This window comes from Rhinolophus sinicus, chromosome 5 (genome assembly GCF_057876585.1).
Source record: "Rhinolophus sinicus isolate RSI-liver-muscle chromosome 5, RSI-T2T, whole genome shotgun sequence".
In the NCBI taxonomy this organism is placed as follows: domain Eukaryota; kingdom Metazoa; phylum Chordata; class Mammalia; order Chiroptera; family Rhinolophidae; genus Rhinolophus; species Rhinolophus sinicus.
The window spans coordinates 44,207,542-44,351,720 of NC_142505.1; the positions used below are offsets into that span (position 1 = coordinate 44,207,542).

The window sequence follows — 144,179 nt, forward strand, 5'->3', positions numbered from 1 at the left end:
TCCTTTGCCATCCAACTCAGCTTGGAATTATTTGCACACCCTTTTCTGATTGGCTGATACAAACCCACAGCAGCCTCCACCCTTTCCTGCCACTCCTCACCTGCTTGTTGAAGCCCCAGTAGGTCCACCATCCTGGGATCCTCAGATCTCTGCCCTGCAGCTTTGTCTGCTCAGTTATTCCTTGATAAAGTGTCAATAGGTGGTCCCTTCTAGCGGATTTCAGCACTGACAAGCAGTGTGGTCTTGAATGAATTCCTTTGCCTCTCTGAGACTCAGTTTCCACATCTATAAAATGGGAATAATTCTCATGATTAAGTCCTTATGAGAATATCTGTAGTGGGTAATATGGACTCTTAAGCCAGATGCCCAAGTTCAAATCCTTTTTCTTTCACTTACCAGCAGCGTGCCCTGACCAAGTTTCCTGTTTACTTCCCTTTTCTCCTATGGTTGGAGTGAGTCTAAAATAAGTCAATATGTGTAAAAAACACCTAAAACAGTACTTTGTATACAAGCGCCTACTAAATGTCAGCTATTATTGTAATGGATATTAAAGTTCTTTGTCTAACTACTATGTCATGATTATTGCCCAATGAGTATTAGGGCAAAGTCAGTTGAGTACATCTCTGGCTCAGGGGCCAGAAGTTCCTTAGGAAGAGAGCCCAAAGGAGTGAAGCCTTAACTTCTCTGAGCCTCAGTGTCTTCGTCTGTAAAATGGCAATAATAACCTTACCTCTGCCTACTTCACAGGTTAGCTCGAGTGCTTGACCAGTGGTTACTTAGAAAACTATTTGTTGAACGAATGAATGCATGGACCACGTGGGGCAGCAGTGGCAAGCTGCAGGGGTCTGCACCAAGCAACATAACTGTGCAGACTTGCTGGCCATGAGGCCTGCTGCAATGGAGGCCCACCTAAGGCAGTGGATGATGAGTGCTGAGCTGAGTAGACAGGCTGGGTGGCGTGCTGGTCAGCACAGGTACTCTTATACCGGCTTGGTGAATGTGTACCTGTATTGGTACAGTCTGTTTAGAAACTCACATAATGCTAGCGATCACAGTTTTAAACGAGCAAATTGACCTAGTAGTTCTATTTACAAGAAATCACCAGATATCCTGGCTCAAGTGTGCCAAGATTTATACAGATAGTATGTTTATGGCCACTCTTTGCAAGAGTAAAAAATTGGAAACAACCTAAATGTTTCCTTCATATGAGAGTAGATAAATAAACTGTGGTACCTTTACATTATGGGCTACATGGCTATTAAGACGAATGAGGTAAAGCTATATGTAGTAACATGGAAAGGTCTCAAGATGTATGGTTAAGTAAAAAAACAGAAAAATTCAAGTTGACAGAGCTATACATTGAATATAACACTTGCGGGGGCGGGGGGAGAAATCCGTTTCTATGTATCTTCATAGAAAATATTTGGAAGGCTACGCAAAGTTAAGGCGGTAAAGAAAAGGACTAACTTTATAATTTTAATTTGATAAATGAAAGCGCTCCTGTTTAAAAAGTCCAGAGGCTCTATAATCTGGTCAATGACACTGTGAGACTCAAGGAAACAGCTCACTTTTTTGAGCCAAAGCTTCCTTTTGTGTAAACTGACAATGATAATTCCTACCTCCCGGTACTGTGATGGGGTTAGCTGAAATAATACTAGATACAAAAACCCTTTTCAGAGTCAGGGGTTCAGAGACAGATAATTACAGCAACCAGGGAGGGCAACACAAAGAAGGAGACATTAGCCTAGACCTTGAAAGATCTGGCAAGATCTGGATTTGGTTTGTGTCCTGGCTGTCTTTCCCCAACATTCAACATCCATTTATTAGGGGTCTGATACAAAACCTGATGTGGGCTTTTTAACTATTTACTTTCTGCACTGGAAGGCAAAGCAGAAGTCCGGCGCGTGCGCAGTACTGGAGCATCTTAGGCTGCGCCCTCCCTCGTACTACAACTCCCGGCAGACTCCGCGCAGGCCTCGGCGCGTCGCGGGCTGCTGTCGTAGCGTGGTAGCGCGGGGAATTTCGAGTCGCACTGGAGTGCGGGAGGCTAGTGGCTGGTGGACCCCCCCATCCTCCTTAGGGGAGACCATGGACTCACTAGTCGAGCCTCGGTGGCCTCCAGGTCTGGCAATCATGAAGGTGAGTGCTTCGGGGAGGTTGGGGCGCCCGGGTGTCAGCGGGAGGCCAGTCCCGCCTTGAGGACGAGAAAGGACGAGGCGTGAGCGGCGACGTGGGCCTGGGTACCGGGTTCTGCTCTGCCACTTACCAGCTGCGTGGCTCAGGGCCTTAGTTTCCTCCCCGAGAAGGGACGGGGACAGGCCTCGGTCCCTTAGGATGAGCTGAGGTTGACTGTCTTATGGAACCTGCAGTTAAGTCACAACAACAATGACCTCGAGAAAAGCAGTTACTTTAAACAGTGAAAACGACAGTGACAGCCCTTTCTGAGGACTTACTACTACATGCCAAGCATTATGTCAACTCTTTCAGTACATTAGTTGAGAATTTCCGAAAGTGACCCCCGACATGATTTTGGGTGAACCTTGCATCAAAATATATTTATTTAATCACCTAGCGAAGCAGGTAATCTCCTTCACATCCTATTGTTACCCTTTAATTACCCTCTAAATACACCCTCTAATTACCCTCAAGAAGCCTAGTGCTGGTTTGCCCTAACTCCTTCCCAACGAATCCTAACTCCTAACAGTTGTGCATGTCTCTCTTTTAAACAAAGGGACCAGGACTCGGGCTCAGCACTAGCCTTTCATTTCATTGAATTATTTCTCTCAAATAACATTGATTTTTGTGGCTGCTTGGCATTTTGTGGCTGCAAGGCATTTTAGTTTCCATTTACAGTAGTGGTGAGCCCAGGATTCCTGCTGTATTTGGTCAAGAACAAATACACTTTGCTGTGTTAGTTAAGAGTCAATTGCTTGGTGTTTCTCCTTGCTCTGTGATCACTTTCATTTCCAGTTCTCATCCTGTTCTAAAATTTCGTACACTTGGGGGTTATGGCATGTGTCCCACTGATTTATAAGGCTGTCTCTGAGGATTAAGTGAAGGGACTTGGGGGAGGTTAACTAAGTTTGAGACTTTATTCTTCCGTCATCATCAGTGTTATCTACTGTTTTTGGGCCCTTGAGATACAGCCCCACGGTGAAAAGCTGACATTGGGAGGATCTAAGAAAGATGTGGTTTTGAGGTTGTGGTGGCCCTGGCACCAAGGTGAGCATAGATTTGAGTTCTGATGGTCCTGGGTTAAATCTGGTCTCTGCCTCCTCTTTAACTGTGACCTTGAGTCAGTTACTTAATCTCTGAGCATGAATTTCTTCAACTATAAACTGGAGACAAAAATAAACAGTTTATAGGGTTGGTTAAATGAATTGCTGTTTGTGGCTAGGGATCCTGTCCGTCTTACTCACTGCATAACACAGTGTGTGGCACATAGTGGGTGCTCAAAAATTATTTCCTAATTGATTAAAGGTATCTGGAAGGTAGTAAGCATTCAATTAACATATCATATTAACACTTACCATGTGTTAACTGTTTAAACCCCCTTTTTATTTGTTGTGAGGATTGAATTGGATAAAGGAAGTGAGAGCTGTGTAACTTGTAAAGCTACCTGTCTGTAGATTTAAGCAGATTTTATGTATTCCCACAACTTCCACTGTGTTCTCTGGAGGCAGGGTCTGTGTCTTTGGCTTTGATATCTCATCACAGCACTGAATTGAGGGTTCAGCACCAGAGAGTGTTAAGTGATGGAGTTGATTGAGCCCGTATTAGAATCATGAAATACTAAGGTTGGGAAGCTAGCACCCCCCCCTCCAGTCTTTTAATCCCTTTTACATTGTATTTGCCAGTTTCTCATCTAGCTTTTGCTTGAAGTCTGCCAAGGGCAAAGAATTAGCTGCTCCCAGAAGTAGCTCTGTTTGAAGTTCTTTCTTATATTGAATAGAAATCTGACTTCAAATCCATGGTTCCTAACAGGATCCATGAAAAGACTTTGGTATCTAGATTATTTATAAAATTTTTGTTTGTATGTATGCTTTTCTAAGGAGAGAGTCCATAGTTTTCATCCATTTTTCAAAGGGATCTGTGACCCAAAAACTTAAGAACCTTTGCTCTAATTATTGTCTTTTTACCCATTCCCTGCTTCCCCGTTCCACTGTCTCTAAGTTAAAGAAATCCTGGGGTATCCACTTGACCACTCTCTATTTGGGTTTAGATGCATGTGACGTGTCTGTTACTGTCTTGAAATGGCATGATGGGAAATTTGTACGAGAGTGTTATAGCTCATCTGATGCGGTGACTCCTTCTGCGCCACCTTCCGCGCGTCTTGCTCAGCAGACCTGTCAGAACCACTCCTCCGCCAGAAGAGGATGGTTATATAGAAGGAAGTACAATAGACTAGATGCCAGGGCTCTGTCCTGCCTCTGCTTTTAATTGATTTTCAACACAGCCCTTTATTTAGCTTTTTGTGTCAGTGGTAATTTATATTCCAAAATAATGGAAGATTTTGGCATTTTAATGTTTATTTCCCTGGTTTAACCATAACAGAAATTTCTAGGTTTAACAGGTTTTAAATGTGTGTGTATATAGTAGAAAAAAATTAAAATTCAGGGTAAGATAAAGGAGTAAATGAAAGTTACCCATCATCCTACCAACCAGAGATGACCACTGTTTAATATTTTCTCTAATTTTCCTTCAGTTTTTCTTCTGTGGACTCATGTGCACACATACCCGACAATGTATATATGCATTTAAAATTTGAGATTACTTTGGAGTCAACATCTTGGATTTGACCCAATCCCCTTTAAGCTCTATAGTCTTTGTCTATAAAACTGGGATACAGATGCTATAGACATCATAAGATTGTTCTGGAGATTAAACTACATAGTTCTCTTATTATCTGTGGTTGTAGATTTGTTCTCTCTTTTTGAAAGTTTTCATTAAAATATGAACATTTTCTCATGCATTAATTATTCTTTGAAAGCATGTTCTTTTTAAATGGCTACATAATATTTCATCATATGGACTATTAGTGACATCAGTCTTTTTTTTGGTTTGTTTGTATTTTTAAAATTTAGGTAGTATACTCACATGGTTCAGAAAGTAGATGAAAAGTAAATGTCTCTCTCCCAACTTTTCTCTCATCCAGTTTCCTGACCCTTGTGACCGTTATTTATTAACTTTCTTGTGTATCTTTTCAGAATTTATATATATATATATGTGATAAAAATAGAATACATTCTTACTCTCCCATCCCTTTTTAATAAAGGGTAGCATACCATATGTACTGTCTTTTTTCACTTATCTTGGCACTCTTTTTGTATCAGTGCACAAGAGAACTCCTTTTTTTTCTTCTCTTAAATACCTACTCGGTAGGTATTCTATTGAATGGAATAACATTTTATTTTAAATGATTTTAAAGATTTGGGGTTGTGAGAATAGATCCTTTTTTGTTCAGGTTGCATTTCAGATTGACACCCATCTGTTTGACTTTCCAGATTGTCCACTTCTTCACCTCCCTCTGCTGTCACCGGCCCTGGCCCTTCCCAGGGCTTCCTTATTTGGCTGCATGGTGTAGTACCATGCAGAAAGCGCTGGGCTGACTGCCAGTGGGGAGACAGGAAGGTTAGTCCTGGCTGGACTCATGCCCCATATGTGTACCTTCTCTGGATACAAGTTTCCTCATTTGTGAAGTAAGGGGTTTAACCAGATAATTGCTAATGTTTGGCTCTCATGTCCCCTGATTTGGTTCTTAACCTGTGTGGTGACTGGCTACTGGTCGGCCAGGGGATGGTCTGAGGAGGAGGTGGCTTAGTGTAAGAGCTGGAAACGTGGGAAGTAGAGCAGGAATGGAGTAGCCCTTTTATGGACGGTTGGCAGTATTGCATAGGAATCTGTACAGTGTCAGTTTTATGTGTCTACAGTGTTTTGGGAAACCTGAGATTTGAATGTGAAAGAGTCATACGGAGGAGGTTTTTCTCTATTTGTCAAGATCCCCTGCGGTTCATGTAGAGTTTGTTTTTGAGTGTATATTTGACAAAGAAGTATTATTAAATTATTTTTTTAGGGGATGGAGAAAGAGTTCTGTGGCAGATATTTGTCTTGGTGTCTTACTGATATGTAAATATGTGTATTTGCATTTCAGACAGTAGATGATTTGTTGCGGTGTGGAATTTGCTTTGAATATTTCAACATTGCAATGATGATTCCTCAGTGTTCACATAACTGTAAGTATGTTCTTAGATAAGGTAGTGTTAATTTAACACCAAAGGTAAGTACACATTTATTTCTCACCTTTAGCTCCTCTATCTTGAAGTTTTCAAAAAGGTCTTTTCCACCACTTCCCTCTTGAATATTACAGTTTTTACAATGTTTCCTATATTTCGTATCACCTCCCTCTTGGATATTTTTATGCCTTTTATAACATTTACGGCAATAAAGATTTTGGTCACAATATATGGTTCTTTATTTGCCAAGCACTTTTAGATGTTAAATTTCAGAGTTTTTGTTTTTAGCAGGATAACAGATGGGAAGTTCAACCAAGTTGTCCTTTGTATAGAGTTTCAAAATTTAAAAATCCCAATGGGAGAATTCTACCAATGAAGAGTATTACAGACAATTTTATCACTTAACTTGCTGTGTGATGCTGGAAATACTCTTATATTGAAATTTGCTTGTACTTCTCTTTATGAGTCTAGTATGTAAGTACTTTTTATACTTGAGGTATTTAACTCAGAAGAGTGAGCCTGTCAGTGTTCAGGAGCTGGCTATCTAGTTTATGGATTATCTAGGTTCATGATCTTTCTGTCCTCTACTTTCAAGTTGATTTGTCTTAGAAAGTTTTAAAAAAGGAAAACCCAACAAGACTGACTTAAAAAATGGTTTTAGTGGATAGTAAGTAGCTTTGGTGAAAAAGTTTCTGTAGAGAAGACATAATAAGAGGATCGTGGTGGTAGCAACATGGACATTAGAGATACACGTGGGCTTGACTCTTGACTTCCCACTTACTAGTTAGATGAGTTTGCAAATGCCCAACATTTCTTCAAATATGAAAATCTGGTGAATAAGTTCTACCTTAGAAGGTAGTTGTGAGAATTAAATGTGCAGAGCCTGGCATGTTGTAGGCCCTTAATAAATGTAGTATCCTTTCTAGGCCAGATTAACATGAATAACCAAGGTAAGTTTTGGGGAGTGTTTCTAAATATGTGTTAAAAGCATCTTTATTTAGATATAATTTACATGTAATAAAATACATCCATTTTAAATGCACAATAAAATGTACTAGTGTCAGTGAGTTTTGACAAATGTATATACCATGTAACCACTACCGTTAAGATATTGAACATTTCTATCATCTGATAGAATTCTCCCCATTTCAGTCAGTATGGCTGCAGACAATCATATGTGCGTTTGTTTCTGGACTCTTTTCTGTTCCTTTGATCTATATGTGTATCCTGTGCCAATACCACCCTGTCTTAATTTCTGTAGGTTTTTAGTAAGTGTTGAAATCAGGCATTGTAAGTACTCCAACTTTGTTTTTCTGTATCAAAACTGTTTTGGTTTTTATAGAATCTTTGCATCTTATATGCATTTCCATGTTAATTTTAGAGTCAGATTGTCAGTGTTTACAAAAAAAGCCTACTGGGATGTGCATTGGAATTGCACTGAATCTAGAACTCAATGGTGTTGAGTCTTCAATATAGGAGCATGGTATATTCTTCCATTTTTTAGCTTATCTTTGATTTCTCTCTACAACATTGTTTCATTTTCAGTGCACAGGCCTTGCAGATAGAAACACAATTTTTTATATTGCATTTTATCTTGTGATCTTGCTAAATTCACTTTTAATTCCAGCATCATTATTGTTGATTCCTTAGGAATTTTTATGTATCCAATCATGTCATCTGTGAATAAAGATAGTTTTACTTTTTCCTTTCTAATCAGTATGCCTAATACATATTTTTCTTGTTGTTACACAGGCTAGTACTCTAAAACAATGTTTAATAGAAGTTGTGTGGGTGGACATCCTTTCCTTATTCCCAATTTTATGGGGAAAGCATTTACTATTTATGGTGTTAGTTATAAGTTTTACATCATTCATACATTTTCATAAATTTATCAGGTTGAGGCATTTCCTCTATACTCTTAATTAGCTGATGGTTTTTTTTTTTTAATGAGTGGGTGTTGAATTTTGTCAAGTTTTCTGCATCTATGGAGATGCTCATATGATTTACTTCCTTTATTGCATAATATGATTAATTATATTGATTGATTTTTTTTTTTAACACTAATTGATTTTTACATGGTTAAACTTGAATTTCTTTCAAGAGATTGGTCCATTTACTCTAAGCTGCTGGCATAGAGTTTTTTTAATACTCTTTCCTGTTGTCCTTTTCAAGTCTGGAGGATCTGAAGTGATGTCCCCTTTTATTCCATATGCTAGAAATGTGTTTTCTTTTTTCCTTGACTGATCTAGTTAGAGGTTTGTCAATTTTATTGTTCTTTTCAAAGAATAGCTTTTGGTTCATTGTTTTCCATAGTTTGTCTTTTTTCTAATTCATTGATTTATACTCTTTTAACTTTATGATTTCCTTGCTTTTACTTATTTAATTTGCTCTTATATTTCTAGCTTCTTAAGGTGGAAGCTCAGATCATTGATGTTAGACCTTCTTTTCTAATACAACATTTAAAGCTGTAAATTTCCCTCTAAGCCCCGCTGTAGCTGCATCCCACACATTTTGGTATGTTTTCATTTTTATGTAGTTTATATATTTCAGTTTGAAATACATTCTAATGTCCTTTGATTCCTTCTTTGATCCATGAGTTATTCAGAAGTCTGCTTCAAATATTTGGGAGTTTTCCTGATATCTCCTATTACTAATGTCTGATTTAATTATGTTCTAGTCAAAGAACATAGTGTTTTACTTCAGTTCTTTAAACATTTTTTTTTTAATAAAGAAATTGAATGTTTTATTATTAAACTTTGTTCTCCTGCAAGGCTGTTGCTTCACTGTATAAAAATAGCACCAGCAAACGCAGTATATTGCAAAATTAAGACACAATTGTTCACCATCTGACAGTGTAACAACTAACAGAAGCTTTTTTCCACTGCCAGTTATTTCCAATGTAAAGATCATTAAGTATTCTGACCCAAATCCAGAGACAGGTGTAAGCAAGTTATAATATTATATAGGGCTTAAGGTATGTTATTGTTGAATTACATGATTTTTATAACTAAATTTTACCTCAAATAATTTCAGGAATTCTGAACATTATAACTGTAGCCTAGCCTAAAAATATCATAAGGTGTTGTGAAGATGTATATTGTGTTTATTTGCAATCGTTAGAAAGTTAAGGGGTATTTTCTTCCAGAAACGTTGTAGTTTCTTTTCCATGGGTGTTACTAAAGGTTGCTATTTTAAATCTCCTATCCACCACTAATTTAAGACAACTATGCTAGATTAAGTTGTTTCACACTGCTTTATTCAGGGAGTTCCATTCTCACTCCTCAATAGACTTTATGTACTTCTCCTGGGCTTCTTCGCTCATCAGCCCCTCTAGTTCTGAGGGATTACTCAGCGCCATCTTGATCAGCCAACCATCTTCATAACAAGATTTGTTGACAAGTCCTGGGTTTTCTACAAGAGCTTCATTAATTTCAGTTACTTCTCCTGATAGAGGAGAATAGAGTTCACTAGCAACTTCCACACTTTCCAAAGCACCAAACTCATCTGAGAGCAGGTTGGGGCCTGACGAGGCCCACCCTCAGGCCCCAGAGCCATGGCGCGCAGGGCACGATGGGCGAGGGGGCGAGGGGGCGAGGAGGAGACACGCGCAGGCGCAGGCCGCCGCCCGCACGTTCCGCGCCGATCGCAGCGCCATGTTCGCTGGAGTGCAGAGGGCGTGGTGCACCTCCTCCGCCGCCGCGCCCACGGGGTCCGACGTTTTATGGTTTAAAAAGTGAGACTAGTTTATGACGCCATTTACGGTATTGTGGTTAATGTTTCATGTATACTTGAAAAGAATGTCTGTTCTGCTGTAGTTTGGTAGAGTGTTCTATAAATGTCAATTAGGTTAAGTTGGTTGATGGTGCTCTTTAAGGCTTTTCTATCCCTATTGGCTCTCTAGCAATACTGAGAGAGGAGTATTGAAATCTCCAACTATAATAGTGAGTTTATTTTTCATTTCACTTCTGTTAGTTTTTGCTTTCTGTATTTTGAAGTGGTTTTATCAGGTGCATGCATATTTATTATTATTTTGTCTACTTGATGAATTTACTGCTTTTGTTTCCAGGAAATGACCTTCTTTATCCCTGCTAATATTCCTTGTTCTGAAGTCTACCTTTTTTCTGATATTAGTATAACCACTCCCACTTCTTTAAGATTAGTGTTTATATGATTTATCTTTTTCTGTCTTTTACTCCTAACCTATGTGTGTCTTTATATTTAAATTGAGCTGTTTATAGACAACATATATTTGTGTCTTGCTCTTTAATCCAGTTTCACAATGTCTGTTTTCACTTGGAATATTTAGACCTGCACTGTTTAATACGGTAGCTGCTAGCCACATGCACCTATTTACATTTTAATTAAAATTAATTAAAGTTAAATAATATTAAAACTGCTTTCTCAGTTGCCACCTCTCACAGATTTTACAGACTGGCTTCATTTAAGGAAAGACCTTAACTAGTCAGCCCAGCTAGAGATTTTGGGGGCCTCTTAAACCTTTTCTGTGGCTGTGTCTTCTCTGGACTTAGGAGTGTAAATTCCCAATGAGATGTTTTGCTGGTTTCTTTTTTCATTTAGTTTGCAATCTCTTGCTTCTTCTTGTGCCTGTGGTACTGCAGGACCTCTGGAACTGTAGTAAGCTACCCAGCTCTTTTATGTTCCTGGTGACCCCCGGGAATCCAGAGTATGTCAGGTCCTATTAGGACTTCAAGTCAGGCAAAACAGAAGCCAATCCCTCAGGGAACCCCTTGCAAAGCTGACATACTGGATGCATGCTTTCCTCTTCTATTGCCCCCCTGAAAGGAGAAGCCACTGAGCTGTATTGGCCTCTGTGTTTTATACGGTGGGTTTTCTGGAGCCTCAGCAAGCTGCCCAACTCTTTTTTGTTCTCAGCAGTCTCCAGGCATCTAGATAGAGTATACTGGGTCCCATGAGCACTCTAAGCTGTGTGAGAGAGAAACCAGTCCCTTTGGCAGCCTTTCACCCCAAATAAAAGCTGGAACATTGGGCACATAGTCTTTCCCAGAAAGAAGCTGAGAGATGGGAGTTTCTCCGTCTTTCTCTGTGCCAAGCTGGGCGAGGGGTTCTGGTGAATGAGTGTGTACTAGTCCACAGCATTGCCTTTGTTCTTAGTGACTTCCAACTTGGGGCTCTCTCTTGTCACTGTTTAGATTCAGGCAAGACAGAAACTCGTCCCTTGGGCAACCCCTCGAAGCTCTGAATATTTCACATATGTTTGTCTTTACGTTCCCTCCTCAGGGAGAAGCTGGGAGTTGTGAGTTTTTTCAGATCACGTGGTGCAGAGCCAGGCAGAGGAGCCCTGGCAAGTGAATGCCACAGATTTCCTACCAGCTTCATTATTTTGTGCTTGCTTGGGTTGCAGGAGCATCTTAACTAGTATCTGGATTTCTCACAAAGGGAGTTGGTTCTTGTATTGTTGAGTTGGAGTCTGCATGGGGAAAAGGGGGCCTGGCTTTCAGTTCTGCCATCTTGCTCTGATGTCATCCTCTCTCTATGGCTAATCTACTCATACCAACGTATGACATTCTGGGGTGTCTACTGAATGCCCGTACATTCATTGAGATCTTTCCAAACTGGCTGGTAGCCTCTTCAGTTATTGTTCTTTCCCTGGAAACTGTTCTTTGGCCTCATGGATTCTCACCCTGTGTATGTGCAGATATGCATTCAATCATAGAGTCAAGTAGACCCTGGAGGTCTTTCTATATGTAGCCTCTTTCTTTCTGGTACTCTGCCCTACAAATTCTAGCTACCTGGATTGCCTTGAATCTAGCTACCTGGATTATCTTTGTTTCTTCACCTAGCAAGACTGATGGGCTGTTCGGCTCGCCTCACCTCATTATGGTCAAGAAATTGCCTCAGGCAGAATGCTTGGGCTGTGGTAGAATTCCTGTTATTTCTGCCATTGTCCCAAGTCTGAAAAAAATGTTTCATCGGTTCCCCCAGTGTTTAAGTTCTTTATGGAAGGAGGGTAATTTTGGACCCTGTTATTTTCTCATGGACAGAGATGGAAGTCCCTTATATAGATTTAATTATGTCATTTTAGGGAGGAATGACTATATTTTATGAATTCAATGAACTCTACTTAGCTGAAAAATTAGCCTTCACTTCCATTCTTTTTTTTTTTTCCTGCTTTGTCACTGATGTCATTGTTTAAGAGTAAATCGGTGGAGGGTACTTTCAGTAACGACTTATTTTATGAGCACTTATTTTTTTATATTGTACCTCTCATGATTTGGTGGGCCTTTTCTACTATACAGCATTTGTCACAGTCACAAAGTTTGCTCAGGACTAAATGTTGCTCTGGGTCTGTAGTATTGTTTCAGTGACACAAAAGCCCCCAAAAGCTTAGTAGGAGCTAGATCTAGCTATCATGTTGCTCTCATCCTGGATGGACTAGATTTGCTGATTCAGAATCTTAGCCACTTACTGCTTTTTCTTAAACATTTCAGGATTTATCATTTTAAATCACTTTATACTGTTTTACTCTTCAGTTTTTTGGATATGGGTAACGAATACTACTTTTGCAGTTCTGCTGTTAACTAAGATTTGAGTGAAGTGCATTGGAATAATGCAGGTCAATTAAATTGGTCTAAATACTGTATTTCCCTGAAAATAAGACCTAGCCGGACCATCAGCTTTCATGCGTCCTTTGAAGCAAAAATTAATATAAGACCCGGTCTTATATAATATTATATAAGACCCGGTCTTATATTATGTTAAAATAAGACCCGGTCCTTTATTAATTTTTGCTCCAAAAGACTCATTAGAGCTGATGGTCCGGCTAGGTCTTATTTTCGGGGAAACACGGTACATTCTACCAATGAGTACTTTTGTGGGGAAAGGGAATAGACTTACTCCAATCCATAAAACACCATTAAGTGAGAAATATTCTCACTAATAGACTGATATGCTCAAGTGCCAATTTTCTTCGCACTTGCAGTTTTTCTGACTATAATGGAAACCATACTCAAAATATTTAGTCCAGAATGAAATCATTGGCTTGTAGATATGTTAAAATATCCCTGTTTTAAAAAGGGACCAGCAATAATTGTTCTTTTCCATTTTCAATTTTGACTCACAAAATTAATTGAGGCTTGTGTTGCAATAAAGAGTAAGTTAATTTCATTTTTTATAAAGGTCTTACTGACCTTTGCTAAATTGAGAGGCAACGTAAGATTCTTTTAGGCACATAATATGTTCTTTTATATTCTTATGAGGCGGCACTGTGAAACAACACAGGGAAGAGAGATAGTAATACATACAGCAAGGACATACAGAACTGCACTTACGGAAATGTTGGAGTGCAAGTTGTTCGTTGGAGGGATGTTATTCTCTTATCAGCCGACTGGTCACTAACATTAGAACTGGAGGCAGAGGGCAGCCTTCTCAGTTATCCAGGACCTCCTCCTGTTCCTTTCATACTGGGAACTGGTTTTTCTGCTTTTAACCGGACACTTCAGAATTATTTTTGAAATGGTTCATTTTCTCATAAAATCCTTAAGATCACACAGAAAGGAATGGTTTAAGGTTTAGAAATTTGCTTTTACTGTTAGGATGTTAGGCTCTTTTCAATATTTGAAAGCCAGGCTGTGGCTGTTTCCTGTTTGAGATTAGAAATGCCTCCTCCCCGTAGGCTCAGATGTTTCTGTGAGGCTATGTTTTATGTCATTGTTTTATTCTACCCTCCCTACCCTGCCCACACTGCTCATAGTTGGGCTTTTGGGAGGAAGAACAAATTTCACAGGCGATTTAAATAAAGCAACCTAGGAATACATGGGTTCAAAACTCTTCAACTGCTCTACCTTGAATGGAATATCATAGTTGCTCACTAGAGAATAAATTATGTTGGTCTGCAGTTCAGTACATATTTGGTAGTAGACTCGTAGACTCTGAAATTAAGCCAAGGGCTTGATATACTTTGGACTAGTGTCTAGTTCTCCATATTTCAAAACAAAACACAAGATTATGCAGAAGAGAAAATAGTAGCCTCATTACACATACTCTGGTACCAGTAATGCTATTAATTATTACTTATATAACTACATATAACAAATACATTTTGTAAAACATTATAAATATTTAAAGTAATGAGAATTATGTTAAGAGCTTGGGCCCTGGTACATGTCTTTGCCACCTGTTAGCTCTGTGGTCTTGGACAAGTTGGCTAAACTCTGTGCTGCGTTTACCTTTTTGTTAAAGGGACTAATATTTGTACCAACCTCAGGGTTGCTGAAAGGATCAAAAGAGTTAATACATGTGATAATGCTTAAACAGAGTACACAGTTAGTACACAGTGTTATGTTAAACCATAAGAAATTGCCACTATTTGTCCCTTTTTGATTTCCCAACAATGATTTTCATATGGTTTAACCTAATAGCAAAAACATATTAATTAAAAAAATAATTGTTGTTCAATCAGAATCCCATATTATGGGTGTGATTTATTGACTAAAATCCAATAAATCGGTATGACTGTGGTTAGAGCCTAGGAAACTAAATTAAAATCAACAATAATCTCCCCAGGTGACTGAGATGAACAACCAGGTTTGGGAATTCTTGACTTAACACTATTGCACAAGAAACTTAATAGTGTGAAGTGAATAACATTGATAGTCAGGAGCATGAGTCTGGAGAGGAATTTTGTCTCAGAACAAATCATACCCCATATCTCATCTATATCTGATTTAGGTGATATATAGATGAGGCTTTAAACTTTAGACTTTGAGTTGATACTAGAATGAGAAGACTTTTGGGGCCGTTGAGATGGGATGAATGTATTTTACACATGAGAATGACATAGATTTTTGAGGGCAAGTGGTGGAATACTGTGGACTGAATTGTGTTGTTTCTTGCCCCCCCTCCCCAGCCCCCCAGATTTATATGTTGAAGCCCTAATCCCCAAAGTGATGTATTTAGAGATGGGGCCTTTGGGAGGTAATTAGATTTAGACAAGTTCATGAGGATGGGGTCCTCGTGATGGAATTAGTGCCCTTATAAAGACACCAGAGCGTGTGTTCTCTCCTCCTGCCATGTGAGGATACAGTGAGTAGGCTGCCATCTACAAGCCAGGAAGAGAGTTCTCACCAGAAATTTCCTATACTGGCACCATGATCTCGGATTTCTATCTTCTAGAACTGTGAGAAAATAAAATTCTGTTATTAAAGAACCAATCTACGGTATTTTATTAAGGCAGCCTGAGGTGACTAAGACACCTACATAATTCCTCCCGTCAAGTTCTTTGAATCATTGCTGTTATTCATTTCACTTACACATAAGCATATGTGTGTATATATAAGCATAAATAATGTCATACTTTGTTGCTATTATTTTGAACAAACTATTACGTGTTAGATCAATTAAGGAAAATAAAAGCTTTTATTTTACCTTCACTTACTCCTTCTTCAGTGCTGTTCCTTTCTTTATCTAAATCAAGTTTCTGACCTATATCATTTTCCTTCTCGCAGAAGAATTTGTTAACGTTTCTTGCAAAGCTGGCCTACTGGAATCAAATTCCTTCAATTTTTATGTGTCTGAGAAAGTCTTTTTCTTTCACTTTTGCAGGATACTTTCTCAGGATATAGAATTCTAGGCTGGTGTTTTTTACTGTCACTGTTTTTTCCTCTCAGTTTTTTCCTTTAAATATTTCACTTCACTGTTTCCTTGCTTGCATGATTTCTGAAAAGTTGATTTAATTCTTATCTTTGCTCCTTCATAGCTAATGTGTTTTTTTCCTTTGGCTTCTTTCAAGATGATTTTCTTCATGTTTGGTTTTCTGCAGTTTGAATATGATATACTAAGCCATAGGAGTTTTTTGTATTTAGCCCGCTTGGTATTCTTTGGGCTTTCTGGATCTGTGGTTTGTTGTCTGACATTAATTTGGGAGACATTCTGTCATTATCTAATTACATATATTTTCTGTTTCTTTCTTTTGGTATTGCCATTATGTGTATATTACACCTTTCGTAATTGTCCCACAATTCCTGGACACTCTGTTCTTTTTTTGCCTTTTTTTGCTGCTTTTCAGTTTGGAAATTCCTATTGCGATATCCTCAAGCACAGAGATTTTTTCCCCCCAGCTGTGTCCAGTGTACTCATGATCCCATCAAAGACAATTTCATTTGTGTTACGGCAGCTTTGATCTCTAGCATTTCTTTTTGGGTCTCTTTTAAGATTTCCATCTCTCTGTTTACATTACCCATTTGTTCTTGCATTGTTGTCTACTTTGTCCATTAGAGCCCTTAGCATATTAATCATTGTTTTAAATTCCTGGTCCGATAATTCCAGTATCCTTGCCATATTTGACTTTGGTTCTGATGCGTGCAGTTTCTTCAAACTGTGTGGTTTTGTTTTGTTTTGTTTTTGCCTTTTGGTATGCCTTATAATTTTCCTCATAGCAGGGTATGGTGTTCTAGGTGAAAGGAACTGTAGTAAATAGTCCTTTAGTAATGTGGTGAGGTGTGGGGGGAAGTTAAGTGTTCTATATATAGTCCTATGATTAAGTCTCAACCTTTTGTCAGTCTGTGCCCTTGCACTGTGTACTTCACAAGTGCTTCTCAGTCCCCCCTTAGGTTGGACAGGATGGCTGGAAGTAGTTGGTGTTGGTTATTTCCCTACCCTCAGGTCAGCTGGGCTCTGATAAAATCCCAATAGAATAGGCTCTGGTAAAATAGTTTCTCTTGTGGGCAGGCCTTGTTAAGAAGAACTGTGCTCTGGGTGTATTTCAAAATGATTACTTTTCCCCTCAGAAGGACTAGGGGATTTTTCTCTGATAGTCACTTTAAGAACCTGGTAGAACCCTTGGAGTTAACACTTACATAAGTGTGAGTGTCCTGCCAACCCCGCCAATGTCTGGGTCACCCTGGAGTTTCTAACTCTCAGACTTGTCCACACTGAGCCTCCAGCAATTTGTCAATTACAGTCCAGGTTTACCTACCTCATCTCTGGTTCCAGCAGAGATTTCTTCTTTGGTTTCCATGGAAGTTTCTGCTCATGGGTTTCTACTCTGGTAAATTGTGGTTCTCTGTATCCAGCCTGTGTGTCTCTCCAATTTTGGGGGCAGCAGTTTGCCCTTTGACCTCACTTGTCTGATGCATCTCAGAAGAGTTGTTGATTTTTCAGTCTGTTGTTAGCGTGATGACTTCCCAGCTCCTTACATGCCAAACTGGAAAGCGGAAGGCCCCCTTTAATCATCTTTGCTTCCCAGGGAAGTTAATTCTGCCTGTTTTGTCTTCTTTTTTTATAACTTGTTCTTTTGTTTTTTTTTTGCCTCCTGGGTGCTCTTATTGAGGCTGGCATCACTTACTCATTTGCTGGATATCTGTACCTGAAATCACACTGTCTGCTCCTCAACTAACCTGAATCTTTTTTAAAATAAGGCCCCTTCACTAAGCTGAAAATTATCTACCAGTAAGGTACCATTCTATTAGTCACATCTATTTTTTTTCTTTGGGAGATCATTTTACACTGCCTTGGGTGTGAAGAATTTAGTTAATGCCAATTTTCTGCTTAAATCGTTAGGACTTACTACACTGTAATTGCTTCACTGCTTTGTTAGCCCCTTGATGTCGAGATCTTCCATTATATATTGTTCTTTTCTTAGTGCTTGTCACAAAAGTACTGGTTAAATGTGGGATGATGGACCTCATTTACAGAGTTAGGATGTAGACATCCCTAATTTGATAACCTGGGTATATATTATTTCTTAACGTGTATATATCTTATTTCAAAATATATATGTTAGAATGTTAGGCAGTAGAGATATCTGACATGTTTCTACAATATCCGTCCCAGGTCTTACATGTATGTTTTCCACATTTTACATGGAGGTTATAGAGAGAGATGTATATTGCTTATGGAGTTGTGATATCCTAGGGACTCATGATTATTATAATTTGATGTTTCTCCTAAAAATGATATTTAATAGCATTTGTAAATGTATATAGATAGAGAAGAGGTACTAGAGTTTTGAGATTATAATGGTAAATCTTAAATTATAGAACTATTCTAGGGCTTAAGAATATTTCTTAATTAGAAGTCAGATTCCTATATTATTAATATAGCTTAACTAATTATGTTGCATTTATGTTTTTGCAGACTGTTCTCTCTGTATAAGAAAATTTTTGTCCTATAAAACACAATGTCCAACTTGTTGTGTGGTGAGTTTTTTCTTTCCCTTTTTGTTTTATAAAACTTATTTATTGGTGCAAATATTTCTGCTTCATATGTACAAAAAGCCCAAGGGAAGACGTGTGATTATCGAAATAAGCTATGTAAAAGACATTTTCAGAAAGGATCTCTAAAATACATATGAGGAGAACTGGGCTTTGTTCCATTTTTCATGGAGATTTCTGATCATCTAAATGTGTTTTAAGAGGTAAAAACTAATTTTAAGATCAGAATGTAGCACTCTTAAAATCTTGTGACCCATGTTTTTATGGCTTCTTATTTTTTGTAACTTCTCAGGTTGGGTAGAAAATCTGAGGGTAGGATTATTCATTTGTAAATGACTGGTGTAAGTATTTGTGCAGAAGGCAAAGGTTCATGGCCATTGGACTGAACCCAGCCTAACTGGTCCCCTACTTTTCCCAAAACAGACCTTCAGGGACAACACTAGGAAATTTGTTGTTATGGTTTCTGAAGCTTTTCAAGTAGTGGAAATAGAGAAAAAGGAAGGTTAAAAGGGAAAGTAAACATAAGTAGGATTAAAGAAAGAAGAGACAAGAAGGTCTAACAGAAAGGACACTCAGACTAGTTAAAGGGTTTGTGTTCTACTTTAATGCCTCTGGTAGGTACATGGTGTCAGGATGTCATTGAACTTCTCTGAACTATTATGTAAAAACCATATGTAAGAAATGATAGTTTGTTTTTCTAGTCTAAGCTCTTTACAACGTAAGGTTATTTTGTCAAGATGGTATCATTGTGGAGATAAACTGTGTACCATTTATGCTCAGTAACTACCGGATTTATCATTTTCCTCTTGCATTCCTGAAAACCAATCTTGTTTTTAAGAGCTCTTTGAACACCTAATGTCTCTCCTGGTATTATCACTTAAAAGAGCCTCTGTATTCTGTTCTTCAGGAGAAATTTTTGGGAAAACTGAATGCTGGCATTTTGAAGGAGTCTTACTTATATTAGGTTTTATCTTAGTACAGAGTATATATGATTTTACCAGATGCTTTGGAGAGCTTTTATCAGACTTAGAGTCAGCTGATACTGATTCCTTGTTTTTAAATTCCATATTAGTATGAAATAAAAATGAACTTTATTTTGAGGCTTTCTTGGAAGACTTAGTAGGATGGTGAGTCTCAGGAGGATGGGTCACACGTTTTCAAAAACAAGATTATGACAAGTAAATTATTGTTTCTGACCTTTTTCCATCTGTTGTTTTTCTTTTCTAGACAGTCACAGAGCCAGATCTGAAAAATAACCGTATATTAGATGAACTGGTAAAAAGCTTGAATTTTGCACGGTATGATTTAATTTTGTGACTAACCCCTAACTACTTTTGCCTTTTATATGTGTCCTCTCTTTACTCTGTGCTCTTTTGGGTATTAGGGAATACAGGGTTGCCTATTTGGGGTAAAGAAGTGATAGCAGTCGTTAATCACACATGGGCATTCTAATGGTAATAGGATTTTCTTCCTTTACTCAACAGAAAATTCTGTTATGAAAAACAAGAGTTAAATGCAGATTTGAGTACTTACTTTTGGGTACCACAAAGATACTAAAGCTTCATCTTATTTTTCCTGCCCTAGCCCTAGAGTCGGCCATTTTCCTAAGGAGCCCTGATTACTTTTACTGGAGAATGGTATTTAGAAGTCAGGGTCTGGAGCCAGCTGTGCTCATTGTTACTGGAATGTCAGTGCTTCTATGTCCTCTCAGTGGACAAAGCTGGGTAACAGATGCATGCATACATATGTGTATACTAACCCATTATGCACACACATATTCTGTGTCGGTTACATATTAATCCATTAATTCTTAATCTGATTTACTTAGTATGTATAAAATGATATGCCACATGAAATATGTCATTGGCACTTTGTAAAGCGCAGAAGTGTAATTTTACTTCTGAACTGGCAAGTGCATGGTGGCAGTGAGTTTGGTCACCCAAAGGGATCTAAAAAGGCACGTTATACCAAATAGTATCTTGAATTATTTTTTGTTTTAATCATGCAAATCAAGCAGGAATTTTTATTAGGAATATACTGTGTTAACTTAATGGTTAGGTGCCCACCTACTTAAGTGTATGACTTCCAGGCTGCTGGGGGCATTCTTGGTGGTATAATGCATTACTTCTAAAAATGTAAAGAGATTTCTTCCAATAGAATTGCACATTTATTCATTGGTTTGCATCCTAAAAATGATCCAATTTAGTACTCTGAACTTACCTAATATGACATTACCTAATATGACAGTTGACTGGTTAGTTATTTCCCTAAACAAAGTCATAAAAAGATGGTGTGCTTTCATAGATTAAGAAACTGAGATTGTCTGAGTCTCATAATTAAAGTTATTGCTTTTTTCATTTTAAAGTCTGTTACCAGTCAGATTTTGAAGCCGATGAGAAAAGATGGAGACATATCTTTTAGAAAGGAACTTACTGACTCTTTGATTTTCTCTGAGACAGTACAATTGAATCTCAGGGCTATTTTTTTTCTTCAGTTGGTACTAGAAGCATAACAACCTCTCTGCTAGGAAAAAGGAAGAGTTACAAAGAACATCTGTATGTTGAAGAGAAACGATCAGTGTCTTTGGGTTCAGAGACCTTTTGATTATTTATTTATTTTTATTTTATTTGTTTTTTTCCTTTTTTTAAAAAAAATTTATTGGGGTGACAATTGTTAGTAAAATTACATAGATTTCAGGTGTACAGTTCTGTGTTACATCATCTATAAATCCCATTGTGTGTTCACCACCCAGAGTCAGTTCTCCTTCTATCACCATATATTAGATCCCCCTTACCCTCATCTTCCACCCCCCAACCCCCTTACCCTCTGGTAACCACTAAACTATTATCTGTGTCTATGAGTTTTTGTTTCTCATTTGTTTGTCTTGTTCTTTTGTTGTTTTTGGTTTATGTACCACATATCAGTGAAATCATATGGTTCTCTGCTTTTTCTGTCTGACTTATTTCGCTTAGCATTAAACTCTCAAGATCCATCCATGTTGTTACAAATGTTCCTATATCATCTTTTCTTACCATCGAATAGTATTCCATTGTGTATATATACCACAACTTCTTTATCCATTCATCTATCGAAGGACACTTCGGTTGTTTCCATGTCTTGGCCACTGTAAACAAAGCTGCAATGAACATTGGAGCACACGTGTCTTTATGTATAAATGTTTTCAGATTTTTTGGGTAGATACCCAGGAGAGGGATTGCTGGGTCACATGGTAATTCTATTCGTAATTTTTTGAGGCCTTTTGATAATTTAAAGGGAGGCCTTGGCCTTGGAATGACTGAACTTTTCCCTTCTCCCCACCCTCTCAAAATGAGTAGCTATTTAATTATTCATTATAGCGGGTGTGGTAGGGTGGATTTTATCATTTGCTTCTCCCTGTGTTTGTCTTCTTGGAATTGGCTTATGGTGAACATTTCTTGGACATTTGTCATAGCTAACCTGCTGTGGTATTTCATTTGCAAAATTAGGAATGAAATTCAAACTGATAATTTTCATTACTTGTTTAAAATCTGGTTTGAGATTGACAAGGGAGGAGGTTTAATTTTATGAGAAAATGTAAGATGTTTATATTGTTTGTTGATTTTGCTTTTTTCTTTCTATTGCCATTTTATAACATGATTTTTAAAACTTTATAATATTCTAAACGGAATAACAAAAGGGTATTGGGAATAATTCTAAAGGTTTTCAGACACAGGCTGACATGCAGAGCTTACATTTTCTTTTAACTGTGGCCTTTTATTTTCAAAAACAACTCTTTTTTTTTTTCTTGACTCAGTTTTAAAAATAATTCTAAGAAACTGTTGTGTTGAACAAAATTTAATTAGAATATGTTTGTTTTAGTGGACCACCATTCTTGACCTAAGTACGAAATATTTCTATATTTTTGCACAGCAACCAGTCTACATTTCTATCATTATTTTTATGAATTAACAGTGTAGAGCATCATTTATTGCTTTGTTTATTCACCATGGAGGTATGAATTTTTCTCCATGTACTTACTTCATGTTTAAGAATTTAAACATTTTAGAGGATAATTGTAATAGATAATTCCACTAGCATCTCACAAGAATATGTAGATTATAATTTCACCTTTTTGTAAGGGATAGTTTGAAGCACACTGGCTTTGGATTCAGACAGAACTTGGTTCTAGTCTCGGCCCTGACGTGAGTGTAAACAAGATACTAAGCCTCTTTGGCCTCTGTTCCACATCTGAAAAATGGGAATAACATTCTCGATACTTTGAGGGATTGTAAAGGATTAGAAATGAGAGTAATACTGAAAGATACCGAGCATAGTACCTGGAACAAAGGAAACTAAAAAGGGATCCGTATTATTATATTATTATCATAAATATTTTACCTATGTTTGTGTTGTGCTGCCTTATTATGCGTTGATGTCCTATGATGCTAATAAGAATTTGTGCATTGGTAGGCCTCTCCCTGTTCAGTTAAACAGTCCTAGATTGCCGTTTGCATGTTTCAGATCAGAATAAGCATTTGCAGGGAGTTTTATAGTAGTTGATGTCCATGGAGTTGGTTACGTGGATTTTAGGACTGTCCCTGTTGACCCAAAGACCTATTTTGACTCTTGATTCTTAGCCACATTCTGAAGAGGTAGGGTTATTATATAGTTAACAAATGGCAAGGTTTTCCTATACTTGACTGAATCACAATTTTCTGAAAGCCCACAATTCGTACAAAAAAAATATATGAGTGTGTATGGTGAATGCTGTCAGGCATTGTAATACCAGCTTACTTTAATATAAATTCATAGGAGCAATGGAAATTATAGGAAAAATTACCAATTCACTTTAAGTAAGTGTAAGTATCAATTTTGGAATTAATATTTTAACCCAGCTCATTTTCAAAGTACATGAGTTACCATAAACAGTCTCTTGGTTTTGAATACTATTTGTACATTCATGGCTTTCAAATTTATATCTTCACCCAGCTCTCGCCTTAAAACTTCAGCCTCATGTATCCAACTTATCTCACATCTTTACTTGAACCTCTTAAAAACAACTCTTGTTTAGCGTGGCCCATACTAAGCTCCTCTAATTCCCTATGCCGTCCCCCAACCCGCACTCCAAATCTGCTGCTCCGTTTTCCTCATCTCAGTAAAAGGAGCTCCATCCTTTCATTTGCTCAGACCAAAACCCCTGGAGTCATCCCGACCCCTCTCACACTTGGTCATTCCATCAGTAAATCCTGTTGGCTCTGTGTTTAAAATACTTCCAGAATCTGACAGCTTTTCATCACCTTACCAATACTCTGTCCATACCAGCGTCAGCCTTGATGACTGTGACACTTCCTAGTGGTCTTCTTATTTCTTCTCTTGCCCTCTTAAAGTCCATGAGGGCAGCAACCAGAGTGATCCTTTAAAATGAAAAGTCAGGTCCTACTCAGTACCGTCCAGAGGTGGTTTCCCATCTCATTTGGAGCAAAAGCCTCCATCCTGTCAGTGCAGTCCTCTGCTTCCTGCATAATAGGCTCCCTCTCTAACTTCATCTCTCCCCCTTGTTTATTCAGCTCCAATCACATTGACCTTCTTACTGTTTCTCAAACATGTTAATCTACTCAGACCCTAGAGACTTTGCTTATTGTTATTTCTAGGTGAAACAGAGTTTCCACATGATGTAGTCCTCCACTTGCTTTGAACTCTGTTTTTCATGGGTCATCTTCTCAGTGACTTCTTCTGTGACCATCCTGTAAAGAGTATCAAGCTTATCCCCTGTTCATACGTGGTTTCATCTGCTTTTCCATAGCACTTTTCACTTGCGTTATGTGTATTCTCTCTTCCCTTACGATAGTGTAAGCTTCATGATGACAGAGACTGTTTTGTTATCTATTACATTTCCACTGCCGAGAATGGCAGGCACATGAAGAAATTAATGGATTTTAATTTTAGCATGGGGCATAATTTTATCACTGTAATGGTGCACCTGTCTGCCAGATTCTTTATTGGCATGTGTTGAAGTAAGAGAGCAAATTAGAAGAGTAAGATTCATCGGAATTGTGAATAAAAGCAAAAAGAGTTATCTTTAGGGTAGACACCTAGCTGAAACGATCTATCCCTGTGATAATGTGGACGTGCTTTATCAGTGACAGTTTTGTGCATTAGTTAAATAGTGTGTGCGTTACTTTAGTGTAATGAGATGAAAGCTTTTCTTAGAACCCTTGTTTGTACCAAATCCAGATCCTAGAAGGAAGAGACTTAATAATTGTAGCTCTGTATTTTTATTTTATTTCTGTTCCCTCACTAAGGTGAAGATCCTTAAAGTTTTCCTCCCACTGCAGCTTTTATTCATTTCAAACTTTTTTTTATTGGTTTTAGGTGTACAAAACAACGTAATGATTAGACATTAACACCCCTCACAAAGTGATAACCCCACCAAGTCTACTACCCCTCTGTTATTTCAAACTTTTTATTGTGGAAAAGTTCAAACGTATACAAAACAGAGGAAATAGTATAATGAACTCTCATGTACACATCACCTGACTTACACATTTGTTAGTTCAAGGACAATCTTGATTCATCTACACATCTACTCACCCTACCTCAATATTAAAAAAATTAATATTTATTAGAAATGCCCATTAATCTCAGGACTAATTGTTTTTATTATTTAGAAATTTTTTCAATTATAGTTGACATTCAAAATTATATTACTTTCAGGTGTACAGCATAGGGGTTAGACATTTATATAATTTATGAAGTGATCCTCCCAATTAGTCTAGTACTCACCTGACACTATACATAGTTATTATAATATTATTGATTATATTCCTCTACTTTACAATCCTATGACTATTTCATGACTGCCAATTTTTATTTCTTAATCCCTTCACCTTTTCACTCAGCCTCCCAACCCCTCTCCCATCAGTTTGTTCTCTGTATCTGTGAGTTTGTTTTCAGTTTTGTTTATTCGCGTATTTTGTTTTTTTTAGGTGCTACATATAAGTGAAATCATATGGTATTTGTCTTTGTCTGACTTACTTCACTTTAGCATAATACCCTCTAGGTCCATCCATGTTATCGCAAATGGTAAGATTTCATTCTTTTCATGGCTGAGTAATAGTCCATTGTGTATATATATATATATATATATATGTATATATATGTATATATGTATATATGTATATACATATATATGTATACGTATATACATATATATGTATATGTATATATATACACACACACACACACACACACACATGTATATATATATGACTTCTTTATCCAGTTGTCTTTTGGTTGACACTCAGGTTGCTTCCCTATCTTGGCTATTATAATTAATACTGCAGTGAACATAGGGGTACATATATCTTTCGAATTAGTGTTTTGGGTTTCTTTGGTTAAATACCCAGAAGTGGGATTGCTGGGTCATATGGTAGGTCTAGTTTTAATTTTTTGAGGAACCTCTCAGGACATACCAGTATTTAAAAGGGTCAGAGCATTCAGATTATGACTGGCTATTAAATATGATATGAAGCAGGATATTTTGATGTAAATAGAACTTTTGTGGCTTTCTGTACAACAGTGAGGTAGAATTAAAAAATTACTGCTTTTTTTGTTTTATACCATTTCCTGCTCAGTGAGGTAACTAACCCATGGGTAGTATGAGTGTTAATAGAGTTGTTTTATTGACGTTAGGCCAATAGAGAAAGGGAAATCCAATCAAATAATGTGTCATTGTGGTAAATATTTGATCATTTTCTGGCTCTTTAGATTTCAGGTGATACTATATAATTTTTTCCCCCATTTCCTTGTTGATAGACATTTGCATTTTTTCCAGTTTTGAATACTGCTGCTGTGAACATTCTGGTGTATGCCTTCTGGTGTATATGTCTTTTGATAAATATCTAGAAATATAATTCCTAAGCATGAGAGTAGGCATTCATTTATTGGTTGGTGTCTTTAGTTTCAATTACACTTGCACTAGCAAATTATGAGAGTTCCATTTGCTCCATATCTTCACCAACACTTGGTATTCACAGTCTAATTTTAGCCTTTAATACTGATTAGTGTATATCAGTGAGATTTTTGAAATTACTGTTATTGTTTTTATTTTTACTATTTCTTGATTCTTTTAAACTGTGGTAAAATTTATATATAGTGAAATATGTACAGTCAGTTTGAATTTTGGTCACTGAATTTCGATAAACGCATACATCTATGTAATTACCATCACAGTCAGGATATTTATATCACTGTAGCTCCCGTTTTCTGCTTTTAGTCAATCTCCACCCCCATAGACAATTACCATTCAGGTTTCTGTCCTCACAGATTGTTCTTAAACTTCATATAAATGGAATCTTACAGTATATATTTATTCTTTCCTTTGCTTCACATACTGTTTCTGTTATTTGTCTATGTTGTTGCTTGTATCAGTATTGATTTTTTTTTTTAATTGCTGAATAGTATCTATTGTTCAGTATACACAATTTCATTATCTATTCACCTATCGAATTTGGACTGTTTCAAGTTTATGGCAAATATGTAAAAGCTGAACATTTGTGTGCAATCTTTGTGCAGGCTTCTATTTTCACTTCTTTTGGGTATATATCTAGGAATGAACTTGTTGGCTTACAGGGTAGATGTATATTGAACTTTATAAGAAATTGGCAGTTTTCCAGTTGTGTTGGACCACCCCCACCAGTAGTGCATGAGAGTTGCAGTTGCTGCCCATCCTGGTTAATATTTGGTACTGTTAGTCCTTTTAGTTGTAAGCATTCTATTGGGTGTGAAATGGTAATTCGTGGTTTTAATTTGCATTTTCTGATAACTAATGTACTTTTTCTTGTGCTTATTGACTCTTCTTATATCTTTGATAAAGTGTCTATCCCAGTTTCTTATACAATATATAAAAATTGTATTGTTTGTTTTCTTCTTATTGCTTTGTAGTTCTTTAGGTATTTTGGTTAAATATATGTATTATATTTTTTTCTCCGTGTCAGTAGCTTGCCTTTTCATTGTGTAAAGGGTGTCTTTTGGTGAACAGATGTTTTAATTTTGATGAAGTCCAGTCTCTCTTTCTCTCTCTCTCTCTCAATAATTACTGCTTTTTTTTCAATCCTGTCTTAGAAATCTTTACCTACCTCAGGTTACAAAGATTTTTTTGTAGGTTTTCTTCTAGGATTGTTATAGTTTTAGGTTTTACATTTAGGTCTATGAAACTATTCAAGTTAATTTTTACATGTGATGGAGATAAAGGTCAGGATTCATTTTTTTTTTTTTTCCTGAGAGATTCACTTGCTCCAGTACCATTTATTTAAAAGACTTAGTAAATTGCAGTGGCTCCTTTCTTATAAATCAAGTGACTACATGTGTTGGTCTAATTCTGGACTCGTTATGTTCCATATTCTTTCTGTCTCTTTAAGCTTACTGGTCTTTTACTGTGATTTTCTTTGAGATTGTCGGCATTCTATGGACTTCGATTTCCATATAAGCATTCTAATGAATGTCTCATTTCCACCCCGGAAAAAGTTGCATGTGTTTTGACTGGGATTGCATTGAATCTATAAATTAGTGTGGGGAAATGGGCATCTTAACATTGCTGAGTCTTGTAGTTCACACACATAGGATAGCTCTCTATTTATTTAGTCCTTTTTTTTTTTTTTAAACACCTCGAATCAGTTCTCCTTCCATTTAGGCCTTTTTAAAATTTCTCTCAGCACTCCTGTAGTTTTCCAGGCATAAATTATGCACATTTTTGTTCACTTTATTCTCAGGTATTTAATATTTTTGATGGTATTTCAAGTGGTATTTATTTTAAAAATTCGTTTTCTGTTTGCTAGTATATAGCTGTGACATTAATTTTTGTTTATTGACATTTTTGTTTAGTGACCCTGAAAAATCCACTTATTCTAGTTACTTGTAGACTTTTTGTGGATTTTCTATGCACATAATCATGTCATCCGCAAATGAAAAGCCTTGTTCCCAATCTTTGCACCTTTTATATCTCTTGTTTTGCTTTACCACAAAAGCTCCAGGACAATTTGAAGAGAAGTGATGGTGGTAGACATTCTTATATATTGTTTTCCATCTTAGGGGGAGATGTTCTGTGTTTCACTAGGGACTATGATGTTAGCCACAGACTTTTTGAAGATTATCTTTTATCAGATTAAGAAGAAGGTTTCTTCTCTTCCTAGTTTTCAGAATGTTTTTATTATGAATGGGTGTTGAATTTTATCAAATGCTTTTTCTGCATTTATTGAGATGATTATATAGTTTTTTCTCCTTTATTTTGCTAATGTGGTGAATTACATTGATTTCCTGGAATAAATCCCATTTGATTGTGGTGTATTATATTTTTTTATTTATCTCTAAATTTTATTAATATTTCATTTAGTATTTTTCTGTTTATAGTTATGAGACATTGGACTATAATTTTTTTCCTATAATGTGCTTGTCAGATTTTGTTGTCCAAGTTATGCTGACTTTAATATGAGTTGAGAAGCATTCATTTTTCTTTTTTCTGGATACATTTGTGTAACGTTGATATTTCTTAAATATTTGGTGGAATTCACCAGCAAAGCTATCTTCTTGGAAGGTTTTAACTACAGCTCAATTTCTTTAATAAATAATTGTACTCTTCAGGTTTTCTGTTTCTTCCTTTGTCAGTGTTGATGAGTAGTGCTTTTCAAGGAATTTGTCCATTTCGTCTCAAATTTTAAATTTATTGTTGTAAAGTATTCATAATATCCTCTTATTATCTTACATTTTCTGCAGGATTTGTAATGATGCCTCCTTTTAATTATTTGTTTTTGTAATTTGTATTTTCACTCATTTTTCCTTGTTCAGCCTTGGTAGGAGTTTACTGATTTTGTTAATTTTTTCAGAGAACCACCTTTGACTTTGTTCATTTTCTTTTGTATGCCTGTTTTCTACTCTACTAGTGTCTATTATTATTTACTTCCATCTTTGGGTACAATTTGCTGTTCATTTCCTAACTTTTTAAGTTGGATGCTTTAGAATGTGATTTTCAACTTTTCTATATTAAGTTATAATTTGATCTATAGGGACTGTTTTAGCAAACTCCCGTGCTGTCATTCAACTCAGAATATTTTCTAATCTCTGTTGTTATTTGACCTGTGGGATTATTTTGAAGTGTGGTGCTTAATTTTTTATCATTTGAAGATACTCTATTTTTCTGTTACTGAGTTTCATTTGAATTCACAGTGGTCAAAAGAGATACACTGAATTATTTCAGTCCTTGAAAATTTGTTGAGACTTGTTTTATGGGCATGTCTATGCTAATAAATGTGCCATGTATACTTGAAAAGAATGTGTATTCTGCATTTGTCAGATGTAATGGTTTTTATTTGTTAATTACATCAGTTTAAATAATTGAGTTGGTTCAGATCTTATGTATTCTTCCTGATTTTTGTCTATTGTTAGAGAGGTGTTTTGTCTATTGTTAGAGTGGTATTTAGATTTATATGCACTATTATTTAAGCCAACTATTGTGAATTAACTATTTTAGTTTTGTCAGTTTTTGCTTTATACATTTTGAAGCTGTGGTATTAAGTGAATATAATTTATGATTTTTATGGCTTCTAAGTAAATTGATCATTTTGCCAAATGACATGTCTCTGTTTATCTCTTAGAATACATTTTGCCTTCAAGTCTATTTTGTCAGCTATTAATGTTGCCACATCGGCTTTCTTTCAGTTAGAGTTTGCGTGGTTCATGTTTTCCCATCCTTTTATTTTCAACCTTCCTGGGTATTTATATTTACATTAAAGTATTTTCTTTTAAACAGTATATAATTGCATCTTATTTTTCAGTCCAGTCTGACAGGTGTTATAATTGCTTCTAAGCTTCCTACAATGCACAAAACAGTTCCTTACAATAAAAAATTATCTGACTCAAAGTGTCAATAGTACCGAGATTGAGAAACCATGTCTTAGAGGTAATGTCTTACTTTTTCTGCTTGTTCACAAGATTTTCTCTTTATTTTGGATTTTTCAGCAGTTTGATTATGATATGCCTAGGTTTCATTTTCTTTGTTTTATCCTTCTTGGGATTGCTTTTAATTCCCTCTTACAATACGCTATCTTTTTATCCATTGCCTGTTTTCATCTTTTTTTTCTTTAATATATTCATGATATTTACTTTGAAATCCTTATCTTCTACATAATTCCATTCTTTGGATCACCTGTGAATTTGCTTCCATTGGCTATTTTATCTCTTGATTAGTGGCTACTTTTCCTTCTTTGTATGTTTAGTAATTTTTAATTGTATGTTGAATATTGTGGGTGAAATATTGTAGGGGTGTAGATTATCTTTCTTTGAAAGATGTTGAATTTTGTTCTGATAGGCAGTTAAATTGCCAGCTCTTCTTTTTTATTGTGTCTAGGTATGGTGTAGTGTTTCGTTAGGTTTGATCTATTTCAGTTTTGTTTATATTTCTAGGGTGAGCTCCTTCTTCCTAAGGCGTGGCCTTTGTGGGGTTGCAACTGAATGTCTCGGGCCTTCACCAAAGTCTCTCAGCTTTGGCTGGGCTCTGACCTTAGAATTTCAGTTTCCCAGCATCTGCCTCCTACCAGGTCTCCTGGTTTCATTTTATGTGTGTGTAGCCCTGGAGATGATCAGGAGTTGAAATCTTCTAAGCAGACTTCTGGGATTCCCTTTCTGTGGCTATCCCCTATCCTCTATCCTGTCCCTCCAATCCTAGCCATCTTTGCCTAGAACTCTGATCTCTTTTCCCTCTACCCAGTGAGATCGCTGGTCCCTGTTTTGACTTTAGTATAATACCCAACTCCCAGAAAATGCTCCTAGGGGGAATTCTTGGAGGAATATTGGACCACCTCATGTTTCTCTTCTCTCAGGGATAGCAGCCTTGTGTTGATTATAAGCCCATGCTTACAAACAGTTGTTTGACATATTTTTTTCCAGATTTTAAAGTTATTTGTGATTGAAGTGTAAGTCTCATACCGTCTCAGCTCTTCTCTATTGCAAGAATCTAAAGTCCCTCCATTTTCTTTTATGGACAGATTAGCTGCTTTTTAAAGTCAGATATATTGCTTTGTATTTTATTCTACAAGAAACACTTTGGTTTGGTTATCATTATGGAGTTAGTTCTATATTTCATAGAAATAAGTGTTAATTGGGGAAACAGCTTATGTCAGTTAACTTATATGTAACTTGATATCTTAATTATCTGTTGTGTTTTTTGTTCTTCAAGGAATCATTTGTTGCAGTTTGCCTTAGAGACGTCACCCATTTCTCCTGCTTCCTCCTCTTCAAAGAACCTTGCTGCCAAAGTACACACTCCTGTAGCCTTTAGACAGTCTTTAAAGCAAGGAAACAGGTTAATGGAGAATTTCTTGATCAGAGAAACTGGTAGTTCTACTTCAGAGTTGTTAATAAAAGAGAATGAAAGCAAATTCAGCCCTCAAAAAGATGTGAGCACTTCTGCAAAGACCAGAGAGACACCTTCTGTAGAAAAGACAGCTCCAGGCATTGCAGATGCTAATGTGCTTGAGGTACCCTCCACATCAACTTTGAAACAAGTTACTAAAGGTAGGAAATTATTTTCACGTGTTTATTTTCTTATTTAATGGAAATCCTCTCATCCGCCTTGACATAAGAATACATAAGCAGCGTTTTTGAGGGGGGAGGAATTTGAGTAAGGGCAAAGCAGATTTCACCTGTAACAGTCTCATAGATTGATGCAGGTAGTACGTCAAGGTATGTTTGTTCTCCTTCTTATAGACTAGGAGTTCAGGCTGCTTGCTGCAAAACTGAAGCAATTTTAATTAGTTCATACTTTGAGTATGACAGTACCTTTCTGTTTTTCAGCTTTTCATTTCCCCCCGTGTCCTTCATATTAGCTCTAGTTTAATCTTAAAGAGCTCTATGTATCTTATCGTACCACTACCTGAATATTTCCGGGCTGTTCTGACTGGCAGTTACAGCCTAAGACAATTTGACTCCTACCCTGGCTGTCCGAACTTATTTTTCATCTTTTCCTTTCAAAAGTCCACTCCTGTAGCTAGGCTGATCTCCCCTGTATTCCTTGAATACAACCTACAAACTACAGGCCAAATTTGGCTTGTCACCTATTTTTGTAAGTACAGGTTCCCGGAACACAGCTACCTCCATTTGTTTACATGTTGTCATGGCTGCTTTCATGCCACATGACAGAGTTGAGTAGCTGTGACAGAAACCATCTGGCCCACAAAGCCTCAAACCTTTACTACCTGGCCCTTTACTAACAGTGTTTGCCGACCCGTGTTCTGCCTTTTAGACTCTATCTAGCTTCTAACCGCTCTTTAGTTATGGTAGATAATACTGATAGATCACATTACTAAAATGTTACAACACTTGCTTTCTGAACTATCTGTGTACAATTTGCTTAGCTTTTTGATGAGTGGGTCAGCTTGTTTAGCCTTTTGTTTCATGTCTTTTCTTGCTAGTGAAGTTCAGAGCACCTTTTAGGTACAGACTGTGGCTTAGATATCTTTGGTATATTCATAACACACACAGTGCAGGGCTATTAGTAGCTATTAAATTTAGATTGAAATTAGTTTATTAGTACTCAAGTGTTTAAATTTCCTAAGGATGTGTGACTTTTACTTGCATTTCCTAGCACACCTTATCTTCGGTAAGTATCAGTTTACAGTTCTTAATGTTGTGTTTCTAGTTTGATAGTTAAATTTTTTCCCCTAGCAGAATCATTTTTTCAAATGAAATCTTATAACGAACCATAACAATAAAAGGGATAAAATAGGCTCTATTGCATTAGAGGTGGAGGGCCTAGGGATTGTGCTGCTCCACTTGAGCTCCCCCTTCGTCCTTGCCTGGTATCCATGGTGGCCTCTAGGCCCCAAGATACCTCCACAGATCCCCGCAACTCCAAGAAACAGTTTGAGAATGATTGCGGTTCTTAATTTTAACATTGCATTTGTAATTACAAATGAGAACTAAATTAACACATTTGTAACCATTGATAAATTGAGCAGTAGTTGGCCCAAACCAATAAATGCTTTAATCCAGCCGCATGACTCCCACCCCACCCCCTCTACCTTGCTCCCAGCCAAGTAGGCCTTACTCAAGTTGTTATGCTTGCTTTGGCACTGAACAGGGGTGGATTGCTCCTAAGACTTGGGAAAACTTAAGATTAGTTTTATAGTGTGGTCACACCTTGGTAGAAAGGACTTTTTCTAATAAACAAATTTCCAAACTTCTTTGCAGTCTCGAGGACCAGGATTTGAATGAGGTGACTTCTCATAATTCAATCATTGCCCAGTAACCAGTCTCCCATTCCTATTGCCCTCAGGTGTCATTCTTTTTCTCTTCTGCTTTTCTAAGTGCATGTTAAGGTTGGAATTCTGTTTTTTATCGCAATTTCCGAAAGATGCCATGTCATATTATTTTTGTCCATTCAACAAACAATAAAGTCTGTCTTTCTTTTTTTTAAAAAAATACAGTGGATTGTCCTGTTTGCGGGGTTAATGTTTCAGAACATCACATTAATAAGCACTTAGACAACTGTTTATCACGTGAAGAGAAGAAGGAAAGCCTCAGAAGGTAAGAAAGTCAAGTATAACCATTGAGCTACTATAGCTAGATGCCTCTTGTGTTTTATAAATTTGAGACAAGAAAATACAATATCCATTTTATCATAGTGACCAGTTGTGGGAGTCCCTCTCCCATCTGCTCTTTCCTTTAATCCTGTTAGTCAACTTCCGTTTCCTCTCCTGTTCTTTCCTCAGCTCCCACTTTGCCAAATATAATTAACTGTATTGAATTTAACTGCTAACCAAATTTGACTTAACAAGAAATTAGTGATTTAGGATTAAATTCTTTTTAAACTTGTTTTCTTCTCTTAGAGTTTTAAAACTACCTTAAAGCCCCTGGGCCAAAGAAAGAGCAAGGTTAGACTCTGAGTATAGAACATATAAAATCTTTCTTTGGGTCTTAAGATGTTCAGAAATTAATTATTTTTAAATTTTAAATCAAGCTTTTTCAAAAACGATTTTTTTCCCAAATTGGCAGTTATATACATATGACATTAAAAGGTACAGAAGGGTGTATATGAAATGGAATGTCCTCATCTCCTAGCCCTCAACCACCCGGGTGACGTAACTAAGCTGTCAACTCAATATTTGCACCCAAACTTCTATTTTGCCTCCCTTGCATATCAAAGTCATAGTAATTAAAAAATAGGCCACTATGGTTATACATATAAGTTGTTTAGGAATGAAATTTTATTCAAAGTTCAATTACAAAATGTTAAGGACTCGGTGGTTAATGAAGATAATGAGGAAGCAGAAGCTGCACGTTAGAGGAGTCTGGTGGTGAATGGAAGGACAGATGAGATGGTAGTTTGGGGAAGGAGTAAGTGTCAAGATCAAGGGAGATTTTAATTTTTAAAATAGTAATTGTTTAAGCCTTCAGTCTCTCTCCTTCTGTCTCCAGGGAGAGAGCAGATAATAGATGGAACAAGATGGGGAGCGTAAGAGATGGAGTCCAGTAATGCAGTTGTCCCTGATGTGTAGAAAGAACCTTTCTGAAACAGGAGGGAAGGGGAAAGAATAGGTGATAATTCAGAGAGATCTGGAAAAGGAAAGGAGGAAAACTGGGAGGTGGGGATGAATAGAAGGATTGGCTTTTATGTTTGGTCTGTATTGAAAGGACTTGGAAGAGTATTTTCCAAAAACCATCCTAATGAGGCAGGGCCTTTTATTATTTTTTGTGATTAAAGATAAAGTGGTGTCGCTTCATTTTTATGAGTGAATCTGGAGTGAATTCTGGTTCTAAGGGATAAACTCATGCTGTTATAACAAAAGCTAACATATAAAGCACAATGATGCTTTATTAGTTTAAGTGGGGTTATTATTATTTGACAATTCTCATTGTCGTGTTTTTAGCTTGATAGGAAACATTTTCCTCCTAGCAAAACCTTTTCTTTTCCAAGTGAAATCTTACAGTGAAGCATAACATACAAAAGAGATGAAATTGGCCCTTCTGCATTGAAGTAGAGATGGAGGCCCTGGGGTTGTGCTGCCCACCGGACCTCCCCACTCTCCCTCCCTTCCTGCTTGTTATCCGTTGTGGCTCTAGTCCCCGAGATACCTCCACTGATCTCGCTCTGCAACAAATCCCTGCAGAGTTTCATTGTACCACACTCCCTCCTAGTGGGTAAAATTGTCGATGAGAAAAAAGCTTAGATTTTTTTAGGTTGCTTAGTTGAGTTTTGGAATAAATGAAACTGGATCATCCTGAGGGTTATTTCTCATAAACCATGAGAATCTGAGGACCTATATTTCTCTTTAGAAATGTTTCCTCCTAAAGGAAGTTGGGAATATAGAAGCCGAGTGTTTTCTCCTTGGAGTGGGAATCAGCACTGATATCCTGATTGGACTACTCTTTTTGTAGATGCACCCTTCATATTTCTTCGAACACGTTTAACTGTCAATTAATCCAAAGACATACTTGTCCATGAATAATTAAGTTCAAGTTCCATTGGTGGTTCCAGATCCTACTCCATGGAATGCTATGGTCCTGCCATTGCTCTGTTATACAACTTAGAAGCACTGCATATTCTCTCTCTCTCTCTCTCAGGAAAAGATTAAATAAGTTAGTGTATTGAAGGCTCTGAGAAGCCCTACATTAAAGATAATTGTTGGATTTTCTTTAATCCAGTAATTCCTAAGTTTATTTGATCCCAAAACCTTTTTGTCCTCATAATTCACATCTTGCAAAATGAGTATTTGTGAAGATACACTTAGGAAAACATTGAGCCACATTTCTCTATAAAGAAGTTACATCCTGTTCCTGGGGTCTGGTCACTAAGAGTGTCTGACATTTAAAAAATTTTCTCCATGGTGTCCTAACAGGCCATTTCCTCTGTGTGGATGACAGGCCTTAACTCATTCTATGTAGCTTTGTATCAGAGTTGATTCAGAGAATACTCTTCCTTTTGATGTCTTCAGAGTCTGAGGACCCTTAAATGCATTACTGAGTTTCACTAAATCATGGAAGAAAGAGCAATGTCATTTTCATGTTTTGGGGGAACATTTATCAGGCTTCATATTTTAAAATTCTTGATAGAAATTGTTGATTTCTGCTGGTGCTTTTCATTGTAAATGGCAGTAACCAGTACAGTTTGCTATTAGAATTTCATAGTCATACATTTAATCACCTATCCTTGATAAAATGAATGTTTTAGATATACAGCCTTCATGAATTGTCCCTCACAATGTGCTTGTATAAACTACTGCATGTCTCAGCTCTGGCTACCTACTGTGATTTTATTTAGCCATATTCTTATCAGTTTCTGGAGTTCAATGGGCTGTCTGTCATTCTATGAGAAGAACAATTTTCAGAAAAATGTAATCTGTTGAGGGTTTGCAGCTTTCTACAGTTAAGTAATTATCTCTGGCTTTTAGAATTGATAGAGTGTAAAAGAAATAATTTAGCCAGGGAATGGTACTGTTGGTTAATAGAGAAATGTCTGGGTTTTTTTTTCCAATCTATTCAACTGTGCTGTTTCTCTCAGTATGATCTTTACATTTGCATCAGACTTACCCTGTGGAACCTTGTTAATACAGATTTTAGGTCTCTATTTCAGGATAGAATCAGAGTTGGGGGTTGGTGTGGAGAAGTGACTGAGAATCTGCATTTCAAATAAGCTCTCCAAGTGGTTCTGAGATACACTGAAGTTTGGGTAGCATGGCCTTTTGTGAGCAGTTCTATGGAAGTCTTCTGTAATATCTTGTTTCTTTGGAAAAATCTATTGCTTTCAAGTTCTTACTAATTTTTACCTGAACCTCTGATACTTTCATTTTAGAATGATTATAATTTTAACAACTACCTTGACTATATATTTATTAAGCACCCAATTGCCATATACTTGGAGAACCAGGTTATAATCAGATTGAAACTCACTGAGGAGTTCCTGTTTATAAAATTGTCTCAAGTCATTGATACCCTTAGGCAACATGACGTCCATTCCATTTTAACAAACTGGTATTTTGGAGGGAGTAGAAGAAAATCATTTCATAGGGCTTGGTTATATTTAAAATTGTAGCTTATGCTTATCGGTGTATTAATTATGCAAATAGAATGAAGAACCAGGTGGTGATTTTGCTAATACACTTCCTATAATGTCTTATATATTTGTTAATATAATTAATTGAAGTTGAGAACAAACACTGTTGTGTTCTTTGGCTGTTGTTTTTAATTGTGTTCTTTGAAAATGATGCCACAAGAATGACATGTACCCATCAACTTTCTGAATCCTTTTTTCATTGGTGTTATTGAGTGGGTAAAGCCAATCATCCCAACAGGTCTTCTTCTATTTCATCTAGTGCTTTTGCGAAGTGATTGTCTTGGGTTTGAGGGGGCAGTTTGTCTATGGATCAACTTTTTCTAACAAAGCTATATATATATGATAATATTGTTAAGTCTATAGCTTGATACTCAGTAACATTTGTACTCTAATCATCTGAAGTAACTGGGTTTTACAGAGATTTTGCAGGAAACCTTGGGCAAATTGTAGGAAAAACATGCTTTAAAGAGGTAGAGAATTGAACAAATATACCTAAGTGTGATTCTAAGTGAAGTTCTCATAGCGTGTAGTCCACAAGCCTTCAAAGCGAGCCCCAGGTCTACATCTTTAGGTCTGACCTCTTTCTGAGACCTCAGTTTCTCTAAGTTTTGGCTGCCACCGAGACCCCCCTATCTGAATGTCCCACTGGCACCTCGCATGGATCATGTTGAACGCTGTTGACTTCGTTTGCAAATTTCATCATTCTCTTTCCCATTTGTATATTGATGATTCTATTGTTCTCCCAGTCACCCTGGTATTGCATCAGAACGTAAATTACTGCTTTACATGAAAAGCGTTTGATAATTCACAATAACCTTCAGTGATCTCTTTTTTCCCCCTTTTCAGTTCTGTTCACAAAAGGAAGCCGCTGCCCAAAACTGTATATAACTTGCTCTCAGATCGCGATTTAAAGAAAAAGCTAAAACAGCATGGATTATCTATTCAAGGAAATAAACAACAGCTCATTAAAAGGCACCAAGAATTTGTACATATGTACAATGCCCAGTGCGATGCTTTGCATCCTAAATCAGGTAAAGTAATAAAATAATGAGTTATGCTTGTCTTCTGGATAAAGCAGTTTTGTGTAGCTCGGATTATAAACCATAGAAAAAATTTTTTAATAAATACATTTTTGATAATACGTAAGACATGCAAATGTATTCCTTTAAGTAGTACCTAGAGTATACTCTGATAAGCCAGCTGTTCTCTCAGCCAGTCTCTCCGTCCCCATTCCCTTCTCAGAAGCAGTCACTGCTGCCAGTTTCCTATGTGTCTTTCCAGAGATAGTGTAGGATGAAGAGTTGATCTAGAGCCTGGCTTATTATCCCAGTTTTGCAATTCTATGACTGCGTGACTTTGGGTCAGTTCTTTATCATCTCAGTTTTCTCATCCATAAAATAAGGGTTATTTTATGCCTCTCAAAACTACTACTCAAAACACTACTTCATAGTGTTTTTGAGAGGCATAAATGGCAAAATGCATGTGAAGTGCTGAGCACAATACCTTAGCAAGTAGTTAGCATTCAGTAAATGTTACCATTATGATTATTGTACACAAACACATGTCCTTGATCATTACTTTATAAAATTAGTATTTTATAGTCATAGGCTGCATAACGACGTTTCAGCCAACAGTGGACTGCAGATAGGACAGTGGTCCCATAAGATCATAATGGAGGTGAAAAGTTTCTGTTGCCTAGTGAAGTCCTTGTGAAGTTGTAGTACAACATACTACACACGTACTTGCCGTTGTGTTACAGTTGCCTACAGTATTTAGTACAGTAACACGCTCTCTAGGCTTGGAGCCTAGGAGCAATAGGCTATATATATGCTGTCTGGCCCAGGTGTACAGTAGGCTGTATCCTCGAGGTTTGGGTGAGTGCACGCTGATGTTCGCACAGTGACAAAATCACCCAACAGCGCATTTCTCAGAACGCATCCCTAGTGTTAAGCAGCATAGCACACGACTACACATTACTTAATGATTTGTCCTTTTCATTCAACCACACACATATTTTAGTGTTCCTTCAATGATTAGCACATATAGAATTGCCTAATTTTTAAAAAATGAAAGTATAATATGCAAACAGAAAAATACACAACTTGTAAGTATTGTTTGGAGAATTATCACAAAATAACTTTTACAAAGGGCAGATGTCTTTGTAACCACTGCTCAGATCACCACCAGTATCCCAGAAGCCCTTGTCCTCCCACCACCCAGTCACTGCCTGCCTTCTCACAGGTGACCGCCGTCTGGACTTCTAACACTATATTCGTTTTGCCTATTTTTGTCTATACTTGATCTTTATATAAATGGAATAATAAATAGCTTATGTATTCTTTTGCATCTGGTTTTATTTGTACAATGTTATGTTTATAAGATTATCCATGTTTTTGGGTACAGTTATGCTTTTTTTCATTTTTGTTGCTATAAAGTATTCGAATGTATAAATATATCTCACTGTTCATTCAGTGGTTGATGGACATCTGGATTTTTCCATTCTGTCTCTTCTTAAGAATTATGCTGCTGTGTATAATCTTTTGCGTATCTCTTTGTGTACATAGGCACACAGATTTTTTTGGATATATATGTATACACCTAGGAGTGGAATTGTTCTGTTATCTTTTTGCAGATGTTCAGCTTTCATGGATACAGCCAGAAGCTCAGTACCAATGTACACTCTCAGCAGGAGGATCTGAGAGTACCAGTTTTTCCACATCCTTGACAACATTAGTGTAGTCAGTTTTCCAGTTTGGCTATTCTAGTGGATCCGTGGTAGTAGTCGTTATGTTTTTAATTTGCATTTCCCTAATGACTTAAAATGTTCAGCACATTTTTATATGCTTATTGGCCATCTGGATATCCTCATGGGTAAAATACCCATTTAAGTCTTATGCCCCATTTTCTATGCTGTAGATCTATTTTTTTCTTATTTGTGGGAGTACATGAAATTTTCTGGATACAAATCTTGCTGGATGTATGTATATTTAATCCCATCTTTCATTTCACCTTTTCACTCTCTTAATGGCTTCATTTGAGAAGTTCTTAAGTGCCTCTCTGTGTGGGCCCTTTAAGAGAAACACCTAGGATTCTACCTGCCCTCCTTCTCACTCAGCCATAATTTCTGCTGGTTTTCATAGCCAGAAGTTACGGGGACTTCTCTACCCAGCACTGGAACCCTGGGCTGGGGAGCCTGGTGTGAGGCTAGGACCCTGCGCTCCACCAGGGACCTCCGCTGCTGAGATAGCCCTCCTGACTTTTAACCGCCTCATGTGGGTGTGCAACCAGCCCGTTCCATGTCCTGCCTCTCCCGTCGTTCTCAATGTGGTTTTTCCTGTGTGTGCTTTGTTATAGGACTTCTGTTCAGCCTGACTGCAGGTGGTTCTCAATGATGGTTCTGTGGTTTAGTTGTAATTTTGATACGGTCTGGGAGGAGGTGAGCAGTGTGTATCTATTCTACCATCTTCACTGGAAGCCTCACTTCGCGTCCATTTTAAAAATTGAGGAATAATTTACTTACAATGTAACTCATTCTTTTAAAGTGTACAGTTTAATAAGTTTCACAAATGTGTATATAGCCATTTACCCATCACTTCAGTCAACATATAGAATATTTTATTCACCCCCAAAAGTTCCTCAGCCTCTTAGTAGCTTCTCAATTTCCTCCCCCTCCCCCTAAAGCCCTGCGAAATACTGATATCTTTTATGTCCCTAAAATTTGGCCCTTTCTAAAATGCCAAATAAATGGAGTTATACAAATTGTACAGTATGTTGTCTTTTCTCTGGTTTCTTACATTTGGCACAAAACTTTTGAGATTTTTCCATGTTGCTGCATTTATTAGTAGTTTATTCTTTTTTATTGTTGAGCAGTGTGTCACTGTATGGCTGTACTACAGTTTGTGTGTCCATTCACACATTAATGGATAAGTGGACTGTCTCCAATTTTTGACTATTATGGATAAAGCTGCTATGAACATGGACTTAACAGATTTTTGTATAGCCATGTTTTCATTTCTCTTGGGTAAATACCCAGGAGTAGAATTGCTGGGTCATATATTCAGTGTATGCTTAAAAATACCAGAAATTGCCAAACTTTTTCAAATGGCTACACCATTTTGCACTCTGAGAGGTCCATTGGCTCTGTTCGGCCTTTAACTTGTTTTTAGGACTGAGTGGCAGCTTTCAAGCTCTTTATAAGCAGAGCTGGAAATTGGAAGTCATTTTATTTCAATGAAATCATACAGTCTGGGGCCTTTTGTGACTGTTCTTTTACTTAACGTGTTTTCAAGGTTTATCCATGGTCAGTACCTCATTCCTTTTTATTGCTGAATAATATTCCATTGTATGCATATGCTACATTTTTGGCCCATTCATCATTTGATTGACATCTGGGAATTTTCCACTTTCTGGCTGTTATGAATAATACTGCTAGGAACATTCATGTACGTGTTTTTGTGTGAACATGGTTTCATTTCTCGTGGATATGTACCTAGGAGTGGAATTGCTGGGTCAACTGGTAACTCTATTTGAACATTTTGAGGAATTGCCAGACTGTTTTGCAATGTGGCTGCAGCATTTTATATCCCACTAGTAGTAAGTATATGAGAGTTCCAGTTTCTCCACATTGTTGCCTGCGCTTGTTATTTTGTCTTTTCTGTAATAGCCATCCTAGTAGTGGGTGTGAAGTGGTGTGTCATTGTGGTTTTGATTTGCATTACATTGATTAATTTTTGAGTATTAAACCCACTATTCATCTTTAGCAAGTATTGTATACATTTTATATAAGTTGATGAATTTATAATTTACCATTTTTTTTTAAATAACATTCTCTCGTTAGCCTTGTAATGTCTGTGGGATCTGTGGTAATGTCCCTTCACTTTTGATATTTGAAATGTGTCTTCTCTCTTTTTTGTGTGATTGGTTTGCCTACAGGTTATCAATTTTACTGCTTCCCCCCCCCCAAAAAAAAGATCCAGCTTTCAGTTTCATTGATTTTTTTTCTTGATTTGTTTTTGTCTGTTTTGTGTTTCATTGAACTCCATTTTTATTCTTTTTGTATTTCATTGAATTCCACTTTTATCCTTGTTATTTCTTATCTACTTTCTTTTAGGTTTAATTTGGTCTTTTTTGTAGTTTCTTATGGTGGAAGCTTAGGTAATTAATTTCAGATTGTTCTTTTAATGTATTTTAAACTACAGATTTTCCTCTAAGTAACTGTTTTACCTTCATCCATAAATGTTGATGTGTTGTATTTTTTCTTTTTCATTCAGTTGAATTATTTTCTAATTTTTATTGTGATTTCTTCTTTGACCATGGGTTATTTAGAAGTGTTTTCAATTTCCAAATATTTAAATATTTCCCAGAGATCTTTTTACTATTCATTTCTAATTTGATTCCATTGTACCAATTCTGTATGATTTCATACCTTTTACATTTATTGAGACTTATTTTATAACTTAGCATCAGGTCTTCTTTGGTGATTGTTCCATAAGCAGCTGGAAATTCTGCATTTTTTGTTCGATGATCTATAAATGTTAGTTATGTAAAGTTGCTTGATAGTATGCTCAAGTCTTCCATATCCTTACTGATTCTATGTTTACTGTTCTATCAGTTTCTGAGAGGCTTATTGAAATAGCCAAGTATGTTTATAAATTTTTCCTTCAATATTTTTAGTTTTCCTTACATTTTGAATCTTAGTAATTAGGTGTATGTGCATTTAGTATTATTGTGTCTTCTTGACGAGTTAACCTATTTATTATTATGAAATATTTGTCTCTGTCCCTGATAATATTCCTTATCTGGAAATCTACTTTATCTGATATGAATATAGCCACTTTAATTTATCTTAGTTCATTCTTTTTCTTTAAACCTATTGTGTCATATTTGCACTGTGGGGATTTTTTGTAAGCAGTATATGGTTTAGATTTGCTTTTTAAATTGAATCTGACAAGATATACGATTAAATTGTAGGGTTTAAACCATTTTCATTTTATTTAATCTCTTTAGTTGGGTTTAGGTCTGCCATATTGCTCTTTGTTTTCTATTTGCCCTATCCTTTGTTTTTTTGTTTCTGTTCTTGTTTTCTTTTTGATTATTTTTTAGTTTTCTGTTTTATCTCCAGTATTGGCTTATTAGCTATACCTCTGTTTATTTTGATGATTATTCTGGAGTTTGCCATATGCATCTTAAACTTATCGCAGCCTTAAAATAATATACTATATGTATAATGTAAGGACCTTATAACTCTCATCTTTTGTTTTGTTATTGTCATATAGATTTTTCTTCTATATGTATTACAAACCCCATAATATCTTGTTACCATTTTTGCTTTAAACTGTCAGTTTTGTTTTCTTATTTTTGAATTTTTTATTTGGGAATATTGGGGAACAGTGTGTTTCTCCAGGGCCCAAGAGCTCCAAGTCGTTGTCCTTCAATCTAGTTGTGGAGGGCGCAGCTCAGCTCCAAGTCCAGTCGCCGTTTTCAATCTTTGGTTGCAGGGGGCACAGCCCACCATCCCATGCCGGAATTGAACTGGCAACCTTGTTGAGAGCGCACACTCTAACCAACTGAGCCATCCCGCCACCCTTCTGGAAGCTCAGCGGCAGCTCGTTGTCTTCAATCTAGTTGTGGAGGGTGCAGCTCACTGGCCCATGTGGGAATCGAAGCAGCAACCCTGTTGTTCAGAGCTTGCACTCTAACCAACTGAGCCATCTGGCCACCCCCAGTTTTCTTTTAAATAAAATAAAAAATGAAAAACTCTGTACATGCCTACATATTTACGATTTCTCGTAGTCTTCATTTCTTTGCTAAGATCCATCTGATGTCATTTTCTTTTGGCCTGAAAAAGTTTAATATTTCTTGTAGTACAGATGTACTGTTGAGACAAATTCTCTCAGGTTTTATCTGAAAAAGTCTTAATTTTGCATTCTTTTTAAAAAACTTTACTTGAAAATAATTTTGAACTTAAGGGAAAGTTGAAATACTGTCATAAAGAACATACATATCCCCTTTATACAGATTTACCAATTAGTATTTGCCCCATTTTCTTTATGAATTACTGTTTCTCTCTATGAATGTATACATGTGTTTATGTGTGTCTGTCTTTATACACATTTTTTTCTTAAACCGTCTGAGATAAGTTGTGTAATCTTTGATTCCTTACCCCTAAATACTTCATTGTATTTTTCTTTAGAAAAAGGATATTCTCTTTTATTGCCACAGTATAGGTATCAATTTCAGTAAATTCAACTTTGTTACAGTACTTGAATCTATCATCTCTATTGCAGTTTCAACAGTGGACCCAATAATGGCTTTTATAGATTTTTTCCCCCCTCCTGTACATACTGATCCAGCTTTGGATCATGTACTGCATTTAGTTCTAATATCTTTTCAATCTGGAACAGTTCCTAAGCCTTTCTTTGTCTTTTATGGCATAGGCATTTTAAAAGAATAGTTGTTGTTTTTTCCCCATATAGAACGTTTCTCACTTTGACTTTGTCTTGTGTTTTCAGGTTGTACCTTCCCAGACAGAATACTGTGTAAGTGCTGTTTTGTCCTCAGTGTATCAGATACATTGAGAGGTGTTTGACATCTTTGTGCCTCTCATATGTGATGGCAGGTTTGATCACCCTGTCAGTTTCTCCGTTGTGTAATTTCCCCACTTGCTACTAATAACAAATCTGTAGAGAAACACTTGAAGACCATGTAAATATCGTGTACCTCATTAAAATTTCACCCCCATATTTAGCATTCTTTGGTAAGTTTGCCTGAACTAATATTTTCTGTGATGATTGCAAAATGATGATTTTCTAACTTCAGCACTCCATCCACATTTGCCATTTGCCACTTGCCGTGATTCTGCAAACAAGAACCCGCCCTTGTTTTTTGTCTTTGTCTATTATCAATGTAGATTCACAGATTTATAACTTACTCCCATCCCTAATTATTTTTGTGTTTATGTTTTTCCAGATTCGACTAGTGGGAGCTGCTTTATGCTGATTCCTTTTCCTTGTGACATGCCCCAATTATTTATTATTATTATTATTTACTGTTTCCTTGTGTTTAGCATATGGCAAGATAGTGCAGGCTCATCTTGTCCTTCCTTGTCCCAGTCCTGGAATCAACCATTTCCCTCGAGGAGCTTTGCTTCTTTCTGAGGGAAACCAAGATACGGTACCTTTGCTTCAACGTCTTTTAGCAGATGGAGTTCAGGAATATTAGCATACATAAACATAGGTATACATGGATATATATATATATATATACACACACACATATACACACACACATATATACACACACACACATACACGTGTGTGGCATGCATACTACATATGTAATTCACATGTAAGTCCATTTACATTTATATAAACTATAAATCATGAAAACATATCAATACCTCTACTTTCAGATCCAACCCTATAGGGTTCTTCATTAACTTTCTCTATTCCATATATGTATTTCTCTTTTTTTCCATAGAGATAATCTTACCTCCCAATAGCATCAGCACATTTACTAATTAGTTCAAGTCTATAATACATCAAAAATACTTTCAGAATTGCTCCATCTATACTACTATACCGCTGCAAAACAGATCTGCTTATAAGAAAATTCCGGATTGATTTTAGTCCTCCCTACCCAGCCTTCCCTCTTCCCTCCCCCTTGTGCTGGACTGAGGGTATATCGTCAAATATTGTGTTCATAAGTTCCTTTTTTTCTTCCTTCATTGTGGTTATGTTATTTATTCGATATGCAGTGGGGTTAATTTGTTTTACTTTCCAATTTTTGTCATGTAGTAACCCCCTTTTTAAGTGCAATAATATCTTAAAAGTAACATTTATACTTAAAAATATTTTTATCATGGACCTACTGCTGTCATAAAAGTATTACATATAGAAGCAGTTTTGTTTTCTTTTGTTTCAAGTGTTCCTAATTGCTTTTTGAAGCATATTTATTATGGTAACTTTAATATTCTTACCTGAGTCGTCTCGCTGTTGTCTTTTCTCATTCAAGTTGTGATTTTCCTGCTTCTTACTATGGCAAGTATTTTTATTGTATCCTGGACATTTTGAGTATAATATTATGAGATTTTACATTGTATTTTGAAGCAAATTCCAGACATAGCATCTTTTTGTGTATAAATGTGTGTAAGGGATTGTAGATTTTCTATACCATGTTTTTCAGTTTTAATATGTTGACTTTGGAGGCAGAAAGATAGCATTTGTAAATTCCATGCTATTTGCATTCAAAGGCATTTATATATGTGATAGGATGTATTCCTGATCTTTGATGTTTGTGATTGGTAACTACACTTACTAACAAAAGTTCTGGAGGCAAGGCTATTTTCCCACTGGTATTTGTAGACCTCTGTCTTTCCTTGAAAAGTAGCCTGTTGTACCACATTCAGTATATTGGATTTTGAGTGGATATCCCCTAAGAATTGAATTCACACTAACAAATGAATTTTCATATTCCATTGAGACTACTGTCTATACCTATATGCTTAAAGGAAAGAGCACAGTGACTTTACTGTACTTTTCTGGTTATATTTTAAACTGAGTGTGTAAGAAAGTTCAGTGTTTTAGCTCTGTTATTTTTTTTAACCTTTTATTTTGAAATAATAAACTTTAGACTTACAGAAAAATAATAAAAATGGGACCAGGAATTCACATATACCCATCACCCATTTTTATTGTCAACAACTTCCATAACCATCATACAAGGAATAAAACCATGTAATTAACATTGGCTAAATGTCTTTATTTTAACAGCTGCTGAAATAGTTCAAGAAATTGAAAATTTGGAGAAGACCAGGATGCGTCTTGAAGCTAGTAAACTCAGTGAAAATGTATGTTATAGTCTATTTAAGTATATGGGCAGAAATAAAAGTTGAATACCCTATTAAAATTAAAGCAAGCCAGTATTAAATCTGTTCAGTGGGAAATGTACTGGAATACATTTCCATTTAATGTATTGTGATTTACTTGCAGCTCATTTTTAGCACAGAATTCTCTCATATTTAGCAGTCTTCTAGAACAGAATGCAATCTAAAGTAGAGTTTATTAATAAGTTATAGTCTTGTAAAAAAAGCATATGCCAATATATCAAGTAGCCTCGATATTGAAACTTTTCTCTGCTGGTTGCATTTGATAATCTATTTAACCTCTGTGGTTCTTACCATCTTCCTCTGTAAAATTCAGAAGTTGAGCTCAGTTATCTCTAAGATCCCCTTTTAGCTCTGGCATTCTGCAATTCTATGATTATACTCATCGAGAAATTAAGTAATTGTAAGAGTTTATGAGGATTGAGTATCTGTTGAGCTTGTTGAGGGAATCAGAGACCTAAAATTCCTCACTATTACCTTCCTCTAGCTTGATGATGGTCCAAAACTTGAGGAAAGGGTATCAAAGAAGAAAATAGTCATTGTGTCCTAAGACACAGGAGGAAGTGTTTTGGGCTCTCCCAAGTAGACTTTTTTTTTCTTCTTTCTTTCTGTTTGATTTAGTAATGGGTTTGTTAGGAAAGCAATGACTTTAAGGAAGGAGATAAGTTTATAATCAGTAGAAAAAAATGAAATGTTCATTGACTTTATTACCTGTGTGCTAAGTGTAAGATGGAGACTAATGAATCATGTAAGTAGATTTCTGATCTTTTAAATCTGATTTTAAAAAGTGGAACTAGAAATTACACATAGGTCTTGTATTATTGCATTTTCTCTGTATATTACATTTCTTACAGACTTGGGGACGTTAGGTTGGAAAAAAGAAGGCAAACAAGAAGATCTGCCTTATTGATGATCTTCTAAATGTCCACAGTCTTGGAGTTTAAAGTGTTACCTGTTGTATTAATGCATGTGAAAAATTAAATGTTGAAAATAGGAAATTTAATTGATTGTTGTATTAATACTTCATATATTCTAATGGAATCAGTGTTGGCGTTTTCTACTGATGAGAAATAAGTAGTGAGTATAGTGTACACTAATTATAATATTCAAGGGAAATACACAGGAGTTATTTTTCCTAGGTCTATATAAAACAGATATGAGAAATTATTTTCCTCTATTTTAACCATCCACATGTGAGATTTTAAAGTTTATAGTACCGATTTCTATTTTTGTTACTGAGTTTCTAATTAAGAATTTTTGGATTTTTTTTAGGTAATGTTTTTTACAAAGGACCAAACAGAAAAGGAAATAGATGAAATTCATAGTAATTATCGTAAGTAGTGCGATGTTGTCTTTATTTGCAAAGAATTTGGGTCACAGGTTTTTGCACCTTAAGTAAATTTTTAAAATACATTTTTTACATTAATGTTTAATACAAACTTGTGTTAATGTTATTTAATAGACTGAATTTTAGTTGTTTACTTAGACATTGACCTTTTTTTATAAGTCTGTGTGCCTACTTTTGGATTTGTGACTGACATTTTACTTTGAGCTTATCACTCAGCACTTTGCAAATATTAATTAGTTGGTTTCAAAGCATCTCTGTGAGAAGATAATGGGATTAAAATGGAAACATTGCTGACTTCCCATCCTCTCCTCAGGCCACTCAATGCAACTGGCAGTTCTTCTGTAAAGAATTTCAGCACTTTTTCATAGCTTGCAAATTTGTGCCAAAAATAGTTTTCATTTTGTTAGTCATTACCATCTTTTCACCTTTATCATTCCCTTTTCCTTAAGTGGCCTTTGTATATCTCTTTCCTAGGGCCAGCACTTCACTGTTTTGTCTGGTAGATAGCTGTTATTCGTTGTTTGTTTAATTTGTTTTTAGTTTATTTTAGTTTAAATTTAAATGTAAATGCCTGGGAAACAGTAGATAGTTAATAAATGTTTGTTGAACGAGTAGCCCGTACATAATGTGTTTTAGTGGTGCTAAGAGAATTTTGTTTTTTCAGTTCCTAAGCTTTGAAGGTGCAGATTCAGCAATGGTCTGTTTGAGGAGGGAGGATGAAGTACTCAGGCACTAAATGTAGGTGTGATGGCCCGTGCCTTACAGATTAGGAAAAGCAGCCGAGAAGAGTCACGAACCGTAGGCTGAACGACAAAATCACAACTCTTCCTAGAAAGATAAATATGGTGTGGTTCTTTTTGATCTACTTTTGGGAAGCCACAGCGATTTTTGTGAGACAGAAGATAGGGAACATCAAATGATCACTGAATTGGCAAAGCTGAGGCCTGTAATAAAAGGAAACCAGAAAATCTGCATGGACAAAAAGTAATTTAAATCACCAAAAAGATGGTATCTCACAATTATGCCACACTAAGGAAAAAGTGGATTAGATACAGGCAAGAAAATACACAAATATCTGTTGCCCACCATTTAAATATCCTAAAAAAGCTTAACTTTACTAAATAGGTCATGTTTAATTAATTAGTCCTAAAATAAACCAGTTTATCCTTAAAAAAGAAAAAAAAAAAGGCTTTCAGGCACTTCCTAAAGCTTAAGTGCTTAGTCTGCATTATAGTTTAGTTATACATTTTGATTTACTGTTGGGCTCCAAATACAATATTGATATCTCTCCTTTTAAATATTTTTATTAATGTTTTACATGCATGCCATTTTAAAAAAACACGTAATTCTACAAGGCTTATTATAAAAGACAAAAATCTCCTGCCTCCACCACCAACCTGTTTCCATTCCCATTCCCTGGAGGTAACAACTATCAGGCCTTTTGGCTTTTGTTTTGATGATTTCTTTCATTTTTAAGAAAAGATTGTTCTTCCTGTTATTTCATGAAGTGTTTCCGTTTTTCATGTTAACTATTGATTGATGTCCTAATATGAAAAATGAAGATTTAGTCCTTTTATACATCCTGATTCCTATCTTTGCCTCCCTCCCATACTCTGATTATTGTGATAATTTTTTGTGAGTTTAATATTAGGTTAGATACATTGTTTATAGTTTGAACCAGGCAACATAAGTATTATAATATGTTTTGAACGGTAGCAGAATATGCTATTCCCGAAATATGCCACTATGGCATAAGTATTACTTACTCTCAGCTGAAGGCAATTGAGAAGAAGCAGATATTTTTAAAAAAAGCTCTGTGCCTTCCTCCTATTTGCCTAAAAGCAGGACATAAATTTACAAAGGTGTCTGTCTGTCCTTCCTTCCCTCTCTATCCCTAGAGATGTTAGTCTTCATATCAGTGGAGGAGGCACTGACTAAAATCTGTGTAATACACCTTACTCTAGTTTATCTTGTCTTTCCAAGTCACCTGCCTAACTAACCTTTCACACACCTTTCTTTTCTCTTCCTTTCCTTTCTTTCTTCCTTCCTTCTTTCCTTCCTTCCTTCCTTCCTTCTACCTGAAGGTGGTATGTAAGCCAGTGTCCTAAGCCACCTCTAAGAGTTACTCATTTTTCTGTGGGTGTCTTCCATGTATACATAAGGTGTACATGTTAATAAACTTCTATTTGTTTTTCTCTTGTTAATCTGTCTTGTTATAGGGGCTCCAGAAAAGAACTAAGAAGGTTGGAGGGAAAATTATTTTTCCTCCCCTACAGTTATAATGCTTGTCAGGAAAGCATTCTCTTTTTCCTATAATTAATAATTTTATTTGCTTAGTTTTCTATTTATCTAGTATTAATATATCTCTAAACTTTCCACCAGAAATGTAAATCACTTTCTAATACACTTAAACACATTGATTGTTTATCAACCAATTATTTTCTCAGGAACATTTTGCCTGAAGCAGCCCCCAGCCTTTCTTACGGTTGCCCTATTGCATTCTACTCTGGTTGCTCTTCAAACCTCCTCCATGGGTGCTCTCTTGGAATTTCCTTTCGCCAACCTTCTCGGTATCGTGCTCTCCTCCTTCCTGTGTCAGTTCACTTATTTCATCATCCAAATCTACCTCTTCTCTTTCCTGGTTTTGGTGGAATATATTTTTCAGGAGACTCCCTGAGGAAAAGGGTATATGGAAGAAAATTTGAGATCATACGTAACTGGAAATAACGCCTTTGCTATTGATTGATTATTTGACTAAGTGTACAATTTTACTTTGTAAAGATTTTTCCCTTCAAATTTTGAAGGTTTTTTTTTTTCACTCTCTTCTACCTTCCAGCATTATTGTCTTTAATTATCTTGCCATTGTGTTTTTTTGTCCTTCATATATAACGTTTTTCCCTTTTCCGACCTACCCATGTTCAGTTTATTATCTTTTGTCAATCTCTGTCTTCTAAGTATCTTCTGATTTCATGTATTTCTTATTCTGTCTCTGTCACTATTCTAATCACAATTGCTTCCTAACCAGTAATCGTCCCCCATCTCTATTCTTTACTCACTTGATTCATTAATCCTCGGAAGCCAGACTGTCTTCGAACAGTGGTGCATTTTCTGATCATACTACTCATATTCATGCTTGCTGCCTTCCCGCCATTGTCAAAAACTTTCCAGTGGCTTTTCAATACATGAAATCTATCATTTTCTGTATCCGGACTTGCCTCCTTCTAGCCATGTCTCTTTCCCTTATTCCTTATATTCTGAACAATCTGGTTATCTTTGTTCCTTTATCAGGTTCTTTGCTGCTGCAGGGCCTTTGTTACCCTCTTCTCTCTTTGTCTGGAATTGTCTCCTGTACATTGCCTCTGTGGCCCCATCTACTTTCCTAAGTCTTAATCAGCTTTTCAGTTTCCATGGGAAACCCTCTGTGATCTCCCAGACAGTCAGGTTTCCCTTTTATATATACTTACATCATCTTGTGCTTTTTCATTCAGCACGAGTTTTTTGAGTACTAACATGTGCCAGACACTTTCTGGGTGTTGGGGATACCCAGAAATGAATGAAGGGAATGAATGAAGGAATGAACAAGACAAACTAAAGTCCACCCTCTTGGAGTTTATATTCTACTAGTATTTTAGAAAGGGATAAATGAAAAAGACAAAAAATAAAACAAGGGTATAAGAAAGTTTTTTGATAGGTTGGCCACAATGGTTATTAATTGTGTGATTAATTTCTAATTAATTCCTAATTATGAGTTTTAGTTTGCTAGAGCTTTCATAATGAAGTACCACAGACTGGGAGGCTTAAACAACAGGAATTTATTGTCTCACAATTCTGGAGGCTGGAAGTCCAAAATCAAGCTGTCAGCAGGGTTAGTTTCTTCTGAGGGCTGTGAGGAAGGATTTGTTTCACGCCTCTCTGCCTCTTTATTGTTCCAGGCCGCTTTCCTTGGCTTCTCCCTGTGTCTCTTCACATTATCTTCTCTCGCTGCATGTCTGCATCCCTTTTATAAATATACCAGTCATGTTGGATCAGGGCTCACCCTAACGACCTCAGTGTAACTTGCTTCAACCTCTCTAAAACCCTGTCTCCAAGTAAGGTCCCGTTCTGAGGTGTGGGACGTTAGTACTTCAACATAGGAAATTTGGGGAGACGCCATTCAACCCATAAGAGTATTTAACAGTATTTTCTTCCTATATGAAAGTAAGATCTGCAGTGGAGCAAATGTTTCTCTCTTGCTCACTGCCTTATCTCCAGGGTCTTGAACACAGTTAGGTCTCAGTACATTTTTGACCAAGTGAATGAATAGGTGAAGATGGGAGAGTCACCATAGTTTTTATCAGAGCCTATCAAGCCTATAAAAAATAAGCTAAGAGAAAAACAAATATTTTTCTACATCTCTCACTATTCTATTTTACTTTACTTTTGAAAAGAAGTATATAAGTTTAGTTCTGTCTTCCAAACTAAGGTGTCAACCATGCTTCAACTACCTCCTGTCTTCGGACTTGTGCAGAGTTTTCTTCTACTCATTTATGCTTTGTCACTTTTTAAAAGAAAAGACAGGAAGGGAGAAAAGAATCACAATTGTTGAATACATATTCTGTCCCAGGAGTTCCACAAATGTTATTGTGTTAGTCCTCACAGCAACTCTATGAAGCGAGTATTGTCCTGTTTCACAGTGAGAGAAACTGAGACTTAGAAACATTAGATAAATTGCCCATATAGCTAAGTAAAAAGCAGAGCTGCAAATCAAACCCAGGTTTACGAAGTACCCAATGCTAAGGCTTTTGCAGTATACCATGCTTTGAATCTGAGTGGGTAATTTGTATGTTGGGAACTTCTTTTTTGAGAGGTAAGCTTTAGTTTCAGATTTTAGTGCTTTCAAAAAAGCATAATTTCACATATGGGCTACTTTGGTAGTTTTGTGATATCTTTGTTTTTAAACAGTCTTTTGGATAGACTTATAGTCAGAAGTTCCTCTTTCAGTAAAGTAAAGAAACAGTGAAATCAGTCATTTTGATCTTTCTGTAGAAAGTGTATTTAATACAGAGGTTGAATCAAATGAGTTTATTGAGTTACCTGTGCAGTTCAGCGATCAGATGCTTTTGATAAGTCATCTTAAGACTGTTAATTGTTCCAGTAAGAGGCAGAATCTTAGCCTGATGGAAAGTTACTCTACTTGCATAACCTCCATGACAAACATATTTTTGGAATCTTCATGCTCTTTCCTTGGTGAAATATAGTTTTATACTCTGCCAGAAAAGAAAACAACTTCAGTGAGCACTCTGGTTATCTTCTGAAACTTTTCCTGGGTGTACCAGCTTAATCTTATTAAATAGGCAAGGCATTTTAGCATAGTTAATTTATTCCTTTGTTCTTTTGTTTTGTCATTCATTAATTCAATAAGTATTTATTGAGCATCTATGTGTCAGCTGCTATTCTGTGTATTGGGCGTACAGCAGTGAATAAGAAACATAGATTTCTCTTCTCATGGAACTTTCATTCTAGTAGCAGACAGATAAATAACATAAATCAGCAGATGACAACATGGTTTTAGGTGGCAAATTCTGTAAAGAAATAAAACAGTAATTTGATAGAAATTATGGGGGGCATTAGATAAGGTAGTCAGGAAAAGGCTTTTCTTGAGAAGTGGACATTTGAAATGAGCCATGAGTTAAATAAAGTAAAAATAAAGAGTCAGCCATTCACAGACCTACAGGAAGAGTATTCTAGACAGAGAACATCAAGGGCAGAGACCCTAACGTAGAAACAAAGGAGGTAAGTGTGGCTGGAGTAGTGAGTGAGGGGGCGAGTGGGATAAGGGTGGGAGGCCCAGGTGATGGAAGACTTTGTAAGGTTTTGTTTTGGGGTTTATTCTTAGTGCAGTGGGAAATCATTGGAGGACTTCAAAAGATAAGTAACAGGATTTTATATACATTTAAAAAGACCATGATATTTGTCGAATAGACAATAAGTTGTAAGGCAGCAAGAAATAGTAAGTAAACCATTCTGGAGGTTCATCATTCAAGAAATATTTATTGATCACCAATTACTGCATCCCAGACAGTATTCTAGGTGTTGGGAATATAGCATTAAACAGACCAAGTCTCTGCCCACATGGGGCTTACATTTGAATGGGAATAGTCAGACAGTAAGCCAATGAGTAATTTGTGTAGGAGTTAGATAGTGAGTGATATGTACTCTGAAGAAACGTAAGGCGGGGGTAGAGTAATGGAGCTGCTGTTTAGATTTGGTGGTCAGGAAAGTCCTTTTGAAAAAGGAGATGTGATATGTGAGACCTGAATGAAGTGAGGCTACTGTAGTAAATTATTCCAAAGCTATGGCCTAGTCTAGAGTGATAGCAATATAGACGTTTGAAGTAGAGCCAGTAGTTCTCGCTGGTGAATTTGCATGGGGGAACGGCTGAAAGGGGAATCAAGAATGACTCCTGCATTTTTGCTTTAAGCAACTGGGGAAATAATGGTGCCATTTACTGAGAATGAAACCAGGGGAGGATTGTGGCTGGGAACAAGGAATCCAAATTCCTATTTTGTTTGTGTTGAGTTTTGGTCTCTAGTAGATATCCAAGTGTGGAAAAGGGAAGTAGGCGTGAATGGGTGAGTCGAACTAACTTGTGCTTCCAGGTTTAGTGTGCGTGTACTGACTAGAGGAGAGGATCTGGAAGAAGAGTGCTGTAGCAAGCAGCCTAACGCTCAGCCTGGGGCACGCCATCGTTGACAGCAAGTTCTCGGTTCTCCAAAACCCTCTTTACACACTTCAAAATGATCAAGAACACAAAAGAGCTTTTGTTGACGTGTATTATATCTATTGGTATATGTCATATTTCAAATGAAAACTTAGAGGGCTTCTACTTCTGGCCAAGATAGAGTAATAGGTACCTGGTACACCCTTACCCCCAGAAACATACGAATCATATGAAACAGTGGTTTTTGATGCTCTGAACACTAGGTTACAAAGGACAGGAATATGTGAGAGGTGGGGAAAGAATGAGAATGAGCCCTGTAATAGCGTGTTCAGGCTGCAGTGCCGGCAGGGGGATCCCTGGCAGAACCTGGTGGTCTCTGAATGAAGAAAAAAGAACTAAGAACAGGGAAATCAAAGGAGCTCGAGTTGGCAGGACAGTGCTGGAGAGGAGAGAGAGCACAGAGAGAGCCCTAGTGGTCCGAAGGTTCACGTGTGCATTCATTCAGCACACAAAGTATATTCTCTGACCACAATAGAATTAAATTAGAAATCAGTACAAAGCCCTCTGGAAAATTGCCAAGTATTTGAAAACGAAACATTACACTTCCAAATAACTCATGGTTCAAAGGAAAATTAAAACCAAGAAATTTCAAAAAGAATTATTAACTCTTAAAAATAATAAATCCATTGCATGTTAACAAATAATCTTATTTATGACAGAAAACAACTGTTTTCCAAAAGAAAAAATTCAAAATAAATGGAGATTTCTGCACCTAGCTTAGATGGCGTAACAGAGACTGTATTTACTTTTCCTTCATTCATAAACTAGAAAACTGAATGAAAACTATGGTTTTTTAGATATTGGGAAAAAATAGCACAGGACTGATTCCTAAAAGAAAGAAAACAAGATGGTGAACTCTGCAGTTCTATCAGCTTACTGCCTTTAGGCAGTTTTCAGGTACTGGATGGGGGACCCCAAAATAATCTGGTGGTATCACTGAGTAGGTAAAGCAAATCAAAGTTGTAGGAGGCCAGGGTGTCTAGAATTTGTGGAACAGCTTATCAAAGAGGAGGGAACCGCAGAGAAAGAGAGCTCTGTAAAGATTGGTAGAAAGATCCTGTTAAAAGCCTTTGCCTGCCTCCCGTTTCCCTGAAAATAAGATCTTTATTAATTTTTGCTCCAAAAGATGCATTACAGCTGATTATCCGGCTAGGCCTTATTTTCAGGGAAGCACAGTAGCAATCTACACAGGAATGAGAGGAAAGTGCCTTAGGCCAAGGAAAGACTACTTGAAAGGATTAGCTCTGGAACAATTTCTGGAGCTGACACAGGGCAAGGAACAGCAATAACAAATCCCACACCAACCCTAGTATAAAAAATCTTGTGATAATATATATTTTTTCTACTAGGGTTTAAATCCAACACCAACCCTAGTAGAAAAAACCTTGTGATATATATAGGGTATCAGGCAGAATCCTCAGAAAGGTGTTATTGCTTTAGTAGTTGGGCTAAATTACCTTAGGGCCAGATAATAAATATTTAGGCCTTGCCGGCTACATATGGTCTCTGTCACATGTTCTTGTTTGTTTGTTTATAATTCTTTATAAAAATATAAAAACCCTTCTTAGAGGGCCATATAAATATAGCTCATAGGTTAAATTTGGCCCTTGGGCTGTTATTTGCTGACCCTTCTTTAGACTAATGGCTGTTCTAATTTTCCCTAATAAAAAGATTTTTTGAAACTATTTTTTAGAGCACTTTTAGGTTCATAGCAAAACTGAGTGGAAAATACTGAGAGTTCCTATATCTCCCCGATCCCACACGTGTGCTGTCTCTCCCATTGTCAACATCCCCCACTAGGGTGGTACATTTGTTATAATGGAACCTACATTGACACATCATTGTCACAAAGTCCATAGTTTACATTAGGGTTCACTCTTGGTGTTACATATTCTATGGGTTTATACAAGTACATAATGACATGTATCTACCATTATAGTATCATATAGAATAATTTTACTGCTCTAAAAATCTGCTGTGCTCCCCTATTCATCCCTCCGTCCTCCCTAACCTGTGATAACCACTTATCTTTCTATTGTTTTCATAATTTTGTCTGTTCCACGGTGTATACAGTCTTTTCAGATTGTCTTCTTGCACTTAGTAATATGCATTTAAAGTTCCTCTGTGTCTTTTCATGGCTTGATAGCTCATTTCTTTTTAGCCTTGAATAATAGTCCATTTTCTGGATGTACCACAGTTCATTTATCAGTTTACTTACTGAAGGACACCTTGGTTGTTTCTTTTGGACATTATGACAAGCTGCTATAAACACTGATGTGCAGATTTTTGTGTGGATATAAGTTTTCAACTTATTTGGGTAAATACTAAAGTATGATTGCTGAATCATAAGGTATCTTTAGTTTTGTAAGAAATTATATTCCAAAGTATCTGTACCATTTTGCATTCCCACCAGCAGTGAGCAAGCATTCCTATTGCTCCACATCCTCACCAGCATTTGGTGGTGTCAGTGTTTTGGATTTTTGCCATTCTAATCGGTATATAATGGTATCTTGTTGTTTTAATGTGCAGAATTATCTAATGACATATGAAGTTGAGCATCTTTTCATATGCTTATTTGCCATGTGTATATCTTCTTTGGTAAAGTGTCTGTTCAGATCTTTTGCCCTATTTTTAATTAGCTTGTTCATTTTTTAATTGACTTTTAAATGTTTTTTGTATATTTTGGTTAACAGTCCTTTATCAGGTATATCTTTTGAAAATATTTTCTCCTGGTCTGTGTCTTGTCTTCTTATTCTCTTGATAATCTGCCTTAATAAAATTTGAAAGCAAGCCTTGAAATGACTTAGTTGATTCCAAATAGCCTGATAGCTTCAATGCTGTTTAAGGATAGAACAGAATCTAGCAAACAAGAGTACAAAATTAACAGTATTCAGTATCCTGTTGAAATTACCAGGAAGTCAAAGAAGCAGAAAAATAAGATCCGTAGAAAGGAGAAAAATCAATGAATAGAATCAGACCCTGGAGTGACAGAGATGATGAAACAGACAAAAATGTTCAAACAGCATTTACAAATATGCTCTATATATCAAGAAGGAAGAATAAAGTGGGGTCCTGCTGAGGTGAGAAATGAATGGTATAAAAAAGACTCAAATGAAATTCTTTTTATGACAAACATACCTGAATTGAAAAATACACTGGATGAGGTAAAAACACATTACGGTATATATATAATATATAAATGAAAATACATCATATCAGTGTGGGATGCAGCTCAAGCAGTGCTTAAAGGGAAATGTGTAACATTAAATACTTATGTTAGAAAAGAGAAGAGGTTTTAAATTAGTCATCTATGCTTTCATTCTTAAGAAACTAGAAAAAGAAGAGTAAATTCCACTCTAAATAAGCAGAAGGAAGGTAATATTAAAGAGCAGAAAGCAATGAAATTGAAGACAGAAAAATAATTGAGAAAATCTATGAAACCAAAAGCTGGCTCTTTGTAAAGAGCAATAAAATTGATAAACCTTAAACAAGCCTGATCAGGGCAAAAAGAGAGAAAATACAAATTACCAATATGAGGAATAAAAGAGGGGAACTCACGGTTTTAAGTATCCTACTGATATTAAAAGAATAATAAGGGAATATTATGAATAACTTGATGCCAATAAATTTGAGAACACACATGAAATGAAAGACACAAATTACTAAAAGACATAAATTACTAAAAAGATACAAATTCCTTGAAAGATACAAATTGCTAAACCTTACTCAAGAAGAAATAGATAAGCTGAATAGCTGTATATCTATTAAATAAATTGAATTTTCATTCTCAGGAGGAAAACTCCAGGTACAAAAGACCTCACTGGTGAATTCTATGAAACACATAAGGAAGGAAAAATACCAATTCTACATAAATTTTATAGGATTGAAAAGGAATACTTTCTACCTCATTTTATGAGGCCAAAGTTTCTATGAAACTAAAAACCAGACAAAGACAGTGTCATAAAACTTCTGACCAATATTCCTCATGCACATAGATATAAAAATCCCTAACAAAATTTTAGTAAATTGAATCCAGCCATACATAGAAAGGGTAATATATCATAACCAAGTGGGATTTATCTTGAGAATACCAGATTAGTTTAATGTTAGAAAAATAATAAATATAATTCACTGTGTTAACAGACTAACACCGATTTTCTTAAGTAGATGCAGAATAAGCATTTAGTGGGTATTAGTGGGAATACCCACTAATAATAAAAACTCACTAAACTAGAATTTCTTCAGTCTGATAAAGTATATCTATGAAAAACTTACAACTAACATATTTAAAGGTGAAATATTGAATGTTTTTCTTCTGATTTGGAAAAAGGTAGAGATGTTTATTCCTACCACTTTTATTCATTGTATTGTAGGTCTTAGCCAGCGTGATAAGGTAAGAAAGAGAAATAACATACAGATTTGAAAGGAAGAAATAAAATTACAAATCTTAAAAAATATGAGCTGGTTGAATGTGGGCTTATTTAGCAACTCCCGCAACTACCTGAGCCACTTAAAACTATTAAGAGGTAAATTCAAGGCATCTAACCAGCAGAACTGAGATTTTAAACTCTAAAGTACTCCTTGCCAGGCAGACTCCTAAAATGAGGTGAAGAGATGACTGAGAACAGGTTTATTAGTCATAATCTCTTGACATTGTTCTTTTTCCCCTTTTTTTTATTAAAGTACAGTCGATACACAATATTACTGTGTTTCCCCGAAAATAAGACCTAGCCAGACCATTAACTCTAATGCGTCTTTTGGAGCAAAAATTAATACTAGTCCCGGTATTATATTATATTATTATGTTATATTAATTATATTTATTATATAGTATATTAGGTCTTCTAGTAAAATAAGACCGGGTCTTATATTAATTTTTGCTCCAAAAGACACATTAGAGCTGATGGTCTGGCTAGGTCTTATTTTCGGGGAAACATGGTAATTAATTTCAGGTGTACAACCCAGTGATTTGACATTTATATATCTGAATAAGAAATTGTTCATTTTTTGAGCAGGAATTATTGCACTTTTTGGGCCAAAGCCAGAGCAGTGGCTGCCCTTTACTTTTTGGTTTCCAGCCTTGGTGTGGGCGTAATTAGGTTTGAAAAAGAAAATCTCTTAAACCTGGGATTTTATTACTTCAAAAGATAAAGTCACTAAGCTTCCTTAACTCTTAATGAGATTACTTTAGCAGGTTTCTTGTGTAATTCTTTTTTTTTAACATTTTTTTTTATTAGTTTCAGGTGCACAAAACAATGTAATAGTTAGACATTTATGATTTACCCCCCATCCATTACCCCTCTGACATTGCACACAGCCATTACATTTCCACTGTCTCTATTCCTAATGATGTACTCTGCTTCTTGTAAATATAAATATATATAATATATACATATATTTTATATATATATATATATACACACACACAAACACACACACACACACATATAAATTGTAGTTGACATTCATTATTGTTCAGCTTCAGCTTCATGTGTACAGTGCAGTGATCAGGCACATGTGTAATTCTTAAATCCCCAATCCGTGGATACACAATGACATGGCCTTATACTAGGAAACTGCCTAGACCAGGTCTAACTAAATTATGGAGACCCCATAGCACTTTGTTACCCTTGCCTAACAAGCTAATACAATGGTTTTAGCTCACTGATTCTGGGGAGCTGAAGAAGTACAAAGTAATTGTGCTCAAATGCATGGAGTTAAATAGGACTTGAAAGAAATCACCTAACGTGTGTATGAGATAGGATCTCACCTGTTTCAAAGAGCTTTTTCCAGTAATCTTTATGGTCAATTTATATTTCTTTTGCTGAAATTGTAACCAGTCTCGTGTTTAAAATTTACCAGACATTTTACAACTTAACACATTTGTTTCACTGGGAGTTTCATATACATACCATACACATAAATATATTGAAATTAGGAGCAGTCTCTCCGTGATGTCCAAAGAACAGTCACATTTATTGATCAGGAATATTGAAATGAATGTGCAAATGGAGACAAAACTGGCTTCTTCCACAGTGGGGGAGGGAAATCAGTTGAAACATCACCAGCCAGGATTTTGCATGTCTCAACAAGAGTTATTTTCCACTGTAATCAGTTATCTACAATTTGCAGAGGTGTAACACAGCCCAAAGGTAGTAAATGACTGGAATCCTGAAACGGTTGCCCTACAAAGTGCATAGTTTTCACTTGAAGTACAAATTTGTCCCTATACCTAGATATTCTTAGTATTGTGCTGTAGGTGAAATGTGGGTTACTATATGAAAACAGTCTCAAAACTTTGTTTTACGCATTTGCAGTATGATTCTTTCTCAAATGTATTTTTACAGAATCTGTGACATCATTTTGAACCAGGGCTTCAGTGTTTAAGGTTGCTAGATAAGAGAATGCAACCTCAGCTGTTTGTCCATGGTTCAGAATCTCAAATAGATGTTCTCAAGTCATGCTCTAATGACTGGCTACTCTTTGTTGACTAAATTAACGCACATTGCTAATGGTGACATAGAGGTCAGGCTTAAATTATTTTCGGAGCCTGGAAAGTCATAGTAAATTCAGATTGGTGTGATTTTAACATCCTAAGATGAGGTGGATTGGTGGTAGAGGTACGGTCTTAGATTGTTAAAGGGATTTTGAGGGGAAACAGACAAGAAATGTGAAGCAAAAGGGAGAATTGAAGTGGATATCCTTTGTTTTTATAATCCAACTTGCCTAGAGGCTTCTGCTTTTATGTATTTAATTACTGTTCTTCATCTTAGTATTCTTTTATGTCTTGAAAATTAGAATGGTGTCTCTTGGATATATTTAAGAAAGCAGAATCTTTCATGCTCTATCAAAAGCCTTTCTAGAGTATGGGGTTTGGGAAGAAACCTACAGTAGCAAACTAGGAATGTCATGTTTCCATGTTCGTTTCTGAGGAAGGGAGAAGATAAAAAGAAAAGGCTTCCACAATTTCCTTCCTAGCCCCTGTGCTTGTCAGTTTTTAAATTTATTACAAGTGATTCCCAAGGTGCGATTCATGAGCAAGCATGTACACTTTTGATAGTAAGTTTGTCTGTCATAGACTTATAACTTTCAGAGTCCTTGCTTTATTGAGACGATCTCTTGAATTTCAGGTAAAAAGCATCAGAATGAATTTCAGCTTCTGGTGGATCAGGCCAAAAAAGGATACAATAAAACTGTTGAAATGTCAAAAAAAAAAGTAAGAAAAGAAGATGAATCTACAGAAAAACTATTATCTGTGTGCATGGGTAAGAGACTTTAATTAAAAACAAATAATGTTGAATTTCACTATTTCAGTATAAAAAGAAAATTAAACCAATGAAATGTACTTGGGACCTATTAGATATTTGAAATGGTAAAAAGTAGTTTTAGGGATAGAGCAGTTGTTGAATGTAAACTAGGTTTATAACTCTGGGAAAAATGATTGGGAGAATGTCCTGAAGACACAGTTTCTAAAGTCTGTCTTCCTTTCAGTTAATGATAAATCAGAAGTTTCTTTGTTGTGTAAGCTTGGAGGATATTTTCTAGGTGTAGGATTTATTGCTGCAGATTCTTAGCTATCCTACAAAGAGTAAATTGTTTTTGTTATAGGTCACTGGTATTTATTTTGGACAAAATGTTCTGCTAAAAATCTAAAACTAACATATTTGGTATGCCAATACATGGCACATTCCTTAATTTTGACTCATTTTAAAATTTGAGATTAATTTTATAGTTCTATTGGTAGGGCTTTGGAACAGTAAACAAAACAGAATCATAACGGAGGAAAGTGCACAAGAAAATTCCTTATTTTTTTCTTTATCGTGGTAAAATATGTATAACGCAAGATTTATTATTTTAACTTTTCGTGAATGTACGTACAGTTTATTGGTGTTAGATAGATTCACAGAGTTGTATAACCATCACCACCTTCTACACCCAAAACTTTTCCATCATCTCCAGTGAAAACTCTGTACCCATTAAGTAATAACTCTCTTTCCCGGTCCCCCTCGCTCCTCATAATCCCTATTCTACTTTCTGTGTCTATGAATTTGCTTATTCTACATACTTCATATAGGTGGAATCATATAATATTTGTCCTTCTGTGTTATTAAGTCGGTGGAAAAGTAATTGCGGTTTAAAAGGTTAAAAATAATTGCAGAAACTGCCTAATAACCAACCTAATAGCTTATTGCATTGCCCATGATATTTTCAAGGTCCTCAAGTTGTAGCACATAGCAAAATTTCATTACTTTTTATGGCTCAATAATATTCTTTTGTATGTATAGACCATATTTTGTTTATCCATTCATCTGTAATGGGTTGTTTTTACCTTTTGGCTATTGTGAATAGTGCTGCTATAAACATTGGTTTTCAAATATCTGTTCAAGTCTCTACTTTCTATTTCTTTTTGGATATATACCTAGGAGTGGAATTTCTGCTCATTTGGTAAGTCTATATTTACATATAGAAAAACCACCAAACTTTTCCGCAGTGGCTGCACCGTTTTACATTGCCACCAGCAATGCTTGAAAATTCCAAATTTTCTATATTTTTGCCAACACTTGTTTTTACTATAGCCATTGTAGTAGGTATGAAGTAGTATCTCATTTTGGTTTTGATTTGTATTTTCCTAATGCCTAGTGATGTTGAGCATCTTTTCATATGGTTACTGGCCTTTTGTTTGTCCTTGGAGAAATGTTAAAATCCTTTATCCATTTTTTTAAATCTTTTTTTTTTTTTTTTTCCTTGAGTTTTAGGAGTTCTTTATATATTCTGGATATTAATCCCCTTATTGTATATATGATTTGCAAATGTTTGTAGGCATTTTCTGGGTAGTTTTTTTGCTTTCTTGATATTATCTTTTAACGCACATTGGTGCTTAAATTTGATGAAATCCAATTTATCACTTTTTTGTTTTGTTGCCTTTCCTTTTAGTGTTATATTAATGAAGCTGTTGCCAAGTCAATGTCATGAAGATTTTTCTTTATATTTTTTCCTAAGAGTTTTGTAGTTTTAGCTCTTATATCTAGGTCTTTTATTCATTTTGAGTTAATTTTTGTATATGGTATAAGGTAAGGGTCCAACTTCATTCTTTTGGAGGTACATAATCCAGTTTTCTGAGCACCATTTGTTAAAAAGACTGTCCTTTCTCCGTTGAATGCTCTGGCATCCTTGTTGAAAATCAATTGATCATACATGGGAGGGTTTATTTCTGTATTCTCTGTTCTATTCTATTAGCCTATGTGTCTGTCATTATGCCAGTTTTAATTATTGTAGCTTCGTAATAAATTTTGAAGTTGGGAAGTATGAGTCCTCCAACTTTATTCTTCCTTTTTCAAGATTATTTTGTCTATTTGCGTCCCTTGAGATTCCATGTGAATTTTAGGATGGATTTTTCTGTAAAAATGCCATTGGTATTGCATTGAATTTATAGATTGCTTTGGTTAGTTTTGACATCTTAACAATATTAAGTCTTCCAATCATGAACAAAGGATGTCTTTCATTTAATGTGTGTCTTCTTTAATTTCTTTCATCAATGTTTTGTATTTTTCAGGATTCAAGTCTCTTACCCCTTGGTTAGATTTATTCCTAAGTATTTTATTCTTTCAGGTGCTATTGTATTCCTTATTTTTTTCGTAAATTCTCCTGGTGTCATTTAGTAGGTTGCCGCCTGAGTATATACCTCATGGTCTTTGTGATCACCTTGAATTTGTTCATGCAGTTGTTCAAGGATATTCCTAGAAAGTAGTTTAGCTCCTGAGAAAACCTGGCTTAATATCTCGGATTAGGAGAACATTTTGTTTATTGGTTGAAGCTCTCTTGAAAGTGATTGATTGCTTGTACTCAGAGGTTATGTGTTATGTATATATGCACATAAATATTGCTCTCTTTGGATGAGTGCTGCTGGTAGATTGCTGTGCATAAATGTGCATGTCTGGGAAAGGTGGGCAGTGTGAGAGAGAGGAAGCCAGACTGGCACAGACTGAAAAGTTGGGTTTTGTACGGCATCATACAAATGTGTATATGTGTAATTTTGCCCTTCAGAATAAACTTGCTCATTGAGGTGCCAATATGGGTGAACAAGATGCGTATTCTCTCAAGTAAAACCTTCATTGATTTTATCACATGTCTTCGGGGAGGTTTGATGTTGGAGCCTCATATTTTGGGGTTCTATTTGAATGAGATCCTCTTCTGAGATCTGTGGAGAGATATGAAGGATTATTGACTGTCAGTGCCCATAAATTGTTGAATGATATTTGTCCCCAAGAGGGAATTTATCTGGTAGAAGCTTATATGAGGGGAAGAAGTAAGAGAAGATTGTAAATCGGGTGCAAAAATAAGAGTTTTAATATGAAAAGGCTCCTGTTCCCTGGTTTGCCAAGGACTGCGTTCTCCTGGCCAGGTGAGTGATAGAGTTACCTGGACTTACTGAGTTTACTGGGTGATTGATGCTTCTTAACATGATCCTGGGTGTCGCTGTGAGACTAGAGCCTTCTTTTTTTTTTTTTTTTTTTTTTTTTTTTTTAAGGAGGGTGAAGTTCACAGTGGCCCATGTGGGGATTGAACTGGCAACCTTGGTGTTATTAGCACCACGATCACCAGCTGAGCTAATGGCCACCCCACGAGATCCTTCTTTTATCCTTTTCCCAGATAAACACTAGAGGGTACAGTTTTGTTGATGATTACGTTTATCGAAAGCCAGATAACATCAGGAGCTTATTTTTAGAAATTGTACTCTTGTGATGTATGCTGTTCTCCAGTATAACAAAAACTTACAATTATTTCTGGAAAAATCCTGGCTATATGGACTTTGAAAGCTTTTTTTGGAAGAATTTGTCTTTTTCCATAAATTTTCTCTTTATAACACACTGTGACTATTCTTTTTAGTGTCCTTTGTTAACATCACTTGCCTCTGTAAGCACCCTGGATGAATGAAAGCTCTGCTTCTCTATGAGAAACTCATGAAAAGGGGCTCTATACGATTAGCACTCGTGGCTTGCGTGTTAAGTGTAGTACTCAGTTTCTGAATCTAAAAGACAGCACAATTGCAGTCCGAGTCCAGTCCTGAAATTAACTGTGAAGGAGAGTCCTGGGAACTGAAGAATCTTTCACAGATATTATTTTTTGGATTCATATTTGCAGATATTTGGTCGTACTTGCATGTCATATTCTTGGAAACCTTGTGCCTGTATGGATCCAGCTTTCTTGGGCCTTTATCTGCAATAAGAGATCTCTCATAATTGATAATATGACAAGGGATGCATAGAAATGTGACATGTATTGGATCAAATGGAAATATTGGTTATGTCTGATTAGTTTTCCTTTTTCATAGTGAATATTTGATCCTATGTGACAGGTTTAGAAAATGTCCAGATAGATTCACTACCATATAGTAATCAGTGACAAATATTGCGGTTCTTTTATTAATTGAAACTTTAATCCGTTTTTGTTATGCTTCTTATGTTTATCAGTGTTCTCTGATCTGTGAGTATACAGGAGTTCTTTAGTAATACTGTAAATAGAAGCCTCATTAGCATTACAAGATTCTCCCCACTCCTGGTTTTAAAGGCAATTTTGTTTTTAAATTAGTTAATTTGGAAATACAATATAATTAGATGACACCATTGCAATGTTGATTCTGATTCTCACTATCAATCAGTGTTACATAAACTTCTATTTTACTAAGTACAAGTAGCAATATTAAATGTTGTGGAAACAATAAACATAAAGAGGTTGTAGATTTAAAAAAAATTTTTTTCATTTCTTTTTTTCTTTCTAGGACAGGAAGATAATCAAATGAAATTCTCAGAAATGCCCTCAGTAACAAATCACTTCCCTCAATCAAAGCTGGGCTCTCCAGGAAAATTGGAGCCCGATAGACCTGATGATTCTTCTAGTTGTACTGAGAGTCAAGAAGAAGCTCTTTCTTCACCAGAATCAGCTTCATGCAATAGGTGAGAAACTCGTAGTAGTTGATTATTTTAAATTTCTAGTTCCTGTGCACACTAAGCTAGATAGGCACAAATAATTAGAAAATAACTTTGGGGCCTGGTCGCAGTTCCTCAGTTTTCTTCCACTACGTCTCCTTTTGCTGCTTGGTAACTTGACAGTGATAGCAAGGCAAGATGTGGGAGAGTATGTGCAGCAATCACAGGGTGGATTCGTTTTCTACTCTGTAGCCTTTAAATAGATATTTTTCCTGGAGTTGGAAAAGAGAGGATAGGCCCTCTTTTGTCAATGAAATTTTTGTCAAGATAATGAGCGAAGGAGATAAAAACAACTGCACTAGAAAATAGTGATCACCAAAAAGATAGGGCCTAGGTGAGTTAAACAAAAAAAGAAAAATTTAATTGAGCAAGTAGAATCGATGGGAAAACTTTAAAATGAGAGATTTGGAGGTGAATCATTTTCCAAATGATTTTTTAAAAGATATTTAAAAAAGATGTATTATTAGAGGACATAGTTTTTTGATATATAGTCATGATATATATACCATTTTATGTTGGCATTTCACTTTGCATCATAAATATTACCCATGTTTCTACCTTGTCTTTATAACGTGTGTGTGTGTGTGTGTGTGTGTGTGTGTGTGTGTGTGTGTGTATGCATGCAGTGTTCTCTTATGTTTCTGTACGACAATTGACCAAACTCTTCAATTTCTGTCGGATATCTACATTTTCCCCAGTGTTCTACTTATATGCCTAAAGCTGTGGTAAAGCTCTCCTTACATAATCTTTGATCATTTGTTCAATATTTAAAAAATGTTAACAGTGCTCTAGAATGATAGGTTATGTCTAATTTGGATCATGAAATTAGGAAGAAGGAGCATACTCAGAGACCCTCTGCTTTCCTAGTGTTCCAGTTTCAATTTACCCAGAATCAAGTGTTAGGGAGGGAAAATCTCACCTCACTCCTAATGTTTCCAAGGTCAAAAACATTGTATCTCAAGTTGGGGAAGGGAAACATGGTATCCTGAGTTTTCTCCCAGTGTGGTACTACTGCACAGTTATTCTAGATAAGACCATTCTTGCAAGTTCAGTGGGTAGTATTTATATTTAAACACAAGTCTTATAGGAATGCAGGGTAAAAATGGAGGAACACCAGAGTCCAGGGGAGTAAGAGTTGGTTTTTAACCACAGCCACAGGATGCCTGAATGTTTCAGAATACCGGGGTGAAACGGGACATTTTTATGAACTTGGAGTAGGAATGGAGGAAAGTGAAAGGGGAACAACATGGCAGCCAGTATATTTATCTGGTGGTAAGAGTATGGGAAATAGGATGAGTTTCTAGGTCTTGGCCTCAGACTTATTGGCGTCACTGAACTGTGAGAGGATTATTAAACCATTAAAATGCAAAAAATGTTAAGTTCTTACATTTTATTTCACATTTTAATTAGTTATGCATGTGTATATGTCTAGATGTACACACCCACACCCACACGCATACACCCATGACCCATAAAACTACCTCCTGTTGCCAATTTTTAACAGCTTTATTGAGTTATAATTTACATACCATACAATTCAGTCATTTAAGTGTACAATTCAATGGTTTTTAGTATGTTTACAGAATTGTACAACCATCACCACAATTTTAGAACATTTTTGTCATACCTATTAACAGTCACTCCTCCTTTTGTCCTAGCTCAGCCAGCCCCTGGCAACGACTAGTCTGCTTTCTGTCTCTATAGATTTGCCTGTTCTGGACATTTCACATAAATGGAATCATATAATAGGTGGTCTTTCGTAACTGGTTTCTTTCACTTAGCATAATGTTTTCAAGGTTCATCGATGTTGTATCGAGTTTCAGTACTCTGTTCCTTTTTATTGTGGAATAATATTCCATTGTATGGGTATATATTTTATTCATTTATTAGTTGATGGACATGTGGGCTTCTAATTGCAATTTTAACAAGGAAAAATATCACTAAGTTTGCTCGTACACTTTGGAAGCTTAGCTTTAGAGACCACATGTAAGTATTTGCGTGGCTTGCCTTGAGAAAGTGGGCAGGCAGTGTCTATTATTACTCATACCTCAAATATGAATACGGGTAAGACACGTCGTAAATATTAAATGTGCTAATCTTTAAAATTTTAATTTTATTTGCGTTCTTTTTTATACTCCCCTTTTCATTTTCCTCTCCTTTTGTCAGTCTAAGATTTTTGAGTTTAAAAGGTATAGTCTCTTCCTTGCATAAGACCTAGAAACTAGGCTAAAGGGAGAGTGGGGATGAAGTGAGCCTTAACTGGTATTTGGTTTGATACCAGGACAGACCACTTGCAAATGATTTAAGAGTATACTGTCAGGGAGTAAATATGCAGTGGGAAGCAGCTATGGTGTAGTCGGCTTACAGCTGAATGGCTTCGGGTCAGGATCTGCTCAGTGATTTGGGATTCAGTCTTTTGAAGTCTGTTTTCATATCTATAAAAAGCATATGAAATATATCAGATCTGGGAAGATGAAATGAGATAATAGATGTGAGAGTCTTTGATAAATACATGATTATTAGTCTACTTTTATAAAAACCAAATCAATTAAGTTTTCTTCAGTAATGCTGCCAAACTTGTGACTGACTCTATGGCTGAACACTTCAAAAATGCTTGTACAGCCCTCAATTCCTTCATTTTAATTCTTAAACTATATCATAGAGTAAATCCCACAATTTATCTTTTTTTTCCTACTTCCTTTGCTAAAGAAAGTTGTGAGCCTGGGCTGATTAGTTCCATTCAAAATTCATTTAATTTGGCCTCAGCTGGGTGCTTGCCATACTGAGGCACAGTCTTCTAATTTACTCCCTGTTACGTTTCCCATGGCACCTATTCCAAATCAGTTGCCTGTCTCTGTTTTCTCACTTTCAGTGGACGCTTCGTCTCGCAGTTCACCGAGGCCAGCTAATCCAACCTGTCTCCAGGTCTTTCTTTCCATCTTATGGTTTCTTATAATTTCTGACTTCTTCTTTCCTGTCAATTGTAAGAGAAAGACATTTCTAAAGACTCTTCTTTCCTGTCAGTGATGAGATAAGGACATATTGTTTCTTAAAACCAATTCATCCACCTCCTCCAAGACATTGCTGCATCGGTCATAATCATGCCTTGCGTTTGCTCTTGGTTGGCCCCTTTCTTTCAGCCCGTCCTCTGGTCTCTGTCTTCTCTTATTCTTGTCATTAAGCGGGAAGTAATTTCGACTTCCTCTGTGAACTTCATAGCAGTTTACTAAATCAAGGTAGTATTCACCATTGGATGAATGACTGCAATTCCAAATTTTCTTACAAAGCAAATGATTTATAGGAAGATACCCATGAGTATCTGAGGATGCATTACATTTTGTTAATGAACTCTGTGCACAGCATTGCCTATTAATAAATATAAATTAATACATGATCAACTGAAGGAGAGATGGCCAAATCCCTTGGAATAGATGGAAAAATTTCAAAGTAATAACATCATGTCTGACTTTCTTCTTGCAAGGGACTTTTGTTAGGGTGTCACACATCAATTTGTCAGACACTTCTGACTGTCTTTGAGCAGAAGCTGCTTATCTTCCAGTCACATGCGATGTGATCGAGGAAAGAAAATTATAAGTTCAGTTTGCAGAGTGGGTGTCAGTGGCTTAGATGAAATTTCTGGAGGTAATAGTTGAGTACTTTTGAGAAATGCTGTATCTTTGGTGCTCTCGGTGGTATAGCCGATGACTTTGTGAGGAAGAAATAAGACATTATAGGCTGAGTCAAAACATGATGAAGAGTTGGGCCCTGAATATGAAGACATTTTAGGAATACTTTAATCAATTTATTTCAGTTCTTTTTTTATATATGTACAACAGGGGTGTACATTTTTTATATATGTACAACCTATGTCTATATATGTTTAAAAGAACTTTCTGGATGTGTAAAAATTCTGAGAAAAAAGGAAGTATTATAGTTAAATTGACCTCAATTTTTTCTCTCTTAGTGACATAAAATAATGGTTCATTTTGCCATCATTGTTGTTTTAGATTTTTTAAATGCAGTATCTGAATATGAATAAGGTCCCTGACTTACTTCAGACATAATTTCATCCCCCAGTTAAAAACTCATAAAGTATAATACTAGTTGGTGCTAACCTGGCAGAAGGCTGTCACAAAGCATAGCGATCCATTGGTTAGTGCCAGTGTTATTTAGTGATTCTAAAACCTAAATAGTCTAAAGAGATACCCACTTGATTAGGGTAATTAACAGTAGAAATCAGAAAGAGAATTCAAAGTGAAAAGGAACCCATCACAACCAAATGCTTTTGGTAGAATTAGCATATCAGAGATAAGTGGTCTTTATATGGTCCAACATTTATTTTCCATAATATTTAGGCAACTGACAGAAGGGAGATGGGGCACTACCCTTAGTGACTTTTTTGAGATTGTTTCCAACTCTAAAATTCTATAATCCTGTTATTTTTGACAAGTGTAATGGCTGGTAAATTATCTGTGTTTTTTTTACCACTTGTCCATTGCAGATCATGAATCAACCTTCTAAAATTATATTTATTCCTTGTATATTGAAGTATTTCTATCTTTATATCTTTTGTTTTTTTATAAAACTTTTTATCATTTTTTGTTTTTATGGTACTTTTGTTAGTTTCACTGTAAAGCCCTAAATTTTTAAAAATACTTTTAAATTTAGATGTTATACATGTTTATTGTGAAAATTAGAAAATTTTGGTAAACGAAACATAATAAAATTTTATAATTGTATCAGCCAGAAATAACTTTGTGTTAATATTTTAATTTGCACATTCTTCTAAATATAGAAATGTGTATGGATAGGTAGATGAACATTTTTTAAACGGAAGAGTCAAATTATTTTATCATTTTTTTACGCCTTTTTCTCTTTTTAATAGAAAAGTCATGCTGTTTTAGATCTAACGTGAGTATAGATATATTGTGATTTTTTTTTTTTAAATTCATGCAGTCATGCTGTAATACAGCTATTACTTTTATATTGTGGAAGAAAGATGTTGCTTTTCTTTGTGTTAGAGCAGTATTCAAACTTACATAATATGGCAGACCACAGCTAAGAATAATCTTATTTTAAGATCCAATAGGTATATCCAATTCAAATTGTTATTAGGATGAAACCGCTTTGTTTCTAACTTGATTCTTAACTCTTAAGTACTTCTTTAAGAATAGGAATTATGAATTTTATATTGATTTCTCGCTTGCCAACCTGAAAACAGATGATAAACAAATTGATAAAAATTTTAGATTTTTATATCACTTCTTGCTAGATGATTTCCAGGAGTTCAAAACTTGTCCAAATTTTTGTAAATTAACTTATTGTTCTTCTTAATTCAGAAGAGAGAGCTTTTGTTCCCTGAGTTTTGGCAAGGAGAAAAACTTCATTTTTCTTGCATGCTAAGTTAAAAGATGCTTTTGTTTATGACTCTAGATAGGAAGCTTTATCTCCATGCAGAGATGAATCATAGTCATGCTTTTCTTTGGAAGAACCTTTAGGTCATTATTTTAAAAAAGTATTTGTGCACTTTTGTTTTAGACAAAAGAAGTTAAAAAGAGGCATTGTTTTTTGGTATAACTAGAGAAGTTTGAATAAGCTCTATAGAGTAGTAGTTACTATATCAATATTCAGTTTCCTGATTTTGATAATTTTATCATGGTCATTTAAATGAGTGAGTGTGTTTGTTCTTAAGAAATGCACAATGAAGGGTTAAAGGGGCATGATGGCTGCAACTTACAGTGGTTAAAAAAAGAAAACGTATGTGAGTATACACACACATGTTCATATACATATTCATATACAAAAACACACAGTGATAAAAACAAATGTGGCAATATGATAACAATCGGAAAATCTGGGGGAATGGTGTGTAAGAGTCATTTTTGTAGGTTTGACATTATTAAGATTAAAAAATGTATTCAAAAGACTTGTCCATAATCAAAGGAGTTTGTTTCTACTAGGAGATTTTCTAAAGGAAAGATTTATACTTTTGATTTATTGACCAACAAAAGTGGTAGCCAGGGATCTACATGGCATGGTGAGTATGTTTTTCATTTACTTCAGTTGATCTGCTCAGAATCAACCTAATATGGGTACTTTTGCTTGGTGTGTTAGATAACATGGGCTCATGCAGTGGGGACTGTGATTTCAGTACTCACCAAGACCAGCTAGTTTCACCGCTGGGTAACCATGAACCTTCCTGTAGATGCCAAGTGTCGGTCCTAAAAGGACCTGCGTCCGATAAGGTGTGAATGAGTACATTTTAACTTTCCACAATTGCTGGCATAAGTAGTCACCTCTTCCATGATGCGAAGTTAGTGGCAGCAGCTTTGTGTAGGAAGGCCAGCCAGACACAGGTGCAGGGCACTGGGCCCTGTGACATAAACGCTGTGCATGTGACATAATTTGGTACGACTTTTCTTAACTTTCCGCCATTTTTGGAAGTGCTCGCTTGAGAATTCTTAAGTATAAGAGGGCAAAAAACAAAAACGTGAAGAAATCTAGATTAGAATCCCATTTGTTGGAAAATTTAAGTAGTTAAATTTTAGCTTTTCCTAAATTCTGAATAAATTGGGGAATGGTGGGGAAACCTTACCAGAAAAAGTGCCATTGTGACATTTATGTAAGGAATATGAAGTACTGGCACCATCAGCCAGTTGATAAGACCAAACTGAATTTATAGTTTATTGAAGGGAAGGGGAAACACTACCTTTATCAACAAAGTAAAGCCCTCTGATAGCCAGAAGCACTAAATTGAGATGTGTGTTATCTTGAAGTTTGGTTTCAGGCAAGTCTTTTCAGTACAGGCCTGGGGTAGGATTGGGTAAACCTAAGCAGAATTGGTGGATACAGCAAGATGAGGATTTTGAGATGAGGGCTTCGAAGAGCCCTGAGGGTATGTCTTTTGATGCTTTCTGTTGAAAAGCTGGTGGTTCTTTGAGGAAGTTTTTGACTCCATGGTTATCTTCCTGGACAAGAGTCTCCTGGATAAATCAAGTTATATTGATGAAACAGTGGATGGTAGAGTCTTGTTATTGTAGGCAGTATGGTGTGTTATCTTAGTGCTAAGAGTGTCACATACGTTATATCATTCAGTCCAGAGTCAAACCCATTTTAGAGAGGTCAAAATGAAAGATCAAAGGAGTTACATCAGTTGTGTAGGATGTGGCTGTACAGGGACTTGAACCCAGGTCTAGTTGACCTCAGAGCCCGAGTTCTTCTGACTGATAATGCTGCTGTGGCCACGCTGGCTTGCTCTTAACATTTTTGAAATGGTTTGGTTTCCTGAGAAGCAGACCTCGAGGTAGGGCTTTAAGTGGAAGTGGTTAATTTGGAAGGTGAAGGGAGTGGGGAAGTGAGACAGGAAAGGGAAGACAGCATTTTAGGGGGCATGTTTTCAAGCCAGATGTCACTGTGATCAAGCGGAGTTTAATTCTTCTGGGAACTGGGAGCTGGTTTACAACGCCTGAATTATCCCACCGAGGGGCAAGGGGCAGGGGGATCAGTGATTTGGGGCGGGGAGGGCTGCTCTCTGCTGCTTGCAGCCTTCCATGCTGGCAACAGAGCAGACTCCAGCAGTGAGAGGACACCTCAGACAAAGGCACTGACAGGTGGAAGTCAAGCCTGGTACACTGATAGGGTAGGGGCAAGGGTGTAGGGGCAGGGCACCAATGGGATCTGTCAAGGCAGTGATTCCAGCGGAAGACAGGAAAATGGTTTGGTTCCACATACGCTTTCTTCATGTAAATGGGGTGCTGTAGCCTTTTGCCTGTATGTCTAGCCCGAGAGAATTAGGAATGTATGTAGGCATTCCAGAGCTCGTTGCAACTCTACACACCGGTTTGCCAAACACTTGGACGTGTGTTGCTGCCAGGACGGGAAATGATAGGGATGTCTGGGGCTGTGGAAGAAGTGATAGACAAGCACGTGTGGGGGGAGAAGGGGACCGACGATCCAGACAGCTCTGAGACAGTGGGTCCTCAGCCTGATGGGAGAAAATGTGCTTGATGATGAGAAATAATTTACTTTTTCGTCTCGTGTGACAATAAGCCGAAGTTCGAAATAATCCATCATCAAACTGAAGTTTATCAACATATAAATAAAAATTTCTCGGCCTAAGGCAGGAAATCACAAGCATAGAACCACTGATACTTCTTTGACTGTCAGGAACATTTCCTTATTATCCTGCTTTGTTTCTCCTTAACAGAGATCTGAGGACTGTGGTATGTGTAGACATCCTCTCCCACTGCTGAAGTTGCTCTGCTGGGTCTGGCAGAATAAGCCTTACGGAAAGTCTTTAGAAGTTCCTTATTAATAGGTGATCATATTGTGTGACTTTGAACCCTCCTTAGACATAAAAAAAAAAAAAAAGCCAGCCTTCTCTTTGGCACACATCTAATGGTAATTATTTTCATTTTTATTTTTTTACACAACATTGCTTCTTCATGCTTAAGATTAGAAAGTAGTATTTTTTTTTAATTGGGGAATATTGGGGAACAGTGTGTCTCTCCAGGGCGCATCAGCTCCAAGTCATTGTCCTTCAATCTAGTTGTGGAGGGCGCAGCTCAGCTCCAAGTCCAGTCGCCGTTTTCAATCTTTAGTTGCAGGGGGCGCAGCCCACCATCCCATGTGGAAATTGAACTGGCAACCTTGTTGGGAGCTCGTGCTCTAACCATCTGAGCCATCTGGCCACCCCAGAAAGTGGTATTCTGAAATGTACTTATCTGTACTATTTGATTTGTACTGATGTGTGGACTTTAAATATTTCTCTAAATATGTATTTGCTGAAATTTTTCTCACTGACTTATTTCAGATGACTTTTTTTAATTCCTACCCATCTGTATCATCATATAACTTTTTTTCTGTCATGTTAGTTTTGTGTCCTTGTCTTAAAATGTATGGCAAATGGGAGTGAGGTTTGTCACCGTTGAAGTGGGAGATTACAGACAAGTAAGGCTGAAACTCCGTGTGTTACTGGATTAGAATTGGAGACCTTAAAATGAACTGATGTCTTCATCTTAATATCAATTCAGATGGATACACACAGAAATAATGATAGATCTGTGTGTACAAGTTAGCTAGTATACAACCATGTATCTCTTTGTTCTATCAGCTGCCAGGGCCATAAAAAGCAAGGGCACCACGTTGCAGCAGCATGCCCAGTGCACTCATCTTGGTTTCTAACAACATTCTCTTAAAAAAGGAACCAGTGCCTCTTGGAGAAATGGCTGATTTCAGGGCTGGGGCAGGAAGCAAGGAAGTGCTAGAAAAAGTGAGAGAGACAGAGAGGGGAGGGGAAAGGAGTAAGAGAGAGAAGGAAGAAAGGGAATGGGAAGGGAAAGGAAGGAAAAAGAAGAGAAAACAAAAACCTAACAGCCACTACCTCAGCCAAGAGATAAAAGTCAACATCAACAGCATTGTTACATTGATGGCAGTTACTCTTGATGAGCTGTGATGGGAATGACACTACCTCTGTGGTCTTCCTCCCCCACATTCAAAAACCTAGTCAAATTGTGAGAAAAAATCAGACAAATTCCAGTGAGGGTCATTCTACAAAATGCCTGCCCAGCACCTCAGAACTGTCCAGGTCATCCAAAACAATGAAAGTCGGAGAAGCTGTCAGAGTCTACAGGAACCTAAGGAAACAGATGTAATGTAGTCATTCGGGATGGTTCCTGGGACACAAAAAGGACATTAGTTGATGAGTAAAGAAATACAAATAAAGTGTGGGATTTAGTTAATAATAATGTGTTAATGAGGCTCCATTGGTTGTAACTAATGTATCGGACTAATGTAGGATGTGAACAATAAAAGAAACAGGGTGTGGGGCATATGGGAACTTTCTGTACTATCTTTGCAACTTTTCTGTAAATATAAAACTATTCAAAAATAAAAAGTTTAGTTTTGAAAGAAATATATTGTAAAATACATTTCTTTCAAAATAAAGAGGGATATTGATGTGAAAGTATTTAAAGAGTGTTGAATGTTGGAAAACCAAAGTTATCAAAATGTTATTTTTGTAAGTGGTAAACATTATTTCTAGGTTGTAGTAAGTTTAGTTACTAAATATTCTTTTTTCCTTTCATTTAATATTAGATGTTACATTTAGTTACATAAATTAATAAACCCTGTTTTAATGCATTCTATAAAATGCATCATCTTGTACATGTTAAAATTTAATCCATAAATGTAGCATGAGGGAAGGATTCTGTTTTCCTCCCTGTTGTTTTATTTTTTTAAATCAGTTTTGCTTTCTTGTGCTAATATTTTTACTTTATAGAATTATTTTGCCTCAGAGGATGTGGTGCATCCTTTACATTTCATCATAAGAAACAATTTGCAATATGTCTCATCTTCTTCTGTTAGCAGTTTTTATCAGTGAATATGTACTTGCAAAAGTAGTTTGAATAGTAATCCTCCAAGAACAATGGAAGTACAAATAGTTTTATCTTTTCTCCAGTACTCATTGGCAAAAGTTATTTGTTGAATAATAAGGTTTTCTTTTACTCTCAGGCAGTTCATGTTGGCACTTTTTGGGGCTTTTTTATTATGCTTTTTTTGTTGGGTAATCTGATGAGGTTCTTTGTCATAGTTGTTTTTGTTGTTTTATAATAAATTCTTGATTTTTCAGCATTCAGAGTCAATCCTAGGTGGCAATTTTTTTTTTTTTTTAAACCAAACTCATGAACTGTCATGATTCTATAAAGATCCTCTGTAAAATTACTTGGAACCCTCCAGTTTCTTGTATCAGGAGAGAGTTTTAAAATTCCATAGTGGGTTATTACCTGTGTATCTGAAGTGATTGTGGAATTTGGCAGTTCCTTCCAGGGTCCACATTTATCAAATGATACCTTCATGTCGTGGCTTGTAGCCATGTCTGATCTTCACCCAAGATTTGGGTACAATGACCATAATGGTGAGAGTTTTGGTTGGCATGACATGGTAATACTCACTTAAGGTGAATTTTTTAAAGTGTGTTTTCCCTTTTTACTTTTCTGACATGTTATAAGGTGTATGGGAATTTTTGTCCCATAGGCTTCTGCATATGTTTGGCTTGATTCATAAAAGTGAGATAGAATCTTGACTGGTTCAGAATTCAGTTCTTCATTAAAAAAAAAAAAAGGAGTAGCCAAGAATGTATTTTTCAGAATGCTTTGAGAAGAGCAAGGAACTGCCAGTTCTTTCTAAATGTTAGACAAAATCAGTAATTATTTTGGATCAACACTCCCAGACCCCAAATGTAGGCAGCCAGTTAAGAACTCGCTCTAGTTTTTTTTTTTTAAAAAGACAAGAACCAGAATCCCTTTGGCTTTGTTCTGGTGAATGAAATAGAAATTATATGTAATTTGCATATCTTGCTATTGGAATTTGTAATTTTAAGCAGTTGACTATAATTTCTTACAGTCACCTTGGAAGTTAAAATCAGAGCTCTTTTTCTGCCTTCTTATTTCGTATTACCTTTGCTTTTAAATCAGCGGAACAGGTATTATGAGGTCTCCCTGGAGATCTTTGGAACCTATGAAAAGGGCACGTTGGGATAAAATACAAATGTTTTCAAGTTAAAAGGTACCTCAAGAAGTCACTAAATGTAGTTGAACATCATATCACAGGTAAGTAAATGGAGACCTAGAAAGGTGATGTGACTGATCTAAAGTCATTCAGTTACTAGAGCTGAAGCCAATAAATCTCAGCCCAGGCTTTTCCCCATTACAACAGGAGTTACATCCGAGTCTTTGCTTAGGCACCATTGCTTCCTTTGTTAATCACATTTTAATGGAGTTGTTAAAAATATCAGTTAGACGTAGAATGACTGTGTTCTGGTTTCCCTGAGATAGGCCCATTTCCATTTCTTATCTTGTCATCATTATTAATAGCACCCTGTATCACCCTCCATAGTGTCTGGGTTTAGATGGTAGATTTTATGGTTGCCGTGTTAGAAGGACATGCAGTGTTAAGTTACACATCTTCTCTGTTCTCTTTACTGCCACACAAACAATCCCACTCTGGAACCTGGGTACATATTAAAGTGCTGATTTTGCTTACTCCTATTGATTTTACCACATAAGTAGTGCACATTGTTCTTGTATCTCAGAGAGATTCAAGCGTTAAAGCATGATCGACTTCAAATGCAGAGGCTTGTATTTTTGTAGGTAATTTTACAGAAGTCAATGGTAGATGCCTTTAAGAATTCATTAATGTGTGCTTTCATATGCTTCTGTTGCCCTAGTAAGGACATTTTATTAGCCATTTGTAACCTGTTATTAGAATGTGCGTAAAAGTAAAAATAACTTAAAAATATGAATCAGAACATTAAATGGTGGGGTAAATATAGCTTGGGAAGGATAATTTTTTCTCACACACTAGATCATTTAGTCAAATACTTAATTTTATGTGGAAACTTAGTCACAGGGAAGGTCAGTATCCACTGCCTAAAATCCAACACTATAAGGTGGTTTTAGAATTCTCCTTGAACAGATCCTAAGACTGGTCTGAACTTTGACTTGCTATTGCGTGCCTGTGATTAGGTAGCTGGTGTTGGCCAGGCGGCCCACATTTACACACGGGATGTGCATTCTCTGTCTGGGCAGCTGGGTAGGCCACACAGAAGTTGGCCTGGCTGTGCAGAGGACATGCAAGCTTCCTCAGGAGCTTCCTACCCGCCTCTCTCTCTCCCTCCCTCCCTCCCTCCCTCCCTCCCTCCCTCCCTCCCTCCCTCCCTCCCTCCCTCCCTCCCCTGTTTTTAAAGAGACTTGTAATCAAATGAAAGCTTCTCAAGTAGTAGAGGAAATTTGCATCCCTGAGATGTTGCTTGTCTTTTAACTTGTTTCTCCTTACAGGACTACACATTGTAACCTGTTACTATGATCTCGTTATCTTTTAGTATTGGGGTTTTATTTGTATCAGTCATTTATCCTGCTGACAGTCTAAAGAATAAAACAAAATGAAGCATCATGATTTTTGTCCCCCAGCCTATTTAACGTGAGACCATGACTCATTATCTAGTTGTCGCAGTGACAATTTTGCTAATTAAAAATATTTTTCCCTTACATTCGACTCTCAGAGTTGATGTCTTCTTTTGTCTCTTCATTTTGCAAGTTAAACATAAGCACAAATGCTTATTATATTTTGAAATTGACTTGTTTTCAGAGAGCCAAGGTGACTCCAATGCTTGGAATTAACCTATTATCCTTTTATTTTTCTTCCTTAAAAAAACAACACAAGATATTTTTCGTCACTTTTTGTAAGCGTTTAAACTGATTGACCTAAAAGATATGCTTCTCTCTTTAATGCAGTGTTTTCTAACCCTTGTCTTTGGCACATAGAAAATGACACTATTTGTGTGTCATAAAGAGATGACGCTGGAGGCCAGAGGTGCCTGCCAGAGGTGCCTACCATGGGCTTCAAAATTGTTTCGGCCATTCTAGATTCTTTGCATCTCCGTATAAACTTTAAAATCAACTTGTCAATTGCTAAACAAAAAGGTCTGCTGGAATTTTGGTTGCAATTACATTAAATATATAGATCAAGTTGAGGATCAACTGCCTTATCGATATTAATCTGATTTGATATGGTCTAGTTTATATGTTTTAAAAGGATGACTCCAGATGCTGTGAAGAAGGGTGGGGGTAGCAATGAAGCAAGAGTGGAGCAGGGAGAGCAGTTAGGCTTTTGTAGCAGTCCATTCCAGGATTCTTGATGGAGTGGATCAGGATAATAATAGTGAGGATACAAATGGAAGGGATTGGGGGAATATTTTGGAAGTAGGATTGGCAGAACTTGCATATGGTTTGGATATGGTGAGCACAGAAAGCTCAGCATCAAGAATGAAGCCTAACTATTTGGCTTTAGCAACTGGGTGAATAGTGGTACTGCTTATTCGGTAAAATGGGGAAATTTGAGAAAGCTTGGCCAGGGGTTGGGTGGTGGGTCATATTAGTAATCAAGGGTTTTCTTTTGGGTCTTGAAATAACCAAGTAGGGATATGAAACAAGGAGGTGGAGGTGGAGGTAAGGGGAAAAATTAGGGCTAGAGATACTCATTAAAGGCATGGTGTTGGCTGAGATCGTGTAGGGCAGGAGTGTAGAAGAAAAAGACACCTAGGACAGAACCGTCTCTTACTCCACCATTTAGAAAGAAGAAACCTTTAGAAAGAGAATGAGCAAAGGAGATCAAGAAAGAATAAAACACAGGGGGATGAGGGAAACCAAGACACTGCCATATCATGGAAGCCAACAGAAGAAAACTGAGAAGTCATATAAGGTAAGACTAGAGAAGGGGCAGTGGACTTTCAGCAACAGAAAGATCTCATTAACAGGTGTGGTCTCGAGTGGATTTTGGGTACCAGACTGGTGTGGATTGAGGGGAAAACCTTAGTGGAGAAAGGAGAGAGAACAACTACTGACATTTGCAGTTACTTCTGTAGGTCGGAGATCTGATTGAGGCATTACCAGCATTGCTTTTATTTTCTTTATGTAGTTAAGGCAGGTTCATCAGCTGAGAGTGGGGTTGGATGGTGGGTAGGCAATTTGAGAAGGTATGAGATTTTTTGAGAGTAGGAAACAGAACATGCCGGATGAGTGTTATAGGATTGCCTGGTAGTGAGGGTTGCCCAGTTGAGATTTGTGGTCAAGAATTTTAAATGAGCTTAGTCAGCAGACAAAGCCAGATAAATAGATTTTTTTTTCGTTGTGTTTAGTTGCTGGTGTACAGCACAGAGTGGGTAGTTAATTGGAGTTCCCTCATTGATAACAGATAGTATAGGGTATTAGAGTCTAGCAAATTTGACTTTGAATTGCAACCAGAAGTAAAATTAAGATAAATATAATAGATGCTTGCTTTGGAATCCTTTCTCATCAACTGAGAATTTCAACTATGTAGTAACTTCAAAAAAATGTTTACCTTTCAGATACAACTTAGTCCACGTGTTTTGACAATGAAAGACATGCTAATACACTTTCTTATCATTTATAGTGGTGTAGTAGAACCTTTTAAAAACCATTCAAGGTATTTTTGCACACCTAGAGACTGAGAAGGAAAGGACCCACAAACCCAGTAGAAAAAAGGGACAAAAGTCATGAACAGTTTGCTGAAAGAAATGCAGTTAAATCCATTTCTCAGCTTTTGAGTTTGGCAAAAATCTTGCCATTTGCTAATGTACTCTGTCATAAGGCCATGGGGAAACACTCATTTATTACTGGTTGTAGTGCTACATGGTACAGTCCCTACGGTGAGGAATCTGATAAGCTCAACCAAAAGTACTATTGTTTTGCCTTTTACCCAGTATTTGGAAGGATTTTTCCTACAGGTACACCTGCTGTCATACAAAATGACCTATACATAGGGTTATTCATTGCATTATTGCTTATAATAGTGAAAGACTGGAAACTACTCGAGTTTTCATCATTGGAGGCTTGTTGATGAAATTACAATATATCCACACAATGAAATACTATGTGATTGTTAAAAAAGGAAAATTTCTGTGTACTGATATGAAGAGATTTCCAGGATATGTTTGTAAGTGAAAAGACCAAAATTCCAAATAGCATAGATAGCATTCTGCTTTTGCAGGGAGGAAATGATGTGTACTTATGTTTGTTTAGTTTTACATAAAGAAACACCAGGAGAATAAGCAGCAAGCTGATAAGTGATTACTTGTTGGAGACAACGGAGAACAGGTTGGCTGGGGACCAAGGAAGAAGTGAGACTTCTCAGTGTACATCTTTTATGTCAGGTTGATTTTGAACCATGTAAATACATTAATCTACTTTAAACAGAAACGTAGGTGCTTTAAAATAATGTTTAGGAAGTCATCACTGTCTTCATCAATGTCATTATGATAAGTTGGTTAATGGAATTTAGTGATGCAGGCGTTTTTTTTAAATCTTCACATTACATTTGGGTTTTTCACTGTTAAGAATGACATTTAACGAATATAAATGTTGCAACAAAATCTTTTTCTACTAGTATACATTACTGTTTTGTATTTCGTTATAGCCTTTTGTGTGGGAACATTTATGAACTTCAGATTACCCCTGAAAGCTAAATGGTTCATTTTGTTTCAGGTGGTGAATTTTGTTTGTCGAAAATTTTTAGAGAAAATGTGGGACCATGGACGAGTTCTTCCGTATCTTTTTTGTTTTCAAAAGAGCTTAAACTGAGTACATGCGATCGACTGTCCTTTGGATGAATGGCACATTGTTCTGGGGGAAATGCGTCTTCACCCAAGATGCTGTGACATCAAATCCTTCACGTGGCTATGGGTCCATGAGATCCGTACTTTGCAGTCTTCTTTGTTCTAGTGGGAGTTCAGCTCAGGCATGGCTTCCTGCTTCTAGAGGGTGGCGGGCCTATTTGCTGAATTAATTTCCCTGGGCTGCAGTTTTCTCACTGATAAAATGGAAGAATAGTTTCTTTGCTCTGCTAACCTTGGATGAATCTAAAAAGCAAATGACATGATCATATTTGGTTAGTGCTTTGTAAATAGAACATAAACTTAGTCGTTTTTTGTTTGTTTTTTTCATCTCTTTTTAAGGATTTAGGCATGCGTTTCTTGCTAAATAAGTTCTTTCTGGTATTATCTTTTTATCGGATTTGAAGATTTCTTCATTGTATCTTTTCATAGATCTAGTGGAAAGCAGGGAAACTGTTAGCCATGCTTTATCCATGTACCTTATTGATGTTGTCTGATAAAACCTTATTCATGAATGCGTAGGAGGAGGTGGGATGCCTAGCTCTTGTGGATTAATAGCGTTTTCTGTTACCACTAGTCGAAAGCAGCATGGTGTAGTAGAAAGAAAAGAGCTTTGCATTCACGTCCCTGGTTTTTCCCTTACGTTAATTTCTGCAAGGCTTTGTTCATCTGTCACCTGGGGATAAAACCTAGGGTGCTTCTAGGAAGTAAAGGTAGTGTATATAAACTAATTATCACAACTATTTGTGGATGTAGTTGCTCACAAAGTAGTAATTTTGGTAATTGTCATCATTGAGTGATTTTTTTTGAACTTCAGATGTTTACTATCCTAGCATGTGATTGTCAGCCTACTACTAAAATATTTGGTATGTAAGCTTTTTCTTATCCTACAGAATAGATGACTAAAAAGGGGGGGTTGACGAAGGATTCATAGTAACCATTGTCTGGTGGGCATTGTGTGCGCTCCATCAGCCCTCCAGTGAACTGTCCTTAAAGAGTTGTTGTTGTTTTTTTAGGCTAGATATACTCGATTACGTTCAAATTAATGCCACAATTATGAGAAGAGATGGGGCAGGGGTGGGGGGAAGTAACTACTACATGATAGAAAAATTGCACTTGTAAGTAATCTTTAATCCACAGGATTTTTATAGCAGATGTTTACATTTTTCCTACCCCACAGTACCCTGTGTACCTGCCATGCTGGATAAACAACAAGTCTGATGAATTTGCACCGTGGTGTCATAGAAACAGTGGAAATCAAAGATTAAAATAGAGCCCGTAGTGCAGGTTTCCTAGGGCAAATTGAAGCATAGGTCTGAGGTAATAATTCAGGTATTTCAGATCTAAATCTGTTCTATGAAAATTGAGCTGACATTTATTGAACACTTACTGTGTGACGAGCTCTATGCTAAATATTCTATATATTCTATTGATTAACCTTTTTAAACTTTTTTATTTTTCAATTACAGTTGACATTCAATATTATTTTTTATTAGTTTCAAATGTACAGCATAGTGGTTGGACATTTATATAATTTACTGAGTGATTCCTCCTCATAAGTCTGGCACCATGTAGTTATTACAATATTATTGACTCTATTTTCTATGCTGTACTTTAGATCCCCATGACTTTTTTGTACCTACCAATTTGTACTTGTTAATCCCTTCACCTTTTTCACCAAGCCTCTCAACCCTGCTTCCATTTTGCAATCATCAGTTTGTTCTCTGTATCTGTCAGTCTGTTTCTGGTTTATTTGTGTGTTTATTTTGTTTTTTAGATTCCACATATAAGTGAAATCATATGGTATTTGTCTTTCTCTGTATGGCTTATTTCATTTAGCATAATGCCCTCTAGGTCCATCCATGTTGTCGCATATAGTAAGATTTCATTCTTTTTTATGGCCGAGTAATATTCCATTGTATATATGTACCACATCTTTTTTATCTGGTTGTCTATTGATGGGCACTGGATTGCTTCCATATCTTGGCTATTGTAGTTAAATTAACACTGCAGTGAACATAGGGATGGATATATCTTTTTGAATTAGTGTTTTGGATTTCTCTGAATAAATACTCAGAAATGGAATTTCTAGGTCATAAGGTAGTTCTATTTTTAATTTTTTGAGGATCCTTCATACTGTTTCCTATAGGCTGCACTAATTTGCAATGCCACCAACAGTGCATGAGGGTTCCCTTTTCTCCACATCCTCGTCAACACTTGTTTATTGATTTATTGATGATAGCCATTTTGACAGGTGTGAGGTGATATCTCACTGGTTTTAATTTGTATTTCTCTGATGATTAGTGACATTGAGCATCTTTTCATATGTCCTTTTTGGAGAAATGTCTGTTCAGGTCCTCTGCCCATTTTTTAATTGGATTGTTTGTTTTTCTTGGTTTGAAGTTGTATGAGCTCTTTATAAATTTTGGATATTAACCCTTTATCAGATGTATCATTGGCAAATATCTTCTCCCATTCAATAGGTTGTCGTTTTGTTTTGTTGATGGTTTTCTTTACTATGCAAAAACTTTTTAGATTGATGTAGTCCCATTTGTTTATTTTTTCTTTTGTTTCCCTTGCCCGAGGTGACATATCAGAAAAAGTATTACTAAGAGCAGTGTCAGAGAGCGATTACTGCCTATGTTTTCCTCTAGGAGTTTTATAGTTTGGGATCTTACATTTAAATCTTTGACCCATTTTGAGTTTATTCTTGTATGTGGTATAAAAAGAAGTTCTTCTAGTTTCTTCTTTTTTTTTTTTTGCATGTCTCTCTCCACTTTTGCCAACACCATTTATTGAAGAGACTGTCTTTACCCCATTGTATATTTCTGCTTCCTTTGTCATATATTAATTGCCCATATAGATGTGGTTTTATTTCTGGGCTCTCTATTCTGTTTCATTGACTTATGTGTCTGTTTTTGTGCCAATACTGTTTTAATTGTTATAGCTTTATAGTATAGTTTGATATCAGGTAGCGTGGTATCTCCAGCTTTGTTCTTTTTTTCTCAGAATTTCTGTGGCTATTCGGAGTCTTCTGTGGTTCAATATAAATTTTAGGATTATTTGAGTTCTGTGAAAAATGCCATTGGTATTTTGATAGGGATTGCATTAAATCTATAGTTTTCTGTGGGTAGTATGGACATTTTAATAATGTTCATTCTTCCTATCCATGAGCACAATATATGCTTCCATTTATTTGTTCTTCCTTAGTTTCTTTCTTCAGCGTCTTACAATTTTCTGAGTCTTTTACCTCCTGTGTTACATTTATTTGTAGGTATTTTTTTTTGATGCAATTGTAAATGGGATTTCTTTCTTAATTTCTCTTTTTGCTAGTTTGTTATTGGTGTATAAAAACGCAGCTGATTTCTGAATGTTAATTTTTTTATCCTGCTACTTGACTGAATTCGTTTATTGGTTCTAATAGTTTTTTGGTGGATTCCTTAGGGTTCTCTCTATATAGTATCATTTCATTTTCAAATAATCCAGCTTTACTTCTTCCTTTCCAATTTAAATGCCTTTTATTTCTTTTTCTTATCTGATTGATGTGGCTAGGACTTCCAATACTATGTTGAATAAAAGTGGTGAAGGTAGACATTCTTGTCTTGTTCCTGATACTAAGAAAAAAGCTGTTAGTTTTTCCCATTGAATATGATGTTATCTGTGGGTTTGTAATATATGGCCTTTATTATGTTGAGGTATGTTCCCTCTGTTCCCACTTTGCTGAGAGTTTTTATCATAAATGGATGCTGGATTTTGTCTAACACTTCTCCTGCATCTATTGATATGCTCATATGATTTTTATCCTTCATTTTGTTATGTGGTGTATTATGTTGATTGAGTTGTGGACATTGAACCAACCTTGCATCTCAGGAATAAAGCCCACTTGATCACGGTGTATGATCTTTTTAATGTATTGCTGAACTTGGTTTCCTAATGTTTTGTTGAGGATTTTTGCATCTGTTTATCAGGGATATTGGCCTATAATTTTTTTTTTTTTTGGTAATGTCTTTGTTTGGTTTTGGAATTAGGGTAATGCTGGTCTTACAAAATGAGCTTGGGAGCCTTTTAGTGTTTTGAATTTTTTTGAATAGTTTGAGGAGACTAGGTGTTAATTCTATTTTGAATGTTTGATAATATTCACCTGTGAAGCCTTCCAGTCAAGGATTTTTGTTTGTTGGGAGTTTTTTGATTGGTGATTTGATTTCATTAGTAGTAATTGGTCTGTTCAGATTTTCTTTTTCTTCTTGATTCAGTCTTGGAAGATTGTATGTTTCTAGGAGTTTATCTATTTCTTCCAGAATGTTCAATTGTTGACATATAATTGTAGTATTTTTTTACAGTTTTGTATTTGTCTGGTGTTTTCTATTTCTCCTCTTTTATATCTGACTTTATTTATGTGGGTTCTTTCTCTTTTTTCTTGATGAGTCTGGTTAAAGGTTTATCAATTTTGTTTATCTTTTCAACAAACCACTTTTTGGTTTCATTGATTTTTTTGAAGACTTTATTTCATTTGTTTTCTCTCTGATCTTTATTATTTCCTTCCTTCTACTCACTTTGCGCTTTGTTTGCTGTTCTTTTTCTAGTTCCATTAGGTGTAAGGTTAGATTGTTTATTTGAGATTTTTTGTTTTTTTTGAAGTAGGCCTGTGTTGCTGTGAATTTCCCGCTTAGGACTTCTGTCTCTGTGTTCTATAGAGTTGGGATTATTGTGTTTTCATTTTTATTTGTCTCAAAGTCTCTTTTGATTTCTTCCTTGATTTCATTGTTAACCCATTCATTGTTTAATAGCATGTTATTTAGCCTCCACGTGTTTGTGTGTTTTGCAGTTTTTTCCTTATAATTGATTTCTAGTTTCAAACGATTGTGTTTGGAGAAGACACTTGATATGATTTCAGTCTTATTGAGACTTGTTTTGTAGCCGGACATGTGGTGTGTCTTGGGAAATGTTCCATGTACTCTTGAAAAGAATGAATATTCTGCTGCTTTGGGGTAAAATGCTCTAAAAATATCAATTAAATCCATCTGGTCTAATGTGTCATTTAAGGCCAGTGTTTCCTTGTTGATTTTCTGTCTGAAAGGTATATTCATTGTTGTCAATGGGGTGTTGAAGGACCCTAATATGACTTTATTACTGTCAATCTTTCCCTTTATGTCAATCCATATTTGTTTTATATATTTAGGTGTTCCTGTGTTGGGTGCATAAATGGTTATAAGGGTTATGCTGTCGTGTTGGATTGATACCGTTATCATTATCAAGTACCCTTCTTTGTCTCTATTATAGGCTTTTTTTAAAAAGTCTGTAATAAAGTCTGACATAAGTATTGCTACTCCAGCTTTTTTTGGGTTACCATTTGCATTAAATATCTTTTTCCATTTCTTTACTTTCACTCTGGGTGTGTCTTTCAATCTGAAGTGGGTCGCTTGTAAACAGCATACGTATGGGTCTTTTTTTTCTTATGCATTCAGCTACCCTATGTCTTTTTATTGGAGAATTTAATCCATTTACATTTAAAATGATTATTGATGAGTACATAGTTATTGCCATTTTATTCATATTTGTGTTCTTTACTTTTTTCCTTCTTAAAGAAATCCCTTTAACATTTCTTATAATACTAGTTTGGTGATGATGAACTCCTTTAGACTTCTTCTTGTCTGGGAAACTCTATCTCTCCTTCAATTCTAAATGATAGCCTTGCTGGGTAGCATAATCTTGGTTGTAGGGGAGAACTTTGAATATTTTGTACTAATCCCTTCTGACCTGCAAAGTTTCAGTTGAGAAATGAGCTAATGGTTTTATGAGAGCTCCCTTGTAGGCAGTTGACTGCTTTTCTCTTGCTGCTTTTAAGATTCTCTCTTGTCTTTAGCTGTTGGCATTTTAATTATGATGTGTCTTGGTGTGGGTCTCTTTGGGTTCACCTTGTTTGGGACTCTCTGTGCTTCCTGGACTGGTATGTCTATTTCCTTCACCAAGTTAGGGAAGTTTTCTGTCATTGTTTCTTTAAATAGGTTTTCAATCCCTTGCTCGGTCTCTTCTTTTGGTATACCTATGATATGAATGTTGTTACACTTGATGTTGTCCCAGAGGCCTCTTAAACTATGCTCATTTTTTAAATACTGTTCCAAGGGTATTTTCTACTACCTTGTCTTCCAAATCACTGATTTGATCTTCTGCTTCATCTAATTTGTTGTTGATTCCTTCTAGTGTATTCTTCATTTCAGTTATTGTATTCTTCATTTCTGACAATTGTTTTTATATTTTTTGTGTCCTTTTATATGCTTACTATATCTTTGTTGAAGTTCTCACTAAGTTCCCTGAACATCCTTATAACCAGTGTTTTGAACTCTGTATTTAGTAGATCACTTGCCTCCATTTTATTTTGCTCTTTTTCTGGAGTTTTCTCCTCTTCTTGCATTTAGGACATATTTATTTGCCTCCTCATTTTGGCTGTTGCTCTATGTCTGTTTCTGTGTATTAGGTAGATCTGCTACATTTCCCAGTCTTGGCAGAGTGGTCTCACATAGTAGGTGTGTTTTGGGGCCCAGTAGTGCAGTCTTCCCTGCTCATCTGAGTCAGGTGCTTCAGGAGTATTCCTTGTGTGGCTTGTCTTTGCCCTTCTTTTGTAGTTGAGCCTTGATTGCTTTTGGCACACCAGTGGGTGGGATTGACCCTCAGACTTTCTGGCTGTGAGAATTGGCCATGCTCACAGCATAAGGACAGCTATGTGTGGAGTGACCACATGGAGCGAGATTTGCTCCAGTGGGCTCTGGTGGCTGCTGAGACTACCCTGTGGGTGTGCTACTTGTGGGGTTAATCAGGTGGTGCTCTGTTGTTGTCTGAAGCTGGTCACCTGGTGTATTAGTTCTGGGGCCTTGTGGGAGGGGCTTCATTGGAGGTCAAGGTCAGCTGCTGCCTGTAACCGGCCTGGGGTACCTGGTCGTAGCTATGATCACATTAGTGGTTGGTAGCTCCCTGTGCTGGACCTGCAGGCACTTGAGAGAGGCCACCCTGCAAACTGAGACTGGCTGCCACTAATATGGGGGCTAGGGCAGCTCAGCAAAAGGCTTGGCATCCCGAGGACTGCTGCCGCCTGCCAGCTCCCTTAAGACTCAGATACTAAAAGAGCCTCAGGCAGTATGTGAGTTGGGTGAGGCAGGTGTCTGGGTAATTACGGTGGGGCAAGTGGTGGTCACCAGGTTAATGCAGATTCAGATTTGGTCATGTTGGGGGAGGGCTCAATACAAGAAAGATGGTGCCTGCCTTCTGGCTGTGTGGAAGGAGGGCTTAACACAGGGACAACGGTGGCTGTTCCTCCAGCCCCCACCTGGAAACCACACAACTCAGTTTCTCCCTCTATGTCTCTGTCACCTCCCAAGCCACTATCCCTCTGCTGAAACCCAGGGTGGATGCCTGTGAGCGACTGAGTCAGTGTGAGGGCCCTTTAAGTGGATGCCTGGTTTTCTAGCAGCCTTCAGTGTCACCCAGACTGACAGAATCCCTGCTGATTTTCACAGCCAGATGTGGCAGCTCCCCTTCCCGGCACTGGTGCTCCACTCTGGGGAGCACCATGTGGGACTGGGACCCCTCACTCCTCAGAGGCAACTGACCTCTGCAGGTGAGATACCCTCCTGATTCTCAACCACCGTATGTGAGTGTGTGGCCAGCCCATTTTCACATCTCCGCCCCTCCTACTAGTCTCAACATGGCTTCTTCTTTATATCTTAGTTATTATAGGATCTCTGTTCAGCTAGACTTCAGATAGTAATTTTGACATGGTCATGGAAGTGATCACAGCAGTTACCTACTCTGCCATCAGTGACCGGAACTCCTATTGATTAATCTTAAAGGTATCAATGTGTTATTATTCTTACTTTATAGGTGAGGCTATTGAGATTTGGAAAGATTAAGTAACTTGCCCAAGATTACACAATAAGTGATAGAAGGAGAACTTAAACCATAATTTTGTCTCACATTAAAATTTGTGCCTTTTCCTTCTGGGTAATATTATCAGTCATACCTTTGTCAGAGGTGTTTGGCATATTACTTTTCTGCTTTAGTGGTAAAATCTTGACTAGTAGAATGAAATGAGATGCTACAAAAGAAATATGTAAAAATAATGTTTTCCTTTGCCTGATAAGATGTTGTGCCACACTTGTGGTCAGAGTGACAAGACAAATATTTTAGGAACACCAACTAGGCCAAAGACCAACTAACCAACCAGCCAACAAAAACCAGTTTAGCTTATGCTTCTGAAAGCTTGAGTTGAAAATGAGGTCTAAATGGTATGAAATATTAAGTGTTTGACCTACTAGTAGAATCTTCCTGAAAAGAGGTTGGGAATTTTATAGAATTCAAGATTCATATAATATATATATATATATATATATATATATATATATATATATATATATATATATATATATTGCCTATGAGCCTTTCTCACATGTGTTTAATCTATATAATAATATCCATTCTAGCCTGGCCTGCTGGTGACATCAGAGAGCACAATATGAACACCCTTCCATAGGGAACTGTAACTTTCATGTACCAGACCTCGGATTCATGCAGCTACTTAAAGTCTGGTCTACCAGAATGTTCCAAACCAAAGTTGAGAAGCTCAAGTTTACTCTGAAAATGTTCCTTGTCCAAGAATTAAATGCTACAGCTGTCTAGGCTTGTGCATACTCAGACCCTAGGTGGTCCAGAGTGAGTAATTTATTTTCTCCTGTGGAGGATTTTTTTAGATCTCTTGAAAGAATATTTAAGGAATTTTTGTTTTTTTAATCTCCAAGGCATATTAAAATGACTACCATGTTTCCCTGAAAATAAGACCTATCCGGACAATCAGCTCTAATGCATCTTACGGAGCAAAAATTAATATAAGTCCGGTGTTATTTTACTGTAAGACCCGGTATAATATAGTATAATAATAATATAATGTATATAGTATATGATATACCGGGTCTTAGTTTAACTTTTGCTCCAAAAGACGCATTACAATTGGTTGTCCGGCTAGGTCTTATTTTCGGGGAAACATGGTAAGACTTCAAAAATATTAATTACTTCTATCCACAGGAAGAGATAATTTTATGATAATTTTAGTACCACTGACTGTTATGCCCCGTAGTCTAAATCTCCTTAAAATCTTATTTGTGAAACTATATGTTTAATTTCAGGAATGTGGCTTCTGAGTGTAAGTATAGAACCTTAAAAAGGAATGAACAAGCCAATCTGGTGTTTTGTATTAGTATCTCCATTTTTCTGATGACTAGGATTGGAGCAACAGATATAGCAGATAATCCTGCAACTTCATTATAGGTAAACTTCAAACCTCCCAAACTTTGTATCACTCAGTTTATTGATTTGGTTATCATTCAGGTTAGTGACTGAGCTGGAGTAGAAGGAAGGGTAAGAAGAATTGAGGCAATCGTGAAACTATGTAGCCTGGTTGGTCAATTGCAGGCAACTTTCGAGAAGTGTTTTTTGTCAACCTCCTCTACCATCTGTTTTCACTGAGGTAGCATAGCAAAAACCTCTTAGATTTATGTCATTAATGTACCGCAAATATTTTTCTTTAACAAACCAGTGATTTGTACTGATGATTTGAAAGCCCCCAGGTAAATTGATCACAGATTACTAAGTTAGTTAACAGGTTTGGCCATTCTGCTTACTTAGCTGGAATAGAAGGGATGCTTTGTAACCTTCCTGTTTATAAAAAAAAAAAAAAATGCACGTGCTTGGGGGTATCGGCAAGAAGTTGACTTTATTTCTCTAACTATGTGACACCTACTAGAACCCAGAGCCACATGACCACCCCCAATCCCAATTCTCCTAACTCAATGGGTTCTCAACAGGAGCAATTTTGACCCCTTGGGGTTAAAAATTGGTTCTTGGGGTCAGGGATGGCTGAAATATCTTATTTTTTTTTATGTATAAAGCAGAGGTCTATATATACAATACGTAAACAGATATATGTTATATTTGTGGTATTAAAATTTCATGGAGGAGTACTTAGGAAAAAGTGTCTAAAAAGGCTTGTGGGGGTGGGGGCAATAATGAAAAAAACTTGGGAAACACTCCTGTACCTCTATCAAAATAAAGAAGAGTCGATGAGGGATCAGTAGAACTTGGAGTTGAGAGAAGAATGAAATGGTTGCATTGAAAGAGCTTCAGTTTTCTTTATAAAGTTGGAGTAATTGTCACCAAAGTAAGGACTATCAGAGGTTGGGATCAGAAAGGTTTAGACCACTTCTGTGGGGATAGGGGTGGCAGTGGATCTGTGCCTCCCTAGCAAGTGGTTGTGTGGGTCTGTCTCTTAGGAAAACAATAAAGTCAGTAAAATCTGCCTTGGCTTTCCTTAAGGCCTCCTGTTTTTCCCTCTTCCCTCCTAATAAAAACTACATTAGCTAGCCGTTTAATTGGAAAGCATGTTATAAGCCGATTTACACTAAGGTGACAATGACTGATGATAAATTAATGTGTTGTTATTTTCAGCGGAACTTGCATTTGAGCAGTGGGCCACCCTCGGTATAAAAGAGTTGTAGATGCTTAGGTACTCTGACAGGTTAGATCAATGGTTAGCAGCCCAGGGACCCAAGGGAATGATTGCAGTGGGTCTGCAGGAGCGCGTGCACAGCAAGAATTATCTATAGACATAATAAAGAGTGTCTCACAAATGCATGTACTGCTGTTTTAAAAAAGTGGGCATGTGCCGCTGTAATTAATAGCATAGAAACGAAAAGTACTACTGAATTTATGATGTTCCATAATTCTTATGTATTTTCTCATGCCACAAATACTAAAAGCATTGCTAGGATCCGTATCCTGAAGAGCTGAGAACCATTGTGCTAGCTGTAGTAGAGGGTCACTGCGCTTGCGGTGTGACCCGAATCCCCACACATAGGCCACTACACAGGGGCTCCCGCGGAGAGCCCTGGATGGTTTCAGGAATTTGGGCAGAAATCCCTTGAGTAAAACATTTGGTACAGAAGTCTATTTATTGACTGTTTTATTGCCTTTGTTCAGGCATCATAGGCAAACATTGCTTCACAGTGATTTGTCAGAAGTGGTTGAGCATTATTCACCGGCACTTTAAATCTTCATCATTTTTAAACTCTTTATCTACTAGAGTATCATTAGAAATATGATTGGCACTAACATTTCCAAACCTGTTGTTTCTCACTTGAGAATGATCCCTTTGTTTTAGCCTTCTCTTACCCTGGGGAAGTGGCTGCTTTTCGATCCAGGGCCCATGGCATTCTGTTTCTGGGATATCTAAAGAAATTCTTTTTTGATAATGATGTACATATCCTTTAAATAAATATTTATTTGGTAGGAATTTATTGGGGTAAGAACAAGATGCTGAAACCTTAAAACAATTTTTTTTTAAAGAAATAATATATGCCCTCTGTAATTTTATTTACTTTGCACAGATAGGCTAAAACTACAATACACTTTAAGCCAGGTTGCATTATAACAATTTCCATTATTAGCACAGTTCAAATTAATTAAATTTTACTTACTTTGCTTACTGAGGGGCTAAAAGCCACTTAGGAACTTAATATCTCTTGTGAATCTCATTGCTAGAATGCAGTTTTTAAAACACGATTTGATCTTTGGTTGCCATGGGAAATTGAAAAGTCTCATGACTGTATTCCATTTGAAGCCAGGTTTCGTGTGGAGGGATTTATTTAAGCTTTTGTGTTTTTTTTCATCATTATTGCTAATTTATTAAGCTTTTAAAAATACCGTTATTGATATTGATATATAATAAAGTGCAAATATTTAAAGTACACAATTGGATGAGCTTTGACATATGCATACAGCTATGAAACCATCCCCACAATCAAGATAATGAACCTATCCATTGCTCCCAACATTTCCTTGGGCCCCTTTATAATCCCTCCTTGCCCATCCCTTCCTGCTCACGGGTAAACAGTGGTCTGCTGGATTGCTTTCTGTCACTGTAGATTAGTTTGCCTTTTCTAGAATTGTATATAAGTGAAACTGTACAATCTTTTTATTGCCCGGCAATATTGATGTCTATCTTTTTAGTTCCAGTTCAGACATCATAAGAGATCTTCTAGAAGAAGAGGAAGCCTGGGAAGCATCACATAAGTGAGTTTTCATAATCCAAAAATAAGCATGTACTTTGACCTGAGAAATTATAATTCTATACAGTTGATTTTCAAACACAAGAATATTTGTGCTTTCTGATTTAAGAATAATTCACACACTTCAAGGTAAACATTTCCAGTTCACTACTTGTTTCTATATATTTCTGCTTAGAAATGGCAATTGCTGTGTAATAACTGATCACTTGTCAGAGTTGTTTTTCTAAAGACAAAGTGTTCCACTGGTTGGTTAATAGTTTGGCCTTAAGCACTGGCTTGAGTCTTTAGAAAATTTCTAATATTTTTCTAGATGTTTCCAGTCATAAGACATGTTTAGTGTAGAATAAATGCAATTTCACTCCTTCGGTACCACTTGTGAATCAGTCTGGGAAATGAGCATGTTGTGGGGGGAGAACATATTCCAGGTCCCACTGGTAGGTAGGGAGGAAAGAAACAGTGCCAAAAAATAATACGTTTCCATTAATCTCTACCTACAGGAGCGATTGGGAGTACGACAGGGCAGTTTGCTCCACTGTAATTTCATGATCACATACCTCAAAAGGGCCCTCAAAACTTCCTAGCAGTTTTAATGTTTCTGTGATCATTTCTTTGTCCTGTTCTTCACAAGGATTATTTGAAACCTGAGCTTTTTTCAGTGGCTTCACCATTAGCTGAAGACCTCTTTTCCCTTACAGGGAAAATAGAAGCCATTATATAGGAATCCTCTTTCCAGACATATAAATCTGTCTGTATTTGTACGTGTTTGATCCTCATTTCCTCCTTTTATAATAAAGGGATCTCCTGTGTCCTGTCGGATGCTAATTCCTCCTACCTTTTTCCTGCTCTCTTGTCAGGAACTTTGCTCCGTTCCTTCTCTCTCATGTAGGAAACCTCTCCCTCTCAACTGTATCTTTCTCATTGGGTTTTCAGTATGCTCAAATCTTTCCCATCTTAAAATCAACCAACCAAGCCACCAACAGACAAAAAAAACCACACCTGTCTCAATCTTATCTCACACAGTCTCGCCCTGCAGCTACTATTGTATCTCTTCTTCCTTTCTTAATTGATGATCTCTACTTGCAATTTCCATTTCCGCATCTCCCACTTACATGCTCTTCAGCATATTTAGCCAGTCCCATCATTCTGAAATAGCTTTTACTCAAGTCATTAAAGACCTCCATGTTGCTAAATGCAAAGGACGTTTTTTTAGAACTCATCTGCCTTGAGTTCCTAGCCATATTAGATACTATTGACTTCTTCACCTTTCTTAAAAGCCTCTCTTCTTTGGTTTATGAGACACAGTACCCTGGTTTTCCTCTTGCTCAACCAGCTCATTAATTGTTGATGTGGGTCAAGATTAAATTTATCTCATAATAAATTCATCTCTGCGCTCCAGATGCATACGTTAGCTACCTATTTGATGTCCCTTCTTAGATATTAAGACACCTCAAAATTAATATGTCTAAAGCTGAACACTTGACCTTATCTACTCTCTACCATCCCCCCAAAATGTTTTTAAAACAAAATAAAAACATGATCCAGGCCGGCCCGGTGGCTCAGGTGGTTAGAGCTCCATGCTCCTAACTCCGAAGGCTGCCGGTTCGATTCCCACATGGGCCAGTGAGCTCTCAACCACAAGGTTGCCGGTTCAACTCCTGCAAGGGATGGTGGGCTGCGCCCCTTGCAACTAGAAACGGCAACTGGACCTGGAGCTGAGCTGCGCCCTCCACAACTAAGACTGAAAGGATAACAACTTGACTTGGGAAAAAAAAAGGCCTGTAAGTACACACTGTTCCCCAGTGAAGTCCTGTTCCCCTTCCCCAATTAAAAAAATAAAAAGAAGGGGACAAATGGGAATATTATAAAAAAAAAAAATTAAAAAAAAATAAAAACATGATCCTTTTCTGGTGTTCCTTTTCAGTCCATTTCTTAAGCCACAAATAACTATCATTTTGGACATCTTGTTCTCTGTTGCCTGAATGAATATCTAGTCTATGACCAGTCTTACAGATTTTATTTCTTTAATATCTCTGGAATTCATCAGTTTATTTCTACCCCTCTCATCATCTTAATTCATTCAACCATTGTGTCTTGATTGAGCAATAGATTATGTCTTAATTTGTCTATCCTCATTTCCTCTGACTTCTTTACAACCTGATCTACATACTGCAGCTAGAGTGACCTTTTCAAAATGAATAAATGATCACTGTTACTCATCTCTCCACTTTAAAAATTGTCAGTGGCTTTTTATACCTTTTAGGGTTGAGAAGGGACTCTTTACATTCCTAAAATGACTGCATGATCTGGTCTTCTCCAGACTCATGTCTTATCACACACCTATGCATTCTCTCTGCTCCATTGCTACAAACTTTTTAGGTCCTGCCTTCATGCCAAGCTCCCTCCCACCAAAGGGCCTTTGAACAGGCTTGTCCTTCTACCCAGAGCGATCTTCTCATCTTTGTTCCCTAGGTTACCCATACTCACGCTTCAGATCTAAATTCCAGGCCTGCTTCTCATAGAAGTCTTCTCTGACCCTGCCTTCTGGACCACGTCCTTTCCAGCACATTCATGTGACTATTTGTCCATCTCCCCTACTGGTCTGTGGGTTCAATATTGTAACCCCAGTGTCAATACAATCCCACCTCAGTAAATACTTTACATATGTGATCTCATTTAAATAGCAAAACAACACTATGAGGTACTGTTATTCCTGTTATATAATGAGGAAACTGAAGCTGAAAGGGGTAAATCTCCAGCCCAACGTCACTTAGCAATAAGTGATGAGAGAGAGAGCTGAGATTCTAGCCTAATGTGTCAAAAGTCAGCACTTTGAACCATTAAGCTATACTATCTTTCCAAAGGAGAAGTTTACTGTGCTATTGACATTTTGTAGTTTCATAGCTGAATTGCTGGGCGAATGGAAAAGTGTGGTATATCCAGGGACAGCATTATGAGTAGGTGTATCAGGCTAAATGGTGGCTCAAGCTAATGTTTTATGAAAGTTTAAGATTTTGGCTGCATTACTCTCACCTAAGCGTTATTGAGCTTTGAATTCTGGGAGAGGAGGTTACTCCTTAGCTAACTATGTCCTCTTGTAACAGGAATCGCCTTGTCCATGCTGAATTAAAACCCTGACACTAATGGCCATGAAAAGCTGTGGTCCAGAATTCCTGAGCCCAAGCCCATTCTTGATAATGATGACCTCTTAAAGTCATTGTTATAAGAAAGCACTTAGAAAACAAAACCCATCATTTGATCCTCAGAGATAATGAATGTTAAAGCTGGAAGAATGTAAGAGGTCATCTAGTCCAATCCCTTCATTTTTGTAGAAAAGAAAGCTGAGCTCAGAGAGGTAAATTGACTAGGTCAAGGTCCTCAGCTAGTTAGTGAGCTCACTGCCAGGATCAGAACATAGGCCTCTTGATTTCAGCAGAGTGCCCACTAGTTAAAACAAGCTTCTGCCATAATGTTGCTTTAGAGTCGGAATCAGGAAAAGCCTCCATAGCTTTACTTTTCAACAAAATGTGGTAGTTTTACAAATACCTGTCTTATGCTTATAGGTATATTTTGTAGTACCACAGTGGCATATTTGAGATGTTAGTCCTAGAACATACTATTTCAGTTTCAACACATTCTCCTAATTCCATAAATGTTTGAGAGGTTCTGTTAGCAAAACGGTGCTCCATATAAAGCAGTAATTTCATAAGCGGCGGAAAAAAAACAAAACTTATTTTCTACAGACTGCTCTTGTGTTCTTATGTCCATAAATATTGGTTCATCGTACCATTTTGAGCTACAGCTATATTTACATTCAACAGAATGAAAACTAAGGGAATTGGTCTTGGTCTGTCCTTTCCTGTTTCCAGATTGTGTTTCCGTATACATAAAATGTGGGGAAAATATATCAGCCTCAGAGAGTCTGGTCCCTTCCATCCAGACATCCTCTCCCACTGTCCCCTCTTTCAGTGATGAACGGGAGGATCACGGTCTGCCCCACTGTTCAGGCCAGACACTTAGGGATTATTTTCAGCTTGTCACTCTCCCTTACCTCTCTTGTGCAGTAGATTGCAAGTCTGGTAGGTAAGTGGCCTCAGACTTCAGCGTTCTCAGCATCAGCTGGAGGACAGGATAAAACGGATCAGTGGGCTCTGCACAAGTCTGAGGTTTGGATTCAGTGGATCGGAGTGGGACCTAATAGTTGGCATTTTCCCCATGCTCCCAGGTGTTGCCGATGCTGCCCGGGGTCCCCACGTGGCGTAGCACTACACAGGCTTCCTCTATAATGCCCGTCAGTCCCTGTGTGCCACGGCCTGCTGCCAGCCCTTTGCTCCTCCCCAGGTTTTCACAACGACCGTCCGTCTCTTTGCCTCTAGTCATCACGGTTTACTCTGCCGGTGAAATCTGGAGCACACTGTGTTCCCTCTGTCCTACTTCAAAGTTCTTCAGGGCTTCCCCAGCGTCCCAGCGGTCCATTGTGGCCCCGTCTACCTGTTGGCTCGTGGAATTTCATTTGTTCCTTTCCCCTCCCCACCCACCCCTGTTTCAGCCAAGCTGAACTACTCACAGTCGCCTCAGAGAGTCATGACGCCTTGTCTCTGTGCCTCTGCTCCTGCTGCTGCTTCTGTCCAGATTGCCCTTTCCCCTTTCTTCATCCGGATAGGACTTGTCATTCCTTCTTCACAGCTCCATTCAGAAGGCCCTGACTCTGCTTCTGCAGCGCTCTGCACTTAGTACCCGACTCCATTTCCAGAGTATGTTCACTGGGCCTTGACTCCTGGCACGTAGCACAGTGCATGGGGAGCCCACAGTGGGCACTCAGCAAGCATCTTGAGTGACGGAATATGTTAGCCAATGCTTATGGCATCTGAATGTGCGCACTAGTAGTTCTTGGCATTGGTGACACAGCATCCATAGCTTTAAGAGCCTGTGAATGGATAAGGATTGTCACTGAGAAATCTTTTTAACTCTTATCTCATAGTGCCTTAAAAAGAAAATTTTAGGGAATAGCACTATCTCTAATATTTTTTACCAGAAAAGGAAGAATTGCTTTCCCTACTGATAATCTGCATTTCATCTTCACCCCATGAGAAGTTGTTGCATTCTCTTTTGAGTCTGTCATGTTTGCTAATGGAGGACTATTAATAATTTGGCTACTTTGGGGATGTAACTTTATTGAAGTTTAATATATACACATTAAAGTGGACAAATGTTAGGTATACCGCTTGGTGAAGTTTGACAACTGAATACACCTGGGTTCCTTTGGTTCCTTTGGTGTGGCCCCTCTGAACCATTCCTCCCGGTAGTGTGAGGCCACACTGATTCTGGGCTTGGCCATGTGAGGAGAAGCTTGATGAGCGTGTGCTCAGTGGGCCTTGTCCTTTTGACACTCACTCGTGCGATGGTCCTCTTGGAACCAGCCCCTCTGCAGTGAGAAGCCCAATCCAGGCATGGGAAGAGGCCAACTGGAGGAGAACCAGGGGCTCAGCCCTCCCTCCTGTCACTGAGCTCCCAGCCAGTAGCCAGCACCAGACTTCAGTCATGTGAGGGAGCCTTCTTGAAAGTGGATCCTCCACACCCAGTTAAGCGGCCTCTTTCAAGCCCTGCTGCCCAGATCTCGAATCATGACCAAATAAGTGATTGTATTGTTTTATGCCTCTTAAGTTTGAGAATGGTTTGTCACGTAGCAATAGATAACCAAAACAGAAAGCAAACACAAACATTTTCTATTTAGTTTAATTGCTATGTAACAAATCACCCTAAATCTTAGGAGCTTATTTGCTTATGATTCTTCCGTCTGAGCTGGCCTCAGACTGCGGTGGTCATTTACGTGGCATGCAGACAGCTGGCAGGGTAGCTGAGGGCTCTGTTCAGCTGAGCTGTGTGGACTTCGCTCTTTTTCCATGGAACCAGGGAGCCTCTTCTTCTCCATGTGGCTTCTCTACATGGTCTCTCCGTGTGATCTTTCCAACAGGATAATGCGACATCTTATATGAAGGTTCAGAGCTCCAGGGCCAGTTACCAGTTTGTTGCCTCTCAGCTCCAAATTCACACTTTTTGCCTTCTCTGTGAAAATTGAATTAAAATATCACTCTTTGCCAGCTCGCTTGATGTTAAGTTTTATTACTAGAGGGCACTGGATAAACATTGCAAGAGGAAGGGGTTTTGTCTCTTTGTTGCAGTTAGATCACAGGCTAGGCGCCTGCAGAGGTGTAGCTTCCCCAGTGCCTGGTCCTACAATGCACACTGGCCACCAGCTCATTGTTCTACCAATAGCACTAGTTCTAAGCCACAGCTGTGCTGTCTTCAGCCAGGTATCTAGGTCTGTCTGGGACAGAATTGTCAATGTTGAATGCATGCCCCAACACACACACAGAGCCTCATGGCAAAAACTGGTTTTGCAAGGTGTCTTGTGTTATGTTGGTTCCAGGTGATTAAGGAAACTTATGTCCAGTCATTCGCTGATCACTAAGCTAAACAAGCAGACGCTTCACTGGCAACACACAACAACGAATGCATATTTACAGAGTTAATTGAGAAAGTCACTAACAACAGCATCAACTAACCCTGGAGAAGTAGGAAAATCTAATTGGCAGAGTTACCACTGTATATTCTTACAGATGTCCAGTTTTCAACAAAAATTATGAGACTTACAAAGAAACAAGATCCCAAGATCCTATGGCACATATATAGGGAGAAAAAATCAATAAAAATGTCCCAGAGGAAACTCAGACATTGGACTACCAGACAAACCTTTAAATCAGCTGTTTTAAATATGTTGAAAAAACTAAAGGAAACCATGTCTAAAGAACTAAAGTATGAGAACAGTGTCTCACAAAATAGAGAATACTGATAAAAAAAATACTGATAGAAATGATTTAAAAAAAACACAAATTCTGGAATTGAAAGGCATAACAGCTGAAATGAAGAATTCACTAAGGGTCTCAACAGCAGATTGGGTAGGTGGAAGAAAGAATTAGCAAATTTTAAGATAGATCAATTGAGATTATTTAGCCTGAGGAACAGAAAGAAAAAAGGATGAGGAATAATGAACAGCCTCAGACCGGTGGGATACCAACAAGCATACAGCATATGCACAGTGAAGCCCCATTAGGAGATAAGAAAGAGAAAGGGGTAAAAAGAAAATGTCAAGAAATAATGGCTGAAAACTTCCTAAATTTGATGAGGCATACGTAAAGTGCTCAGTGGACTCTTGCCAAAGACAGAGAAAATTTTGAAAGAAGCATGAGACAAGTAACTCCTCACTTACAAAGGTTCTGGTGATTTCTCATCAGAAACTCTGGAGGCCAGCCAGAGGCAGTGGGATGACATTTCAAAGTGCTAAAAGAAAAAATACTGTCAAGAATTCTATATTTGGCAGGCTGTATTTCAAAAATGAAGGAGAAATTAGACCTTCCCAGAGGAAAAAAAATGGAGAGAATTGGTCTTTAAAAAATACTATACTAAAGGGAGTTGTTAAGGCTGAAATGAAAGAACAGTAGACAGTAACTTGAATCCACATAAAGAAATAAAGAGCACCAGTAAAGATAAATGTAAAAGTATAGGTAAATACAAAAGACAGCATAGATGCATTTTTTTGTAACTTTTCCCCTCATCTGATTTAAAAGACAGCTGCACCAAGCAATAATTATAAATCTGTGTTGATAATCATACAATGCATAAAGATATAATTTGTGGGACAGTATTAGCAGAAAGGAAGGAGAAAGGAACAAAGCTATTTAGGAGCAATGTTTTTGTATACTACTGAAATTAAGTTGGTGTTAATCTGAGCTAGAGTGTTATAGATAATACATTAATTATAATCCCCAAGGCATCCATTAATAAAATAAAATTTAAAATATAGTAAAAGAAGTGACAGTGGGTTTAAATTGGTACACTAGAAAATATTTAATACCAAAAAAAGTGATGAATGGAAGAACAAAAAAAAGACATAAGCTGTATAGAAAACAAATGGCAAAGTGACACACATAAGTCCTGCCTCATCAATAAATACATTAAGTATAAATGGATTAAACACTTGATTAAAAGGCAGAGATTGGCAGAATAGATTTTTAAAAAGACATTAATTCAGCGATACGCTGTCTACAAGAGATGCACTTTAGACTCAAAGACACAAATAAGTTGAAAGTAAAACGATAGAAAAAGATATACCATGCAAACAATAACCAAAAGAGAGCTGGTGTGGCTCTATAATACCAGACAAAATAGACTTTAAGACAAAAAAGTATAAAGGCAAAGAAAGATATTTTATAATGTTTAAATGATAATCCATCAAGAGCATATAGTAATTATTAACATATATGCACCTCAGAGTAGCAGAGCCCCCAAAAAAAATGAAGCAGAAAAGATAAATAAAAGCGACCCCAAGAAACCCTTAAAAATTAAATGAGAAAAATTCTGAAAAGAGAAATCACCTAGGAGCAGCAAGCAGCAAAAGCCAATCAAAAATTATTGCTGATGGTCCTGGCCTCTCCCTGTGTACAGTCTTTTGTGGATGGAGAGGCAAGCAGGCTAAAGGCAGTGTGTGCCTGTGGACTTACCTCTAGACGGTTTTCTTATTCATCAGCAGCCTGGCCTGTAATGGAAAGAAGGATGATCCTTAAGCAAAAGAACCTGGGAAACTCCCTGGTTCTGCAAGTCCCAGGCATGTTCTATGGGCTCTAGTCTGCCTGTCTGTGCCTTGTAAGGTCTTGTGCCAGGAGCTATATCTAATAAATGTTATCGTGCAGAACTCGTCCAGCATTATTGCTCTGATTGTTTTTGTATTGCTTATTTGACTTCACAAAATCCTAAGTTTAATCTGTTTGCTTATTGACCATGTCTCACTTTGTGTCTAGTATCCCTTTGCTGCCATTCAGCTATGGCTTCCCATCTTGAATCTGGAGAATCATTTCTGGACCCAAGTACAGGTCCTTACATTTATTATCCTTTCTACTTTTCTAATATTTTCTAGGTAGCGTGTCTTCTCCACGTCTATACCTCCCTCAGTCGTGCACTGCTCCTGCTTGTTCCCTGGTGCTGGGCTCCTGGTGGAGGCCAGCTGGAGGTTTTCTGCTATCTTGGCCCAGCCTCAGTTTTAGGCAGGCCCAGTGCCTGGGTCTCAGGGATGAGGCTTTCTCAGCACTCTCCCTTCCACCCATGGAGACAGACTGCTGCTACCTAACCTCTACTCACCACGTAACCTCTACTCACCACCTAACTTCTACTCACCACCTAACCTCTATTCACCCCGTAACCTCTACTCCGTCTGGTGCGAGGTCATCAGCCCAAGAGGGTTTTCTGCCCCTCCTCCAGAGGTACAGGTTTTTGTTTTGAACATTTCCCCAGCAGCAAGGACTCTTTGACTGTGTTCTTGCAAATGATTGCCTGTCCTTCTCCTTCAGGCAGACAGATTTGACCTCTGCTCCTCTCCAGAGGCACTGGATCTTTGCCTGAGCCCCATGGGCCAGTGAGTGTCCTGCTCTTCCCTCAGCAACGTAAAGCTTTTGCTTCGTAGGAGAGAAAGGTCCAGGGAAGAGGCAGGGCTTTGTACCTGACCCGTTGCCCCCAATCAGCTGCTTTCCACCAGTCTCCTGCCCTGCTCCCCATTTTTCTCATGAGCACTCGACAGAGGCTCCTAGAAAAAAGCTTGCAAGTATGTATGAACTTTCCTGTGTTAGTGGCTGCAATACTAGCCCATAGTTCCAAATTCTTTAAAATGGTAGTTGAGAGCACCTCTTTCTCCAGTGCTCTGCCAACAGTGAGAGAATTCGCATGGCCCGTCTCTTTGGAGGGGCTTATCTTTCTTTGGAATTTTGTTTTTTTGATTGCCTTACCTCCTCAGCTCTGACAGGGGCAAGTCAGCTTAACAATTTCGTTAGACTATCTGGCTTTGTCTTGTTGCGATGGAAGCACCGCCACCCCCTGTCCCCCTTTTTTTGCAGCTTTCTGTGTAGCAGAAGCATAAACCTACTAGATTTTGATTCTGAAGAAAGGAGTTCAATTCCTGGCTCTATCACTTATGTCTGTGACGTTTGCTGAGTCACTGTTTTCTCAGTTGTAAAGTGGGAATAATAATAATAGTAATCATAATTATTATAATAGATTTGTCAGTGGACTAGAGAGCTATTTGGAGGTTTAAATGAAATAATGCCTGTGAAAGCACTTGTAGAAACACTTGCAAACTAGAAACTGCTGTAGAATAATAATGACCATTATTTTCTAAGATGCCATTTCCTCTTCTTATTCTTTCCAGAAACGATCCTCAAGACACAGAAATAAGTCCAGGACAGAATCGTCGCCCAAGATCAACTGAAAGTGCTGAGAACGAGCCGACAAATAAACGGAATAGGAATTAGTGTGGGCTTTGGCTGACTTTTCCAATGCAGTGATCAGAATATATGGGACTTTGTTGCCATATAGATTTCATATTCCTAAATGCGCAATTCAAGATTTTAGATTTTAAATTCTAAATATTATTTTTAACTGATTTTCATTCTTTTTTAACTTTCCGGAAAAAAAAAAAAAAAAGTTACAAAACATCCTCACTTGTTCACTTACCTCCTGCCTCTAAAACAGTTCTCTCTAAAAATGCTGACTTTGCATGTTCAGCATCTTTGCAGAGTACACAGACTTTTTGGCAAAGATGTTTTGTTTGGTTTTGTTTCTAGATTTCAGAATGTCCTTAAGCCACTCTCCTCTTCCATGGAGAAATCAACTTCAGAAAAGGACTCTTCAACCTTTCTACCACAAGGAGCAATTGAGGAGTGAAGGACTCTTTGTTTCTGGAAAGGCAGGATGTCCTAACTCCACCCTCGGAGTGTGTAAGCCCCTGATTCCTGGATGACAGCGTGCCTGGTACAGCAGTTAGGAGCTAGTTGTTACCCAAGTTTAAGGTAGTTGTTTGGTAGACCTGTGTCTTAAACATTACTGGAGTAGGGTGTTAGTATTTTAATTTAAAGTCACAAACAGTAACTTTAAAATATTGAGCGTAGTCTTTGGAAATGGCACATAAAAATGATGACTGTTCGTCTTTCTTTTCACTTGGGTAAATCGAATTTTTAGCACTTTGATTCCCAGCTCTTAAAAAGAATGTAATAAATGGATTTTGTAAATGAATAGACTCTATATCTCTTTAAAATCATGTCCTTGAAAAGGTGTCTCGTGACTAGTTGAGTATAAGCTACAAATTGTTGGAAGGTGTTGATCAGAAATGACCTCTGTGCAAAATGTCCAGCAGTCCGGTTCCTTTCAGAGTTCCTAATGCCTCTCTTTGGCATTTCAGAGTCAGTGTTCACCTTCCTGCCACCTCCCAACCCAAACACATCTGCTTTCTAATAACGTGATAGCAGATGCAGCAATGGTAAAACCACGTGTTCTGAGTGTGCCAGGATTTGGTGAAGTCCGCTTTCCAGAGAATGTCTCTAGTCGTTTGGTATGCTCTCGGGTTTCTGGATAACTTGTGGAGTCTCGTTATGACTTAGAGTTAAGCGTTAATGGCCATTTATTTTCTTTATAAGTTCCCTGAGCTTCAAATGGTTCTATAAGAATTTGTCATAGTCGTTTCATCTAAGACCACAAGTGGCACCTTTCGGAAATGAAAAGCAGCACCACTCACTGAGTCTATCAAAGGATCTGATGTATGGTGAGTAAGCAGTGCCAAATAACATAGAGTTTATCATTGATCTGATATTTATATCTCTGAGTTGCCAGAAATAATGCTAAAATGAAAAGTGCTTGTTTCATTGTAAAGTACACAGTCTACTATAAATTCACCAGGAAGTAATTACTACTTTAATTGCAGCAAAAGGAGTTTGCAAGGGAGCTGTGAGACCCAAGACAGGAAGCCAGGCAAGTGCATTCGTTTAATAAATAGTTTGATTTTCTACTTACTTAGGTAGCAGTCACCATGCAGAGTGTGGGAAAAGCAGAGGTGACCAGAGGCCATTTGAAACAATGGGGGGAGAGTTTGCCCCTCAGGGGACATTTGACACTGTGGAGAGACATTTTGGCTGTCAAAACTCGGGTTGGTGGATTGCCACTGGTATCACTGGGTAGAGGGCCAGGGATGTGCTGAACAGCTACAGCACAGGGGTCAGCCCCCGTGGAGTGTTTGCTGAGGCTGCCGTAACAGTGCCGCGGACTGGGGGCTGAAACAAGACGCATTTTTTTTCCACACAGTTCTGGAGGGTAGCAGTCCAAGATCAAGTTGTCAGTAGGGTTGGTTTCTTCTAAGAGCTCTCTTCCTGGCTTCCAGATGGCCACCTGTCACTGTATCCTCACATGGTCTTTCCTTTGCTTTCACGTGTCTGTGTCCTAATCTCTGATACGGACACCAGTTATATTGGACGAGGGCTCATTCTAATGGCCTCATTTTATGCGAGTTACCATTTTAAAGACCGTCTTGCCAAATACATTCACATGTAAGGTACTGGGGGGTTAGGACTTGAAAATATGAATGGCATTGATGGGACCCACAACACCCCACAGTAAGGAATTATCCAGTTCAAAATGTCATTGGTGCTGAGATCGAGAAACCCCCAATGTAAAGGAATTCCCAAGTCTACTTGAAAAATAAGGCCTCAAGGGCATTTATTGAGCCGTATTTGTTAGCACTTAGCATATATTTAATATATGTTAAAGATCTTTTTATATTCATTTGCAAATAAGGAATTTAGGGAAAGTATTAGATCCAGAATCGAAACCAATAAGCTGAGTCCAAGCTTTACCTTTTAATGAAATTTTGATCCTTATCACTGGTTATTCTTTTTACCTCCTAAGTCTTCTCCAAGTATCACAGCTACCATGGGTATGTCACCTCACAATGGCCGTGATGCTTATGGTTTCTGAGGGCACAGGTGAGTTGCTATGTATAATTTAGAAAGGTCATTTCCAGGTGATTGTAATATGTCAGCCTATCTTTCATCTTCTAATCCATTCTCTCTATACCAGGGGTGTCCAAACTGCGGCCCGTGGGCCAACTGCGGCCCACAATCCATTGTTAATTGGCCCGCAGCAAATTCCAAAAATATATTTAGTTTACTTAAATAAACCAGGTGAGGCAATACGTACTTCACCTCGAGTGAGTGGCCCGGCTGTTTGTGTATTTTACCGCATATGGCCCTTGGTGAAAAACGTTGAAAAAAGTTTGGACACCCCTGCTCTCTACCTTTCATTGAGTCTCACTGATCTAGTTGAAAAAGTAATTCACATAAGACAATATGGATACTATAGGGAGGGTGGTATATGTTTAAAAACTAATTCTTATGGTAAAGATTCATGTCAACAGGTAGAGAGGGAGAGGGAGAGAGAGAGAGAGAGAGAGAGAGAGAGAGAGAGAAGGCTTTGTGGACAATTTTTTCCCCTTGTGGCCCTTAACCCTGTAGAATGAGAAGAAAACAACTGTCTAGACCACTACACTGATAGTTGCTGTGGTGAACACAAAATTTGACTCTTGAGTTTTCCTAGAACTGGGGAAAAGGCAGAAACGGTAGATTATAAAACTCTTAACATCTGATAAAAGAAAATAGCAATTCTTTAAATGATGCACATTTTTTTCCTGTTACGTTTTTTATTATAGAAGTGATTAATTATGAACATTAGAGGAGGAAAATCATCTCAGCCATTACATTCATTACCGTTTTGATAACCTTTCTTTGGTTTTAGTCTTAGGGTGTTTCAGATGTCCTTAGCAATAACCATCTGAGGCTACCAATAGGTCACCCTGGGGTTGACACCTCCATGTTACCGACTTCGTATTCCCACCTACACTTAGGCCTTATGGGGGCATTTCCCCCTCTCCTTCCGGATGTGTCCTGGTATCCCCGGTCTCAGACTATTGAGAATACATGAACCAAGTGTAGACCTGAATATGTTGCTGCTCTCCTGACACTCCTGCTGGGCTGCTGCCACCCTTGCTGGTACTCTGTCACACGCATCCTGCTGATCCCACTGGAGAACCCTGCCTTGCCTGGGATGCTGTCTCCTGGGATGCTGTCTCCCCGAGGTACACACCTGCCAGGTGCCAAGGCATCCCCGCCTTCCTGTTGGTCTCGCTGATTCTTGGCCTTGCAGTGTTCCAAGTAGAAACAGTGCTTTCCCAGCTTGATAGTGTGCAGTGTCATCTGGACCCACTGTGTCCCACTTCTCCCTTTCTCCTTTCCTTTCCCCTCTTTTCTCTCCCTTTCCTCCTTACCTTCTATTTCCTCTCTCCCCTCTTTCCTGCCTTCCCTCAACTATCATGACTATATGTCAGGTAGTGTGCAAAACATAGAGAAGCCTTGCCCTAATAAAACTTGTAAAAAAGGAGAGACGAGCATTAATCAAATAATTACACAACTTACAGTTGTGATAAGTGGGACGAAGCAGAGGTGCATGGCCCTATGAAAGCATGCAATAAAGGGGTTTCGTTTTTGCCCATAAGCTCTCTATAGAGAATTTGAAAATCAGTCCAAGGTTGTAATATTAATTACCGTATTCCCTCCTCCTCCTCTGTGTTCCCCACTCCCAGAAACCTGTGCATGTATCGTCTGACTCCTTTGGTCCAAAATACAAACTGTTAAAATACTCATGGAAGTCAACTCATCTAAATAGGTGCCTATGTGTCCACTAACTACAACTGTATCAGACAAGCTGGACAAATCAGTTTCACATGACTTAGCCAGAAACAACTCTACACTAAAGACACACAATGCTGTCATCATTCTGTCACAAAACACTTTCACTGTACATTATCAATACTAGAATGATTACATCATGAACCCATTTGGGTCATGTGCCACATTTGCATAAATTCTCTTGTTCTTGGACATTCAAGTTACTTCTAGCTTTTTTCCAGTTTTAAATAATAGAATTACTTCCTTAGGTTAGATTCACAGAAATGAAATTGTTGGAACAGTAGCTCTTAAAAAAATATATGGGCAAGTTGTTTTCAGAATGGAGGACACCAGGATAATTAAACTCCAAAGGAAATTTGTTCTGTGGGTTTTTAAATAATGGTCATTAAGAAATACATTGCAGCTCTTTAGTGGGAATTTAGTACCCTCAAGTGCAAAAGTTTTCATATGTTTCCTACTTCTGTTAACTATCAAAGCTGGCTGTCCAAAATAATTGAAGGGACTGAGAAAAGACAATTCTGTAGGCTTATAAGCAAACAAAAGCTGAAAGTACTTTGGGTGTTCTAATTTGGTTGTATTTAGGATCTCTGAAAGGAATGGCTGGAGAATGCTTTATAATATTTCATACCCAGGCTGGATACATTTTCTGGCAAGGTTCTAGAGCTGTTATTCTAGTGCAGGCCAGAGAAGGGTCCAGCTGCTCTGGGTGCCAGGTGAATAGATGGCAAGATTGACATTCTTTTATGAATGTCTTTACTTGAGTACGGCGCCAGGTGGGCTCAGTGGTACCAGCAGGCAGCGTTTTTGTTTTGTTTTGTTTTGTTAGTGGTCCCCATATTATATAGCTTTAGAACTACAGGAGAGCGTAATTGACACTCCACATGGTGTTGTCTACTTCCGTTTGGATCACATAAGAAGTGCATCACAATCTTAAAAGAATTTTATAATTTCTTTTGTGGAACATCCAATTTTGAGCAGCTGTGACTTTTCCATGTCTTTTCCAAGTGCACATCTGCATCTGAACTGCATAATGTACTTCAAGGTAACTACCATGTTTCCCTGAAAATAAGACCAGGCCGGAGCATCAGGTCTGATGTGTCTTTTGGAGCAAACATTAATGTAAGACCTGGTCTTGTTTTACTATAAGATCAGGTTTATATAATATAATACCAGGTCTTACATTAAGTTTTGCTCCAAAAGACATCAGCATTGGTGCTAATGGTCCAGCTAGGTCTTATTTTCGGGGAAACATGGTAACCTCAAGTTCACTATTGAATGGAGGGAGCTGTTTAATATTATTTAATTTAACCAAATTCTGAAGAATATCTGCTGGAAACATTATTTGGCAGCATTGATTTCTGGAAACACGACATCCACATCGAGCAATTTCTTTCATATGTTCAATACATGGTGTTGAGTTATCTAAACAGGTTAAAAGCTTGAGGGAGGAGGTGGGGCTAAGATAGAACCTGTGATAGTATAACTTAATGCTGAAATCTACACAGCTTGTCAGTTTTTCAGAAATATGGGCTTTATTGTGACACATTTTTGCCCAGATCTATTTCAAGATCACTTAGTTTGGATCATTGGTGATTTCTATCTAAAAATGGAAAATTATGAATAAATGTTTCTAAAAGGCATACCCTGTTCAGGACAGGTTTTTTTCTTTTCTTTGTAAAGCAGAAGAATGTAGTAGTGATGAATTTTGGGATACTGTGTTTCAATATGCTGTTGTCCCTTATACACGATATTAGATCGAGAGGCCCAGCTTCACTCTGTTACATTTTGATAGGCAAACAGTATTTGCTAAAGGATATTCTTGAGTAAGAATGAACTAGAACTCTCTCTCTCTCTTCTCTCCTCTCTCTCTCTCCACCTCTCCCCCTTTCCCTCTCCCTCTCCATCTCCCTCTCTCTCTCTTCCCACCCCCGCCCGCCTCTTTCTCTTCCCTCCTTCCTCCCTCTCTCCATCCATCCATCCATCCATCCATCCATCCATCCATCCATCCATCCATCCATAAAATTAAGAGGTGAGTTTAATATACATATTACACTCCTTAATAATAGCGGTTTATTAAGTGTGTAGTACATGCCAGACACTGTTCTGAGGGCTTTGTCAGTATTAACTTACTTAGTCATTGTAGCAACCTTATATTTTGTTGATAAGGAAATTGACAAGAATACGTCCTCAGAATTTGTGAGTGTTTCAGATTTTCAGAAAATGAGCAATCTAGCTTTATGCAATTTATAAGAAACATAATCACACAGAAACTAAAAAGGTAAGGAATTTCAGGCAAAGCAAATTAAGTGGAGCAATGATTATAACAAATTAGTTGTGCTTTTTTTTTTTTTTTTTTTTTCATTTCACTGAACTAGTGAAAACTTGTGAGGAGAAATGGGGTTTGGACTGCTGTTAAGGAATACTGTTTGTGTTAACAGAAAGTAGTAGGGAGAACACCCTGGACAGAAGCAGCTTACTCCTGTTTCAGTTGGGGTGAGGGGAGGATGGTTGTTCCTGGAGAGAACTAAAGGCTAGCTGTGCAGAAGTCGGCTGTGTTCTACCATGTTTTCCTACTCTTGCCTCTGCAGCCGCCTGACGTGGCCCTTTCCCTTCAGGAATACAACACCAAATGCTGCGCTTCATTTGCCCAAAGCCCTGCCTCGTTTTCATCAGTATCCCTACTTGGTAAAGGGAAGACAGTGTCATTAGATGGATATTCACTAATACTGTGTTAGGACATGATGATAAAGGATGTACCCCTTCCCCCCACCAAAGACCCCTTTTTACACCTTCTTGGTGGTTGAAGGGTTCATTGTGCAACCAGTTTTTAGCGAAGTAATTGTTGCAAGTTCTATATGATTTGTTTCACAATTCTCTTTGGCATCTGATATTTATTGTCATTCCTCAATCAAAGCATTTTAGTATCTTGTTATATTTAGAATTCATCTTGGTTTCTACAAGTTTGACTACTTTAGATACCTCATATAAATGGAATCATGTAGTATTTTTCTTTTTCCTACTGGCTTATTTCACCTAACAATGTCCTCAAGATTCCTCCACGAAGTAGTATGAGATGGGATTTCCTTCTTTTTTAAAGCTGAATAATATTCCACTGTACGAGATACCACATTGTCTTTCTCCATTCATCCATTGATGGACATTTGGGTTTCTTCCGCCTCGTGGCTATTGTGAATAGTGCATTAAGTACAGGTAGGCTAATATCTCTTCAAGATCTTGCTTTCAGTTCTTTTGTATATACACCCAGAAGTGGGATTGCTGAATCAAATGGTAGTTCTATTTTTAATTTTTTGAGAAACTCCCTACTGTTTTACATGGTGCCTACACCATGTTACATTCCCACCAACAGTGCACTGGCGTTCCAATTTCTACACTTATTTTTCTGTTTTTGTTTGTTTGTTTTGTTTTGTTTTTGATAATGCCTATCCTGATGGGTGTGAGGTGATACCGCACTGTGGTTTTGACGGGCATGTCTCTAATAATTAATGATATTGAACATCTTTTAATATGCTTGTTGGACACATATCTTTGGAAAACTGTCAGTTCAAGTTCTTTACTCATTTTTTAATTGGGTTATTTGTGATTTTCTTGTTGAGTTGTAGAACTCATCTTTGATCTCTTGTCTTTACCCACCACATCCTTCCCATCACCAAGTTTTATTGGCTCCACCTTCAAAGGGTATCCTTTGTCTCTGCACCCCGCACCCCACCACTGCTGCCACGTTCGGCTAAGCCACCATCGTGTCCAATGAGGCTACTGCTCTAGCCTCCTAACTAGTTCTCTCTATCCCCACTTACCCACTATCGTTGATTCTCCCCACAGAAGCTGTCTTATAAAAATGTAGACCAGATATTCAAATCCTCTAATGACTGTCCAGTATCCTTAAAATAAGCCTCAATTTCTTCCCATCACTTACACTGCCCAAGATGGTCTGGTCACTGGACATTCTCCTGCTGTTTGCTGGACTATAGCCACACAGACCTTAACAGTTGCTCCAACACACTAGGCTTGTTCCTGCTCCCGGCGCTTTTCTCTGTTTTCTCTGTGGGAAATTATCCTCTGGATCTTCACATGGCTGTCTGCTTCTCGTCTGTCACAGAACTACAGAGAGCTGTCACCTCATCCATGCCTCCCAGGACCTCTTTCTAAAATACTTCCTCCCTCCTTCAGGTCATTCTCCGTCCTAGACTTAACTTTCTTTTCTTTATAATATACACTGTCCAGAGTTATTTGCTTGCTTGTGTGTCGTTGGTCTTCCCCTACCAGAAGGTAAGCTCTGTGGGAGGAGGGGCTCTCACGTTTACTGCTGTGTCTGCCGTGCCTAGAAGAGTGTCTGGTACATAGTAGCTATGTGGAACCTCTCAAAGAAGCGATTTGTTGACAGCCTGTCTTCCCTACTGGAATCTAAGTTCCCCGAGGGCAGGGACTGTGTGTGGTGCTCACCTTCCAACCCCCAGTGTGTGAGCAGCATTGAGCCCAGCAGGTGGGGAACACTGCAGAAATGTTCAATGAGTCCTTGCTGGAGAAGCAGAGAGATCTGGTTAATTGGGTCAGGGGCCCACTGGACTCATTTCTTTCCTCAGTTTCCGTCTTGGCTTCTTCCTGCTCTTCAGCTGTCTCAGAAATGTTAGATTCAGTTGAATGAAAATAACACCAATTATATCATTTAAGTAAACCACACTGCTCACCAAATCATCATGACTCTTCATAACAATTACGTGTATCGTTTAGGTGTGTGGTAATCTCTATTATAAGCGTATTCGAGTACAACACTAAATACTTTTCTGACTTGATGAAGTTTGCTCCTTCTATAGCATGGACACCCTCTCCCAATTAAAACACGTTGCAAGGAACATCAATGAGGACTTCAGCTATGGAAACTGTTTTCTATCTTTATGTAATGCTTACTTAGAGTCTTATTTCTTTGGACCTAACTTAATTGTGCTTTGAACCTTTGTGTTCAGATCTTCATTTAAGATGGGTAAGAAACTCCTAAAGCTAAATGGTATTACTCCGTCTTCCCGGGTGCCTTCAAGGATTTTGTGGTTAGCTTTCCTTTTTGTTTAACAGATGATCATGGAGTCCCTGTTGTCACATTGAAATGTCCAGCACTGCCATCTCTTTATGGAGGTTTTGGGACAAAAGAAGAGCAAAGGTTTATTGTTTTTTTGTTGTTGTTTTTTAAGTAATTTTTTTTTTTTAATTGGGGAAGGGGAACAGGACTTTATTGGGGAACAGTGTGTACTTCCAGGACTTTTTTCCAAGTCAAGTTGTCCTTTCAACCTTAGTTGTGGAGGGTGCTGTTCAGCTTCAAGTTGTTGTCCTTTCAGTCTTAGTTGTGGAGGGCGCAGCTCAGCTCCAGATCCAGTTGCCGTTGCTAGTTGCAGGGGGCGCAGCCCACCATCCCTTGCGGGAGTCGAACCGGCAACCTTGTGGTTGAGAGGACGCGCTCCAACCAACTGAGCCCTCCAGGAGCTCAGTGACAGCTCAGCTCAAGGTGCCGTGTTCAATCTTAGTTGCAGGGGGAGCTGCCCACCATCCCTTGCAGGACTCGAGGAGTTGAACCAGCAACCTTGTGGTTGAGAGCCCACTGGCCCATGTGGGAATTGAACCGGCAGCCTTCGGAGTTAGGAGCACGGAGCTCCAACTGCATGAGCCACCGGGCCGGCCCAGAGCAGAGGTTTTTGTTCTGGAGACCGAGCTCCACTCTCAGGAGCATATGGATTTGTTCTCATAAGGAGACAGATGAAGGGTTGTCTGGAGCCTTAGTGTAGTTGTGATCATGGGAAAAAAGAGGCCTGAGACATTGTTTTAGGGTTCTTGTTAAGTCCAAGATGTCAGAATTTTGGAGCTTGAAATCAACCCTCCTAGTTCAGCCTCCTTATTTTACAGGTAGGATACTCAGTTCAGAGAGAGAGCTTCTCTCAATGTCACACAGTTGAAATACAAAGAGTAAACGCTGACATTCCTTCTGCACACATGAAGGGTGGCTACCAATACACTGTTAAAACTGTTAATAGTTTACTGTGGGACCTTGAGTGAGTCCGCTAACCTTTTCATTTATGTTTTTGTAAAATGGGCACACAAATCCTGCCTTTCTATTTTCCAGAGAAAAGTCCAGATGAGTATTATAGTTATCAGATTATTTTATCAAGTCTCCAGTTGGACATGGAATAGTGCTGGCCCTTTTGTAGGAAGAGTAGCAATGTCATCATAATGCCTTTAATTAATTTATTTAAAATGGAAATTATTTTTATGCAATACATAATAAAAATAAGCAATAAATAATAAAGATATTTATTTTTATCATGGTTCATTAGTCATAAGGTACAAAAGATGATACATTAAGACGTCTCCCTGATAGCACCATTTTCCAGCTATTGAGTTTCCTCTCTGGAGGCAACCAATCCCTCCTAGTGGATTTTTCTAGAGATGTTTTATGCACATGCAACTATGCAGTCCCCCTTTTTTACAGAAATAGTAGCATACCGTATACACTGTTCTGTACCTTGCTTTTTTCTTTTAAAGTTATATCTTTTATATAGCATTTAATGAAATTTTCTTTTTTAAAGCTGCATAGGATTGCATGTGTGACTGTACCATAATGACCCAGCTCCCTATTAAGAGGTGTTTAGATTTCCAATATTTTTGTGTTATAAATGTGGCTAAAACAATCATATATGATAATCACATTAGGTGTGATTAAAAAATACGGTGAATATTAAAAAGCATTTATTACAGTAAAGACACATTGCCATTAATCTCCCTCAAAATACTCCCCCTTGCTTCAAACACACTTATCCCATCATTCTTGCCACTTTCAGAAGCAATTCTGGAAGTCTTCTTTCATGAGTATCTTTAGTTGTGCATGGATGCATGGATGTCCTAAATTGGTTCAAAACATTTTCCTTTTGTGGTCATTTTGACTTTGGGGAAGAGCCGGAAGTCCACGGTGCCAGATCCAGTGAATAAGGTGGATGAGACACACTGTAATGTTTTTATTTGACAAATTGTCATATACCAGAAGCAATGTGTGACATGGAGCATTGTCATGATGGAGGATGAAGTAAAGACACGGAAGAGGACTTCCAGAACTGCTTCAGAAAGTGGCAAGAATGGTGGGATAAGTGTGTTCGAAGCAAGGGAGAGGATTTTGAGTGGGATTTTTACCATAATAAATTTTTTTTATTTAAACATTCACTGTATTTTTCAGTCACACCTCATGTATGCATTAGTTTTGTGTGTGTGTGTTGGGGGGGATAAGTTCCTAAAAGTGAACTTACTGTGTCAAAGATTTTGATAGTTTGTGCCACTTTAATGCCTTGAGTTTAAATATTGCTTTCAACCTCTAATTTTCTTTTTTTTCTGAATGATTACTTCATAGGCTCCAGCCCTTTGACTCAGAAGCTTAGGATCAGAGATAAGGGGAAAAAAAGGTATGAATATGTATCTGCATAATAAAAATACGGGACAGGAAGTTCCAAGGCTACAGCCTCGAAGGCTCTCAGAAGGGAATAGATGTGAAGGTGCTTGGAAACCTTTGGATGGCTCAGGCTGTCACTGTCAGATGCCATTGCTTCTGGAGTACCAGCTCTCCCACAGCACTGACGACCGTGGAGGACTCCTTACAGAGCCCCACCGAGACTGTGACTCCTTCATCTGGTTTGTCTTTGTAAACACCAGAGTGGAGTTTGGTAATTACTATGAAAACAGCAGTCGATATTGTTGGATGAATGAATGTATTCTTAGGCTTAATTTTGTTGTAGCAGCACCTACTCCCTTGAATGTTTGGGTCAGCATAGAACTTCCTCAGACCCTGCCCAGCCCAGTGCAGGGGGGCTGGGCTATGCTGTGTGTGCCCCACGCTGATCTACACTGACTAAATCAAACAGAACTGTACACCGAAAAAAGAAGGGACAATTTTCCTATATGACAAACACCCCCCCAAAGACCCACAACTACCAAGCGAATTATGGATGAGTCTTTTGCTGGGCGTCCCCTTCTAACAATTCCTCCTGCCCTGAGGAATGGGATTGTAAGGTCACAGGCCTAGACGTAGCCATTCTTAACATAATCCTGTACCTTCACCTTGGTACTTACAAAGTTGAGCACCACAAGCTGGTAATTGAACATTAAGGCCAGAACTGATGGAAGGGAACAAAGGAACAGAGGTTAAATGCATTTCAACTCTGAATTTAGTTTTAAGTTGCCTGGTAACTAAGGCAAATTGGGAAATGTGTAGGAATGCATTGTTCTCACTGGTTAACGCTCCATTGTCATTTTTTTTCAAGTTCCCAGTTTCCTGTAGGTATCACTTGTGTATTCTCTTCAGTTTTCAGTTTCTGTCTAAGCAGCGGGATTGATGGTCATGGGGAGTAGTTCTGTCACTGGTCTCCTTCCCTCAGGCATGTCACCTGTCATCGAAGAGCTATGATGAGGACGTGGGCAGCCGTGTCCGCATCCCCACCTGACCCGCAGGTCACTTCCTTCACGCCCTGAGACTGGCCTCGTTCTCCTGGTGGCGGCCCCTCCTGACTCCCTTCAGCCCCTTTTGCACAGTCCCCCGGCTCAGATTTTGTTCCCCAGGCCCCTTGGGCACCTCTTTTGGAAAAGGATGGGGAACAGTTGGAGCAGCATCGCGGACGGGATTCCTTCTCACCCTCTGAGTTGTTTCGATCCAATACTTTTGTTTCAGTTCTGCAGGAGGGAGCCTGTTTCAGCCTGGTACCAGTTGGGGGTGTCAGGATTGTTTCGCCACCAATGTCAGTGTCACCTCAGTGTACGTGCTGTCTACTCGGCACCCCTGGAAGCTGGCATGTATTTCTAAGGGGATGAACTACTAGGCAGCACTCGTCCTTAGCATTTTATCTGCCAGCCAAAACACATCTTTAACCCCTTGGATAATGTGATTCACTTTACAATCCGGTCCAGACCTCCAGCTTTGTAACCACATTAAACTGATGAGAAAGTCGAGTGGCCTGATCCATGCCTCCTTAGAGAATCAGGAATGGGATGTTTAGAGCTCCCTGGAAAGACCTGCTTCCCCAGCTTTGCCCTGTAAGTACACCCAGTACAATTCCCCCTCTCAGAGCCCCTGTGCCACCTTCTGTGTCAGTTCAGGTTCTTCCAGAAGCAGATGCTGATTCGAGGGTTCCTGAGGGACAGGTGAGGGCACAGGAATAGCGTGGCCTTCAGACTCCCTCCGCCCGCACACGTGAGGAGCGAGGCAGGAGGAGGCTTAGGTACACCGAGCCTAGACTTGTTGCAGGACTTTGTCCCTCTGGTCCTGTAGCTCTGTTCATCCAGGAGTTTCCAGCAGAGCAGAAACGTACTGGGCATGGGCGCAGTGAAGGCAGTTGGATCCCAGCTCTACATTTAGTTCAGCACATTTATCTAGGGATCCTCGGGCTGCATCCTTCCCAGCACCTGGGGTACGAGGATATATAAGGCCCAGCCCTTCCCCACAAGACTCACTCTGGTAGGTAGACAAGCAGGTGGGCAGGTAATTGGCGCAGCATTCAGCAAATATATGGAGAGCAATATGATTAGAATCATGGGGACGAGTCAGGCCCTCACTGAGTGTAGTCGGTGTTCTTTCTGTGTACACTTTGTGTGGCATGAACACATCCCAGTGTCTCAGCTCCCATTAAGTAAAAGTGAGCCCCTGAAATCAAGGAGAATGTTTTCAGTGCCTGGCACACAGAGGAAGGCAGCTACCAAAGATCAGTAAGGACACACCACTGGGGGATCTTCCCTCTGTTAGCTTCACCCCAGGAGCCCGGTCATCTGGCTTGAAGAGAACTCACATGGTCCTTGTGACACAGCTCCTTGGGGGTCCCCACTAGCCCCTGTGCACAGTCAGAAGCCCTGAGAGGAGGCTGTCGGCTCCCTGGTCTGCTTGTCCTGCCCTCCTTGTTCTGAGCTGCGGCAGGAAGCGGGTGACCCAGGAAGGGGCCACTCCTCTCAGCGGACCCCTGATCACAGGCCCTTGACAGGCGTCCGAGGGAGAGGGAAGCAGCCCCTTTAGATATATTCCGTCCACCTTGGTGGCATGACTGTCCTGAGCCTGGAAATGGGCTCTTTCCTCTACTTGTTCCCTAAGACATAAGCTAACTCAGCTCAGGCTGGGGAAAAGTTCCCGCTTCGGAGGCAGGAGTAGCAGCACCTTGTGGGAGCAGAGTCTCTGAGGGAGACCTTGAGTGACAGTGGAGGCCTCAGCTTCCTCAGTGGTCCAGGAAGGGTGAGTGGGAAGCTTTCCGTGTTCCTTCCAGTTCAGTCATCCAGTGTCCTCCCTGGTCTGGCACTGCCGGGCACTCAGCCAGTCAGGCACTTCGCCGCCGTGGGGCTGCTCCAGGAGGCCAGGTGCTGGGTGAAGGAGGTGGTCAGGGCCGTGGAGGGACCCTCGAGCTGCACCCACCACAGGTGCTCTGGCAGCAGCATTGCTGGTTTCCTTGTGTGTCCTTCCCTCGTGAAATGACGGCTAGCGTCCAGCCCGGCTTACAGCCGAGAGAGCTCCCTGGAATCACTGGGTATCCCCATCAGTCACCATATGGGACAAGAAGCTTCCTCCCACGCAGCTGTCAGCTGGGAAGGGAAGGAACCAGTTCCAGATGCTTCAGAGGCAGAAAATACAGCCTTTGAGACTGCACAGCTCAAAGGTGAGAAGAGTCTCCTGAACCTAAAGAAGCCTCACTGTGGCTGTGGGGCTCAGCTAAGGTGGTGCTAGCAGGTCAGGCTGGGCCAGACATGCTCCACTGTACGTAACCGGGGCAGGCGCCTTCCATGTAACCTTGGCAGCCAGCACAGCTCACCTCCCTGATGCCTGGCCCATGGGAAAGGAGATGCATGCTGTTTCCTTGGCCAGCCTCTGAGATTCCTGCTTTGTTGTTGAGTGGAGAGAAACAGCTGCTGCTCCCTGAGAGCCTTTTCACAAGTTCCTTTGAGGTCCTGGTGAAGATGATCTGAAGCTGCCATTTGCCTGGGAGGGCTCAGGCGGTGGGTTCCTAAAATCAAGACATACGAGGCTTGTGGAGGGAACAGGAGGGATGGAGAACTTGAAAGGAGAAAACATCAACTGGGGCTCCTCCATGGCTTCCATGGAGATTCATACAAACACCAGGACCAATCCCTCCCTGGGAATCCCAGCCCTTGGAGACCACAGCGACTTTGTTTGTTTATTTCACCAGTTTTGTTGAGATACAATTCACTTAACGTACAATTCACCCATTTTAAACATACTTTTCAGTGGCTTTTAGTCTATTCAGAGTTGTGCAACCATCACCATAATTTTAGAACATTTTCATTGCCTCTGCACCCCTTATCCCTCACCCCCAACTGGCCCATCCCTTCTGACCCTAGGCAACAGTTAATCTGCCTTCTGTTTCTGTATTTTTTCTGTACATTTCATATCAATAGAATCATAAAATATGTGGTCCTTTGTGACTGGCTTCCTTCACTGACCATAATGTTTTCAGGGTTCATCCATGTTGTAGCACGTAACAGTACTTCACTTGTTTTTATTGCTGAATAATATTCCATTATATGGCATATACCATATTTTGTTTATCCATTCATCAGCTGATGGGTATTTGAGTTGTTTCTACACATTGTGACTATTTTGAATAATGCTCCTATGAACATTTGTGTATAAGTTTTTGTGTGAACATATATTTTATTCTTCCTGGGTATATATAGGAATGGGATTTTTGTATCATATGGTAACTATTTTGATTAACTGTCATTCTGTTTTCCAAAATGACTGCACAATTTTACTTTCCCACTAGCAGTGTGTTAGGGTTCCAATTTCTCCACATCCTCTCCAACACTAGTGATTATCTGTCTTGCTGATTATAGTAATGCTAGTGGGTGTGAAGTGGTGTCTCATTGTGGTTTTGATTTGCATTTTTTAATAGCTAAAGATGTTGAGCATCTTTTCATGTGCATATCTGCCATTTCTATGTCTTTGGGGAAATGTCTATTCCAGTTCTTTTCCTATTTTTAAATTGAATTATCTTTGTATTACTGAGTTGTAAGAGTTACTTGAATAAGTTTTTAAATTTCAGCTTATGGCAGTGCATTGATAGTACTTAAACATAGAATTGATTTTTGCATATTAATCTGTATCCTGCAATCTTGCTAAATTTACTTTTTAGTTTGGTAGATTCTTGTAGATTCCATTAGATTTTTTATAAAGAATCATGAAATCTGCTAATAAAGACAGTTATATTGCTTCCTTTCCAACCTAGATGCTTTGCATCAGGTTGGGGAAATTTTCTTATATACCTAGTTTGCTGACAGTTGTTTTTTTTTTAAATCAGTAATGGATATTGAATTTTGTCAAATACTTTATCTGTGTCTATTGAGATGATCATATGGTTTTTCTTTTGTAGTTTCTTAATATTATGAATTACATAGATTGATTTTGGATGTTAAAATGTAAGTGGGAGAAACCCCACTTAGTTTATGTGTTATCTTTTTACATATTGTTGGTTTTAATTTACTACAATTTTGTTTAGAATTTTTTGCATCTATGTTCAGGAAAGATATAAGTTCATAGTTTTCATTTCTTATGATGTCTATATCTTTTGGTATTAGGGTAATGCTAGCCTCATAGAATGAGTTGGGAAGCATTTCCTCCTCTTTAATTTTCTAGGAAAGTTTGCATAGAATTGATATTTATTCCTTAGGTGTTTGGTAGAATTCACCAGTGGGGTCATATGAGCCTGGAATTTTCTTTGTGGGTAGGTTTTTAACCACATATTCCAATTGTTTACTAATGTATAAAGGGCTATTCGGGTTATCTGTTTCTTCTTGAGTGATCTTTAGTAGTTTGTGTCTTTCAAGGAGTCTATCCGTTTCATCTAAATTGTCAAATTTATAGACTAAAAGTTACTCATAATTTTCCCTTTTTGTCCTCTTATTATCTGTTGAATCTGTGGTGATATTACTTCGCTTATTTGTGTTGCTTGTAATTTGTGTTTTCTCTACCCTTTTTTTTCATCAGACTGTTTAGAAATCTATTAATTTTATTGGTTCTCAGAAAACCAGCTCTTGGTTTCACTGACTTTAATGTTTTGCTATTTTCTATCTGATTGATTGTCACTCTGATCTTTATTATTTCCTTTCTTATACCCTGTTTCCCCCAAACTAAGACATAGCTGGACAATCAGCTCTAATGTGTCTTTTGGAGCTAAAATTAATATAAGATCCAGTATTATATTTATATTATATTATATTATATTATATTATATTATATTATATTATATTATATTGTAATTATTATATTATTTTATATTAAGACCTGGTCTTATAGTAAAATAAGACCAGAGCTTATATTAATTTTTGCTCCAAAAGACGCATTAGGAGCTGATTGTCCAGCTAGGTACTATTTTCAGGGAAACATGGTACTTTGGGTTTAATTGATCTTTTTTTTTTTTTTTTTTGTAGTTCCTAAAGTAGAGCTGTAGGTCATTGATTTGAGTCCTTTCTTCTTTTCTAATATAGGCATTTAATGCTACAAAATTCTTCCTAAGTATTTCATTAACAGTACTCCACAAATTCTTACATATTGTGTTTTCATTTTCATTCAGTTCAAGATATTTTATAATTCCCTTTTGATTTCTTATTTGAAACATGAGTTGTGTATAAATGTGTTATTTAGTTTCAAATAGTTCTTTCCCCAGCCTCCAGTAATTTCCTCACATGTGCTAATCAGTATTCTCCTGAAGACTCACGACAAACCTTCTGAAGGTCTCCCAGGTTTGCTCTCTGTGCAGAAATTTCTCCACATCTCTGTCTAACTGGTCTCTCTGGACTTCCAGCTCCTTTTACTCAACTCAGGAAGTTCATCAAGCTCCACCTGGGTTTCCTGTCCCCATCCTGTGACTTGGCAGAAAGCTGGAGCAACTGAATGGCTCATTGCTTAGCTGGTTTCCCATCTCTCAGGGATCACTGTCCTTCAATGCCTGATGACCAGTTTCCTAAAAAGTACTGTTTTTAAAACAATTCTTTTAGTTGGAGAGTAACTCTGATCCCTGTTATTCTACTTTGGCTGGAAGTAGAAGTTTTCCATTGCCTTGTTATTTAAATTGTAAAATAATAAAAATAATCTCAAGGTCATCCATAAGGCAATAATTAAATAAATCATGGTACATGCATACGATGTCGTATATTTAAAGCTATTAAATGTTTTAGAAGAATGTAGACATAACTTGATAATATAGTAAACAACAGAGGTTGCAAACCTACATCTATAGTAAATTCCAATGCTTAAAAATGTGTTATTGTGTATTATTCATGTATTATGTGTATGCATAAAGAAATAAGAAAATATACCCCAAAATGTAATTTGTGAATTTTGGTATTTTGTATGATTTTAATTTTCTTTTGTTTTCTTCGTTTTCTAAATTTTCTCTAATGTGTTCATTGAGAATCCTATTATGTATGTATGTATGTATCTGTGTACATACAGAGGGTGCCAACAAAATGTATACACATTTTAAGAAAGGAAAAAAACTATATTAGAATTGTAATACTCAATATATACCAATAACAAAAGATGAATACAAGTCATGTTTGACTTCTGCAATTACAAGAGGTGCTCAAAGTGGTTACTATCAGCATAATTTTAATACAATTTTTTTCTTTCTTAAAATGTGTATACATTTTTTTGGCACCCTCTGTATATAAGTATGTGTATATACACACATACATGCACACATGTTGTGGGTGTAGGGTAAGGAGGAAATACAAAAGGTTTGATTATAGGAGCCAGAGGAGAATTGGACCATAAGCCAGGCTCTGCTACAACTCGCCTGTGTGATTCAGGACAAATCATTTTCCTTCTCTGGGCCTCAGTATTCTTAGCAAAGGCAAAATGATCTTCAGCGGTCCTCTCCTGCTAGGACAGTCTAGGCCCCCTGACAGCTTTAAGTGCACATTGCTCGCTTGTTCTGCCCTTTTCATTTCTCCTCCCATGGCTTCCTTAGAGCCAGATAAAGTGAGACCTTTCCCAGTGCTCTCTGTAACTTCAGCTTGGATGTCAGTTCTCTGCTGGTCGGTGTTTCTAGGTCGAGGAAGTCTGGAGTAGGAATCGTAGGAAATTTATAATTTTGAAGGAGCATCTCCCTTGGCTGCTCCCTGCCAGCGTGAAGTGAGCACTGAGTACTGAGCTGGGCAGGGGCTGGGGCATCATCCACGGTACTGTGGGAGTGGATCAGTCCCCTGCCAGCTGGTGCCATCTCCCTCTCACTTCCAGGACAGCTATTCTCAGCTTCCTCGGGCACCTCCCTGTTCCTGCCAGATGTGAAAGCACAGCTTGTTCTAGCTTCTGTATCTAAGTAGTCACAGTGTTAATTAGCCCTGAGAAGTAGAGGGTCACAGCAGGAACTGGCAAGGATAGGACAGGCAGCAGGCAAGGGATGTCCCATCAAAGAGGCACATTCTACACCTAGGTCCAGGATGGTGAGGGGCCTGAGAACATGACATGAACCAGGGATATTTGACCTAGAAAAGAATGTTCTTCCAGACATTGGTATCTTTGTGTAATAAAAGCTAGCATTTGCTGGGCACTCAGTATATGCCAGGTACTGTGCTGCATTTTTGCTTTTAAAACACCCCACAGATGCCATTTACAGATGAGGAAACTGAAGCACAGGGAAGTAGAACAATCACCATTAATCTACCACAGTACTGATTTCCACAGGCAAGATCCACCAATGGATGTTAAAAGGAGTGAGGGAATTGCTAAGACACAGAGCTAGGAGTGGCAGGGCTAAGAGCTGAGCCTGGGTTTGTCTGACTCCAGGTTCCACAGTCTTAATTTGTCCACAATTTTGTCCTCTTGGGTTGCAGGTCAGCCACATGGGTTCCCGTTAGTCCTTGCTCTCCTTCACGCCCAGCTCTCCTTCCTGACACCAGCCCGGCTGACCTCTAATGCCTCCAGGGCCAACAAGAGCACAGCTTTGCATAGACTTAACTAGCTCTCACAATTGTGTAAGGCTCAATCCCTTATCAGACTCTGTATTCTGTGTCACTTGCCACAATTCTGTTTCTCCGATGGAACCCTTTCCTAAATCACACACACCTTCCTCCACATACTGCCAGATGCTGAAGGTTCTACTCTACCCTCACATCTTACTGACGTTTATCAGTGGCTCCACATTACCCAGAAAATCAAATCCAGATCCGTAGGGATGGCTCTCAAAGTCCTCCGTCCATCCACTGCACCAAAGCCTGTGCTTTTTGCTGCCGTACTAACCTGCTTTCCAGCAGATTTGGATTGATTCTGGCTCTTCCTCTTACAGCTATGAAGCCTTGGCTAGTCAACTTCCACTGAAGGTCAGTTTACACATCTATAAAGTGGGCATTACAAAGCTTTCTTCCAGGACTAATATTCTGCCCATACGACCGTATCAGTTTACTGCCTATGTCCGCTCATTTGTTGGAGCCCCATGCCCTGCTGGTGCTGAAATATTTTGACTATCATCCTGTGTTAGTTTTCTATTGCTCCATAACAAATTACTACAAACTCAGAGTCTTAACACCTGTTTATATAATTCCCCAGTTTCTGCAGGTCAGAAGTGTGGGCAGTGTAGCTGGGTTCTCTGCGCAGTGTCTCACAGGCTAACATCAGGGTATCAGTCGGGGGTGCCTTCTTTGGAGGTTGGGGTCCTCTGCCAAGCTCACTCAGGTCATTGGCAGAATTCAGTGCCTGTGGCTGTAAGAACGAGGTCTGTTTTCTCGCTGGCTGTTAGCTGGAGGTTGCTCTCAGCTCCTAGAGGCCACATGGCCCTAGGTCTTAGTCACGTGGCTCTCACAATGTGGTGGCTTAGTTCTTCAAAGGCAGCAGGAGAATCCCCAGTCTGCTACGACAGTCCTATGCAGTGTAACCTACGCAAGGGAGCAATACCTCATCATCTTCACAGGTGCTGCTCACACTCAAGGGGAGGAGGTTTTACAGAGCGTATACATCAGGAGGTAGGAATTTTGGGGCCATCGTAGGGTTCTGTCTACCACAAACCCCATCTACCTCTCAGTGCTGTGAGTTAAATAAAGTGTCTGCAGCACCTGACCCACGGCAGGCCCAGGACATATGTTGCTCTGTAAGAGGAAGGAAGATCACATGGGAGGGCAGATTTGGGTGAGAGGTAAGGGACTCTGGGAGGAGCCAGGGAACGGTAAGGGCAGGCTCTGTATACATAAGCAGAGGTTGTGGGCATCAGGGACAAGCTTTGCCTCATCTCTCTCAGGCCCCATGTCACTCCCAGACTGGTTGCTGCTGCTGCTAACGAAGGAGCTGTTTATGCTGCCCCCACACGAGCCTCTGTAGATGATCCTGGAGGAGCTGCTCCAGAAGCAAAGGGAGGTTCTGGGTGCCTGCCCAATTAGTTGGATGACCTTTCTGGTACAGAGGCTGTGTCTTCTCACCCTGCTCTTTCCCCCAGAGGGTCCCAGTATGACAGACCTGCGAATGCAGTTTAGAAATGCTGGCACATGTACCTTCTGGAATTCAGGGCTCCAGCTGTGAATACTCCAGTGAGGGGGAGCACTGCAGTGCAGAGACAAGGAAAACCACAGGGCTGATGTGAGGCATTAAGGCAGCCAGATAACCAGATGCAAGGGGGTTCTGTACCATGCCTTTGCTCACGCCCTCCCCCCAAAGTGCAGTTGCAGGCCCATCTCCTCTGTGATGCTTTCCCCCATCACCCTAAATGAGAGCAGCCAGCCCTTGCCTCTTTGTTCTTGGGCAGTAGGTTTCAGTAAAGGAGCACTAGAACAGGAGTCAGAGTACCTGGTCTCACTTTGTCAAGTAAAATGTGGGCATGTCAATTACCTCCTCTGGGAATCACGTTTTCTTACCCTTTAAATGAGGAGGCTGGAGCACATGGTCTCTGTAAGTTTTTCATTTGAAGATACTTCAATTCCAATGGCTTAATTTTATTTTAGCATTTTGCTCTTGGCCCTTCTCCTATTGGCCTTGAGTTTAGGGCTCTGTGTGGCCCCCCCAGTGCTTCCAAATGGGCTAAAACACGGCTGGTGCTCATACCGTAAACATTTGCTTTATGAAATCCATGTCCCGCACCACTGGTTCCATTTTTAGGAGTTTGCCCCAAATTCCTAACCAGTCTGTGACTTCTTGAGGTTAGGTATTGAGTATCCCCCCTTCGAATCCCAGAATTGGGTGAAAAAGGACCCAGGGGGACACTGCGGGTGTCAAAAACCTCATATGCCAACATCAAGAAAGGAAAGACTGGCTATTCTTTGGCCATAGTTCCTTTCACCACACTAGTTAACCTCCAGCATCAGTTATCATCCAGCCCATGCTTCAGCAATGCTGCTAAATGTTAACCAATCAGCAATAGTTTCACTTCAGGGAGCATAGTCCTAAAAGTCAGCCAATCAGCAACAGCCTCACTGCAGCGCCCACTCTGCTAAATGTGAGGGAGCAGAATGGACAACAGCCACATGTCTGTAACCAAGTTTCCACGCTACAGTTGAACCAGTCCCTAAACACTCCTAGTTCTGAGAGTCCGTGCGCCCCTGAGCCCGCACATCCCAGCCGTCTGCGACCAGCTCTTGTTTGCTTCACAAGGACGGCTGTCCCTTGCTCAGCAAACAAGTTGCTTTTGGTTCCAGATACTAAGTGGTGGCCTTTTGCTCGGACAAGGGCAGAGAGGCAGTTTCCAGAACAGCCGCTTGCCGGACAGAAGGATGGGACCATGAGGGCAGGTACTAGATTGGCCTCGCTTGCTGTTCTGTCTCCGTTCCTAGCAGTCTCAGGCTGAGAGGAGGTGCTCAATGAACAGCGCTTGAATTATTGACTGTTCTTTGGTACCTTTGACTCGTGCTGGGACTGAGGCAAGAGATAGGTCCTGAAGTGCCGCGATGTTAGGATGGAAAACAGCCAGTGGCAAGAAGTGCTTTCTTCCTGGGAGGACAGCCTGCACCGGACGTCAGCGAGCTGGGCCGGGACGTGAGAAGGCTCTGAGCACTTGGGCAGTGGTAAGTGGACCCTCTGTTCCTAACACCTAGATTGTTCCCCATGCGTCTTGCCTGTCTCAGCCCATCACAAACCCTTCAAGGCCTTGTCCTGTCTGCACAGAAGAGGGCTGCATGAGGGTCCAGAAGGCAAGCCAATCAAACATGCTGGCTGGAAGGGACCTTGATACTGGCTGATAGAATCAGAGCCCCCAAGGTGGTCTATACTACCCGAAACACTGGGCTAATGCAGCGATATGAAATGGGAAGAGATAGAGGAGACTCACTTCTCCTTTCTGGGCCTCATGTCCTCCCCTGTAAAGTGAGGAGACTGGTCTAAGAAAACACAGATGCCTGCACTCTGTCCCCAGAGATTCTGATGGTATTTTTCAAAGCTCCCCAGATGATTCTACTGGGGTTGAGAACCGCTGAGCTAAGTTGTCCAGTAACATGAGCATTTCCACCTCTGGCATTATGTGACCCCAGTAATCACCATTGGTGTTGTTGGTACTGGACAGAGGTGCAATATGTGGAAAAACAACTTGGGGGTTAATGTTTTCAGTAGTAATAGGAGTCGTAGCTACCTTTATTGAGCTCATATTCTACGCTTGGTTCTTTCAATGCATTCTCTTTTAATTAAATCGTCACCACAATCATAGGAGATCAGTATCATGATTGTCATTTTATTTATTTAGTTTGAAAACAGATATTGAATTTATTGGTTGGCTATGAGTAGGAAAATGCATCAGTAAAGAGACCCTGTATATAAATATAATACTAGCTAGTTAGTATTTGACCAAGCAGGTTCCACTGAAAAGAGCAGTAAAAGCCCTGGGTACCTCCAGTCCATAGGTATACGGTTTCCTGTTACCCTTCTCAAAGAGCTGCCTAGGCAAATGCGACATTCTTTGAGTTTAGTGCAGATAATGAATGTGCTGGGGTTGTTGCAGGAATGGTAAAAGTTAGTCCCGTGCACCACACAGCATAATGTACCGTGAAGAAAAATGAAATACTCTATTTTAGATACTACTTCAACATACCGATTATTAAAATTTATGTAACCAAAGAGAAGAACAAAGTGAACATTTTGAAATACTGTTTATGAGTGGGGAAGAAGCACTTGCTATAGGTGTTCTTTGAATTATCTGCAGCATTTGTACTGGGGATTCTGGTTGGTTCATCAAAAGAACAAACTGCTGCAATTGCTTTGTCTCAGTTGGCTTTGTCCTTATATGACACAACCCCAAAACCTTAAAAGTCACTATAAAAACAGATTCCATGAGTTTAAATAGTAAAAAGTGGAATACTAAAACTGGAATTTATTATTAAAAACCTGAATATTAGAAAAACTTTGAAATTTTAATTTTAACATTTAGACATGCATTCCACCCAATTTAATAATGTCCTTAGGCTTCAGAGTGATAACTCAAAATAAGTTTTCCTGGTTGTCACCATTGTGATTGCCATTTTAGAGACGAGAGAACTGAAGCCCAGAGAGGTGATTTGACCTGCTCCAGGTCACACAGCAAACTGATCAGTGGCTGAGCTGAGATTTGAACCCGCCTTTGTGTGACTTCAAAGTTGGTGTTCTTTCCATAATGGTACCTTCAATTTAAGTGGCCATTTAAGTAGTTGCTCGGACAACCCTGTTTCCCCGAAAATAAGACCTAGCTGGACAATCAGCTCCAATGTGTCTTTTGGAGCAAAAATTAATATAAGACCCGGTCTTATTTTACTGTACTGTAAGACCAGATCTATAATATAATATAATATAATATAATATAATATAATATAATATAATATAATATAATATAATATAATATAATATAATGATATGATATGATATAATATAGACTAGGTCTTATATTAATTGTTGCTCCAAAAGACGCATTAGAGCTGATTGTCAGGCTTGGTCTTATTTTCAGGAAAACATGGAATTAATGTATTTTGGGGTTACTTTAGCATCTAACTAGGGAGGGGGAAGTCCCCCTCTTTTCTGCTTTGGCTACACACCATCACTAGAATATTGGCTTCTGTTCTCTTATGGTTTGGAAGACGTTGACAGGCTAGATTGCTGTTAGATGAGCGAGGCCAGCCAGGCAGCTGAGAGGATCCCCGTTGTCACATGGAGAACCATGGAAGAGTCACAGGCCTTAGCTTCATCAGCAGAGATGGGGGATAGCAGACCTGTCTTCAGCTGTATCACAGGCTGCTTTGTGCAAGAAGGGAGAGGAATTCTGAAGCAAATCCTGAAAATGGGCAGTATAGCACTCACCAAATAGGAGTGAACGGTAACCTGGTTTGAACTGAGTTTCAAAAATGCAGTCAGTGCTAAGGAATTGGCCCATTTCCTGCATGCTCTGTGTGACATTTGCTCTGGGATGACACTGGCCCTCTTTGGGCTGGGTGCTGGGGGGAGAAACTGCAGGGAACGTTCTCTGTGGTCCGTGTGGTTCCATCTGCTGCTTAATAATATCTCAAGGATGCGTTCTGTGCACATGTGCTTGAAACTAGCAGGCGAATGGAGGGCACAGCCTCCTGCCTAACTTGGTGAACATCTCCTATTTCTTTAGACAGTTTTTCACTAGAAACATAGGCGCTGGCCTTGAATAACAGGACGTAGATATGCCAGCTGGGTACTTGGATCTCAGCTACTTGATGCACAGCTCTAGTGGTTTCATGTGAACAAATGCAGAGCACCAGGTGGAGAGCTGGACACTGAGCATCAAGACGTGAACCGGGAGTAGTGTCTGTCCTCTGGAAGCTCGTGGTCTAATTGGGGTAACACAGAAGTCACATAACTGAGTGAAATAGGCCACTGACAATGTTAAGTTTAAGAACAGTGATGTGGGACGCAGGAGAGGAAGGAGTTCGTTCCCTGCAAGCTCCACAGAAGCCATGATGTCCTCCTATGGAAGACGTCTCTGGGAAGAGAACTCCCAGTTGCTGGGTAGATTAGAAAACAGGCCCATGGAAAAGAGACAGTAGGAGAGGCCAGGGAGGTGTTTTTCAGTTGTGGGGGAAGGGAGTCATGTTAAGAACATGGGGTATCTAGGTATGGCTGTATACACGTTGGTTCATCCCTTATGTGTCCCCTACCCCCTTCTAATAGAAGATTGCTTCCGTTTGGGGCACCCACCCTTCGCATGGCCAGGACCTTCCCTGCGTCAGGCTCTCTCGTTCCTCTCACCTGTCACTGGTTTAGGCATGAGCACTTGGGGCAGTTATGGTCAAGGAGATGTGAGCAGTGTTGTAGGGCCTTCTGGGAAATGCTTCCTTGTTGTCAAAAAGAGACAGACACAGGAATGGAAGTTCTTCTTTTCTTCTTCTGGATGTTGTGTCTGGATGTGTTGCTGTACTGGGGGGCCACCATCTTGCTCCCATGAAGGACGTGAATCTGAGGGCAAAGCCCAGGCTAAAAACAGTGGAAAAGGGGGACGGAGAGAATCCACCTCCTTGATGATTTCGTTGGGCAGCTGCATTTGCTCACCTATCTCTGGACTTCCTGTGTTACGTAACATATGTCTTTAGCGTTGGCATTTGGAGATGGGATTGTCTATTACAAGTGGCTGACAGCATCCTACCTGAAACAAAGGAAAGAAGGAGAGAGGACACAGAGGGACGTCACACGTCAGCATACATCCAGGGCTTTCCTGAGTGTGGATGTCCCTCCTAAGGGCGGATTATTATTGCCAGTGCCAGCCAGCCATCTTCGGACTCTCAAGCCTTTCCTAAGCCTGGGTCCATATAGGGGTAGTCAAGTGGGGACCGCTCCATTTTAGGCAAATCCTTTCTTATTCTAAGGCCAGCTGGAGTTGTCCAGGAGAAATATTAAATATATATATTTCATATATGCATATATATACATATATATATATATATATATATATATATATATATATATATATATGCTGCTCCTCACCCTGAGGTCTTTCTCAGAGTTACCCAGGTGAGAACCAGCACCTACAAGCAAAGTGTCTGCCCTCGACACTTTATTTAGATCCTGTGTTGGTTTTTGAAACTGCTGTTTGCTTCTCCCATTGAGTAGCACACAGACCTCAGTCTTAGTTCCTTGGGAAACTATGCACCTGTCTCTTCCAGTTCCCTCTGGGGCCTTCAAGAGTGAATTCTGGGTGGACCAGATAGCCTGTATTTCTCTGTCAGGCTGCCACTCAAAACATACCTTTTACATGTAGTTTAAATTCATCAAGCTTCTTTTTTTTCTTTCTTTCTTTCCTTTTTTTTTTTAAAATGCTGTGGTTAAACCAAAGACTTTTAATTTTGTTTAGAGAGAGGCCCAGATGCTTGGAATTTCACCTTGAGAAATCATTTCCTACAGCACAGCCCCTGGCTCTCAGAAGAATCTCTCTGAGCCATGACTAGGTTATAATATGCACTCACTGTATTTCAATATCTCAACCATATTTAAGTTCAGCTGATAGGCTGGCTTTTGTTTTATTGATTTCTCACGTTATGACAATTATTAACATTTTCTAACACTACAGGAAGTTTGGGAAATTGAAAAATGAAGTCAGTCTTAATCCCGCCACCCAACACATCAATGAATTAATTTCATCTTGGAACATGGTCTTCCAGTATTGTCCACATACAGACATATTGATATGCTGCAATCCTAGCACACATACGTTTTTGTCTCCTAGTTTTTTTTTCATCTTATTAAATTATAAGATGTTTCCCACGCTGCCCCAATGTTTTATAACTATTTTAAAGGCTGCATAATAGGATCAGCGAGTAGTGGAATCATTTAACTTTATAAGAGACAGTGGTAGCAGTTTAGGGAACTGTTGTTCCTCTCCTTCTTTTGCTGCATTGTCCATCTCTCCCCCAGGGATGACTGGGGGTAAGTGAGCCTGTCCGCAGCTCCAGGGGCAAATCCTGATTGGTCTAAGTCAATCATGGAAGCCCCGTTGCTCTTTCTAGAGATTGGTTTAGATACTTGTATGCGTTGCTGTGCTGCGAAGGGACATGAGGGGATGTCTGCTGGAGAGCTTCTAGATAAAGCTTTCCATGCCTGTAAAAAGAAGCACCCAGAAAGAGATGTCCTTTCTTTCCATTGGATATTGTTTTATGTGTATGTGATGCCTGCGAATGTAGCAGGAAATGTATCCCAACTGAATCAGCCTTTGTCTCCCATTGGTGAATGTGGAAGCCTCTTTTAGGATGTGACACAGAAACCCATTACTAGGAGACAGCTCTGACAGAGCCTAGAAATACCTATTAGGAGCCTATTCTTAGATAGTTGGTGTGTGTAGGCCTGGGAGTGTTTCCTGGACAGTCAGAGTTCTCACCTTTGCCAAGGTCCTCCCCAAACTCTGGGGCACTTCTCAGGGTCTTATGGTGAATATCCCGCTCTGCAGTGAGGTGAAAGGACGGGGACAAAACCAGGTCATCCAAGTTCTCTTTTCTGTTGTCCTGAGTGAGTCAGGGCACAGTCAACACAGCCAGCCTGATCATGTGGAACAAGCTGACAGTGTGACTCAGAGCTGGGCAGGAGGTGGCAAGATGCTGGGCTCTTAAAGATGCCCTAGACAGAACGTCGTCCTTCAGGGCCAAGAGCCCATAAAAAATAGTTTTCCTGGGTCTTCTCAGATGAGGGGTCCTCACTGGACACAGAGGGCTGTGAACTTGGACTCCTGTCTTTCTTTAGTGGACTGAACCTTTGGACAGATCCACACCCTTAGGCTTTTGTAAGAACATAGAATTTAGGTGAAGAAGACTTGGGTTAAGAGTCTGGTTCGCCCTTTTTTGAGCCTCTTCTTTTGCTCAGCCCGCTCCAAACTCTTTGGAGTGTACGATCCCTTTTCATAATGGCCCTTGAGCCACTGCTTTCTGCTCCGGCCCGCTTCTATTTCTTTGAAGTGTACCTTTTCTTCTAATAAACTGCTTTTTCACTACTTAAAAAAAAAAGATTCTGGTTCTATGCTGGGCTCTACTGTAGGCTAATTGTAATTTGGGGCATCGTCTCCTCTTTCAGATTCTCAATTTCCATAACTATAAAATGTAGTTGACGGCAATGTCTCTGTCATACAATTGTTGGAGTATTAAGTGACCTATATGCAACTGAGTGACACAACAGTAATTTATGGTGCACATACTATGTGTCAAGCTCTAGAAATAAAAAGATAAATAAACTTAACCTTAACAAGCTTACAATCTAATGGAGAAAATGTTTTTTAAAGTATTGATTATTATCACCACTACCCAGAATCCATATATATATATATATTTTTTTAAATTTATTGGGTGACAATTGTTAGTAAAGTTACATAGATTTCAGGTGTACAATTCTGTATTACATCATCTATAAATCCCATTGTGTGGTCACCACCCAGAGTCAGTTCTCCTTCCATCACCATATATTTGATCCCCCTTACCCTCATCTCCCACCCCCCACCCCCCTTACTTTACTCTCTGGTAACCACTGAACTATTGTCTGTGTCTATGAGTTTTTGTTTCTCATTTGTTTGTCTTGTTCTTTTGTTGTTTTTGGTTTATATACCACATATCAGTGAAATCATATGGTTCTCTGCTTTTCTCTCCCACTTATTTCGCTTAGCATTAAACTCTCAAGATCCATCCATGTTGTCACAAATGTTCCTATATCATCTTTTCTTACCACCGAATAGTATTCCATTGTGTATGTATACCACAACTTCTTTATCCATTCATCTATCGAAGGACATTTTGGTTGTTTCCATGTCTTAGCCACCGTAAACAAAGCTGCAATGAACATTGGAGCACATGTGTCTTTATGTATAAACGTTTTTAGATTTTTTGGGTAGATACCCAGGAGAGGGATTGCTGGGTCATATGGTAGTTCTATTCATAATTTTTTGAGGCAGCTCCACACTGCCTTCCATAACGGCTGCACCAGTCTACATTCCCACCAACAGTGTATGAGGGTTCCTTTTTCTCCACAGCCTCTCCAACACTTGTTACTATTTGTCTTGCTGATGATAGCCATTCTGACTGGGGTGAGGTGGTATCTCATTGTGGTTTTTATTTGCATTTCTCTGATGATTAGTGATGTTGAGCATTTTTTCATATGTCTATTTGCCATTTGTATGTCCTCTTTGGAGAAATGTCTCTTCAGGTCCTCTGCCCATTTTTTCAATTGGGTTGTTTGTTTTTCTGTTGTTGAATTTCATGAGTTCCTTGTATATTTTGGATATTAGCCCCTTATCAGAGGCACTGTTTGCAAAAATCTTCTCCCATTCAGTTGGTTGCCTCTTTATTTTGTCCATGGTTTCTTTTGCTGTGCAGAAGCTTTTAAGTTTTGTATAGTCCCATTCGTTTATTTCAGCTTTTACTTCCATTGCCTTTGGAGTCAAGTTCATAAAATGCTCTTTGAACCCAAGGTCCATAAGTTTAGTACCTATGTTTTCTTCTATGCAGTTTATTGTGTCAGGTCTTATGCTTAAGTCTTTGAGCCATTTTGAATTAATTTTAGTACATGGTGACAGATAGCAGTCCAGTTTCATTCTTTTGCACGTGGCTATCCAATTCTCCCAGCACCATTTATTGAAGAGGCTGTCTTCCCTCCATTGTATGTTTTTAGCTTCTTTGTCAAAAATTATCTGTCCATATTTATGTGGTTTTATTTCTGGGTTCTCAATTCTACTCCATTGGTCTATGTGTCTGTTTTTCTGCCAATACCATGCCGTTTTGATTATTGTAGCCCTGTAGTACAAGCTAAAGTCAGGAAGTGTGATACCTCCAGTATTGTTCTTTTCTCTTAAGATTGCTTTGGCTATTCAGGGTCTTTTATGGTTCCAAACAAATCTGATGATTTTTTGTTTATTTCTTTAAAAAAGTGCCATTGGGATTTTGATGGGGATTGCATTAAATCTGTATATTGCTTTGGGTAATATGGCCATTTTAACTATGTTGATTCTTCCAATCCATGAGCACGGAATGTCTTTCCATTTCTTTGTGTCTTCTTCAATTTCTTTGAAAAATGTCTTACAGTTTTCAGCATATAGGTCCCTCACATCCTTGGTTAAGTTTATTCCTAGGTATTTTATTCTTTTTGCTGCAATTGCAAAAGGAATTGTTTTTTGTATTTCTTTTTCTGAGATTTCATTGTTAGGATATAGGAATGCAATGGACTTTTGTACGTTGATTTTGTAGCCAGCAACTTTACTGTATTCGTTGATTGTTTCTAATAGCTTTTTGGTGGGGTCTTTAGGGTTTTCTATATATAGCATCATGTCATCTGCAAAGAGTGATAATTTAACTTCTTCATTCCCAATTTGGATGCCTTTTATTTCTTTCTCTTGCCTGATTGCTCTGGCAAGGACTTCCAACACTATGTTGAAAAGCAGAGATGATAGGGGACAGCCCTGTCGTGTTCCTGAACGTAGAGCAAAGGGCTTCAGTTTTTCACCATTAATTATGAGATTAGCTGAGGGCTTGTCATATATGGCCTTTATTATGTTAAGGTATTTTACTTCTATACCAATTTTATTAAGTGTTTTAATCATAAATGGATGTTGTATCTTGTCAAATGCTTTTCTGCATCAATTGATTTAATCATATGATTTTTGTCCTTTATTTTGTTTATGTGATGTATCACATTGATGGATTTCCAGATGTTCAACATCCTTGTGCCCCTGGGATGAACCCCACTTGGTCGTGATGAATAATCTTTTTAATGCATTGTTATATTCGATTTGCTAGAATTTTGTTTAGGATTTTTGCCTCTGTATTCATCAGAGATATTGGTTTGTAGTTTTCTTTTTTTGTGTTGTCCTTACCAGGTTTTGGTATCAGGGTAATGTTGGCCTCATAAAATGAGTTAGGGAGTACTGTCTCTTCTTCAATTTTTTGGCAGAGTTTGAGCAGGATTGGTATTAGATCCTCTTTGAAGGTTTGGTAGAATTCACTAGTGAAGCCATCTGGTCCCGGACTTTTGCTTTTGGGAAGGTTTTGGATGACTGATTCAATTTCGTTACTGGTGATCGGTGTGTTTAGATTTTCCAGTTCTTCGTGGTTCAGCCTTGGAAGGCTATATGTTTCTAAGAACTTGTCCATTTCTTCTAGGTTGTTGAATTTGGTGGCATATAGTCCTTCATAGTATTCTTGGATGATCCTTCGTATTTCTGTGGTGTCCTTGATAACTTCCCCTTTTTCATTTCTGATTTTGTTAATTAGTGTCTTCTCTCTTTTTAGCTTAGTGAGTCTAGCCAAGGGTTTGTCAATTTTGTTAATCTTTTCAAAGAACCAGCTCTTGGTCACATTAATTTTTTCTATTGTCTTTTTGTTCTCTATTTCATTTAGTTCTGTTCTGATTTTTGTTATTTCCTTTCTTCTGCTCACCTTGGGTTTCACTTGTTCTTCTTTTTCTAGTTCTTTAAGGTGTAACATGAGGTTATTTATTTGGGAGTTTTCTTGTTTCTTGAGATAGGCCTATAATGAGATAAATTTCCCTCTTAAAACTGCTTTCTCTGCATCCCAAAAATTTTGGTAGGATGTATTTTCATTGTCATTTGTTTCTATGTATCTTTTGATCTCTCCTCTAATTTCTTCTTTGACCCAGTCGTTCTTTAAAAGTATGTTGTTTAATCTCCATGTATTTGTGTTTTTTTCTGCTTTCTTTTTGCAGTTGATATCCAGTTTCAAAGCCTTGTGATCAGAGAATATGCTTGGTATGATTTCAATCTTCTTAAATTTGCTGTGGCTGATTTTATGTCTCAATATATGGTCTATCCTTGAGAATGTGCCATGTACACTAGAAAAGAATGTATAGTCTGATGTTTTAGGATGAAGTGCTCTATCTATATATGTCAATTATGTCCATTTCATCTAATGTGTCATTTAGGGCTGCTATTTTGTTATTTATTTTCTGTTTGGATGATCTATCCATAGCTGTCAATGATGTATTTAAGTCCCCTAGTATACTTATGTTTTGGTCAATTTCTCCCTTTAGTTCTGTTAGTAGTTGCTTGGTATATATATTTCGGTGCTCCCTGATTGGGGGCATAAATATTGATGACTGTTATGTCTTCTTGTTGTATAGTCCCCTTTACTGTTATGAAATGTCCATCTTTGTCTCTTGTTATCTTTTTCACCCTGAAGTCTGTTTCATCTGATATCATTATGGCTACACCTGATTTTCTCTGGGTACCATTTGCTTGGAGTGTCAATTTCCACCCTTTCACTTTCAGTCTATGTTTGTCCTTGTAGCTGAGATGTGTCTCTTGGAGACAGTATATGGTTGGGTTTCGTTTTTTGATCCAATCTGCTACTCTGTGCCTTTTTATTGGTGAGTTCAGTCCATTTACATTTAGGGTGATTATTGATATGTGAGGATTTCCTGTTATTCTATCTTTAGTTTTCTGGTAAGGCTGTGTCTCCATTGGTTCTTTGCCTTTTTGTTGTTGTCTATTATTTCTGTGTGGTGGTATTCTATGATGTTTCCCTCTGTTTCTTCTTTTATTACAGTATATATTTCAGTTCTGGATGTTTCTTGAGTGGTTACCCTTAAGTTTATGTAAAATAAAGTTTGTTATTTAGAGTATTCTATTTTCTTCAGCACACTTACTTTCTCCATTCCCATATTCCGGGTCAGGCCTTTACTCTCCCCCTTTTTATGTTTTGGTTGCCACAAATTGTCCCTGTTGATGGTGGTCAAATTGCCTCCTTCAGTATTTCTTGTCGTGCAGGTCGTGTATTAGAAAATTCCATCAGCTTCTGTATGTCTGGAAAGGTCTTTATTCCTCCTTCATATCTAAAGGATATCTTTGCTGGATATAGTATTCTTCGCTCATAATTTCTCTCTTTCAATAGTTTGAATATTTGGTTCCACTCTCTCCTGACTTGTAGAGTTTCTGCTGAGAAATCTGATGATAATCTAATGGGCTTTCCTTTGTAGGTTACCGTCTTCTTTTCCCTGGCTGCCTTGAGGATTCTTTCTTTGTTGTTGATTTTAGACAGCTTCAATACAATGTGCCTTGGAGAAGGCCTGTTGGGATTGAGGTAATTAGGTGTTCTATTTGCTTCTTGGATTCGAGGATCCAGTTCTGTCCACAAGTTTGGGAAGTTCTCATCGACAATTTGTTTGAATATATTCTCTGTTCCCTTCTCTCTTTCTTCTCCTTCTGGTATGCCCATTATTCTTATATGGCTCTCTCTGATGGAGTCAGAAAGTTCTTGTAGAATTCTTTCATTTCTTTTAAGTCTCAAGTCTCTTTCTTCTTCCATCTGTGTAATTTCCAGGTTTCTATCTTCGATGTCACTGATTCTTTCCTCCATTTGGTCAACTCTACTATCTAAGCTGGTTATTTCATTCTTAATTTCTTCTATTGAGTTCTTGATCTCCAGAAATTCTATTTGGTTCTTTTTTAAAATTCCAATCTCTTTCGTAAAATGATCATGCTGTTCTTTGATTGTGTTTCTGAGTTCATTAAATTGCTTTTCTGTGTTTTCTTGCATCTCGTTGAGTTTTTTCAGAACTGCAATCTTGAATTCTCTGTCGTTTATGTCACACCTTTCCGTATCTTTAAGTTCCTTTTCTGGAGACTTTTCACTTTCTTTCTGAGCTGTCTTGTTGCCTTGGTTAATCATGGCAATTACTGATTTACTATTTCTCTTCCTAGACATCTACAGGAGTGGCTTCTACAACAGGTTGATAGGAAGCGGTCTTTCTTTTGTTTTCCAGTACTTGTTGGTAGAATGTTTTATTTTTTCTCCGACTGCAGCCTTTTTTTTCTCTCTCACACGGTAGTGCTATGTTTTCTCTGCACTATTCCAGCTTCTCACACAATGGGGGGATTCCCTGGGAGACGGGCTTCTCCTCTGTTAATAGTTCGTCTAGGTCACAGGGTGTAGTGTCCCGGTGGGTATGCGGAGAGCTTTTGATGTTCCAAAGCTCTTCCACTTCCAGATTCAGAGTCCGTATGTTTCAGCAGTTCTGTTTACTCCTGCAGGGATCCGCCCAGATAGGTGGGGTCAGGGGTGGGGTGAGTTGTGAGAGGTGGCCCAGAGCAATGACGGCGACCACCACCACAGCCGGTCCTGCTTCCACAGCTCCCTCCTGTTTGCCGGAACTAGACACTTGGAGCTGATCATGTAAATCAGATAACCTGGCGTGCTCTTGGTCGATGCTAGTTTAGGGGGCAGGGTGTCCTGCCCATTTAACCCCACCAAGGATCTCAGTGGAGCCACAGGGCTCCACAGAACATAGCTCGAAGCCCCCACATTAGATCAGCTCTAGCTAGATGGTGTAAATAACGTCCCAGTGTGTACACCATACTTGGTATGACTTGAGCTCTGTGAAGGTGCCCAACCCCAAGGAACTCCCTGGCCAGCCACCTGTTAGAGATGGAATTCCATTGCTTGGGGGCTTTGGAAGTTTTTAATCTTTCTAGAATACCCCATAGAAATGCAAGCATTCTTGGGAAGGGTACGATCAGCCCATGATCCATTCTGTCACATTCACTCATTCATTCATTTATTCAACTAATGTTTACTGGGCATCTACTAAGGGTCAGACACAGTTCTGCAGGCTGAAGATACAATTCTGAACCAACAAAACAGTGGAGGTAGGATAACTGACTGCTGGGCCCTAGGGGTTTGGGGTGCAGTGCTGGGCAGACTGCCCAGTCTTGCTGTACTCACCTCTGTGCTGAGGGCCCTATTTGGCCAGAGCTAAATAATGTGCTGAGTCATGCAAGCTTGGCAGGGCATTTCTTCCAGACTTCAAATTACTTGGTTTGCACACTGTCCTCTTGAGGTCCTTCGGGTCTGGTGGCGATGCTTCAGGGGCCACCTTGGGGCAGAAAAGGGGAAGAGGTAGGAGGGGGCAAGGAGAGACACTGAGCACTTTACTTGGGTCTAACTCAGTGCTTCTCAAACTGTGCTGCACGTTAGAACACCTCAGTCGTGTAAAAAGTCTCCTGTGAGAACCACTGAACTAACTTAGATAACAGGTCTCTGTAAGATTTTTCTTGCTGAAGTGTTCCTGTGCTTTAAATACATCTATATAGTGTTCTCTACCTTTGGACAGTATCAGACTCACCTGGAGAATTTATTAAGCACACATAGGCCGAACCTCTCTCTACATCCTTGAGCTTTCCAGGTGATTCTGAGACGCACAAAAGTTGGATAACCACTGGGGTAAGAGAATGTCCGAGTGGGAGGGAGTGGAAGGATTGGGGACCAGAGGCAGCTCATGAATTCATGACTCCTTGGGCCCAGAGCCAGATAAAAAAATAAATATTCCTGTATAGGTTTTCTGACTTTGAAGCTCTACCTCCTAAATCACTGCATTGGAACGTCACATGCCTTAAGGTGTCATTGCCCCCATTCTACAGATGAGGAAACTGAGGCACAATGACAGAAAGCAACTTGCCCAAGGCCACATGGGATTCGAACCCCAGACATGCCTCACTCCAGATCCTGAGGGTGGGGCGGAGTCATGGTGTTTCTTCTATCGCCCAAACTCTGTTATAAGGAACACCAGAGAGGTCTGTCTGTGTCTTAAGTCAGATGATGCTTTCGTTGTCTCTTAGAAGTGGTTTCAAGAGTCCACGCTCAGAGACTCAGTCCTGTGCTCACGAAAAATCCCAGTTCACGCTCTCCTCTTCACTCTCTACTTGTTCTGTTGAAGGGAGGCTTTCCTGGAAACTTGGAATTAGCCACAGCTGTACATCTGATGAGCAGAACTTTAGTGCCATAATGCAATTTGGTGGAATAATATACATCTTTTTCAGACTGCATCCATTTCCTCCCTTACCAGTACCTTTGCAACTGCAAAAACAGTATGTTGACTATAGGGATCGTATAATATTTGCCTTTAGTTTGAAAGTCTACACGATCCAAGTGTTTCCACAACCATCTGTGAAAATCTGAACTAAAAAATGGGATAAAAGAGGGGGAGATTGTCCTCATAAAAGAGTATGTTGTCTGAGTTTAACGTGGGCAAAATAAAAGTCTGTTTATTAGGCTTTGAACACACATATTTTCAGTCACATTTATTGTGTGCAGCAAAATATGGCCCTGTTTTGTGCCTGTCCATATAAGTATCTAAGAAAGAGATTCATTCCTAATTCTTGACAAACATAAAATTGCTTTCAGGAAATACATGCAAAAGCAATTATGATTATGAATGGCTTTGGCAGCTACTGCCTGACATGATTAATTTTGTAATATAGTCAGCCTCCTCTTCATTCATATTTGATGGGAAGTCTGTGTAGTGAAGAGGGAAGCCCAGGACAGTACTTATAAAACTGTGTACGAAGTTTCAGAGGTGGGTTGTGCTTTGTCAGCTTTCAGGGTTGTACTCTTCCTTCCCTCAGTGACCTGGCTGGGCCCTGGAATCTGCTCTAACCTTGCCTTTGAGAGAGCGACTGCGCTTTCGGAAGCTTGTCACAGACTGGTAAGTAACCAGCAGGGTGTTATTTAAAGGAAAGGTAATAAGCTTTGAGCATCATTTGGAACCTGCCGTGTTTTCTCAAGGTGCTGGGAGTCGGTGATGAGTTAGTGGGCAAGGGCCCCTCCAGTCCTCTCTGAGGAGGAGGAAGTGTGCTGGCTGCCATACCAGCATGTGTTCCAAGCTTTACAGTTTGCAAAGCATTCCCAACCTGTGGTCTCATGTGAAGTCATGATAACCCTTACAGGAGGTGGGCTATGGCTAGGATTAGATCCCTTTGACCGATGGGGAAAGAGAATCTCAGAGGGGTTACAAGATGTTTAGCCTCTTCTGGCCGCCTTTTCACAGTCACTGTCTCCCTCACTCCCCAAATTGCTCCTTGGCCCCCTGTGTCCTG

General features: G+C 38.4%; 1 protein-coding gene and 1 long non-coding RNA gene across 6 annotated transcripts; both read left to right on the forward strand.

The window, feature by feature from the left end:
* Positions 1-1,982: 1,982 nt before the first annotated feature.
* RAD18 (RAD18 E3 ubiquitin protein ligase) lies at positions 1,983-106,309 on the forward strand. 5 transcript variants are annotated; one of them, XM_019748235.3, is made up of 14 exons: positions 1,983-2,139; positions 6,152-6,233; positions 18,348-18,409; positions 19,652-19,722; positions 31,632-31,969; positions 33,880-33,979; positions 38,352-38,536; positions 45,017-45,043; positions 47,276-47,352; positions 48,661-48,721; positions 62,627-62,761; positions 67,276-67,450; positions 95,724-95,786; positions 106,035-106,278. In XM_019748235.3, the coding sequence occupies exons 1-14, from the start codon at positions 2,089-2,091 to the stop codon at positions 106,135-106,137; spliced, it is 1,530 nt and encodes a 509-aa protein (XP_019603794.1). In that variant the 5' UTR covers positions 1,983-2,088; the 3' UTR covers positions 106,138-106,278. The 5 variants fall into 5 exon arrangements, with proteins under 5 accessions (XP_019603794.1, XP_019603795.1, XP_019603796.1 ...); XM_019748236.3 differs by lacking the exon at positions 45,017-45,043 and having other exon boundaries at positions 106,035-106,309; XM_019748237.3 differs by lacking the exon at positions 95,724-95,786.
* Positions 106,310-109,138: 2,829 nt separating this feature from the next.
* LOC141567229 (uncharacterized) lies at positions 109,139-119,383 on the forward strand. The gene is made up of 2 exons (XR_016021303.1): positions 109,139-115,567; positions 117,797-119,383. It is a non-coding gene; the product is annotated as an uncharacterized LOC141567229 (long non-coding RNA).
* The last annotated feature ends 24,796 nt before the right edge of the window (positions 119,384-144,179 follow it).

What these genes read in the sequence shown, in the direction of transcription:
- RAD18 (XM_019748235.3), top strand. Translation starts at nt 2,089, where the DNA reads ATGGACTCACTAGTCGAGCCTCGGTGGCCTCCAGGTCTGGCAATCATG. An exon ending in TCCTCAGTGTTCACATAACT is followed by an intron (nt 6,234 to 18,347) that starts GTAAGTATGTTC and finishes ATGTTTTTGCAG; the next exon opens with ACTGTTCTCTCTGTATAAGA. An exon ending in GAATCAGCTTCATGCAATAG is followed by an intron (nt 67,451 to 95,723) that starts GTGAGAAACTCG and finishes CTATCTTTTTAG; the next exon opens with TTCCAGTTCAGACATCATAA.